General features: G+C 41.5%; 1 pseudogene; it reads left to right on the forward strand.

Moving 5' to 3' along the window:
• The first annotated feature begins 42,483 nt into the window (after positions 1-42,483).
• Positions 42,484-118,872, forward strand: LOC147435748 (uncharacterized; annotated as a pseudogene).
• The last annotated feature ends 25,307 nt before the right edge of the window (positions 118,873-144,179 follow it).

Raw genomic sequence — 144,179 nt, forward strand, 5'->3', positions numbered from 1 at the left:
TGGTCCAGGAACTCATGGATTTTTATTTAGCTAGTATGGAGTGCGGCTCATGAGGGTCTCTCTTGCTCATGTCGGTAAGTGTTTGTTGTTACCTCCACACACAAGTACATCTTGTACTTGCTGGGATGTCAATTTGTTTTTTGACATCATTTTATGAGACCTATTTTTCATGTGGAGAATTTGAGTATCTAGGACTAACATTGGTGCATGTTTTCTACTGGTGTGTTGCGACAAAGTCCTTAGGTGCTAGTGACATTGGTGCTAGTGACATTTGTTTATTAGACCATTTTGAGTACATAGTATCATGAGTAATTTCAGTGGCAAAAAATATTTGGGTACTAAGTATAGACTTTTTGAGGTTATAAGTAATTTAAACAACATTTATGGATGGTTTCTCACATATATAGCACATTTATATCTGGTTAATGGAAATGTTTCATTGTTGATACCTAGATGTGATTGAGTCTTCACATTCTACTATGGTCGAACTTTTGATGCGAGATTTTCACGTAGTTACCATAGAAATCCTAGGCATGAAAATGTGGGTTTGGATAGGTTTGTGTTAAACGCATGCACACTAAGTGTTATTGTCCCTAGTGTTTAACAAAGGCTTGTTTGGAATGGCATACAAATTCACGGACAACATTACTTACGAAGCATATTGCACCACAGGTGCAGTGTTTGTATGAGATTTGGTATGGATATACTGGCTACCATATGAGATGCACACTCGATATAGGTGTTAGTCAATAGATTGATTACACCACTCATCTAAAGATAGATGGAGAGTTGGTAATTTTTAACCTAGTGCTAAGGGATATGCTAAGAGCATACATTAACAAGAATCAACCCAACTGGCAAATTAAATTTCTAGTTTGGAGTTTGTTCATCATGCTACAAAGCATGCACCAATTGATTTAGTTCATGCATGTTATTGTCTCGTTTTCAACCTTGATCACCAGTTTTGATGAGGTTGTCTATTACTAAAGAAACAATAGCAAGTTGAGGACTTGATCGGTGTTGATGAACTAAGTAAGCATGTTGCTTTCATGAAAAGTTGCAATGATGTATTCTTGCATGTTTCAATACTTTTAGAAAGTCTAAAATTTGATTGAGAATTTAGACACCTCTTAGTTGTAGTAGCTCATTTAACATACTCAAGTGAGTTACAAATTGAGTCTACACACTATTGGATGAAATTAGATACAAACAGTTGTGAAAGGACAACAACTTGGAAAATCAAGATTTTTTCTTGGTTTTGTTGAACCTCCTACTACATCATGTATCAGTAGTGAAATGGACAGTTCATCTGATTGAGGGATGCCATTGTCGAAAACATTAGTATTCTTACGAAGATATTTACACTTTTGTTTTTGAGGGGGGAGTAATGTCAGACCAAGGGCCAAGATGGACATGTGGTCAAGGGGTGCTATATTTAGATGGCTAAGAGCATATATGTGGCATGTTTGGGTGGAGAGTTGCTAGGTCTAGCCCCCTCTATCTTACAAATTCTTCCCATTTTTGACCCAAAACCTTTGACTAAAGTATAGAAGCCAACTTTTGTAAACCCTAGGGAGAGTTTTTTTGGATAATAAGTGTTACAATGTTTTTGCATAGCATTGTGTACTCTTATGTTTTCTTCTCAAGCTCATAAATTCCTTGCAAAGTGTCTGTTTGAAGTGTCATCTGCTTCATTGCATTCACACAGTAGCATTGTCTGAAACTTCCTCTAGGTTCAAGCGCATATCCGACTTACACAGCTAAAAGATTTTGTGGGACAAGTTAAATTGATATGATCTCAAGGCATTATTTCTCTTGTTACAGCCTTGAATGCTTGTATGATAGTTAGTTGATCACTATTTACAATTTTCATACTAAATAGCTAGCCATAAAATATATTTGAACTGAGGTTATCCCATAATTTGGATAGTTTTATGCGTACAATATAGAGATTTATTTCAATATGCAATAAATATATAGCTATTAAAATACATTAGAGTTGTGAATGTTTCTAACATGTAAACTTTTTAAGTGTTAATAATATCACTAAAAAAACCTATATGTGAGAATAGGGACTATTTTGTTATTGTGAAGTGAAGAAGGCTTACCCTATTCAAATTTTTGCAATGACAGTGGTGCAGCCAAAGTGCTGACGAGCACAAATCGCGACACATACCCCGATGATCTCGAAAGCAAGGGGAGAGTCTGAGAGAGATGGTGAGCGAGAGTGTGAGGGGGAGTGTGTGAGGGTGTGTGTGTGTGTGTGTGTGTGTGTGTGTGTGTGTGGGTACACGTTGTGAGCGGGATGAAAACATACAGAACGCCTCTACAATGACCTGACACACACTCTTGGAATGATATACACACACACACTATGGGGCACCACTCGGCTTACACAACCCACCTGGCCGAGACAGGGAACACACCGATAGAGTGAGAGGAGAGAGACTATCCACTTGCCCACTCCACACAGACACACACACACACACAAAAACTCAACTCAAAAGAGGATAAATTCTGATGTTTAGATATAAATGAGCTTGGGACAACACCAATGGGGCAAGTAGCTCACAATATGGGTAAAAATATGCCAGATACAATCACAAATTGGAGAAGAAGCTTCGCTCATAGGAGAAACTTACACAGCCAAAACAGCAGAAAAATAGTGAGGAATTTGGTAAAATGGACAGTGCCATCGCGTCCAGAATGGCCCAAAACCATAGTCTACAATGTCAAAGTGCTCAAATCCGACCTCGGATGAGCAGTTTACGACCAAAACAGGCTCCAAAAACCCCTAAAACACAGTTGCGGTTGTTCCTCCTCTCTTATCCCAGTTTTTTCTGGTCTTCTCTCTGTTTTTTTAGTTCCCACACTTAGCTTTATTACTTGGGCACCCTTGGCATTTTAGATGACCTCAAACGGACCCCGAACATGCCAAAAACTGACCTCGCAATGCATAATTGTCACCCTGCTCCATCCATACGCACACCTGGCACTTGACTTTTTTCAATAATGCATCCCGCTGTCAGGATTTTTTTGGAGCAAGGGATTGTGCATATGTACATATACATGCATGGTGCATCAAATAAAGAATTGCCCATTTTTCAGAGTCAGGTGGTTACGTGGGGCCCACATGTGTACAGGAAGGACAGGGTGTACATAGTGCATCGATTTTCACTATTATCAGTACCAGTGTGTTTTTTCCACAATAAGGAGGAGTTGGTAGCGCATAAAACTTCTCGAGGAAGCTATCCGCGGGCCGATGACATGAGGTAAGCAGGTGCGTCAGATGGCATCTAGTGGCGTAAGGAGGCCGAACGGGGTCAAGACTTGCACGTGGATGAGTACGGACACAACGTGGGTGTTTTCTTGTGATACTTATGCAGAAAGGTCATCATGAGGAACACTTTTTGGGGCCACTTCACGTGGTTGCAGGATGCATTATATGGAAAAACTGAGTGCCAGGTGTGCGGATGATGCAAAAAGGTGACAACTATGCACTACGAGGTTAGTTTTTGGCCTATTCGGGGTCCGTTTGAGGTCATCTAAAAGGCCACGGGTGCCCAACTAATAAAGCTAAGTGTGGGAACTGAAAAAATAGAGAGAAGACCAGAAAAAACGTGGAGAAGAGAGGAGGAACATCCGCAACTGTGTTTTTGGGGTTTTTGGAGCCTGTTTTGGTCGTAAACTGCTCATCCGAGGTCGGATTTGAGCACTTTGACATTGTAGACTGGGGTTTTGGGCCGTTCCAGATGTGATGGCACTGTCCATTTTGCCAATTTCCTCCCTCTTTTTCTGTTGTTTTGGTTGTGTAAGTTTCTCCTATGAGCGAAGATTCTGCTCCAGATTGTGATTGTATCTGGCTTATTTTACCCATACTGTGTGAGCTATTTGCCCCATTGGTGTTGGCCCAAGCTCATTTGTATCTAGACATCAAAAGTTCTCCTCTTTTGAGATGACATTTTGTGTGTGTGTGTGTGTAGTGTGTGTGTTTGTGTGGAGTGGGCAAGTGGATAGTCTCTCTCCTCTCACTCCAGAGGTGTGTTCCCTGTCTCGGCCAGGTGTGTTGTGTAAGCCGAGTGGTGCCCCATAGTTTGTGTGTGTATCTTTCCAAGAGTGTGTGTCGGGTCATTATAGGGGTGTTCTGTGTGTTTCCATCCCACTCACATTCTTTTGGTGCCCCCACCGAGGATCTTCTTCGAGTACCTTCTGCTTCGAGCTTCAAGCTTCGAGATACAGGTTACAGGTTATAGGTTCCAGGTTACAGGGATAGGTACAGGTACAGGTGACTCACACAGGTACAGGTAGCTGGAGTACAGTGATATACTAGCAGTGATGTCACTTGCAGTTGTTGTGGGTATGCATCACTTGGCGCCTATTTGAGTGCATTGTCTGCTGGATTGTACGTTACTTGTGGAAACTGCCATTGTACACATTTGTGGAGCCATACTTGGTTGTATTTGGCAATCCCAGCCATTTTTGAGACTTGGTCTAGAAGATAGTCATTTCTGAGACTTGGCTATACGCGATCTGCATCAGCCTTCGTGTGAGGGTCGATAGCGTGAGGTTTTTATTGACATGGAGGATTCTCAAATGTAGAGATCCTTTCGGTGATACAGGTAGCTGGAGCACCCTTTTCGTGACCTCGCCATAGGCTATGTACTAGTGAGTCCTATTTGATGCTCGGGTTCTATTGTTGACAGTTTATGCATATATATACAGTCTATATTTTGGGTTCCTACTGCTCTACTTCTGGGGAAACTCTGTCAAAATTTTTCCAAGTTATGATGGCTGGTTTCTTGGTCTTTTGAGCCATTTATGCTGTTATGCTGCTGAAAATTTGGCAAAATCAGAGGTTAAGGCAGGTGTGCCTTCTTGGGAGCTTCATGGTTGGCTTTAATGGATGATCAAAATGGCCCTCAATTCACTCCATTTCATTTAACTCAAAGAATCCAGATAAATATTCATGTGTCCAGGAAGATTTTTTTCCAGCAGTGCATAGTCTTTATGTTCGGGCCAAGAAGATTAAGAGAGATCCTGGAATGTCCTTTTCCTGTTGTAATTCCGATGATCAACTATGAAAACTCATTTGATGTGCATGTGTTTGTCCTTATCTAAAGTTGAGCTCCATTGAAGTTTCTGGGAATTGATTCAGTAAAAGTTTTGGGTTCTTGCATGTGTGTTCAAAGGGGTTCTCAAAGCATTGAAACTTGGGTAGCCATGGCTTTCTCTTATCCGGAGTTTCATGGAAGAAGTGATGAAGATGTGGAAGACTTTCTGGAAAAGATGGAGGTTGCCTGCATTAGCAACCAGATTCATGACCCTGCGCAGATGTTACGTCTTCTCCAAATTTGTTTGAAGAGTGATGCACGAGTCTGGACCAAAACATTTGAAGAGGAGTTGCGTGCAGCAGATCCACTTGTAAGATTGAGTTGGGACAATCTAAGGCATGGGTTGGAAGTGGAGTTTGTGAATATAGAAGATCCTGACAAAGTGTGGCAAGAAGTACAGGCTTTGGTGCAAAAGGAAGGTGAGCCAGTAGATGCGTACATACAAAAGTTTTCATTGGCATAGGAGCGGATGTGCAAGGCCTTAGCACCACAGGTACCCCCGCTTGACATGATAAAGAAGAACAGGTTCTTGGCTGGTCTTTGGGAGAATATACATTGGAGAGTGGAGCTAAAGAAGCCTAGGACATATGAAGATGCACTAGAGGTAGCAAGGAACAAAGAGTGGAAGTTGAGGAAAATGAGCCAGTTAGGGGTGGAGTCTTTGCCCATGAGGTCTCAATTTCAGCCTATAGAGTCTTTACAAGGTCGCATGTCGGGGGTTCATCATGAACCAGTGGTTCTTGTTACTACTCAGGTTATGCCAGCAGTGGTCACTACATCGGTGTAAGATGATGGGCTAAGGCAAGACATGAGGCAAGTGGTAGATTTAATGAAGAATCTCAGCCTAAACATGCTAGGTCAAGTGGGAAATAATCGAGGTCGAGGGAGGTTTAAAAATCAGCCAAGAGGTGAAGAAAGGCCTAGGAATGGTGTTGGACAAAGCAATGGTAGGTTTTGGAGGCAGACGCCCACATGTTACAATTGTGGTGATTTGGGTCACATCAGCCCGCAATGTGATAAGCCGCCAAGGATGGGGGGGAGACATGTATCCATTGCCAAGATAGGTGCTAACTAGGTCAAATGATTATGGCATCGAAATCAAGGGAGAAGAAGGAACCAGTGGATTAACCCAAGAGGAAAAGGGAAAGACAAAAGTGCTAAGTGTAGTCACCTTGGAGAAGGCATCAAAGCTAGAGGATACATTAGTGATGCCTATTGGGAAGAGGACCACGGAGGATAAGGAAGGAAGAAGTACCCCAGGTCCTAGTAAGAAGAAAGGAAAGAGCTATGAAGGCGAGGATGTCAAGGCCAAGAGGAAAAGGAGAGCTCGTCGAAAGTTTCATGTTTCAGATTTTCCACTAGGGGATGGGCAATTAAGCTATGATTTAAAGGAGGATCTGACGAGCAAGAAGGCAGATGTTACTTTTGGGCAACTTATAGAGATGGTGCCTAAGCTAAAGCGACAGTGGAACAGGATGGTTAACCCAATGGAGAAAGAGCCAGAGAGAGGTTCACTGAAGGTGTTGGCAATGGACGAGCTACCAGACATTTGTCCAATAGTAGATGTGTGGCACAAAAGAAAAAATTTGGGACAAGGTTATGTGGATGGCGGAGCCCAAATATGCGTCATAACACACTCATGCATTGAGAAGATGGGTCTCATAGTGGCTCGGGTGTCAGGTTTCCGGATTAGATTGGCAAACCATCAAAAAGTAAAATGCTTGGGTGTTGTAAAGAGCTTAGAAGTGGAGGCATATGATGTAAAGGCAGTGGTTGATTTTCATGTGATGCCAGCAGGGTTGGGAGCATATCCTATTATACTGGGCAGACCATGGTTACGTGCAGTGGGAGCTATTCAAAATTGGCGACGTGGTACGATTAGCCTCTATGGAAAGACAGGTACCAAGAAGCTTTATAATATGGACACAAGGAAACGATTAGAGGAGATTTATGAAGATGAGGATGTGTCTAGTAATGAAGACTCTTCCACGGTGACAGATGAGGACAGTGATAGCACTACTAGCAATGATGAGGATGCTGATGTTGAATTTCTTTTGATGGAAAAAGAAATCCAAGAGTTTGGTTTTGTTGCATTTGCGAATGAGGTTGAAGATGAAAGTGAAGGGCCTTATGAAGTGATTGAAGGGCTGATGCAAACCAAGGTTGAGTTGTCAAAGAAGCAGGAATTGATGACACAAATGATCAGTGGTGACCTCTCACCTATGGAGAAGGATATATATTTGCACATGCTAGCTAGTTTTCCTGATTTGTTCATTACTTCATATGAAGAGATCAGAGGGTTCAAGGGAGAAGAGATCCATATAGAGCTGAAAGAAGGTGTTAAGCCAATTTGGCAAAGGCTAAGAAGGATGGGTCAAGAGCAAATGGAAGCCTTGCAAGAAGAGGTGGACAAGTTGTTGAAGGCAGGGTTCATAGTCCCTGTGGAGACCACAGAATGGGTGAGTCCAATTGTAGTCAGTCCAAAGAAGGATGGGAAGTGGAGAATTTGTTGGGGTTAAGGCCTATGTGCCTTGACCGATCGCCCAGGTCATGGGCGCCCGCCCACTGTTACCCTATACTTATAGTGAGTATACTGTATAGGGGGAGCTGCCACTTCACAGTCTCCCCACCCATATATGTGTGTGTGTGTCTCCTTCTCTCTCTCTCTCACTCTCCGTCTGTGGTGCTCCCTGATCCCCTTCAATTGGTATCAGAGCTATGGTGACCGCGGAGAGCACGACGACTTTGAGAGCTTCGAGGCGATAGCTCGCTCGCTCTCGACGGTAGAGAGACTAAGAAATCTTGGAAGCTTTGTGAGAATGCAATGGGAGCTTGTGAGCTCAGTTGAGAGTGATGTATGCTCTTGTGGAAGCTCAGAAAGGAGTGTGGAAGATTGTGTGTAAGTGAAGGTGCTGCCCTAAAACTGTGTGCGCAGCAGCACTGTTTTCAGATTCGTTTTTCTCCTTGTAGAATGCAGATCTGAGAATTCTATTTCACAATCCCATCCGTTTCGACGTGGTCTACAACTTTGCAGAAGAAACTTTTTGCAAATTCCTCACCGTTTTGTTGATATTCAGCTCAGACTGACTGTATACAGAAATTCCAGATTTTCTGTTGTCGCATTGTGTGCGAGTTTGATGCACTTTTGGAAGCATGGGAGATGCTTGAAGTTGAGTGCATGAATTCTGAGCTGAAGATGCAATTGCAGCTTGTGTTAAGCTTGTGGTTTGAGGGTTTTTGGTAGACTTGGGCAACGAAGTATGGAGGCGTTCACACACCACCGAAGCGGTCTCTTGAGAGACGCAGGTTTTTGGAGCACACAGGTGGAGCTTCTTTCACTGGTTTTCACAGGATACTTTGGCAGTGATTTTGTGCTTGGATTCATGGTCTTTGCGGATGGTTTTCATATGGTTATGTCACATGGTTGATGCCCATTATATATGCATTTTGGCGAGCACTTGTTCATAGTGATTTGTGTGGACCTATGCCTAACCTATCTCTAGGGGGAGCTTCTTACTTTATGACATTTATAGATGATTACTCGAGGAAAGTATGGGTTTACTTTCTCAAGCACAAGGATGAAGCGTTTAGTGTTTTCAAAACGTTTGTGACACTTGTGGAGAATCAGAGTGGCAAGAAGCTTAAATGCTTACGCACTGACAATGGTGGAGAGTATGTTTCAAAGGCCTTTCAGGACTTTTGTGAGTCAAAAGGTATAAAACGTGAACTTACTACTCCTTACAATCCTCCTCAAAATGGTGTTGCTGAGAGGATGAATAGGACCATACAAGAGAAGGTCACAAGTATGTTGTCTAATGCACAACTGCCAAATGGGTTTTGGGCTGAAGCTGTATCAACGGCTGTTCATCTTGTAAATAGATCTCCTAGCAAGGTTTTGCAGAAGGATTTAGTGCCAGAGATGGTATGGTCAGGCAAAATGCCCTCATTCCAGCATCCCAGAGTCTTTGGGTGTGAGGCATATACTCACGTTCCAAAGGAATTTAGGAACAAACTTGAGCCAAAGAGTAGAAAGTGAATCTTTCTAGGCTATGGTAATTCTGGTGAGATGGGGTACAGACTTTGGGATCCCGAATCCAGAAAGGTTGTCTACAGCATTGAGTAGTGTTATGGTTTATGGTAGAGATTGTACTTGAGTTTTGTTGCTCAGTTTTCAGGGGAAATTCTGTCGAATTTTTCCCAAATTCTCGCCATAGTTTTGTTGGGGTATAAAGTCCAATGTGGTTGCCCAGGTAAGTGGGCAGGCTGCCAAGTATGTACACATATTCTTTTGTAAAAACCTAATAAGAACTCACTATGCTCTACACATTACAGTAGAGCGAGTTCACCATATCGTCGTGCTCTTCTTCTCGCACTCTCTCTCACGTCGCACTTCCGCTTGTACTCCTTCAACTGGTATCAGAGCTCAGATCGAGGCTCAGGGCAACACTGCAGGAGGCTAGACTCACCAGCGTAGATTGGAGTGAAATTCGACAGGCGAAGACACTGCCCCAAATCTCGACCACCGTTCGGCTTCGACAAAGGTCATTCTAAGGTCATCTCGGCCACCGTTCGGCTTCGACAAAGGTCTGCACAGGCCATTTTCGACTACGTGGTCTCGGCGGGTGCAGATCCGACTCTGCAAATTTGGGGTTTTCGGCCTACGAGTGCATGTGCTGAGAATATCGACACTCCCAGAGTGTTGATTTTTGGTTGTCTACACATCAAAGGACGGCTCACAGTTCTTGGAGGCCTTTCACATAGGACACGAGCGCATCTACACACAGTCTGTAGGCGACATCCACTAGTTCATCAGGTTGATATTGGTTCAGAGGTCAGTTTACAGGGGAAACTCTGCCGAATTTTTCCCAAGAAAGTAAACTACTGTGAAGCGTAGCTATGGCTGGATCACAGGACACTGCTCTTTACAATATCAAGAAGCTGGATGGAACCAATTTCCCATTGTGGAAGAAGCAGATTTGGCACGTGTTGGTTCAAAAGAAGCAGATAAAACCTATAAAGCTCAAGGGGATAAAACCACAAGATATGGACGAAGATGAATGGAGCGAAATGGATGAATTGGCACTTTCTACCATTATGCTGACTTTGGCAGAAAGCGTTTACTTCAATGTAGCAGATGAGATGTCGGCTTATCAAGCATGGTTAAAGCTGAGTGATCTTTATGAGAAGCAAAGTGGAGCTTCACAGGTATACTAGCTTAAGAAGCTTGTTGACTTGAAGATGAAAGAAGGGACACCTATGTCCAATCATCTGAATGAATTCAACACAATCTATAGTCAGTTGTCAGCTCAAGGTGTCAAGTTTGATGAACCTGTTAGAGCTATGTTCCTGTTGATCACATTGTCGGAAAGTTGGGACACTTTTCCCACAGCTTTGAGTAATTCTGCACCTCCAGATGGTTTGAACATAGCAGGTGTAGAAGGAAGTCTGCTTACTGAAGAAAATAATAGAAAGACAATGGACAAAGGCAAAGGAACAACCTTGGTTGTCAGGGGAAGGACCAATGAAAAGTACAAAGGTGGAAAGAGGAATCAGTCTCGTAGCAAGTCCCGCAGTGCTAAAGGCAAGAGTGACATAGAATGCTACCATTGTGGCAAGAAGGGTCACATGAAAAGAGACTGCAGAGAATGGAAAGCAGAAAAAGGCAAAGAGAAAGCTGAAGACCATGGTGAGAATAACAAGTCCTCATTGAAGATTCAAGAAATAAATGTGACAAACACTGTTGCAGAGGATGACAGTCTAGTGTCAAGAGACATCTACTTCTTGAAGAATACAATGGACTCAGCTCTTCTTACAGCATTTGAGGGAAATGCACAGAGTGACTGGATTATAGACTCAGGGGCATCACTTCATGTGTCTCCAAACAAGGAGTGGTTTGCCTCTTATGTGGCCACTAAAGATCATGTTCGGCTAGGCAATGGGCAGACATGTGAGATCTTAGGTGTTGGAGATGTTCAATTGAAGTTTCATAATGGCTCTTCTTTCACGCTGAAGAATGTGAGACATGTTCCCGCAATTACAAAGAGCTTGATCAACATAGGTTTACTTGATGATGCGGGCTACGTCACCACTTTTGGACAGAACATGTGGAAGATATCCAAGGGTTCTATGACAGTAGCACATGGAGTAAAGTCTGGAGGACTTTACATGATTTATGTATCAAATGTCTCTAAAAATGTAATCAATGTAACCGAGAAGCCGAACATTTCTTTGTGGCATAGCCGGTTAGGACATATGTCCAAGAAGGGAATGGAAATCTTGTCTCGTTCTGGTTATTTGCCTGGCTTTTCATTTAATGATTTTGAATTCTGTGAACATTGTCTGTATGGTAAGAAAACACAACAGCCACATAACCATAGAAGCAGTAGAAGAGACACACAATTGGCACTTGTTCATAGTGATTTGTGTGGACCTATGCCTAACCTATCTCTAGGGGGAGCTTCTTACTTTATGACATTTATAGATGATTACTCGAGGAAAGTATGGGTTTACTTTCTCAAGCACAAGGATGAAGCGTTTAGTGTTTTCAAAACGTTTGTGACACTTGTGGAGAATCAGAGTGGCAAGAAGCTTAAATGCTTACGCACTGACAATGGTGGAGAGTATGTTTCAGAGGCCTTTCAGGACTTTTGTGAGTCAAAAGGTATAAAACGTGAACTTAGTGCTCCTTACCATCCTCCTCAAAATGGTGTTGCTGAGAGGATAAATAGGACCATACAAGAGAAGGTCACAAGTATGTTGTCTAATGCACAGCTGCCAAATGGGTTTTGGGCTGAAGCTGTATCAACAGCTGTTCATCTTGTAAATAGATCTCCTAGCAAGGTTTTGCAGAAGGATTCAGTGCCAGAGATGGTATGGTCAGGCAAAATGCCCTCATACAAGCATCTCAGAGTCTTTGGGTGTGAGGCATATACTCACGTTCCAAAGGAATTTAGGAACAAACTTGAGCCAAAGAGTAGAAAGTGCATCTTTCTAGGCTATGGTAATTCTGGTGAGATGGGGTACAAACTTTGGGATCCCGAATCCAGAAAGGTTGTCTACAGCATTGAGTAGTGTTATGGTTTATGGTAGAGATTGTACTTGAGTTTTTTTGCTCAATTTTAAGGGGAAATTCTGTCGAATTTTTCCCAAATTCTCGCCATAGTTTTGTTGGGGTATAAAGCCCAATGTGGTCGCCCAGGTAAGTGGGCGGGCCGCCAGGTATGTACACATATTCTTTTGTAAAAACCTAATAAGAACTCACTATGCTCTACACATCACAGTAGAGCGAGTTCACCATATCGTCTTGCTCTTCTTCTCACACACTCTCTCGCGTCGCACTTCCGCTCGTACTCCTTCAACTGGTATCAGAGCTCATATCGAGGCGCAGGGCAGCACTGCAGGAGGCTAGAGTCACCAGCGTAGATTGGAGTGAAATTCGACAGGCGAAGACACGGCCCCAAATCGCGGCCACCATTCGGCTTCGACAAAGGTCATTCTGAGGTCATCTCGGCCACCGTTCGGCTTCGACAAAGGTCTGCACAGGCCATTTTCGACTACGTGGTCTCGGCGGGTGCAGATCCCACTCTGCAAAGTTGGGGTTTTTGGCCTACGACTGCAGGTGCTGAGGATATCGACACTCCCAGAGTGTTGATTTGTGGCTGTCTACATATCGAAGGACGGCTCACAGTTCTTGGAGGCGTGTCACATACGACACGGGCTCATCTACACACAGTCTGTAGGCGACATCCACTAGTTCATCAGGTTGATATTGGTTCAGAGGTCAGTTTACAGGGGAAACTCTGCCAAATTTTTCCCAGGAAAGTAAACTACTGTGAAGCATAGCTATGGCTGGATCACAAGACACTGCTCTTTACAATATCAAGAAGCTGGATGGAACCAATTTCCCATTGTGGAAGAAGCAGATTTGGCACGTGTTGGTACAAAAGAAGCAGATAAAACCTATAAAGCTCAAGGGGATAAAACCACAAGATATGGACGAAGATGAATGGAGCGAAATGGATGAATTGGCACTTTCTACCATTATGCTGACTTTGGCAGAAAGCGTTTACTTCAATGTAGCAGATGAGATGTCGGCTTATCAAGCATGGTTAAAGCTGAGTGATCTTTATGAGAAGCAGAGTGCAGATTCACAAGTATACTGGCTTAAGAATCTTGTTGACTTGAAGATGAAAGAAGGGACACCTATGTCCAATCATCTGAATGAATTCAACAAAATCTATAGTCAGTTGTCAGCTCAAGGTGTCAAGTTTGATGAACCTGCTAAAGCTATGTTCCTATTGATCACATTGCCGGAAAGTTGGGACACTTTTCCCACAGCTTTGAGTAATTCTGCACCTCCAGATGGTTTGAACATAGCAGGGGTAGAAGGAAGTCTGCTTACTGAAGAAAACAATAGAAATACAATGGACAAAGGCAAAGGAACAGCCTTAGTTGTTAGGGGAAGGACCAATGAAAAGTACAAAGGTGGAAAGAGGAATCAGTCTTGTAGCAAGTCCCACAGTGCTAAAGGCATGAGTGACATAGAATGCTACCATTGTGGAAAGAAGGGTCACATGAAAAGAGACTGCAGAGAATGGAAAGCAGAAAACGTCAAAGAGAAAGCTGAAGACCATGGTGAGAATAACAAGTCCTCAGTGAAGATTCAAGAAATAAATGTGACAAACATTGTTGCAGAGGATGACAGTCTAGTGTCAAGAGACATCTACTTCTTGAAGAATACAATGTACTCATCTCTTCTTACAGCATCTGAGGGAAATGCACAGAGTGACTGGATTATAGACTGAGGGGCATCACTTCATCTGTCTCGAAACAAGGAGTGGTTTACCTCTTATGTGGCCACTAAAGATCATGTTCGGCTAGGCAATGGGCAGACATGTGAGATCTTAGGTGTTGGAGATGTTCAATTGAAGTTTCATAATGGCTCTTCTTTCACGCTGAAGAATGTGAGACATGTTCCCGCAATTACAAAGAGCTTGATCAACATAGGTTTACTTGATGATGCGGGCTACGTCACCACTTTTGGACAGAACATGTGGAAGATATCCAAGGGTTCTATGACAGTAGCACATGGAGTAAAGTCTGGAGGACTTTACATGATTTATGTATCAAATGTCTCTAAAAATGTAATCAATGTAACCGAGAAGCCGAACGTTTCTTTGTGGCATAGCCGATTAGGACATATGTCCAAGAAGGGAATGGAAATCTTGTCTCGTTCTGGTTATTTGCCTGGCTTTTCATTTAATGATTTTGAATTCTGTGAACATTGTCTGTATGGTAAGAAAACACAACAGCCACATAAGCATAGAAGCAGTACAAGAGATACACAGTTGGCACTTGTTCATAGTGATTTGTGTGGACCTATGCCTAACCTATCTCTAGGGGGAGATTCTTACTTTATGACATTTATAGATGATTACTCGAGGAAAGAATGGGTTTTCTTTCTCAAGCACAAGGATGAAGTGTTTAGTGTTTTCAAAACGTTTGTGACACTTGTGGAGAATCAGAGTGGCAAGGAGCTTAAATGCTTACGCACTGACAATGGTGGAGAGTATGTTTCAAAGGCCTTTCAGGACTTTTGTGAGTCAAAAGGTATAAAACATGAACTTAGTGCTCCTTACCATCCTCCTCAAAATGGTGTTGCTGAGAGGATGAATAGGACCATACAAGAGAAGGTCACAAGTATGTTGTCTAATGCACAGCTGCCAAATGGGTTTTGGGCTGAAGCTGTATCAACGGCTGTTCATCTTGTAAATAGATCTCCTAGCAAGGTTTTGCAGAAGGATTCAGTGACAGAGATGGTATGGTCAGGCAAAATGCCCTCATACAAGCATCTCAGAGTCTTTGGCTGTGAGGCATATACTCACGTTCCAAAGGAATTTAGGAACAAACTTGAGCCAAAGAGTAGAAAGTGCATCTTTCTAGGCTATGGTAATTCTGGTGAGATGGGGTACAGACTTTGGGATCCCGAATCCAGAAAGGTTGTCTGGAGCCACCTATTGTGCGTAGATCTGGACGTGTCACGCGACCTCCTGATAGGTTTGTTCCATCTATGAACTATGTCATGTTGACTGATTGCAATGAGCCTTCATGTTACAAGGAAGCAGTGCAAATGAAGGACTCCGGGAATTGGCAATTGGCCATGCAGTCAGAGATGACAGCTCTGCATAAAAACTAGACATGGAAGCTAGTTAAATTACCACAGGGCAAAAAGGCTCTACCTTATAAATGGGTTTACAGGTATAAGATCACCGCTCATGATAGTCAACCAAAGTACAAAGCGAGGCTTGTTGCCAAGGGCTTTAAGCAAGAACAAGGCATTGACTTTGATGAAGTCTTCTCTTCGGTGGTCAAGATGACTACATTGAGATGCTTTCTTGCATTGGTTGCCATATTAGATTTGGTGTTGCACCAAATGGATGTCAAGACAGCGTTCTTGCATGGTGATTTAGATGTGGAAATTTACATGATGCAGCCAGAAGGGTTTGTTGAGAAAGGCAAGGAAGATTGGGTATTCCACTTGTTAAAGAGTCTTTATGGCTTAAAACAATCACCGAGGGCATGTTACCATAAATTCCACAAGTTTATGCTTTCTCAAGGCTACAAACGTAGTGGGTTCGATCACTGTCTATATACAAAGAAGGCTAAGGATGGTAGTTGGATGATCCTTATTTTGTATGTGGATGACATGTTTATCACTCAAAGACAAAGCATGTGGATGTGAAGTATCATTTCATCAGGGAAATGCTCGAGGATAAGCAACCTTAGCTTGTCAAAGTTCACACCACAGAAGGGGTATGGACGTGCAAGGATGGGTAAGAGAGAGAGAGAGAGAGAGAGAGAGAGAGAGAGAGAGAGAGAGAGGGAGAGAATAATTATAATGAAAGAGAGAAAGAAAATTTGTAAAACCATGGCAGCCCGCCAGTGGAAAATAATAAAAAAACGATGGTGGCAGCTTGTTTTATGCGCCCATTGGGCCAAGCGATGCAGAAGCAGGATAAGAGAGAGAGAGCTTGTTTTCCGGTGGTTAAGCATTGATGGGTGGTGAATGTTAAAAAAATCTTTTTTTTTATTGTTTCTCTTGGTAATGCACTCTCCCCTTCTTGGGGTTGGTTCTCGCGGTCGTGGTTGCAAAAATTGGCCGTGAGTGTGTCGACCCTAGTAGAGGGCACAGGTAGTGATGTGTATGCTTATAGATGCATTGCAAAGGGCTAGAGCAGAAGGGAAGAACTTGCGCAGGCAAGTGGCAATGGAGATGTATGCTTTATGTGGTTTTTAAGGCCAAGAACGCTCTAGATAGGGTCTGACAGGGAGACAGATGAAGGGTGATCAAAACGATGTTTTTCGGCCCAAATGTGTAGAGCTTGATGTGCTGAAGGAGCACGTTCAGATGGCTCATCAAACAGAGCTACCGAACCCAAGATATTGAAGGTACTATGTGTTGCACATTCTTGCCTCATAGGGCAGTTGAGGACAGGTGGCCCACAAGGATACAAATGTATGGACGTGTAGTGCTCAATTTATGGAGCCTATCCATCTTTTCATATTGCAGATCGGAGCTACGGATTGCAGTTTATGGGCAGTTGAAGTTTTTCCCGGGGCTAGGTTGATGCGCACCTGACACATGCGGAGTCCTGCCATCTGGCATTTTTTGGTCCACGGCTAGGTTCAAGAAGGTGCTATGTAGTGTAGGGAGCTTGCAATAATCGAATGCTTGTTAAACAGAGTCTGGAGCGGAAAGATGTAGCAGTTGGAGATTAGGGTATAGTTGTTCAAAAATGGTTACAGGTACTTTTTGGGGGTTTTGGTCGCATTGGTTGGCAGGACCATCGAAGCCAAAAGGGATCCAAGATGAGGGAGTTAGGAGCTGAGAACAGTGATTTCTAAGGGGTCTGCTTGGTTCAGTGATCGAATCCTTGAGCAAGAGATGACATGCACGGGAAGTGGGAGGAAAAAAAAGGTTTTTGGTGAACCTAGGTGGAGAGCTCTAGTGAGGATGGAGGTCCAAGTGATGAGGATCCGCCCATATGTGCAAAGAGGAGCTGGACGAGCACAGTATAAGAGCTGAAGGGGGTGCCCATTTGGGATATGTGGAAGCATGGGAGCTTGAGGAGCTCGCTGGCTACGGAATACAAGCGGAGGAGCTGCTCGGGTGGCGCGTTCGGCGGCCCTAGGTTACGCTTAGCGTCAAGTAGACAGTGATGTGGCGCCCGTTGGGTTTGATTCCCGCAACAAGAATTTTTTACAACAAACATGGCGTGCCCCGACGGCACCGTCGGTGCCCCGTTTGGCTAAGAGAGAAGCCCTGCGTTGGTAACTTGGGTTGCAAGCCGAATGGAGCCAAGAATAGCAAGGAGGGCAGTCACATGCAGGGGCGGAGAAAAAAATGGGGGGGCAAGTTGCTAAAAAGGGAGGTGCTCCCACGCCCAAGGGGCCAGGTTTTTGGGCATTTTTGGGGGAGAAAGTTTTTTAAGAGAGCCAAAGAAGAAGAGGCCCCTGGTTTTTGCTCAAGGTGGAGCCCGAGGCCTAGAGGACGCCGACTCGAAGGTGTGTTCCTAAGCCCGTGAAGCAGGAAGGCAGGTTTACCTTTGGAGCAAAGATGTTATCATAGTCATGTTTTGGTTGCCGTGCTCTCATCAAGGAGGAGCACCCAAGCGATAAAGCGAGAGATTGCAGGTTGTTTATTTTGTGCTCAAGGTCTCCATGCCGAGCAAGCTATAGCAGTCGTTCATGGTTGTATAGACGAAGTTCTTTTGTCATAATCAAAGCAGACCATATCAGTTTCTGGTGTCATTTCTTCCCTTTTCCCCCTTCTTCTCTGTGCTCTATTCCGTCAATCCGGTGTCGGTGTTGGAGATGCGTGTACCTCCCCGGGCTGCTGTGTGTTAGAGAGAAAGAGGAAGTGGTGTGTGCTGAGGCACGATCGTAAACGGACAGGATCGGTGTGGATTGTTGTCGATTGTGCGAGTTTTGAAGGTGAACTCTAGTGGATCGGGGTGGAGTGATTATCCTGGGTGATAGAGAGGCAAACTGCTTGGGTTCTGGGTGTGTTCCCCTTTCCCCCCATCCATCTTCTGGTGTCCCCACAGAGGAGCATTGATGCTCTAATTTGAAGGTTAAAGCAGGTGTTTGAAAGTTGACAAGCAGTCGGCGGGTGGTCAATCTTTTATTGGAAGATAGAAGAGATGATGGAGCCGACTTGTGGTCCCATATTTAGAGGTGTTGAAGATCCTGAAGATTGGTTAGCACATTTTGAATTATGGATGCTATCGTTGCGTATGCTGACGGATGCGGAAAAGTTGCAGACGCTGCCTTTGTTGATGCGTGGACGAGCAAATATTTGGTAAGATGATTTGAAGGTTGATGGTCAAAGTCCATGGCAATAATTGCAAAGGAAGTTTCTAGAGAAATTTCAAGAGGTGATCAGCCCGACGGAGGCCAGTGCAAGACTAAAGGCAGTACGCTGTCAGAATGTGTGTGGTCTAGCTAGGAAGGTACAAAACCTATGGCTGTGAGAGTTCGTGATGAGAGTCACAAACACTTTGTGAAAAAGCATTTGTGGAGAATCACCAACCCTCTTTCTAAACGTGACAGAGAATCTAAGAGCGTTCGTAACAGCAAAGTCACAAACCCTCTTTCCTATCGTGCTTGGAAATTGCTTGTTTTCGAAGTTGAGATTATGATAAGAGGATCGTCAAATCACATTCAATTTCACTTTAAAATCCATTTGAAAACACTAAATTTTCATCCATGAGACCTCAATTCTCATACAAGCACAATTCTCAATCAAAACCCAAACCTCTTTCATGGTATCATGTAGCCTCGCCCCCAATTACGTAGTTGTAGCATCAAACAGTTGAAAGGAATGCTCGAGCTTCCACCTTCACGACAACAATTTTCTGATTTTTCAGAGATTTATGAGCTTCTAAAGTGAATCCCACACACCATTTTGATAAGGGGAAACCCTAACTCACTCCCTCACAAGCTCAGATACAAGATTGCGAAGAGGCGGGACTGCCCTACACATAGATTGAGCAACCATGGAATCCATTGCACGGTAGAGAAAAATGCTGGTTTCTTCTGTAAAGAGACCCCTTCTCTCTCTTCCCCACGGAAATATGAGCTGATGTGTCAATTTTTGGGCCATTTTTCCACTTTGGACCAAAACTAGGCCATTTTCAACTCATTTTTGACCCCAAAAATGTCATTTTTGATGCGAAAATCCCAAACGGAGTCAAGAAAATCCCTAAATTTGTGGGATCACTTGCATAAGCATAAAAATCATTGATAAGTATCATTTTTCATCAATATACCATGTTGGGTCACTTTCCATGCAATTCTGCAACGGCGCCTGTTAGTTGCTATTTTTGGCATTTTTGTGTGCATCAGTCTTTGTGGGCAAGATGAGTGTGCCACCATGAAACACTTGGACTATGTACATTGTCAAACCGAATTAGGCATCTTATCAAGTGAAAAATCACGCAAATGAGCCACATCCAGAGCCATGACTCCCCGGATAGGTATGTACATGATAGCGACCGCAGTAGCTGCTTTAGCATATATCACGAATATGTACATTATTGTTTTTTTTTCCATGCATCGAGAAGTATCAAAAGTGAGGTGAATGTTTTTATTTCACACTATGTATGTGCCACGGCACGACATCCATCCCCTTTGAACCTGCACATCCTCCGACATGTGCAAACATTTTCCACTATATAGGTTTAATCTTCATTAAGATCCACAAATATTTGGATGTCATTTTTATCTTTTGAAAAGTCTGGAAAATCATCCTCTACTTCTTCATCCTCATCTATAGCAATGTCATTAGGTTCTTCATCATCATCTTGTTGTGAATAAAAAGGATCATTATCATGTCTCCTCTTGAACATCTTGATTCTTTTGCCCGCTATGGGAATTTTAAGCTCTATTCCATCGAGCTCCCTCAAAGTATATGTAGCATTTCCATGCACATGTTTGACAACATAGGGACCAAAACACCTTTTTGCAAGTTTTCTTTTTGTGGTGTGTTGGTTTTCAAGGCTACTGTCATACATTAGGACCCAATCACCCTCTTCAATAGGCTTTGGTCGAAGCCTATGTCTTTTATCAAACCTATCTTTTTATTCTTTAGTCTTGCATCCTTCAATCGAGCTTTAGCAATGTCTATGTCTTCCTATCTTCTTTCCAATTGCCTTATGCGCAAAGCAAGTAGATTTTCCCTACTTACACCATCTTCCCAAGGTAACATGTTCCAAGTAGGAACTACATCCTCAATTGGCATGACTAGCTTCTGACCATACATCAATTAAGTAGTCCAGTGTAACTAGTCACTGAGCTATGAGTTGTACGATCAACCTACAAATCATATGGTAGCAACCTTGGCCACTCATGCATTCTACCTTTGCATGCCTTAGCCAAAGCTTTGACCAAAGGAGGATGTCCTCTTTCACTTTTCCCATTTCCCTTTGGATTATAAGCATAAGTCAGGGCTAGCTTGATACCAATTCTTGTAAAGAAACCCCTTGCCTTATCTGCATCTAACTCACCTCTATCAGCAACTATCTTTCCCACACAGCCATAGCGGCAAATTACATCTTCAAGAAATAATTTACAAACAGCTTATGTAGTTTTTGTCCTCAATGCATGCCCTTCCACTTGGTTTGTCAAGTCTTCTCGTGCAAATACCAAGTATCTCATTTGCCAAAGTCCTAAAGGCATTGTGACTAGATCAACAACCCATTTATAGTGCATGGCTAATGGGTATGTAGGATGCAATCCATCACGATGACGTACATTGGAATACATTTGGCATGTGACACAAGACTCCACAAAATCTGCTACATCCTTATACATGACTTTCCACCAATATCTCTCTTTCACTTTGAAAAAAGTATCCCATACACCTCAATGTCTAGCATATAGGCTTTCATGAAGCTCTTTCATAACTTTGAGCTGAGTAGCACTACAAGAGGTTGTGTGCTCTTGTGACGCTGTTAGCGACGGAAATACACTGGGTTTTTATAACCCCCGGCGTCGCTAAAACCATCGCTAATAGCGTCGCTACGAGAGCGTCGCTATATAGAGACGCTCATAGCGACGGTTATAGCGACGTTTACACAGAAGTCTATAGCGACGCTTATAGCGACGCTCTAGAGCCATAAATAGCGACGGTTATAGCAACGCCCGAGAGAATTTTTTTTTGGTGACAAGGCATTGAATGCCCTGCCACCCATCAACCATATTGTACTTGATTCCCTTTTTTAAAAAAGTGCAAGGGTAGATAATAGACCCAAAATAGTCACCCACAAGACGCATTGTTTGCAAAATTGACAAGCGTAAAATTGACAATTCTACACATCATAGGCAAAATGAATTGATTGGCAAATGTAATAATGACAATTGTACAACATCATAGGCATAAAGAATTGATTGGCAAAATGAACTGCGGTGACAAATGTAATAATATGCATGGTTCAAAAAGACGTATAAAATCCGTCTCATGATACATAAGCTATGAGAAACCCTAAACTAATGCTATCTAGCTACGGCTAAACTGACGTCGTCTAGTCAGACGTCTCATCGCGTCCAAGCGGCGTATCTGTCGGATTCTGCAAAAAAAGACAATAAGACAGCTTTTAGTAAGTATAAACATATAACGATATTTATAAAACAATACAAAAAATAGAAAAGAGTAAACCCTAATACTAACCATGCCGCCGCGAGAACTGAGAATGTCCATCAGGGCGTTTAAGCCCTTCCTGCCTGCGTACTCGCGCTCGTACGGTGTGGGATCACGTCCTGTCATCGACCACTGTCAAAACATACAAAGATTTCATTATGTTAGAATTAAAAAAGTCATAAACCCTAAACTATCGAACATAAAGAGCAATGCGAAAACACTTACAAAATCGGCCTCAAATGATGCCCATCCACCGCTCCCCAAGTGGTGCGAGCTCCCTGCCTCTACTCGCGCTCTAGCTACATCCTTTTGTTGCTTCCACTTGTCGGGATTCTCGCGCGCTGCTTTCTTCGCATTCTTCCAATCTTCTTTGTCCAGCCAATCTGGCCTGTTCCACCCATGCTTGATTGCTTTTTGCACTTTGGAACGCTTGTGTTTGCAGTATTCGCGCATTCGAATCTTCATCAGGTCTTCATTGAAGCGCTGATCCCGTGTTGGAACGGGAAACTCATCATGAAGTATGCTGATGACTCTGTCTTTTAAATCACTTGGTACTTCACTCCATTTGTTTAGTATGTAGTGTCTAAACAGCTGAGAGCAAAGACCACGCATGCGCAAGATCACCTTCTTGCCGTCATCATCCATGATGATGCCGCCGCTGAAGTCGACGGAGTAAGGCAAGCCCTCTGGCCGGTGACGCGTGAACGTGGGTGTCTCGACAGGGGTCTCTAGCGGCGTGTCGATGGGGGTACGGACGTCAGGTGTCTCCACCGGCGTCTGGGCCCCGAAGCGAGGAGTGTCGAGTGGGGTGGCTCCTGGCGGAGTAAGTAGAGGTGTGTAGCTGCTAGGAACAGTCAGCCGCGCAAAACCTGGAGTAGATGGCGATGCTGTGGCTGGTGTGGGGGCGGGCAAAGAAGGGGAGGGTAAAGAGCCTCGTCGAACACGAGGCGGTGTGGGGGCATCGGCGGCAGAATCCCCACAACAATCGCCACCGCCACCACTAGAGCGCCGGTGTCTAGACGAGTGTGAAGATCGTCTCGTCGACACCCAAGCTTCGGCGTGTGCCAAATGCTCCGAAAGAGAGGGAGATGCGGATGGAGTAGGAACGCGTTGTCAGGAGTTTTTTGGAGCAAGGGATTGCGCATATGTACATACACATGCATGGTGCATCAAATAAAGGATTGCCCATTTTCCTTAGCCAGGTGGTTATGTGGGGCCCACATGTGTACAGGTAGGACAGGGTATACATAGTGCATCGATTTTCACTATCACCAGTACCAGTATGTTTTTTCTACAATAATGAGGAGTTTATAGCGCGTAAAACTTCTCGAGGAAGCTATCCGCGGGCTGACGACGTGAGGTCAGCAGGTGCGTCAGATGGCATCTAGTGGCGTCAGGAGGGCGAACGAGGTCAATATTTGCACGCGGATGAATACGGACACAACGTGGGTGTTTTCTTGTGAGAGTTATGCAAAAAGGTCATCATTAGGACCACTTTTTGGGGCCACTTCATGTGGTGGCGAGATGCATTATTGGAAAACAGCTGAGTGCCAGGTGTGCGGATGATGCAAAAAGGTGACAACTATGCACTGCTAGGTCAGTTTTTGGCCTGTTCGGGGTCCGTTTGAGGTCATCTAAAAGGCCAAGGGTGCCCAAGTAAAAAAGCTAAGTGTGGGAACTGAAAAAACTGGGAGAAGACCAGAAAAAACGTGGAGAAGAGAGGAGGAACAGTCGCAGGTGTGTTTTTGGTGTTTTTGGAGCCTGTTTTGACCGTAAACTGCTCATCCGAGGTCGGATTTGATCACTTTGACATTGTAGACTGAGGTTTTGGGCCGTTCCGGACGCGATGGCACTGTCCATTTTTCCAAATTCCTCACTCTTTTTCTGTTGTTTTTTTGTGTAAGTTTCTCCTATGAGCGAAGTTTCTGCTCTAGTTTGTGATTGTATCTGGCTTATTTTACCCATATTGTGTGAGCTATTTGCCCCATTGGTGTTGGACCAAGCTCAATTGTATCTAAACATCAGAAATTCTCCTCTTTTGAGCTGAGCTTTTTGGGTGTGTGTGTGTGTATGTGTGTCTGTGTGGAGTGGACAAGTGGATAGTCTCTCTCCTCTCACTCTAGAGGTGTGTTCCCTGTCTCGCCCAGGTGTGTTGTCTAAGCCGAGTGCTGCCCCATATTGTGTGTGTGTATCTTCCCAAGAGTGTGTGTCGGGTCGTTATAGAGGCGCTGTGTGTGTTTTCATCCCGCTCACATTCTTTTGGTGCCCCCACTGAGGATCTTCTTCGAGTACCTTCTGCTTCGAGCTTCAAGCTTCGAGATTCGGGATTACAGGTTGCAGATTACAGGTTGTAGGTTACAAGTTACAGGGATAGGTACAGGTACAGGTGATTCACACAGGTACAGGTAGCTGGAGTACAGTGATGTCACTTGCAGTTGTTGTGGGTATGCATCACTTGGCGCCTATTTCAGCGCATTGTCTGTTGGATTGTACATTACTTGTGGAAACTGCCATTGTACGCATTTGTGGAGCCATACTTGGTTGTATTTGGCAGTCCCAACCATTTCTGAGACTTGGTCTGGAAGATAGTCATTTCTGAGACTTGACTATACGTGATTTGCATTATCCTTCGTGTGAGGGTCGATAGCGTGAGGTTTTTATTGAGCTGGGGGATTCTCAAATGTAGAGATCCTTTCGGTGATACAGGTAGCTGGAGCACCCTTTTTGTGACCTCGCCATAGGCTATGTACTAGTGCGTCCTACTCGATGCTCGGGTTCTATTGTTGACATACATAGACAGTCTATATTTTGGGTTCCTACTGCTCTACTTCTGGGGAAACTCTGTCGAAATTTTCCCAAGTTATGATGGCTGGTTTTTTGGTATTTTGAGCCATTTATGCTGTTATGCTGCTGAAATTTTGGCAAAATCAGAGGTTGAGTCAGGTGTGCCTTCTTGGGAGCTTCATGGTTGGCTTTAATGGATGATCAAAATGGCCTTCAATTCACTCCATTTCATTTAACTCAAAGAATCCAGATTAATGTTCATGTGTCCAGGAAGATCTTTTTCCAGCAGCGCATAGTCTTTATGTTTGGGCCAAGAAGATTGAGAGAGATCCTGGAATGTCCTTTGCCTGTTGTCATTCCGATGATCAACTATGAAAACTCATTTGATGTGCATGTGTTTGTCCTTATCTAAAGTTGAGCTCCATTGAAGTTCTGGGGATTGGGTAGTCAAAAGTTTTGGGTTCTTGCACGTGTGTTCAAAGGGGTTCTCAAAGCATTATAACTTGGGTAGCCATGGCTTTCTCTTATCCGGAGTTTCATGGAAATAGTGATGAAGATGTGGAAGAATTTTTGGAAAAGATGGAGGTTGCCTGCATTAGCAACCACATTCATGACCCTACGCAAATGTTACGCCTTCTCCAAATTTGTTTGAAGAGTGATGCACGAGTTTGGTCCAAGGCATTTGAAGAGGAGTTGCGTGCAGCAGATCCACCTATAAGATTGAGTTGGGACAATCTAAGGCATGGATTGGAAGTGGAGTTTGTGAAGATAGAAGATCCTGACAAAGTGTGGCAAGAAGTACAAGGTTTGGTGCAAAAGGAAGGTGAGCCAGTAGATGCGTACATACGTAAGTTTTCATTGGCATGGGAGCGAATGTGCAAGGCCTTAGCACCATAGGTACCCCCGCCTGACATGATGAAGAAGGACAGGTTCTTAGCTGGTCTTTGGGAGAATATACGTTGGAGAGTGGAGCTAAAGAAGCCTAGGACATATGAGGATGCACTAGAGGTAGCAAGGAACAAAGAGTGGAAGTTGAGGAAAATGAGCCAGTTAGGGGTGGAGTCTTCGCCAATGAGGTCTGAATTTCAGCCTATAGAGTCTTTACAAGGGCGCATGTCAGTGGTTCATCATGAACCAGTGGTTCCTGTTACTACTCAGGTTATGCCAACAGTGGTCACTACAGTAGTGCAAGATGATGGGCTAAGGCAAGACATGAGGCAAATGGTAGATTTGATGAAGAATCTCAACCTAAACATGCTAGGTCAAGTGGGAAATAATCGAGGTCGAGGGAGGTATGCAAATCAGCCAGGAGGTGAAGAAAGACCTAGGAATGGTGTTGGACAAAGCAATGGTAGGTTTTGGAGGCAGACGCCTACATGTTATAATTGTGGAGAGTTGGGTCACATCAGCCCGCAATGTGATAAGCCACCAAGGATGGGGGGAGACATGTATCCATTGCCAAGACAGGTGCTAACTAGGTCAAATGATTATGGCATCGAAATTAAGGGAGACGAAGGAACCAGTGGACTGACCCAGGAGGAAAAGGGAAAGACAAAAGTGCTAAGTGTAGTCACTTTGGAGAAGGCATCAAAGCTAGAGGATACATTAGTGATGCCTATTGGGAAGAGGACCACAGAGGATAAGGAAGGAAGAAGTGCCCCAGGTCCTAGTAAGAAGAAAGGAAAGAGCCATGAAGGCGAGGATGTCAAGGCCAAGAGGAAAAGGAGAGCTCGTCGAAAGTTTCATGTTTCAGATTTTCCACTAGGGGATGGGCAATTAAGCTATGATTTAAAGGAGGATCTGACGAGCAAGAAGGCAGATGTTACTTTTGGGCAACTTATAGAGATGGTGCCTAAGCTAAAGCGACAGTGGAAGAGGATGGTTAACCCAATGGAGAAAGAGCCAGAGAGAGGTTCACTGAAGGTGTTGGCAATGGACGAGCTACCCGACATTTGTCCGATAGTAAATGTGTGGCATAAAAGGAAAAATTTGGGACAAGGTTATGTGGATGGCGGAGCCCAAATATGCGTCATAACACACTCATGCGTTGAGAAGATGGGTCTCACAATGGCTGGGGTGTCAGGGTTTCGGATCAGATTGGCAAACCATCAAAAAGTAAAATGCTTGGGTGTTGTAAAGAGCTTAGAAGTGGGGGCATATGATGCAAAGGCAGTGGTTGATTTTCATGTGATGCCAGCAGGGTTGGGAGCATATCCTATTATACTGGGAAGACCATGGTTACGTGTAGTGGGAGCTGTTCAAGATTGGCGACATGGTACGATTAGCCTCTATGGAAAGACAGGTACCAAGAAGCTTCATAATATGGACACAAGGAAACGAATAGAGGAGCTTTATGAAGATGACGATGAGTCTAGTGATGAAGACTCTTCCACGGTGACAGATGAGGACAGTGATAGCACTACCAGCAGTGATGAGGATGCTGATGTTTCATTTCTTTTGAGGGATAAAGAAATCCAGGAGTGTGGTTTAGTCGCATTTGCAAATGAAGTTGAAGATGAAAGTGAAGGGCCTTATGAAGTGATTGAAGGGCTGATGCAAACCAAGGTTGAGTTGTCAAAGAAGCAGGAATTAATGACGCAAATGATCGGTGGAGACCTCTTAGCGATGGAGAAGGAGATATATTTGCACATGCAGGTCTATGCCAAAGTAATTGATGATTTTCTTGATGGGAGGTTGATAAATGGCATCTCCACAGGTTTTCCTTGGGAGCCAAGTGAAAGTTTGATTAAGCTTTTGATGCAAGGAATGCCAAGTGTTTTTGTGTGGGTTCCAGGTGGAATGACCATCTACTAGTGTTGCTGCTGCTGAGCATGAATGCTCTAGCAGGCTAGGGGGTGGGCAAATTATGTCAGGAGTTTTTTGGAGCAAGGGATTGCGCATATATACATACACATGCATGGTGCATCAAATAAAGGATTGCCCATTTTCCTTAGCCAGGTGGTTATGTGGGGCCCACATGTGTACAGGTAGGACAGGGTGTACATAGTGCATCGATTTTCACTATCACCAGTACCAGTATGTTTTTTCTACAATAATGAGGAGTTTATAGCGCGTAAAACTTCTCGAGGAAGCTATCCGCGGGCCGACGACGTGAGGTCAGCAGGTGCGTCAGATGGCATCTAGTGGCGTCAGGAGGGCGAACGAGGTCAATATTTGCACGCGGATGAATACGGACACAACGTGGGTGTTTTCTTGTGAGAGTTATGCAGAAAGGTCATCATTAGGACCACTTTTTGGGGCCACTTCACGTGGTGGCGAGATGCATTATTGGAAAAAAAGCTGAGTGCCAGGTGTGCGGATGATGCAAAAAGGTGACAACTATGCACTGCGAGGTCAGTTTTTGGCCTGTTCGGGGTCCGTTTGAGGTCATCTAAAAGGCCAAGGGTGCCCAAGTAAAAAAGCTAAGTGTGGGAACTGAAAAAACTGGGAGAAGACCAGAGAAAATGTGGAGAAGAGAGGAGGAACAGCCGCAGGTGTGTTTTTGGTGTTTTTGGAGCCTGTTTTGGCCGTAAACTGCTCATCCGAGGTCGGATTTGAGCACTTTGACATTGTAGACTGAGGTTTTGGGCCGTTCCGGACGCGATGGCACTGTCCATTTTGCCAAATTCCTCACTCTTTTCCTGCTGTTTTTCTGTGTAAGTTTCTCCTATGAGCGAAGTTTCTGCTCTAGTTTGTGATTGTATCTGGCTTATTTTACCCATATTGTGTGAGCTATTTTCCCCATTGGTGTTGGCCCAAGCTCAATTGTATCTAAACATCAGAAATTATCCTCTTTTGAGCTGAGTTTTTTGGGTGTGTGTGTGTGTGTGTGTGTGGAGTGGGCAAGTGGATAGTCTCTCTCCTCTCACTCCAGAGGTGTGTTCCCTGTCTCGGCCAGGTGTGTTGTCTAAGCCGAGTGGTGCCCCATATTGTGTGTGTGTATCTTCCCAAGAGCGTGTGTCGGGTCGTTATAGAGGCGCTGTGTGTGTTTTCATCCCGCTCACAGCGTGATGATGCGCCAGAGCGATGACGCTCCACGTACCACTGTCTTTGCTGCGGTGACAAAGAAGAAAGAAACTTCTCATCATCCATACCTGCATTAAACACACGAATATTTAAACTTAATATTGAATGAATAGAGTAGACAATGACACAAAGACCATTAAATACAATGACGTAATGACGCATATAAATACAATGACGCAATGAATTGAGTGATAGAAGAGGCAAGTCGAAAACTCAGAATTTTCAATCAAAAGATGTGAGCGCAAGTAGAAAAGAGCGTTATACACCATGGAAGGTACTTAGAGAGCCAGAGCTTTTACAAAACGGAGCAAAATTGTTCAAATACAATATTTGTGGCTTTAAGAGATCTCTCTCTCATCCTCGCATAACTCAGCATAACTTCCTATATCTATATAGAGCTCTCCGTTTAAACACATATCCTCTGTTTCATTTTGTAGCTCCTCTGTATGCACCCCATATAGAGTAGTAGCATCTTGATGCTCCTCTGGCACCACCGCAGCGGCTTCTGATTGAGCATCTTCTCTGATCTCCTCCATTGATGCCGTTGTGATTGGCACATGGTAGCCTTCATACGTCCTTGCATTACAAGGGGCTACCTCTATGACGTACCACGAGTTTGATGTAGACTTTGTAGGATGAAATATTACCTGCCAGAGCCACATAACTTACATGAGAGCTTTCAAGCACATAACTTGTAAAAGGGGGATGTTAACTATTTACATACTTACTTGTTCACAATTCTCGGGTAGTACGAAAGTGTCTCTTAGGTCAGTCCATTTCTTAGTAGAATCCACCTCAAGAAAACCAGACTCTCCTCTACGCACAGTAGCGTTGCGACCCTCCATGATTATCTTGAACCATTGCACGTCGAACAAGTCGACAAAAAATCCTCTGTAATCGATCCTCAAAATCTCTTGTAGCGTGCCGAAGTAAGTGAGTTCCGCCACCACAGGATCTACATCAGAGGAACGTCGTCGACTAGACTGTTCAAATTTTGCCATGATTCCACAATCTTGAGTAAAACGCTTTTTGTCGATCCGTTCCACCCTAAAATGTCGACCTTTACACCATGCTGCTGTGTATGACTTATACTACAACGAACAAAGATTATGAGTGGCCGTTCAAACGTTTAGAAATAAAGTCACTAGCTAGTCGTACATTGCAAACTTACCTTGGTCGCGCAACCCCGAGAGTACTCCCACTCTTCCTCAATCACTTCGTCACCGCATTGTTGTGCGCTTTTCAATTGGTTGTGCAACCATCTTAAGCTCATGAATGTTGGTAGGTTCTCCAGAACCGTTGGATAGTGCATCGGTGGTCAGCTTCCCCGTCTCCACTCGATTTGTGCCCTTTGTCGCTCTTGCTTTGCATCCTCATATTGTGAAATCCACTTTTGCATCACTGGATTGTGAAGCATGCAAAATCGGTTGATTTTAGCCTCTAGATCTTCCGTCATCTTCTTCTCAACACCGAAATTGCACATGACAATCCCAGATATGCGCTCATCATCTATGGTTCGCCATAGCATGTCCCGGGCTTTATCAAATCCGTCTAGCCACTCTCCAATGTACACTAGGGACTCTGCTACCCTCTGGACGTGCCTTTTGACGCACATATCCCTTAAGCGTTTTCATGAATTGTTCTAAGAAGAACATCCATCTGGAATGAACCGTGCTAGCTATTTCCACCTCATCAACTATGTGAACAAGAAGATGCACCTGAATGGTTAGCATGGTAGTAGGAAAATGTTTCTCAAACATGCACACAAGCTCTGCAGCATTTAGTTTGGTGAATGGTATGGAGTCTACGTTGATCTCCTTTTGTGAGATCCATTGCACCAGCTTTGCAAGTTTGTAGATTGTGTTACGGATGTCGAGAGACAAACATCCCTTAATGGCAACCGGTAAAATAAATTGTAAAGTATGTGCAGCAATGATATTAAAGTCCACATTTTATGCAATGATATTAAAGTCCACTATGAACGTACCTGACACATTTTATGCCAATCGTGTGACTTCAAACCGGTAAGCTTTCCTTCTTTAGTAAAACACGTTCGGAGCGAGTGCATTATGCCAGTGGGGGTCCGCAAAGATCGAATGGTCTCTTTTACTTTGCGTTCTTGGGCTTCTGTGAAAATCCATGGTGCTTTAGGGAGTTTTATCGATCCATCAGACGCTGTTTGCGGCCAATATTGCTCCATACGATCCACATTTCTAAGGTCAACTCTGGCTCCCAAAGTATCTTTCTTGCCAATCAGATGGTCCCATAGTAGATTACCCACATTCTTGAATATGTGCATTGGATCGAGCAAGTGATTGATCATGAGTCGGGGCCAGTATGGTAACTCGTACCATAGATATAGTCTCTTCATCCCTGGAGGCAATCCGTCATCGCACATCTCCTTCTGCTCTAACCATGCTTGTGAAGACATCCTTGGTGGCTCTCTTCCCAAAAAGCCGTCGCGTAACACATGATTCTCTAGAAGATACGCTTGATGACCTTTGTAGATTTGCTTCTTCAGTGAGGGCGCCCTACGTGCATTCAGTCTAGGTCCACATGTGCCACATGCTCTGTATCCGCTTGTTTGAAGCCCTGCATGTATACACATGATAATAGATCAACTATGGGAAAAAACAAGATTTACAGTGTCTGAGTGAGGAGTGTCACTAGATCACCTGAGCATTCTGTTAGCCCGCGATAGTCATGCATGGTCCACATTAGAATGCCTCTGATCAAAGCATTACGTCGTCCTGTGTGTCGGCTCATATCCACCACCTCTATGCCAATCCACAATTGTTGTAGCTCTTCCAATAGTGGACGAAGATACATCCATATTCTCCACTTTATATCGCCCTGGCACAATCAAGCTTAGCCATAGGTGCCCCTTCTTCGTAGTCAACCACGGGGGAATGTTGTAGTTGACGATAACAATGGGCCATACACTGTAAGATGTTGATCTTTGACCAAATGGATTTACGCCATCCATAGCCAGGCCTAAGCACAAATTTTGAGATTCCCTGGCAAAATCCGACCATGTTCCATCTATATGTTTCCAGGCTGCGCAATCTGCAGGAATTCGTAGCACACCATCCGAAGATTTATTCTCCTCATGCCATGATGCTAGGGCGGCCATGGACTTACATTCGAAGAAATGCTTGATGCGAGGAAGCAGAGGAAAATGTCGCAAAACCTTTTGTGGAATTTTTGTCCCGTGGAGATCTACTCGATATCTTTCGGAATCACATTTCGGACACTTCTCCATGTCTATGTATTCCCCTCTGAAAAGAATGCAGTCATTAGGACAAGCGTGGATAGAATTGTAATCCATCCTTAAGTTTTGCAAAATCTTTCTTGCTTCATCTCGGGAATCTGGCATCACATTGTCAGCTGGTAGTATGTGCTCTTTAAGCAATCTACACAACATAAAAATACGATACAGTCGTGTAAAAATCTATCAGATCATTATACATTTAGAGTTTTATTAAAGTAAACTAATTGTAATAGATCACCTGAAAAGCGGAGTGACGCTAGTGTCACTCCATCCAAACTTTGCCTGCATGTTGAGAAGAACCAGAAGTGCTTTCAATCTAGACATACGTGCTCCATTATACAATGGCGTATCGGCTTCACTTTTCATATCATCATAGATAAGCCTTTCTGAATCCATGATCGTCTCAATCATTTCATCAATCTTGGGCTCAAACATTGTCTCGTTGGGAATGTGCTCTGCATGATCATCCCTCGAGCTGTCAGAGGCTACATCTTGTGGCCTCACATATGCTGCTTGACCAAAGCGCCTGTGAACACGTCTATTGGGTTGCAAGATTGCTGCTTGTTGGCCAGCGTCAGAGTCCGACGAGTTATAATTGGCAACAACTCGATCTATAATAGATGGATCGAACTCGCCAAATTCGCGAACGTGTTGCAAAGAAACACGTCTTGTCCGTCGCACAGCATGCTTGCATTGATTACAAGGACATAAGACCCTCGTTGAGAGATAGGTGTTTCGGTTGGACGGTCCCACATCCTCGTCACTACTCATAATGAGGATAAAAATCTTATAACTTGGACAACAAATTTAATATTGTATTGGCATTCTTCGTCTTATCTCTCTCTCTCTCTCTCTCTCTCTCTCTCTCTCTCTCTCTCTCTCTCTCTCTCTCTCTCTCTCTCTCTCTCTACCTCACATTCTCTAGTCATGTCCAATCCCCGCACACCTCGGTCTAGAGGTGCACGAAGATCAAAACCACCGGGTTATAATCTCGTCTTTATTGGTCAATACTTATATTTGTGGGTACAAGAAATCTACAGACCCACGTCTACATGATACTGCATGTAGTGGAGAAAACCCCTTTGCCTCTTCTCTAGCTGTAGCACTTCATAGCATCTTAACATCTTTTCACAGTAGATCTTTTCACTGTTCGTCTAAATCTAAACCCTAAACCGTAAGTAATTCTTGCGTGGACTCGATCTAACGTAAATAAGCGTAAATCTAACTAAAAATAAACCTAAATCTAATTTAACGTAAGTCTACATCTAACCTAATCTTTAACGTCTTTTGGGATAGTTTCCTACGACGTTAAAACTCTCTTCTTCTTGTGTGTGTGTGTGTGTGTGTGTGTGTGTGTGTGTGTGTGTGTGTGTGTGTGTGTGTGTGTGTGTGGGTAAACCTAAATAAACCTAAGTCTAATCTAATATAACATAAATCTAAATCTAACGTAAATTATGTTATATTAAAAACAAAGAACTAAACTAACAGGGATTATAAGAATCTTAAAACTGATTTAACACATAATTTTTCACATAACTCGACAAGAGTTGGCATTCTCATCACTAAAGATGTGAGAGTTAACTTCCGGCGGTGACGCTGCCTCATCTCCATCCACATCTGACGACAGCAATTGGCCCTTTGGACCGTTCTTGCTCTTGTTACTAACTTTGAAGTTGCTGTTGAATGACTAGAGGTTGTCTAGATGGTCATTGTCGGGGATGTAGTGACTCTTGCCGCCCTGAAGATCCACCTTCTTCCTTATCTTCTGAAGACATTTCACCAGTACTTTTGGATCGACGGAGCCCACCATGAGTGAAGGCACCAATACCTTATATTCCATTGAGGGCTTTCTTCACCCGCTTCATGCAGGCATCGCAGTCTATGGAGACCTAAATCTAATCTAATATAACGTAAATCTAAATCTAGCGTAAATAAACGTAAATCTAACTAAAAATAAACCTAAATCTAATCTAATTTAACTTAAATAAACCTAAATCTAATTTAACGTAAGTCTACATCTAACCTAATCTTTAACGTCTTTTAGGATAGTTTCCTACGACGTTATAACTCTCTTCTTTTTGTGTGTGTGCGCGTGTGTGGATGTGTGTGCCAATAAAAAGAGATAAATGGTATAACCTTTCTATCACCCATGCCAAGTATGATAGATTGGTTATGCCATTTCCCTCTTGCATAATAGGTCTTGAGTTCAACTCCTCGTCGGCTAGATCTTTAGGTCTTTTAATTTTAATTAGTTTCCTACGACGTTAAATTAGTTTCTCTCTCTTTCTCTCTCAATGTGTGTGCGATTTTTTGTTTATGCATGTTTTCTCTCTCTTTTCCTCTCTCAATGTGTGCGTTTTTTGTTTATGCATGTTCTCTCTCTCTTTTCCTCTCTCAATGTGTGCGTTTTTTGTTTATGCATGCTCTCTCTCTCTTTTACTCTCTCAATGTGTGTGTGCATTCTTTGTTTATGTATGTGTGTGTGCGTTTTTGTTTATGTTTGTACTCTTTCTCTCTCTCTCTCTCTCTCTCTCTCTCTCTCTCTCAAAAACACTATGTGTGTGTGTGTGTGTGTGTGTGTGTGTGAGAGAGAGAGAGAGGGAGAGAGAAAGAAGGGAAGGGAACATGAGAGTGAGGAGAGGGAAGGAGCATACCTGTCTCTCCTTCCTCTCCTCGTGTGTGTGTGTGTGTGTGTGTGTGTGTGTGTGTGTGTGTGTGTGTGTGTGTATGTGTGTGTGGAGAAGAAAGAGAGAGAGAGAGAGAGAGGGAGGGAGAGCGTTACCTGCTCCTTGCTTGAGGGCGCCGAAAAACTCAGATCTGAGATCTGAGTTTTTGGGCGCTCTCTGTTATTTTTTTTAGCCCAGCCGGCGTCGCTATGAGCGTCGCAAATTTACTTGTAAATTTGCGACGCTCATAGCGACGCCGGGAAATTATTTTTTTTGAGCGTCGCTGTGTGAGCGTCGCTAATATGAATAGCCTCTTGTAGTGTAGGTTTATCACATACTACTCGTAATGGAGTCCCATCTCTTCTTTAGGATGTTTCCATAAGTAGCCATCCCTCAAGAAGAATCCATATGCTTCTTTCTGATCCTTTTGAATTCTGACTCGCTCCAATCATCTTGCTTTCATAAAGTACTCAGGTAGCGACCTATGAGCAACCATTCATCCTCATAGAACTCCTCTAAAAAGGATTCAAGTGAAGATACAATGCATATATCATCACACTTTGCATGAGAAATTGTGTAGAATTTTGTGCCCACATCTTCTTCCTCATCAGCCATATCATCCTCATCTTCATACCTTGCCCTTGAAAGCATATCTGCCATTGCATTATCTTTTCCTGCAATGTGATTCAATCCTGGGTTCAAGGACTTTATATAAGCAATCCACCTAAGCATAGCAATATCAGGAGTAGAGCAGCTTGCAATCATCCCCAGAAGTGGTAAGCAATTAGTCTCCACAACTACAGATGCTCCAAGGAAGTACTCTTTCTCACACTTTAATGCTGTAACCACCCCCCATAACTCCCTTTTTACCTATGGATATTCTCTTTGGTGAGAGCGTAGAACCTTGGCCCCAAACCTCACCACATACTTGTGTTTCTCTTCATTGTCTTGTCCTACTGTTCATCCAATTCCCATTGGACTAGTGTCCACTGTCACAATTACCGGTCTTCCACACTCATAGTCAATCTTCCTCAAAGTTGGTGAAGACAACAACAATGCTTCAACTTCCCCATAGCTTTTACATGTACATCATTCCATTGAAACCTTTGATTCTTCCTTATCAATTGATAAAGAGGATCTGCAACATGTGCATAATGTGGATTCCATATGAGATAGAAGACACATGCACCTAGAAACCTTCTCACTTCTGTAATATTTACGCATACTTCCTTCATCCTCTGTATTGCATCCACTTTAGTTGGACAAGGTCGACGGCCGTGAGGATTACAAAGATGTCCTACTATCAATATTTCTTCAACCCCAAACACTACCCAGATAATGTAAGGTTCACTTATTCAGCCTTGTTAAAATTCTATCACAATCATTGATGTGGTTTGCTACATATTTACGGCACCCCCTTGAATCGAGAGCCTCATCGTTTTTAGCTAAGTCGCATCCTTTGATTGGAACGTCATCAAGAAAAGGCATTGTAATTTGAGGCGTGAAGTCACGAAGGACTTTGTTCATACCATTCATCATGTGCGCAACCGAGTTGGTTGCTCCCTGCGGTAAGGTGCACATCCTTAACAAACCAAAGGTGTTCTCATGGTAGTCAAGTCCCTGCTTTCCATTGCTAGTTGGAACTGATCATACCCTAAGTACAAATCCCCCATAGAATATATTTCCCTTCCTACAAATGCTTCTGCAAACTCATCTACAATGGGCCCTGTACCCATATTCCTGATTGTGACTTTGTTGACAGGCTGCATGTCTTGAATGAAACGTAGAGCTCCATTTTTCTTTGGTACTGTGAACCATCTGCTTGAGTAGGGGGCACATGAAGGTTCCAAAATCCCCATCTTTATCTTTTCATTGAGTAAATCTATAAGCTTTGGCAAGAGTTCTTTTGGCACTGGAATTGGTCGTAGATTCCAAGGCACATGAGATATAGTTAATATTACCATTAGTTTGACTATAGATGGATCGACACACCCTATCTCATGCGGCTCAAGTTCAAAAGCTTTTCCATGTTTGGAGAGTGTCTGTTCAAAGAATTTTCTTTCAATCTCTATCAAGGAGTCATTGCCTCCAACTTTTAACATCTTCAATGACTCTTGTGAGTTAAGCATTACCAAAGTTGTAAAAAGAACTTTTTTTTTTGCACCATTGTAAAGTGGTATACGAGCAAGACTTCGTATCATGCCACCTTCCTCATCATTACTCTCATACCGTCAATGTGGATGTGATGATTGAGGTTGAGATGCAGAGCTGCCTTGAATGTTTTCTCCACCTTGGTTTTCAATGATGGGCTCCATGACAAAGAAGACATCCAACATTTGTTCCATCTCAAGGTCTTGGAATATTGTATCGAATGTTAGTGGGGTAGGCTCCATCGGTGGCAGTTTGTTTGATAGTTGCCTTCTCTATTGCAATCGAGATGAGATTGGAGCAATATCTAATAGTGATGATTGACCTAACCATGAGATTGATAACACAAATCTTGTAGTTTCTCTATGGAGAAAATATTGTTCTTGCATATTTGTTAATCACAGATTCTTTGTTTCTAAAAGCTCTAATGCTTACATCGCACGCAAGGACATGCCATCCTATCATCCATAATTAATTTAAAAATTATACAGCAAATTAACAAGTATTAATGAGTGCGGTCCATCATTACAACCTATAATATTTAACACATTTCAATGACCAAACTTGGTTTTAATTATTATTTGGTGATCATCAATCCTATCTTAAATTTTGCAACCTAAAAATATGAAAATAGAGAAAACTACTTCATTAATGGTTCTTGAAGAATAAAAAAGAGTTGAAATCTACTTTTTTACTTATTTAATTTACTCCTTAATGTACTTGTATCTTTTCAAACTCAAAACCCTAATGTACTCAAGACCTCTGTAGACTTTCAGACTCTTACATAGTGCTTAGCCACACAAAATCCTACTGTACTCTAAGTAGAAAAGATTTGAAACCCTAGCATTCTCAAGACCTTTGTAGACTTTCAACTTTTACGTAGTCCTTTAGAACAGTAATGGTTTAAGCTTAAACCACTAACGACTTCCTTTATAGAGCATGCTATCATGATACAGTAATTTAAAACTTATTACAACACTAAACAACATAGAGCGCTCTAACCTAAAAATAACTTAAAGCACTCTAGCTTAAAACACTCTAACCCTAACATTCTAACTTATAGCACTCTATTGATTACACATTCTAAAGTACTATTAACCTATAGCACTCTAACCCTAGAGCATTATAACCCTAGCACTCTAACCCTAACACTTTTACCCTAGAGCATTCTAACCCTAACATGCTAACCTAAAGTACTCTAACCCTGAAACTCTAGAGCAACATGACACGCTAATTTAGATCACTCTAATATTAAACTCTAGAATCAAGCACTCTAATCTAAAACACTTTAACTTAGAGCACTCTAACCTAAAACACTCTAACCCTAATACTCTAAATTAAAACATTTTAAACTGAAACACTCCAATTATTTAGAGTACTCTCATCTAAAGCACTCTAACTTAAAACATTCTAACATAAATCACTCTAATGATTGCACTTTAACCCTAATATTCTACCCAAAATCAGTATAACCCTAAAACTATAGAGCAACATGACACTCTAGCTTAGTTCTCTCCAACACTAAATCCTAAAACAATCTAACTCTTACACTCCAACACTAATTTAAATCACTCTAACCCTAATATTAACATTACGTTAATATTAACATAACTAATAATTTCTCTACTCAAACTTAAACTAATTCAATTAAAATAACATAAATTTAAACTAATTAACTATAAATCTAAACATAAGCAAATTAACAAGTATTCTTTGTTTAAAATAAACATTCATGTTAAATAAGTTTTAATTACTTTTTTAACTAAACATTCATGTTAAAATTAACAAATGAAGAACCCAATTTAAAAATTAATTATTAATGATAATATTTTATGTGTAAAAATGTGTGTGCCCCTGCATAGGGTGCATATTTATGTGCAAATGTGTGTGTGTGTGTGTGTGTATGTGTGCGTGTGTGTGTGTGCGCTTGTGTGTGAATATGCATGTGTGTGTGCATATGCATGCAAAAAGCAAAGGAAAGAGCACTCACATTTGAATAATTTGAGAGCACAAAAATCCCTAAAGATTAAAGCAAAACCTACAAAAAAAACAAACAGACACTTTATCTCACAAACACACACACACACACACACGCACGCATATAAACACACATCTTCACTCTAATATAAACTAAGAAAATGCATACCTTTCTTCTCTAAGAGCGTGGGTGATCGTAAATAGAAGGTCGTATGAAGCAAATGTTATCAGATCAGCAAGTATGGGGTTGGTGGGAGAGAAGCACAGAGGAGAGAAATGAGAGGCATCGATATAAACGTGGATATAAGTATCAATATGGGCGTTGGTATACAATTTGAAATATAAAATTATATATACGTCGATATCAATGTCAAAATATTTTTAGATTTTCATTTTTATTCAAATTGAGACTCCCTCAAATCTTATTAATGCGTATACCAAAGCCCTCCAGCAGCGTCGATAATTCGGCATGAATAATCAATTGATCCCTTGTAGTGATTCCTATGAGGCAATTATAAGCTCTTTAGCTTCAGTAGTACACAAACTACTAAGGTACAATAAAAGAAAAACAAGGTGAAGACTTCACGATGGTCTAAAGAAGGCAACAATTTTTGCTACAATAAATTGAGCGATTATTAGAACACATTTGACATGTTAATGGAGAGAGATTATATACATGTATAGAGAGAGAGAGAGAGAGAGAGAGAGAGAGAGAGAGACATGCACATGATTTCTAGCACATTTCTAAGGTTCTTTCTGTGTGTGTGAAATAGCATTTAACATTGCATACCAGCAGAAGCAAACATGCAGTAAAGGAGATGGAAGCCCCCAAACGTTTTCAGCTTTGCCTTCTCCCCACCCCCCTGTCCTCTTTTGATGTGAGCTTCATCTGAAGCCCTTCATCGCCTCGGTGAGAGAAAATGGTTCCCTACACAAGGAAGGAGGCCTTTAAGGCGCCTTTAGTCCAAAAAAGGAGAGTCTAAATCTTCATTGGAATGGCGCAAGAGCTGCCCAGCCATGGATACCCCCTCGAGAGAACCCGTGTAGGCAGAGGCCTCTTCCCGCCTCACTCTCATTCCCTACAAAGAACCCTCAGGGTGGTTGTGATTGTTACCACAAAGAAGCCTCTTATTATGAAATTCTTCTCAATAGCCTTATGTAGGTCATAGTGATTTTTTGCCTTGTTTAAATGACTTGAAATGTCAATAATCAATCAACTTTTAAAATTACATGGTGTGAATTTTTTTTTAAATGAATTGAAATGTCAACAATCAAAGTTAATGTGAATGTGACCATTGGATGGTGAGAGGTGCAAAAAAAAAAGCACGTTTTCTCTAGCACCCTCCTATGCCTTCTTGACCAAAAAGAGATGTACTAGCAAAGAAAAACAAGGGTTCCAACACATTCGGGAGGGCAATTCAGTTCTATACTATATATCTATACTATGTATAATGAAGCTTTAAAGTTTTAAGGAAGGAGAGGGCCTCCATGTGTCACTCATTGGCTCACTTGAAAGAAGACCTTACGAAACATTTAATCTAAAATTCAAAAGTGAAGGTAGAACTATAAAAATAAAAAATCTTTTGACAATGAAAAATCAAAATCTATACTATATATAATGGAGTTTAAAATTTTCAAGGAAGGAGAGGGTCTCTACGTGTCACTTATTAGCTCACTTGAAAGAAGACCTTACAGAACATCTAATCAAAAATGTAAAAGTGAAGGTAAGACTATAGGAATAAAAAGCGTTTTGACAATGTAAAGTCAAAAGGCTTACTTTTTTTTGTGTTTTTTTCAAAACTTATAATATGGGAGTAATAGTATTAAGCATAAGCAAATTTAAAAAAATCCAACCGTGCTCATACACCAAGCCAGGGCAGACCAGCATGAGAACAAAGACCAACATCATATCAGCACCAATGAGATACGACTAATAAGGGATCCACCCCGACCAAACCAACCATAGAGAGCAACACAACACTCGCTAAATAGGGAGCCACCCTTGACAAGGAGGAGAGAGAAAACAATACCTGCATAGCTGAAGAGAAGCAAGCCAAAAACTGGGCGGAGACTAGCTCCACACCGGCTTCAAAGGAGCCTATACAAAAAAGGAAATATTGGATGTCCACCAACCGTTGGGTACCACCAACAAACAAGGCATTTCCATTGCCATGCTTGAAGCCCAAGGGCAGACCAACTACACCTGGAAGTCGTGTCTCATAACTTGCATCAAAACCAAACCAAAATGCAGCCATCACACAAATCTGACAGCACGAACAAAAGTCGAGCATTTGAAAACTTCCCTACTGGCACCAAAAAGTTGTGCCGCACCACATGCACCGCAAACCACACCACATCCTTCATCCCCAAACCCAGACCCAACATGTTGATGAAATCCAAATAGCAAAAGCCAATTAGTCTTCCTCCCTCATCTAAAGAAGCTGTGTCCCACCACACGCACCACAAACCTCACCCCATGCATCATGTCCATACACAAATGCAACTATATGATGAAACCAGCATCACGAACCTCCTACAACACATGCAAGCGATTCCCCTCTTGAAGAAGATGGGAAGCCGTCATACTATTTTCCAAAAAACATATTATGTTCATGACCCACTCTAACCCCTAAAGAGAGCGGGGACAGCCGAGAGACCCACCGCAGGAGCTCCCCTACCTCTCGAGCCATGCCCACCCCTCTCAAGTGCTTCTGGTCCTGTAGTCGACCAGATCTCAACACGCCCCCACGCAAAAACTCTAGACACTCCACTAAGAGAGCCCTCCAACCCATGTGCAAGCACTGAAGCTTTCTGAACGCGCAAAGCAAAGTCACGCACAGTGGAGCTTAAAATTGTACTAGTATGTGACCCGCACATTGCTGCGGCCAAGAAAGCACGGTTATTTGATCTCTCTCTCTCTCTCTCTCTCTCTCTCTCTCTCTCACACACACACACACACACACACACATGCCTTGGGATAGATGTAACATCTACAGCTTCTCCAAATATGTGACGACAATGGCTCCTAGAAACTAAAACAACATTGCTAAGCATAGAAGAAGCTCAAATTCATCCAATGCTAAGATGCTATGCATCCTTGCATCCCCAATTAAGGTCTTTTTGTATTCACCATTGCAAGAAAAGGACCCATTTTAACTTTTTGCTTCAATTATTACATCACCATCATAACCTACGGATAAATATCTCTCAATACGTCAGCCCCCATAGTGCTAATGTATAGAGAAGTGTTATCACTACTGATGGGGAGGGGGGGGGGGGGGGGGGGGGGGGGGTGAGAGAGAGCATGGAGAAGAATGTGTTCCCCAAGTTTGTACAATGGAATGGTCTCCTACATCTCTCTCTCTCTCTCTCTCTCTCTCTCTCTCTCTCTCTCACACACACACACACACACACACACACACACAGTCTGTCCGAGTTGTGGCTACAGCTGCCCCCACCTAAGCCATTAGCTCTTTACTCTCTTGCTACTAGACCAAACTCTTAATGGCTCAAGCAAACCCATGCACACCTATTCCCTTGAGCACCCATCTTCTACTACCAAGCACTCCCTACCAATGCACAATGCTTGTCCCATGTTCGCCTCTACATGATCATTAATATTTATCTTGATCAAGGTATTGGTCTTGGTCCCAATGACCGACCTTACTCTTTTTCTTTCTTTGTCTACTTGCTAGTGACATATCTCTCTCTCTCTTGCTAGTGACAGAGCTCTCTCTCTGTCAGGCCAAGGGCCAAACCAATGGGGTCACGGACTCGGCCAGGGGCCGAATGCCTGTGGAAATGGCGGGTTCAAGCAGGCTGGAAGCCTATAAAAGGGAGGTTGGGTGGATGGACCAGGTTTGGCAGTCCATTGGTTTGAGATTGGTATCAGAGCTAAACTTAGAATTGAGGGCTCGTTCTGCTTTTGGATGCATGTTGCATGCAACCTCAAAGGGAGGAGGAAGGAGAAGCCGAAAACGGGAGTGTGCAGCAACCCTTGGTGGGGGAAGAGAGCGTCTCTCGACCTGCTCCAAAATCGTCGAACTCGGGCTCAATGGGAGCCCAAGCAGAAGACCGACAACTGCCGTCTCTTGCCCGACTTCAAACGAGCTCGCAATCGCGAGTTAGCTCCATCACAAAGAACACACAGGCGGCCGTGCTGTCTCATAGCAGAGTTTGGTCAAGTTTTTTTTTATAAAAAAAACCCTTAAGGGTTGACCATTCACACCCAGCCACCCCTCGTGGGTCTTCAACATGGGCCGTGCCCTGCGGAATTACATCAACGTGCAGCTACAACTCTCTTTTTTGGATAGGGGATCCCATCAATCATCATTTCGGTTGATTATTGCAAATCCTGAAGTTCGAACTTGCTGAACACAGTTTTTTGAAGCTTCGACAAGCCACCGATTGGCTTATTTTTTCATCGTTTTGGTGATTGCATACGGCGCAAACTGGACTATTGGCAACTCGAATTTGCTCTGTGCTTTCGAGTGAATCATCCACTGCAGTTTTGCTCGTTATTTTCAAGTTAGTAGTGGTCTTGGATTGAACTTCGCTTTCAAAGTCAGCGTTCTTTCTTCTCAAAGGCGTAATTATACGGTTCCTTATCGCATACGTCTATGAGCTCGTTGGAATTCAGGTATTCTCCTTTCTTTTCTCGCACAGTACGTCCACAACATGGATTCAGACATAGATATGCATCATGCATTCGATTTCGAGCAGTCCGCACCCGTTTCGTCTGCCGATGCCACGTGGACGGTTCCTCTCACGGAGGGTAATTGTGCCACAACGGCGACAGACGATGCGTATGAGTTGCTGGACATGCAAGATTTTCGTGCATTGCAAACACGCATGACTGTGCTTGAAACGAATTTTGCATAATTAAATCAGAATGTCACAGCATTATCCGATTTGATTAAGTTGCATATGCGGCAGCAGGCCACGGGCCCTGCTGGTCAGCAAAATCACGAGCACGGCTCCACACCATGCCAAGGGCCAGGTGCCGGGTAAGGCCCTCCTCCGGGACCGCTGCACTCTCTGACCCAAAAAGAGGTGGATGATTTGTTGAAAAATACAAAGCCACCAATTTTTCGGGGAGAAGAGCGTGAGCGAAACAAGGACACCGTGAATATTTTTCTCAGTAAGTGGGATGGTATTCATGACCTTCGACGTACCCCGGATGCAGCCAAGGCGCTGCAGAGAAGTCTGACTTTGGACGGCAAGGCCTACAAATGGTGGATGTCTCTCAAGGAGAAGGGCATCCTACCACAAACTTGGGCAGCTTTTGAGACTGTCTTCAGGAAGGAATTCCTACCTACTAATGAGAAGGATAGAAATTGGACCGCCTGGGATAAATGTTCTATGCGCTAGCATAAAACATTATTGGAATATATTTCCCATTTTCGAGATGTGATCCTCAAGCTGGAAGGGATGGACACCTTTCAGTAGGTACGTGGGTTCATCCGTGGGTTAAATCCCGAGCTTAAGAAGCACGTTAAAACCCAGGATCCACAAACACTTGAGGAAGCAATAGTGCAAGCTCACATCCATGATGATCCCGATGATCGGGCATTGCATAGTTCGCATGTGCATGACACTACACGTGTTTCAACATGTCCACAACATGTGCATCATAAAAGAAAATTTGCATCTGCTGCATCAGAGACCTCCAAAAAGCCCAAGGGGTCTAGAGGTCCTCTCTCAACGGAAGAGTTTGAGAAAGCCAAAAAAGAGAAGTTGTGCTTTAAATGTTTGGGAACTAGACATAGAAAAAAGGATTGTCCCACGGGGAAATCTGCTGCTCAAGGCAAGGGGAAGGGAAAAGCAGTGCACATGGTGCATCTTTTACCTCTTGAATCCTCTTCCCAGTTTGATAATGTGGAAGTAACACACACCGAGGAGGTGCATGAGTGTTGTATCACGGCCTCCATGTGGCAGCAGACTTTCAGACCACATGAGTTGGTGCGTATGCATGGCTCTATCCAAGGGCACAGGGTGCGGATCTTGGTAGACGATGGTGCGTCGCACAATTTCATCAATTATAAATTGGTGAAACGACTCAAATTGCCCCAAACCCCGAGTTCCCATCGCTACAAGGTAGCAACGATTAACGGCCATGATGCTCAGATATGGGAAACTCAGGTTAAAGATGTACCTCTGGAAATTCAAGGATACCGTACCTCTTTGGATTTCCAAGTCATGAATATGGAGAGGGCAGATGTGGTTCTTAGTCATGAATGGTTGCATAGTTTAGGATCATCACTTAGACGTAGCTATGAGCATAATAGTCTAATGTTCGAATCCAATGGTGTGCACGTGCTGTTGTTGGGGGAGAAGGATGTACCTTCCTCACCTCTTATTTGTACAACTGAGCTTATGAAGCTCTCTTTTGATGATGCAATAGAAGAACTCTTTTTGTGTTACTCACTGTGCCATTTTATTTCCAATGTGGATGATGTTTTTAATGTTGATAATGTTTTGAATAAAACTTCCTCAATGCCGCATTCTTCTCTCTCTCCTTTTCTAGCTATGCCTACTAATTCAAAACAAGCAAATGTTGCTAATGAATTAAAGAAACTTTTAAGGGAATTCAAGGATGTTTTTCCAAATGATTTACCACCAGGGCTAGCACTGACACGTTCTGTGCAACATGGCATAGACGTGGTTGCAGGCAGTAAGAGAGTGAGTAAACTGCCTTACAGAATGAGTCATTTTGAGGCTGCTGAGGTGGAGCGTTAGCTTGCTGACTATCTCAGTAGAGGGTTTATTCAACCAAGTTCTTCACCATGGGCCTCTCCCATTCTCTTGGTGAAGAAAAAGGATGGTAGTATGCGCATGTGCGTAGATTACCGTGGATTAAATGCGGTTACTGTTAAGAACAAGTACCCATTGCCACGAGTGGATGAGCTGTTTGATAAGCTCACCCACGCTCGTATATTTTCAAAGATTGATTTAAGATCTGGGTATCATCAAGTACGCATCAGGCTTGCGGATATACCCAAAACAACGTTCCGAACAAGGTTTGGACATTATGAGTTTTTGGTGATGCCCTTTGGGTTAACCAATGCTCCAGCTACGTTCATGACACTCATGGATAGTGTCTTGAGACCATACTTGGAAAATTTTGTTATCGCTTTCCTCGATGATATTCTTGTATATAGTGCCTCTGACGAAGAGCACTTAGCACATTTGAAACAAGTGTTTCATTTGCTACGCCAAAATCAGTTATATGCCAAGGAATCCAAATGTGATTTCCTCAAGGAGGAAATTCACTACTTGGGGAATGTTATTTCGGTTGCAGGGTTACACATGGATCAATCCAAGGTGGATGCCATTCGGAGGTGGCCCTCTCCCAAAAATGTGGAAGAGCTCTAGATTTTTTTAGGCTTTGCAGGTTTTTATCCTCGATTCGTTAAAAACTATGCCCATATTGTTGTTCCCATGACAGATCAGTTGAAAGCCAAGGGCAAGACCTTTCAGTGGGGATTAGAACAACAACAAAGTTTTGACAAACTTAAGGACACATTAGCCAGAGCTCCTATTTTGGCTATTGTGGATCCCTTAAAGCCATTCGTTTTGGAAACGGATGCTAGTAATCGTGCAATTGGAGCAGTTCTTCTGCAAGAGGAAAGGCCAATTGCATTTGAAAGCAAGAAGCTTGATTCAGCACAGCAGAATTACTCTGCTTATGAACAAGAGCTCTATGAAATATTGTCTGCTTTAAAGACATGGCAACATTATTTGTATGGTGCACAGTTCGAGATTGTGTTTGACCATGAAAGCATCAAGTGGTTTACACAACAAAGTGATTTGAAGGGTCGCAAGGCGAGGTTGACTGAGATTCTTTAGGAGTATGATGCCAAGCTACGATATTGCAAAGGGCGGTACAATATAGTGGCTGATGCTCTCAGCCGAATGCCAGAGATCAACTCTCTCCTTTTCACAGAATTGTAGAGTGAGTTTTTGGAATCTCTCAAAGGTAAGTGCGAGCATGATAGTGCATACTCCAAGGTGTGGAGCTATGTTAGAAAGAGGGATCCTTCTCACTCCAATGTTGATAGTGGTTTTGTTTCCTCCACACCCAGTTCTCCTCTTTCTAGTGATGAACTGTAGAGATGGAAGAATTTTTCCATAGATGATGGGTACCTACTCCAGAAGGGGAGAGTATGTGTACCGACGGACACGGACATTTGGCGCCAAATTCTTTATGAATGTCACGATAGTCCAAGTGCAGGGCACCCGGGAATTAAGAAAACTTATGCACTCGTAAGACGACAGTTTTACTGGCCAGGTTTGCAATGGGTATGTTCAAGACTATGTCTTGCATTGCCAAAAAAGTCAAGTTAATAAAGCAGAGCGCCTGAAAGCAGGAGGACTCTTACATCCTTTAGAGATTCCCAATGGTAAATGGGAAAGTATCTCCATGGATTTTATTGTGGGTTTACCAACCACTATTCGAGGACATGACTCGGTATGGGTGGTCGTAGACCGGTTGACTAAACTTTGTCGATTTATTCCAACCAAGTCAACCATTAAGACTCCAAAATTAGCTAAGTTATTTGTGGACAATCTTTACAGGTTGTATGGATTGCCAAGTAACATTGTGAGTGATCGTGATCCCAAGTTTAACAGTCATTTTTGGAGGGATGTTTTTAAACGATTGGGTACACAACTTAATTTAAGTACTGTTGATCACCCTGAAACAGATGGTCAGACGGAATGAGTCAACCAAGTGCTAGAGGATATTCTACGAGCATACGTTAGCAAGAAGCAATCAGATTGGGAAGATTATCTTCCTATTCTTGAGTTTGCATATAATAGTGCTAAGCATGTTACAACTGGTTTTAGTCCATTCATGCTTATGTATGGTTTTCAACCTAAATCACCAGTGACGGTGGGGTTGGCAACTGAGAAGCTCCAACAGGTCAAGGAGTTTCTCCAAGATCATATGGAAATGCTGAGACTTGCTCGTCAAAATGTTTGACAAGCATAGGATCGGTATAAGAAGTATGCTAATGAGAAACATCGGGGAGTTACCTTCACGGAAGGGGAAGAGGTATTTTTGTGTGGGCCAGAACATTCAGAAAGTCTGCAGACTGGGCCTACACCCAAATTATCTCCACGTTATTGTGGGCCATTCAAGATACTCAAGCGAGTTGGCGATAGGGCCTACAAACTTGAGTTACCTGCGCACTCTTGTGTCCATCCGGTATTTCATGTAAGTCGTTTACGTAAACGCTTGCATGGGGACGACAATGTTATCGGCCAACAGATATTGGTTGATTTCATTGAACCTCCCATTCAACCACATGAACCTGAATGCATTTTAGATTTTCATAAACTACGTACTCGTCAGCATGTACGTAGTCAAAGCTTTAGTCAAGTGGAAAGATCGACCTGAGGAAGGTGCCACTTGGGAAAACATTAGTGTTCTTAAGAAGAAATTCCCCACTTTTGTTTTCGAGGATGAAAACGCTTCTCAAAGGGGGGGAGTAATGTCAGGCCAAGGGCCAAACCAATGGGGTCACGGACTCTCGGCCAGGGGCCGGCTGCCAGTGGGAACGAGTTCAAGCAGGCTTGAAGCCTATAAAAGGGAGGTTGGGCGGATGGACCAGGTCTGGCAGTCCATTGGTTTGAGACTCTCTCTCTCTCTCTCTCTCTCTCACACACACACACACACACACACACACACACACACACACACACAATTTTGACTACTACAGTCTACACATTGTCAAAAAAAGGTGATTTTCACAGCCTACGTGGTCTCTCTCTCACTCACTCACTCTCTCCCTCTCTCTCTCTCTCTCTCTCTCTCTCTCTCTCTCTCTCACACACACACACACACACACACACACACACACATAGGCTGACAACATGTTGTCAAGCAGACAATTTTGACTATTGTAGGTCATTGGAAAGGATGGAATTTCATAGAATATGAATTACTTCACTCAATTTTCAAAGCTTTTTAATGTGTCTATGATAAGGAGGACAACCCAGCACGGACTCAACAACTCAAATTTGGCGTTGATCCAACAGGCCAAGCAAAATCACCCAAAAAATAACACGTGGAGGCCCCACTTCTTCCTCTAATTTTTCAAACTCCATTATAAAGAGTATATACTTTGGAATATTTAATAATAGAAAAAATATATTGTGTACCCTAGTGCTCAAGAAAAACCTAGGTTTAGTATAATCCCACCTACAAAATTTCTCAACTAAATCTAATGCACCTTGGAGGCCCTTGCCACGTGACATAAGGAAAGGGCTTGGAGGGGGGGGAGGGAAGGCAAAGAAATAAAGAGAGTAGACTGGGTGCCAATAAAAGGGTGTCTCTCTCTCTCTCTCTCTCTCTCTCTCTCTCTCCCCATAGGAAGGGCAACACACTCGTAAGATATAATTTGAATGTTAGGACATCCACAACGATTGGAGGAAAAAACCTTAGGTTTCGTATAATCTCATATTAATTTTTTGAGATTTGTCTCTAATTGCGAATGGCTTTTATCAAGCAGGAGGAAGCGGCTTGCCGAGAAGAAGAAGATAGATCCTTGATAGAAATATAGTGTACTTGCAAAAATGTTCGGGTATGTTTTGGGTCACAATGTGCACATGTTGTATTGGTTAGAGACCCCTATGCAAAGGATATGTCAAGGTCTGCGTGTATTTTTTTTTCGTTAATTCAAATCAAGCTCTTAAAAGCATTTTTTATATAAAAACACTACAAAGGTTAGAGAACATGAATTAAAGTTTAGAGAATCTACAAGGTAAGCCCAAGGTAGGAGCAGACCTCAACAAACGGCAAAGGGGGATGACGGAAGGGAACTCTGACAATTCTCGGCTATTTTTGATGGTTCTTATGCTAGATTTCTTTGAGCTTTGTCAGTGCTCTTGCGTTTGGGTTTACTTGGAACTCAAAGGTGAATCTCAAAATTTGGAAGTGGGATTGCACTAAATCTAGGTTTTCGCGAGCGTTTAAAGACAAATTAGAATTTTTGAGACAAATCTCAAAATTTTGTAAGGGGGGTTACACTAAATCGAGTTGAGGCATAGTGCTTTCTCCTAAAAACTTAAAAAACTTGCATATGAAAAATTTTAGAGGCAACTTAATTATATATGAAGGTGTTTACACTCAATTTCTCTATACTTTGTAGGTTTTCTCACCTTCAAATCTATAATTTAGAGAAAAGTTTCAAAATATGCAAGTGGGATTACACTAAATTGAGGTTTTTTCAAGCATTTGGCTATACCATACCCTTTTTCAAACATTTTTTAGGCAAATTTACTATATTTGAAGGTTTTGCACTAAAATTTTATGCTGCACATCTTCTACCTTGAATTTGTCGGATTGAACTTTCCAAATTGCGTCAACTTTCAATTTTGTCAATTCTCAATTTCGTAGATATTGATGTCGATTTTTTTTTAATTCTCGATTGTGTATTCGTGGATTGTTGCTTTGTCAATTGCTGATTGTAAAACCAATGCTTATTCTCCCTCCCCTCTTTCTGTAGTGCCGGTGTGAGAGCCCTCTCATTTCCCCCCCCCCCCTCCCTCCCTCTCTCTCTCTCTTTCTCTCTCTCTCTCTTTCACACACACACACACACACTGACTCACACAAGTTGTAGTGAATGGTGCTCTCTCTCTCTCTCTCTCTCTCTCTCTCTCTCACACACACACACACACACACACACACACACACATAATGCGTATAGGACATCCATAAAAAATTGATGAACTCCTATCGTTGAATTGTCGAGCTCGATGCACTTCATTTATACAATACAAATGTGGAAAGCCTTTGTGAAATGCGACAACACCTCGAGGAATGGCACGTCGACTTTGTCTCTTATATTCATACACATCGAGAGAATGGCTTTGTCTCTCTCTCTCTCTCTCTCTCTCTCTCTCTCACACACACACACACACACACACACACCCAAAGCGAGGTTCATTGACACATGAAGAAAAATTCTTTATGGTCTTCAAAATGGAAATGAAAGCCACCCTTCAAATGATTTTCAAAAATAAAAGTAGTTAGTGGTCATCCTTGACATTGAGGGCCGGAGTGAAAAAGGCCTCCCAAAAATTATAGGCTTAAGTATCATAAATTTAGATAGAGTCCTAAGGTCTTTTTGACTTTCCAATGCCAAGACTCACCAGAAGTCTTTTCACTTCTACCATAGTAGTACTTACCCTTCACTTTTATATTTTCAATTAGCTATGTTTTAAAGGTTCTCTTTGGAATGAAGCAGAATGTGACAAATGGAGGGTCTCTCCTTCTTTGAATATATAGATGTAGAAGGTCCACTATCTGAGGTTAACAATTCAAGGCCAAAGAATCCCTCCACTTGTTCCATTCTTTTGAAGTTTGGTACTTATAATATTTTTAACATTTGAAGTTTTTTTTAAAAAAAGGGTTGACTGTACTTTTCTCTTTTGAAGGCGAACTTTACTTTTCCAATTGAAAGTTAATTGAAGGGTGGCTCATTTTTTATTTTTATAGGCCAATGGCCATAAAATTTCAAAATCTAGGAAATTATTTATATCTACACTAGCAATTTATTTTTTTCAACGCGATAGAGGGTCCACAAGGAGAGGTGCTTACCGCTTCCAAATAATATTAGCCATGAAACATGGTCACACAAGGGCCGTGTATCATCAGACAATAGTCACATGTAGGCATCACCATGGCCATGTAATTGATGCACCATGTGCTGGGAACGTTGGAGAGAACTCATAGCAACTAGCTAGGAACCTCCTCCTTGGGTCCCCACCGCCAGACAAGGATGCACTCGAGTGTCCAAAGGCAAGAGCTCTAGCAATGTGAACACCAGGTGAGCACAAGGTGCCCCTCTTGAGGTGACCCAACGGGGGATTTGAACCCACAACGCATAGAAGAAAGGACAAAGCCTTATCGTTAGACCAACTCTTTGGGGACTACACTAACAAAATTTATCCTTTTACTTAAAAGCAAAGTTGGAATCTAGTTAGCCATAAAAGTTCAAAATTTAGGAAATTGTTTGTATGTAGCAAAATTTTACTGGTTTACTTCAAGGCAAACTTGGAATCTAGCTAAGATTTTGTAATTTTAGCTCGTTATTAAAAATACACTACATCCCAATTTTTATCGAACATCGGTCTCAAATAGCCCCAAAATGGAAGGACGGATGTGTGTGTGTGTGTGTGTGAGAGAGAGAGAGAGAGAGAGAGAGGTCTCTAAGAGAGTGTCAAATCTTTTTTCTTGATCAAAATAATTTTAAAGTAAATACCGAGCACTAAAATCTCTTTCGATTTTTAGGTCACAATTTTGGCTTCACCTACTTATACTATTTTTTCTAATCAAAGTTATTTAATAATAAGGGAAAATATAAAACTCTTCCAAATTTTAGGTTCAAATTCAAAGAATTATCAATATTTACCTAAAACTTGCAAAATTTTATCAATTTTCTTCAAGGTGAGCTTGGAATGTAGCTTGGGTTTTACAATTTGAGCTGGTTAAAATACAGTAAACCTTTTTTTTTTTTTAAGACAAACTTCAAAAAACAAGGAGTCAATTCTACAATAAGAAATGCTTATTTTTTCTAATTGAAGTAATTCAATAAATAAGGGCACAAATAAAACTCTTCCTATTTTTAGATTAAAATATGAATAATTATCAATATGTACAAGAAAACTTACAAAATTTATTGATTTTCTTCAACGCAAGCTTGGAATGTATCCTAGGTTTTACAATTTTAGCCAATTAAAAATAAACTAGACTTTTTTTTTTTTGAACATAGGTCTCCAAGTAGACCCAAAATGGAAGTACATGAGCGCATTAAAAAGTTGGATGCTTAGTGCCACCTTGAGCATAAGCTATGCACAAAGAGGAGAAGTGCACTTGTCAAAAATTTGTTACACCCTCGCGTGAACACTAGGATGAGAGAGAGAGAGAGAGAGATTCCTTGACAACCTTCCAAAAGCAACTACATACCATTTCAAAAATTAAGGGGGGTTAGGAACTATGAAAAAAGAAATATTGATGATAAGACTAATCCCTCCCTTCTCTCTCTAGTATTGGTGTGAGAGCTCTCTCACCTCTCTCTCTAGCCAATGAGAGCTCTCTCACCTCTCTCTCTAGCCAATGAGAGCTTAGTGTTCTCTCTCTCTCTCTCTCTCTCACACACACACACACACACACACACACACACTTGCACAACCTACAGAGAATGGCATTCTCTCTCTCTCTCTCTTTCTCTCTCTCTCTCTCTCTTTTACACACACACACACACACAGGATGAATCAAGTAGACAATTCTCCATCTCTCAGCACTCTCACTCACACACAAAATCTTGCAATCAACTCTCTCTCTCTCTCTCTCTATGTATCTATCTATGTGTGTGTGTGTGTGTGTGCGTGTCACACACAAACATAGATAATGCATGCAGGACATCCACAACAAATCGCTAGACTTCCATAAGTGAATTGTCAAAGCTCGTTGTACTTCATTTATGCAATGCAAATGTGGAAGGCCTTTGTGCAATGCTCCAACAGCTCAGCGAGTGGCACATTGACTTTGTCTCTGATACACACACACACACACACACACACACACAAATAGCGGGTCTCTCTCTCTCTCTCTCTCTCTCTCTCTCTCTCTCTCACACACACACACACACACACACAAACTTGGACACGTGTCTATACTATACATAGTGGAGGTTAAAATTTTGAAGGAAGGAGAGGTCCTCCATTATACTATATATAATGGAATTAAAATTTTAAGCTCCATTATCTATACTATATATAAGGGAGCTCAAAAATTGATAGGACTTGATGTGCTAGGACGGATTATCATTAGTTGCATTTATGGGGTTTGAGCATTATACACGCTAATCCCAACTTAATGAATGAGTAGACTCAATGTGTAGAAGTAAATACATACTACAGTAGATTCAAAATGAACAATGTACAAAGTGCTTTTATAGCCCAAATCTAAGCTGCTAAAGGATAGAGACCATGTACCTTCTATAATGTAGTCTCTGTGGACTTCATTTAATGGAGCCTTCATGGGTCATGGGTGTATACATGCATGTATGGAAGTGTATGGACATCATGCCATAAAACGAGAGGGTGTCCCCATAGCACTGCATGGCTAGAGAAATCCCACCAAACTCCCCCTTGAACTAATCAATTTTCTTAGTTGATGCCTCTAGGGTTTGGGATGGCACACTGATACACCATAGGTGGTTCAATTTGATTCATCACTCTATGGTTCACAAGATGGCCATTTGATCATGCCTAGGTTCAATTCTAGAGCACATTATGTTGCTCCATGTGTCATGATGATCTTCTTCTTTCTTGATCCCCATTCGTGTTCTTCATAATGTTAGTTATGCTCTTCATCTTCATCATCTTCTTGGTTCATGTCTTTGTACAAGTCATAGAACATATAGCGCATATTATCTCTATATAATAGAGTGATGCTCATTTTATTGTGCATAGGATTCAAAATGCTAGGAATTGAAGAATATGCATTGGGGGTCTTACCAAATAGAGATATTATCTTTGTGGAAGTGTCTTGCCCAGACACAATATAATAAAGTGAAAAAACATAGGACAAATATTTCCCTTAAGGAAAGCTTTTCAATGGGAATACATTCTCCTTGAAGTATACTTGCAAGATATTGCAATCCCTAAATCCAAGCTTCGTCAAGAGTTTGAGGAGAAGCAAGCTCTAATGAGAGAGGAGCAGCCAAAGTAGTAGCCAAGAAGCCTAGTTGAAAACTAGATGGCCGAAGCTTGGGGAAGGAGCTCAAGGCAAAGTCCCTTCACGGAAAACTCTATGTGGGAAAATCCACTTATTAAAATGAAGAAAATTTTCTTTTTTTATAAAGGGAAAGAAGACATGTTGTGCTGGCTCCATCAAAACCTATTTGCAAAGAAAATTTACACTCGATACAAGCTTGGGGTTCCGTAGAGTCGAATGGCATGAGGGAAAAGATACTCGGAGGTTGAACCGTGAGGGAATTAGAACATGAAACATTTGAAGGGGAGCTAGTATAGACACACAAAGAGCATGTTGGAGAGTTTGATAGCATTTGTGGTGTGGTAGATTGCCTATAGACGGAGCTCTCAGCACAAATATGCATGAGAGATCACACACTCTTGATGGGATATGGTATTTTGGGTTTCCTTGTCTGACAAGGGTCAAGATTTCCGAATGAATGCAGTGGCACGGCATTGGGCGATGATGAGAGGCGGTGCACTCGAGCATGTGGAGATGAAGCCAAGAATAGCAAATGCATAGGCCAACATCCAAGGCTTGACCTTGGCGGGACATGACAACGGTGCAGTAGATGACATATTGCAATAGATTGTGGATTAGGCTGCACATGGAATCCATCCTGAGAACTACGTAGCTAAGTTGTGGAGGTATTACTCGAAAAAATGGCAGCAAGGTATTCTATTCTCAAATGTGGGCGAGTTGGGTGCTATTGTAGACATTTGAACAATGCAAAAGTTGCTAACCCCGCTAGAGTGAGAAGGGTTGGTTGTGTTTGTGTGCAGGTGAGGAGAAAAAGTTCCCTGAAGTGAGGGGCTCCAAAAGAAGGGAACCACTCCGTGACTTTGCCTTAAAAAGTTAAATCTTTAATAAATGCATCCTCATCACCACTATCTCTTAACTTATATACAAAAGAGAAATAAGATAAAACTAGAGGATTAATATCAAATGAATGAATGGAGGGGATTTTTTAATAAAAAAATTTGATGCAAGATGAGATTAATAAGATATGCGAGTGACTAATCCTTTTTTTTTTGCCATCTCACTTGCATGAGAGCTAAATTTACGGGATTGCACCCACTCACCCACACCTCATGTTTGCAAGGGTTGAACCATCGTGAGTGTGTGTGAAGGCCCTTACCTTAACCACTAGGACAACACCATTTGGACTATGCGAGTGACTGATCCTATATGTACTTGGATTAAAAAAAATTAAATGATGGATCTAGTGTAAGTACGAGACTATCTACATGATGGTGCTTTGATACCATGTGATGGGACTTAATGTGCTAAGGAAAATTAGCGTTGGTTGCGTTCATGGGAATTAGGAAGAGGATAGGGTCTAGGAGGGACTCTCTATTTGCCATGAGCTTATGGAGGTGATTAAAAATTTGACAAATGGGTGTATGTCATGTGTGCAAGAATGGTGGGTGTGTAAGAGATATATAAGAGTGGTGAAAGGATGCACTTTTACCCCCAAAAAGGAGAGGTGACAATTTTATGATTTTCAGCCTTCCATAACTCCCACATATGATCTCTGATTTGAGCGGAGATTAAAGATCCGTAATCTATGCATCAGCTCTTTCCATAGATATGCTACATGATATGGTTCTACAACTAAATTTTAATACTAAAGGTTTGACTTCCTTCAATGGCCAAATAAAGAGGGCCTCCTAGACCCCATTCTCTTCCTAATGGGTTTGAGTGACTTAGGATGGAATCAAACATGTCAAATGCTCTATGCTAAGTTGATCAATGACTCTTGATTCTTTAGGATTGTGGACATGAGAGTTGCAATAGAGTAGCCATGAAGTAGCTGGGAGACTGGAAATGTGAGGGACGCAAGCTCAAATGTGATAAAATCAAAGCACTTAAGTAGGGCATGTGAAGCTAAGACTATTGAACTTGCAAGGGGCATTGTATGCAACAATGGAGAGCACTTCCCAAATTTCCCAATGCATAATGTATATGAAAAGGAGTGAGAACTAAGCTAGATCAATGCTAAAGTGCAAAATGCAGATGGCAAGATAAAATCAAGCATCTATGGGTGAGTTCAGTAGGTCATCTATCTGAGATTAACTTGCTTTAGCAATTGATGGCAATGTGGTAGTTTGGATTGTAATAAGTAGTTACAACTTACTATTTAAACTTGTTGTTTTGAACTCTTCAATCACCATAGAATGATCTAAGCTATCATGATTCAACGTCACACTCTTAAATCATCATTTGTCACAAAATTATTCGTAAGGCTATTGAGATGACGATGAAGTGGGTGAAAGCATGGTTTGGTGGTACAAAAAAAGGACCTATTTTACTTCTACCAAAGAAAAAGTAGGGAAGACTGGTAAAATTTTTGTAGTTTAGGTCAAAACTTTTCAGACCTTGTGTTTTTAGATTCTCCTTTTGAAGATCTGTCAATTGATATATAGTATGATAGGTAGTTTTTCATGTGACATGTAGAAATTGTAGCTCAAAGATTTGTCAAAGGTGCTGTCAAGGACAATCCTTTTTGTACCACCAAAGCGTGCTTCTAGCCAAGTGCAAGTCATCACTTTTGAGGAAAAAACGTTTCTTGGTATGAAAATTCATGCTCCAAAGACATGGATCTCCTACTTCATTTTTCTGTGTATCTACTCATTTTGTGTCTAGCGCTAACATGCAAAGAATTGAACAAGACCTCAAAGCATTATAATAGGCTAAAGCCTATTGATACAGGGCTAAGATGTTCTGCCCCTCAACTCCCAACCTTGAATGACTAATATTGTGGCATCCTCACAAAAGCACAAATGTTTCTTACTAAGATTCTTGTTCAGAATGTCGTCACTTGAAGCATGTTGATTGTAGGATATGCCCAACTTGGTTGTGGCAAGAAATACTAGGTTGTTTCTCAGGGATATGATGTGCAACTTTCTCTATGAACAAAGTGTTTTGGTGGTAAATAATGAGAATGGAACCACCCCCTGGGTTCTTAAGGTAAAACTAGCAGAAAAAATAAAAGATCGTGATTTCCTCGAGCAAAGTTGTTGTCTTGTGGGATGGATGATAACCAGATTGTGTGTACACATTTTCTCTATGATGTTCTTGGTCACTTTTGATCAATCGTGTTGTTTCTGGCACAATTGGCCTACCCTTTCCTTTCCCTTTGCCTATCTTGGCTCAATTTCCACTTCCACTTGGCAAAGCCTTAGTAGTTAGGTCCAAAAATTGGAACCATCCTCTTGCCTTCCACCACTCTTGGGTTTTTGGGATCTTGACTGGCAAGCTCGTTTTTGAGGCACGATTGGAGCAAGTTCGGAGTAGCTTAAGTCTCATTTCACCCTACCCCTTCACACTTTCGTCAAAGCGCTTCCTACATATACTCTCAATGTGGTAAGTCAAAGACCCCAAAAACCTGCCTTGAAAACAAAGAAGCACCGCTGGCCACTACTGCTCACAAAAAAGTGCACATTGCGAATTCTTGTGAAGAAACATTTCATCCAAGGGGCACCCTTATTAGGGTAGGCCTCGTGATTTTATCACTTGTTTCTCTTGCAAATAATGCCATGTGTAATTTGTTCGAGTGAGAATGAAAGATTTTTTCATTAGACATAGGCCTAAGTTTCAAGTAAAAGTGAGAAGGACACGCCACCGTACGTTTTTCCAAAGCTAGACAAGGTGAAAATTCACTATGGCCCACAAGACTATTGTTGAGAATTTCATAATAAGAGGCTTCCTTGTGAGAGAGAAAAACAGAGAGTGACACTAGTAGGGGGTACTCAATGATGGAAAATGTAAAAACAAAAGCGAATCTAAGTTGATCCTTGTCGTAGCGAAGAGCGAGGCAGTGTTGAAAAGTTGATGTGAGGTGTCGTCAACGAGCTCGAGGTAGCAAGATAGTTAGACAGAAAGGCGTGCCAGCAAGGTGGAGGGTAGGCGAGCAAGGGGAGTGTGGGACTGAGGGCGGTGGGTAGTTGAGAAGAGCCACGTAGAAAAAGTTGTGAGCATTTTTTTATGTTATGGATGACAGTGGGGCGACAACGTAGCCTAGCTGCTTGAGTGGCTATGGGAGTACTCGATAAAGCTATCGAGCGGGACGTTGTGGGTTCGAATCCTCCTCCTGCCTTTTACAAATATACTAGAGCAATTCCTTGATAGGTATGTCAGAAGCAGAATTGGGCGGAATCTCGAAATGATTTGAATAAAACAGTATACCTGCCAGTAGCTAAATTATAATATATTTCAAAAGCATAAAAAATAATGATTGAAAAACATTTGGAAGTATTGTAAGAAATTGAAACAAGGTGAGGAGGCACGAAGGCCTGCTAAGTTAAGGACAAATGAAGTAAGGAAAAACGAGGGAGTGTAAGTTTAAATACGTGCCTACAATCACATGAAATTTTTATTATGTTTTAATATCAAATTATATTATCTACTATACATAATAATCACAAATGAAGTAAGGAAAAACGAGGGAGTGTAAGTTTAAATACGTGCCTACAATCACATGAAATTTTTATTATGTTTTAATATCAAATTATATTATCTACTATACATAATAATCACAAATGGTATGTATATTACGAAGGGCTCCACTTAAATATCATGAAATGTGCACATTGCACATCTACATTTTGAAGCAAAATAAAATGAGAAGGAAAGAAAATAAAAATAATAAAACAAAAAATTATTTTAGTGTTTTTTTTAAATCAAAAATTTAATAAACAAAAAATAAAACAAATTAGTAAAATGTCATAAAATCTAATATCTAACCAACCCAAAGATTTTCTCATATTAAAGTGATTATTTAATGTGGGAGAATAAACGCGAACAAGGGTTAGAATATAGACATGTGCTTACAATCTATCTCAACATGGGCCCAATGGGTGGTAAAGGGGTCCAAATGAGAGATGGTCTGTCAAAGCGGAAGGCTAGCCAATGGAGCTTAAAGACCTTAGGGTTAGCTTCAGTGAAGACCTCCAAAGGTTGGTGTTAAAAGTCCTTTAACCTTAGCTAGGGATGAACTTGAGGTGGAAACTCGGCCCAGCTTGCTGACTATGATGCTTGAGTTGCTTGTCATGCTTGCCGACTAGGGAGCCTAAGATGCATGTGGGAACATTACCAAATCTTGAGGTGCTTTTTCATGCTTACTGACTAAGGTGCTTGAGGGTAAGGTGTTCCACAAAGTCAATAACTATCCCTACAAGGAGGGGGCAATCCCTACAAGAAGGGGGTAGAGAGAGAACACACACACCCTCACACAAGGCAAGCTTGGTACAAAGAAGGCATTTACGACACTTGTCAAGCTTCTCCTCATGTTGCCCTCATGTTGTGCCTAAAGCCTATTGGATGGCCTACGAAGGGGTCCAATGATAATTTAGTAGATCTAATTAATTGTTTTTGCATTTATCAAGTCTCCTCTCTCAAAGGGGAAAGGGGGACACTTGTCCCAAGACTACCCTTGTTGCTCGTTATGAATTCTGCATGTGATTGGCCAGTCTTGAAGGGGTCCAATGAGCTTCAAGCTTGAGCTACAAGGGGGGTCGACCAAAGCAAGAAGGGGGCTAGCTTGCGGGGTATACTATCCCACACACAATCACACACACTCCCATTGTGTAAAGTGCAAAGTGCAAGAGCTCCATCTCCTTCTCCAAGCTAGTACAGAAGCTGAGAGCCTACACCAACACTCTTGGCTATGAAATGCAAATCCAACCAAGAGCCATGCTTCAATGCTTAAGCTTGCCATTTTCTCCATCTTCATTACTATGCTATTATGTTAACATGGCTAACAATAAATTTTGTTAACATGGCTAACAATAACCAAGAGAATAGAATGAACATTGATAACTTTGATTCTGCACATGAAGGTGCTAATGATGATGCCCCCATGTTTGTCAATTATCTTGTTACTAGGTTGCAGCAAGTTATGGGAAATCCTGCTTTGCAAGCCAAAGTTACTCAACAACTTCGTGCTTATGGGATTACCATTCCTCTCCAAGAGGAGAGAGAGCTTAGGAGGCCTCTTGATGAGACACCCAAAAGAACACTCTCTCCCATACAAAAGGAGGCATCCAAAGAGCAAGAAAGCAATGAATTTTTAAGTTCCTCTGAAGATGTGGCTCCACAAAGCTGACGGTCTTGACGATTTCCAACTCCTCCCAAGAGGAAACGTTCAATCCACAGTCCTTCTCTTCGTCACTTCAAAAGGGAAGAGAGGAAACAAAGGAAGAAAAGGGCAAGGAAGAGGTCACCTGTTCTCCTTCTTCTTTACCTTCCTCCTCTTTTGATGAAAGGTATGGCTATTCTCCTAGAGAATACAAGAGGGGAGCACATCGCAAAGCATACCCTGCATGGCGAAGGTCAAAAAAGCTCAAGAAGTTCAAAGAGGGAGGAAAGAGTATCTCTTTCTCACCTATGATAGCACCTTTGGTGCCATGACAAATTATTGGCCTTCGTCCAACAATTTGATGTAGCATTTGGAGACGAGGGCTTCACAGATTTCTCTAAGCTACACCATGTAGCTATGCACTTCCAAAAATTGTCTTGTCAATGGTGGGCTAGCCTTTGTCGCAACGACGAAGCCCCAAATACATGGAAAACTCTACGAGTTTCCATCATGAAGTAATTCATTGCAAGCGATGCAAAGGACAAAGTGCTTACTAAATGGTGTAGTTTGAATCTTCTCCCTCATGAGTCTATCCACAAATATGTAGACAAGTTTTGGGATTTACATCTCAAGGCTACTATCTTTCAAAAGATAGAATTTGCCGAGCAAAAGCAACAATTTTGTGTGGGATTACTCGAAGAGATGGCCAAGTACGTCAACTCTCAACGGCCTAGTCCTATTACCAAAATTATCCACCACACCATGGTTGCTTCACGCATCAATTTCCAACAAGGGGCTAGATGGAATGTCAAGCCCATGGAAAACAAAGACAAGAGTGATGCAAAGGGGAAAATCAATGGCCAAAATTCTTCTCAAGGCAATTCCAACAACAACAACAATTGGTCCAAGGAGAAGGGAGTTTACAAAGGTAAAAACAAACTCTCTCTTGAAGAGCTTGAAGCTTTTTGCAAGGACCATAAATGTTTTAAGTGTGGGGAGCAAGGACATGGTTATCGTACTTGCCCCAAGAGAAATTCTCACAATGAGACTCCTAGAGCTTCCACCATCGAAGCTCCAAAAGAGGATGCTCATTGCAAAGGATCACCTCTCTCCTATGCTTGGGGAAAGGTAAGGGACCATGATGCCTTCATCTTGGTTAACCTTGTCTCTACTCACAACTTCATATCAACAGAGTTGGCCACTAAGTTGGGCATTCAAGCTCTCAGGATGGGAGGTATTGTAACGGCTGACACCACTTTCAAGGGACAGCAAGCCTCCGTTACTCCTTTGATTGGGAAGTTGAAGCTCCATGTCCAAAACTTTGTTGACAAAAAAGACTTTTTCATCTCTCGTCTCCAACACATGAGGATGCTATCCTAGGGGCACCATGGTTCAACCACATGGCTTCCAACATGAAGCTCCTTGAAAGGAGAATCTACTTCAGCTACAGGGGAAAGAGCATGTATATAGATGCTAGTGAGTGTGTTCGTACTATACCGCTTGTAAATTCACCTGCTTTTGATAAATCAATGAAGAGACCAGTTTTTGCATACATGATATTTGTTAAAGAGTCCCTAAAAGGTCATAATGTTTCATTCAATGTAAATGATAGGAATCAAGAAGAGTTGGACTTGTCTAATTTTCTAAAAGGATTCCAAGATGTTTTCATCGATGATATCCCTATGGACTTACCTCCAAAATGAGGAGATGATGACCCTCAAATTGAGCTTCTACCAGGAATCTCACTGCCTAGCAAGCCTCCTTATTGACTTTCCCAAGCTCAACAAGAGGAGATCATGAGTCAAGTACAAGAATTGGTTTACAAAGGGATGGTGAGGCCTAGCTCCTCTGCCTTTTTTTCTCTAGTCCTTTTAGTGCAAAGGAAAGATGGTACTATCGAGCACTAAGCCATATCACTATTAAAAACAAATTTCTCGTTCGTCGAGTATAATATCTATTTGATAAGCTACAAGGCTCTACCTACTTCAATAGGATTGACCTTAAAAGTGTCTATCATCAAATAAGGATAGTGGACGAACATATTCTAAAGACCGAGTTTCGTACAACGTTTGGTCTTTATGAATATCTAGTCATGCCTTTTGGATTGACCAATGCACCAGCCACGTTCAATATTCTAATGGAGAAAATGTTTAGACCCTATTGCAAATTCACTCGAGTGTTCTTTGATGGCATCATCATCTACTCCAAGTCCCTGGAGGAAAACAAGCAACGTTGATGGAGCAAAAGACGTCGTGCGCACACTGACATACCCACACAACTCAACACCACACAAGAGATTTACTTGAATTCCAACCCACACCCACCACCACTCAAGAGCTCAATAAAAATACTATCCACAAGCTCAATTCAATCTCCAAGCGCCTTGACCTACAAGCCCTTGCCTGCCTGCAGACTCTACAAGGTGAGTCGATTTGATCAACACTTGAAATAAAACTTGATGGTGACCAAAATATACAAGAAAGACCATAAAAACTCAAAAAAATCAGCCACAAAATGCCTCTCTCAAACTATTGCAAAAGCTCCACCAAACTCCTCTCTGTTGGACTCTTTGGAGTAGCGCCAACCCTAATGGCACCGATACAGGGTCACATAGTCTTGCAAAAAGCCGCACCTTCTTTCCTCATTTCCTCGCACACACACATCCATGGAAACCTCAAAACTTCCATAGACTCTCCCAAGTGCAAAATTGAAGAGAGAAATCTCTCATTCACTCCTCCACAAACTTGAAAACAGGACGCGAACGCGACGGGACTGCACTAGATCACCTGTAGAAACCCTGCTTCCTTCCCCACACAGAGAGGTGAAACAGCTAGAACTTGGCTTCAAAAATAATCCTTCATCTGGAACACTTAGCGCATTGTCACTCATGTGGAAAATTGAAGCCTTTTCACACCATGTTTGGTCATTTTTTGACCTTTTTGACCCAGTTTTGACCCCCGGCGGGCATTTTTCGTGGAAAAAACCCCAAACGGACTCCAAAATTCACCAAATTTTGTATGCTTGATCCTCAGTACCCAAATAACTTTTCCACATTCCCAAATTTTATGTTTGACCACTTCTAGGGTGGTGCACTCATCACCGCAGATTAGGCACCGTAAATAGACAGTTATTGAATGTCCCAGACTTCTCGAGCTAGATGAGAGTACCCATACTTGTCACTTGCATTATTTACATTCTAGAGAGCTTAGGAAAATTCTCTAGATCCAAATTAAGCCACCTAGAACCATATCCAAGGCCCCAATACCCTATTCGGGCATGTACATATGTCCGACTGCTAGCACACGAACCTGCCTATTCACAATGTGTACACGTTGCATCTTTTTTAGAACTAGAAACCACTTTGCAAAGCTCCCAAATGCATGTATTTACATCTTTTTGTACATATGAACATGCATATAAATGCTACTTTGTACACTCCAAAAGCGGTCTATCATCATCGCCCACCCTCTAGGAAGAACATTTATGCTTAACCAAGAGACTATTTGTATCTAGAACCAGATCCCTCACAAAATATTTCTTCAGCCTATAACCATTTATTCTGTAGCACAAATGTTCACCATACAATTTTCCCAACTCATATGTGCCATTAGAAAATACATGCTTCACTATGTATGGACCCAACCATTTGTCCCTCCACTTCTTTTGAAAAGTAAAATCTAAGCGAGAATCATACTTTATCACCAAATCTCTCTCTTATTCATTTTCTTCATCCTTGTCTCTGCTTGTTGAAGGTAATAATCACTGGCTTTCTCTCTATTCATTCGCAACAACTCTAGAGAAAGAATTTTTTCTTGTAGCTTGTCATTATGCTCACCTTGCATTCTGTACAACAACTTCAAGGCATCCAAATGCACTTGTATGGGCATAAAATCTTCTTTTCTATAAACAAGCTCATATGGTGTAAAATGTGTTGACACTCTATACGCAGTTCTATAAGCCAACAAACACTTTTCCAAGTCCAAGTCCCACTCTTTAGGATGCTCTCTAGCATACTTTGATAGCATCTTCATTTTTTGACCATTGCAGTTCTCAACCAACCCATTGCATTGTGGGTGGGTAGTAAGGAGAAGAGTGCTTATGCTGAATTTTCAATTTCTCCATGAGAGCAGCAACAAGTTTTCCCCTAAATCCTGGTACACGATCATAAATAATAACCATAGGAGCTCCAAACCTGCAACACACTTGTTCATATAAAAAAGAGGCCACTCTTCCTGCTGTTACATCTTTTACTACTCTTGCCTCCACCCATTTTGTCAATTAGTCCACAGCCACAAGGATATACCTTTTGCCATTGTTGGTCCTTGGCATTGGACCTACAACGTCTACTCCCCATTTTGCAAATGCATCAAAAGACATTATAGCTTTCTGAGGCTCAGCCAAAAGCTTCTGATTTGCAAACACTTGGCATTCATGGCATGACTTGCACAAAAAATAAGCATCTCTCATCATAGAGGACCAACAGTAACTTGCTCTCAAAACACGAAAGACAACCTGATCCTTGCCTTGATGGCCTGTTTCTTCATGGCAGTGCTCCAAAATCAAGCCTATCTCTTCTTTGTACGGCACTTTTCTCAAAATGCTATCCTTGCCATAAAGCATGATATCCTCAACTACCAATGTGTAGTTTCTTGCCTTTGCAACTATTCTCTTACGCCGAACCTTTGACATGCCCTCTGGACATTGCCCTTTACCGAGAAATACTTCTACATCTTGCAATGATTCCCTTCCTGCATACAAGGCTTCATTGACCTTTAAAGGAGCTACCAAGGCATCCAACTTGTCCCTAGCCAACTCATCAGCTTCTTTATTCTACTCACGAGGAACATGCTTAAACTATATCTTCTCAAACTCATGCAAAAGATTCTTGATGCCATAGAACCACTTTTTCAAATTGTCTTTCTTAACATTCCACAAACCAAGCAACCAATTCATGACTAGCAATGCATCCCCTTTTGCAATGACCCTCTTCAGTCCAAACTCAACACACTGCTTCAACCCAAGGAAAAGCATGAGGTACTCGGCCTCATTGTTACTTTCAACTTCATCAAGATCGTAAGCTCTAGAAAATATTACATGACCTTTTGGGTTCTTAATGACTACCCCACCACTTTCCTTTTGAAGAACTTTCCTGGCACCATCAAACATCATTGTATATGCATCTGTAATATCTACTTCCTCTTCATGATCATCCTTGTCAACCCTTGGGAAGATGGAAGCTCGCCCCCCTTATGTACGACTATGTCTGCCAAGTGAGCTTTAACAGAATGATCCACTTTAAACTCAAACTCATAGTCTTGAAGCTCCAAAGTCCACTTTAAGATTCCCTTGCTAGGCTTCAAATGTTGTACTACATCCGGCAAAAGATTCGATGTGGTGAGCACATAGAACTTTTGGGGCATCATATAGGTTTTAGACCTTTGACAAGCAAGAACCAAGGTGAATACCCACTGTTCCATTTCTGTGTAGGATAAATCCCTTATATTCTTCATCTTGCTCTCAAAATAAACTGGTTTGAAGTTCGTTCCTTGCTTTTGTAAGAGAACCGACCCAAAAGCTAGTGACCCCACACTAATAGATACATAGAAAATCGACTGCAAGTCGGGAGGACTCACCGTTGGTAAAGCACATAATACCTCCTTCATGCCATCAAAAGCCTATTGCATGTCTTCATTCAAACCCTTGAACTCTTTGACTCAATTTCTGGAGAGGATACACATACTGACATTGCATCCAGAGAAAACGTGACAAGTACCCGAGCTTATGCACAAATGATGCCAAATCCTTTATGTTGCTGGGCGGATCCATAAGCAATAAAGCCTTAACTTTCTCTGGGTCAGCTTCTATTCCATTTTGGGAAACCACATGTCCTAGAAAATGGACTCTAGCATGAGCAAACTTACACTTCTTTGGGTTGAGTTGCCCACCCTGTTGTTGAAGCCTTTCAAAACTCAACCTCAGCTTCTTCAAATGTGTGACCCTTGAGCTATAACACCCAATGTCATCCATGAAAACATGAATGAACTTACCCAAGTAGAGACCAAACACTCTATTCATCCATCCTTGGAAGGTAGCATATGCATTAATCAGCCCAAAAGGCATTCTTTTGTAGGCAAAACAACCCCAAGGAGTAATGAAGGTCGTCTTCAATCGATCTTCAATCGCTATCAAGATCTGAAAGTAGCCAGAAAATCCATCCATGATTGAGTAACGTTCATGACCTGCAACCTGATTGAGGATTTCATCTAGAAAGGGTAGTGGATAATGATTCCTTTTTGTGGCAGCATTCAAAGGTTTGAAATAAACACATATCCTAAATCTTCCATTCTTCTTGGGCACAATAACAACTGGAGAGACCCATTCGGACTCCTCCACTCGAAAGATGAAATCTGCTTCCAAAAGCTTCGTCACCTCTTCATGAAGTGCCTTGTCATGAATGACCCCCATTCTCCTAAGCTTTTGAACCTTTGGCTTGGCACCTTCTTTTAGATTGATTCTATGCTCGATCCTTTAGCTCCTTGCAAGTATGTAGATTCAGTGGCGAATAGCTTTGGAAACTCTGTAAACATGTCTTCATACTCCTTTTTTTCTTTTTCTGTCAAGTCCTCTCCTAGCATGCTCCTTGCATTCACTTTGGCAGGCTCTACAATTGCTTTTGGACTATCCTTCTCCTCCTTGACCTTCACATCATGCATCGATGCTTCCTTTTCAACACTTATCCCAAAAAGATCAGGACATAATTGCATCAAGACTTCCTCTACACTTTCTTCTGATGATGTAGACAAAGCATCACTATCGTATGATGTGGTTTCCGTCGAATCCGTATCTTGCATCTCCACTAGGGGGTGTGTATGGCTCTCGTGTGTCTTCATGTTGTAGACAATGGTCCTTCCTTTCTCTTTGTCGGGGATGGTGATCAAGCCCGTGCCCCAATACTGCTTAGCACCAAGGGTTATAAGCCATGGCCTCCCTAAAATGATTGGATACGCATTCTCACCCGCTTGCATCACGTAGCAATAAACCAAGCACTCAATGCCCAAGACTTTTATCTTCACATCTTCAGCTATTCCAAGACACCTTGCCTTTTTGTGGTTGGCCATTCTCATACGGATCGAATCATTCATTGACATCTTGACACCTACTTCTTTCATGATAGCCTCAGTCATGACACACACCTGGGCACCACCATCCACATATGCTTGCACTTCCGTCTTCTTTCCCAGCATAGCTTCAACTATTGGCACCATATCCACTGGGTGACCAACCCTCAAAGATGACACCATGCTTTGATGCTTTTCCTTCTTGGAAGGAAGCCACGTACTCACACACTTGGTCCACTGCCTCCTCAATTTAGCGTTCAAAGCCACCAATTGACCAAAAGATATATTTGCCTTTTGATTTCGTATGTTGTCGACAATATCATAGTCTTCAACACCTTGGCCAAGGAGGTAGTCCTTTGGGCCAATTTTCCTTCTTTGCCGCCTCTTACTACTTTCTGGTTTGTCTTCTACCTTAGCCTTTCCTTTCCTTGCTCTTGTTTCCCACTCTTCTTCTGTCTCTTTCTCCCTATCATGCCTAGCTCTCCTTCTTATGATATCAATGATTTCCTCATGGATAGTACAAGAGCTACCCTAGCTGATTTATTGACTTACAAGGAGAATCCCCTTCTTGTTAAGGAAGAGGTGGTGAGAAGAGTAGTTGAAGAAGTGCCACAGATCACCAATGCATATGTGTTGTTCTTTGATGGCTCATACAGAAGGAGCCATGATGCAGCTTCAGGGGGTATAGCACTTTATGATCCAGAGGGGAAGCTAGTATGGAAGAGAGGGTTCAAATTGGATGCACATAGTAACAATGAGGCTGAATATGCTACATTGGAAACCAAATTACACATTTGTTTGAAGCATGGGGTTAGAAGATTGAGCATAAAAGGTGATGCCTTGTTAGTTGTGAAGCAAGTGCTGGGTGTGTGGAAGACCAAGTCACCATTCAAGAATGCATTATCCACATCCATTTGTCGTAACTTACAACCGAACATACTTGCCATTGCTATCACCAATCTGACTGTTGTCATCTTTGCAATTGGACTAAATGTCTCATCATAATCAAGACCTTTTGTTTGTGCATAACCTTTAGCAACAAGCCTAGCTTTGTATCTTTCCACACTACCATCTGACTTGCACTTGACTTTGTATACCCATTTTGAACCAATTGCTTTCTTTCCACTTGGCAAGCGAACCAAATCCCACGTGTCATTCTTCACAAGAGCATCCATCTCATCATCCATAGATGACTCCCATTCTGATTTTCCAATTGCCTCTTGAAAACATGTAGGCTCTTTATGTTGCACACGTGAAACCATGTATGCATAATGTGTACGCATGTAACCATTGTATGTCAATCTATCAACTGGATAACGCACCCTCTCTGATCTTCTCAACTGTGGTGCACTCTTCTCTTCAACTCTTGCATATGGGGGTACATATTTCTCAATATGCTTACTGCCAGGTGTCCTCAAATGTGGTAAACCCTGCTCTTCATCAAGGCTTTCATCTCCAGAACTCTCTTCAACCACTTTCTTCTTGCCTTTCTCGTCTTGCTTCTTATCTCGCAAATGACCACTCCATGGGTTGACACTTCCTGTACTCTCCTCTGCCATATGTGGTCCTGAAATAGTTCTTGTTGATGGTCCTGGCTTATCAAAAACATGACGCACATTATCTTGCTCTTCATACTCATCTTCTATCATCACTGGCTTTGGTTTATACCATGGTTCATGCTCACCAAATATGACATCTCTACTGACATAAAATTTTCTTGTCGTAGGATCATAGCACTTGTAACCTTTCTTTTCAACTGGGTAGCCCAAGAATATACACTTCACTGCCTTTGGCTCCATCTTCTTTCTTGCTTCATTTGGCACATGAACATAGCAAACACATCCAAAAACTTTCATGTAGGAAACTGTTGGTTTGATCCCATAAAGTTTCTCATAAGGTGAAATTTCATGAATGGCAGTTGTTGGTGTTCGATTCATAATGTGTAGTGCTGTATGAACTGCTTCAGCCCAATATGTTAATGGCATATTCATCTCATTCATCATGGCTCTTGCAATCTCTGCTATGACTCTATTCTTTCTCTCAACAACTCCATTTTGTTGTGGTGTGTATCTACAAGTAATCTGTCTTCTTATGCCTTGTTCACGTAAGTAATCATCAAAATTGTGTGACATGTACTCTCCCCCTCCATCTGTACGTAGGCATTTAATTTGACAACCATTCTCTTTCTCAACCATAACTTTGAACTCCAAGAACACCTCAAATGCCTCTGACTTTGCCTTTAGAAAGTAAATCCATGTCATTCTGCTATAATCATCCGTGAATGTGATAAAATATCGACAACCATTTGGCGTAGCATGATCACAAGGTCCCCAAATATCTGAATGAACAATTTCCAAAGGACTTTGGCTAATTCTCCCCCTCTTTGGAAATGGTAAACGAGATTTCTTTCCAAATTGACAAGCTTCACAAACATGATCAAAATTCAATATGCCAAACTTTGGTAATCCGTACAATTTGATTTGATTGCATATGCTTTAGTCTTCTAAAATTGACATGACCAATTCTCTTATGCCATAAATTTTCCCAATCATCTTGAGTGCCTGATTTGTTTGCATACATACCACTGTGTAAACATGGATCTCCAGCTTCCAATGAGAACAAGCGACCTTTCTTTCTTCCACGTGCCAATATCTTGCCTGGTCTGCCTTTGTGAAACTCCTCTATGAAGTATCCATAACGATTAAAACAGACTTGCAACCCTTGATCTGTCATTTGTCCAACTGATGCTAAATTATTTGTGATTGAAGGCACATATAGAACATCTCCCAATGTGTTGTATGTCCCATCTTTTTCTAGCAATGGAACTGAACCAACATGTGTAATCCGATGCATAGTATCATCACCTGTAGCGACAAACTCATCCTCTTCTAACTTCTCTTTTCTGTCAAACCAGTCACCATGATATGTCATATGATTTGTGGCAGCACTATCTAAATACCAAGCATCTGTATCATGTGGCTCCACCATGCTTCCAACAACATGCTCCATAGGAAATAAATGTCCACTCGATCTATTGTCATATATATTTTGATCATGAGGATTGTATCCAACAAAGTTTCCTCCATGTCTGCCATAACCTCGGCCTCTTCCACCACGATCACGATTTTGATTTAGCCTTGTGTAACATTCTCTTTCAAAGTGACCATAAATGCCACATCTGTTACAATATCCATCTCTTTGAGGATGTACAAATTGTCCACCTCCACGTCCACGAGTTCGGGATCTCCCCCTGCCTCTTTGGCTATAATCATTGTAACTTTGACTTTGTTGGTTTTGCCATTGACCTCTTTCAGCATTGTTTCCATGACCATAGTTTCCTCTTCCACCTCTATTGTTTCCACGACCTCTAGAGTAATAAACCTGATCTCTGGAATTGTTATTTGATGTAGAAGGACCTGACTTGCCTAAATTTACCTCTTCTTGCAAACAAAGGTTTACTAACTCTTCAAAATCAGGCATGTGTCCTCGAACAGATATAGATGTATCCAATAACTTGTATTCCGGTCCCAAACCATTCAATGTCACTGAAACTAAGTCATCATTTGGAACTTCAACATTAATGCTCGCAAGATCTTCCTGTATTTGCTTTATCTCTATCACATAATCTGATATGGATCTATTTCCTTGCCATACACAATGTAACCTTTGCTTCAAGTGAACTTTTCGTGGTTCTGTATTGGAGCTATTCATTCTTGCTAGTATCTCCCATGCTTCCTTTGGAGATTGAGCCTTCTTCACATGTGGTATAAAGAAGTCACTAATGCATAGTGAAATCCAATGCATCACTTTCCTTGAATTCTCGATCCACTTCTTGTAAGCTTCTACTCCTGCTTGCCATGTTTTATGTGCTTCAACATTCTCTCTATTTGGTTCCAAACCAACCTCGGGACACTCTTGTTCACCTGTAATATAATCCCATAAACCTTTGCCCATGATAAAGTTCTCCATCCTGTAAGACCATATGCTGTAGTTCTCTCTGGTCAGCTTCTCTCCAAAAATCTGTGTGACTTGAGTTGAACTTTCTGCTATCTTCACTCTCTCAATTTCTTTCAAAGGGTTTTGATAAAATTTTGGCAGAGTTTCGTTTGTATTTGGACAATATCTCAAGTGAAAATCTTAACCAAAGTGTTCATAAACACTGACTAAAAATCTCTCAGTGCCAAGGGAAAATCCACTGACTCACTTTGCCACAGAGTGACTCAGTACTATGCATAAATACTCTAAAACAATGTCCACATGGACCTGTATGCAAATGCAATCCATACGTTGTCCTGTACCACATATCTATACATCCACCTTCTTCCCATAGTCGTAAACGACATATGAGGTCTTTCGCGGGGCTAGTCGGGGTTCGCTCCAGTACCTAATCCACCTTGCCAAGGTACCAAAGCTCCCAAGGCAAGGCTTCAAAAAACCTCACTCGACCCTCACAAAGGCTGTAGTTTTCCAAAATACATTGACCACATATCCATACATAACCACAAAGTACTCAATCTGACAATATAACCGCCTCAACTTCTTCCCACAACCTTTCTTACATAGGCGGCTGTCCATAACGGACCCACAACAACCAAACATAATCTTCGATAACACAATATCATGATGCAAAAGCTCTATGTCGTTCTACAAAATCTGTGTAAATGTTGAATTCTTCACCTGTAACCTGTAAATCTACTGCCGAGTGCAAAACTGGACATCTCCTATGCTTGTGTGAGCTGGCTGTTTGCTGCAAAAAATTGCAGATTTTGGCAAATCTGAGTATGCCAATGCGTCCGGAACGCCCAAAAACATAAAGATAGACTTCTAAATCACTGTATTCCGAGTTCGGGTGAGGGAGTTATGACCAAAAAACCTCTCTTTTCTGCTGTTTTCCAGAGCTGCGAAAACCTGTGTATTGATTGTAGCTCCTCAAACTGCTCAAACAGAGCTCTGATACCACTTTGTAGAGTACGTAGGTGATGGAGAAGGTAGGAAAGAAGACTACACACACACATCGAGACACACACGCACAATTGTTACCCTGTAGCAGCCATTCAACGTGCTGCTCTTCTCTTCTTCTTCTCTTTGAACTATTATCCAAAGTATATTTACAACATAGTATATTCAGTGTCCAGCCGCCCATAGCACAATGGGCATATTCTTTAACATCATATTATTTAACAGGAAATGTGTTTCAAAATTAAAGGCCTGTTAAAAAAGTTAAAAGCATGGAGCATCAGACACATTGAGCGTGCTCTAAATGAAGAGGCACATGAAGCAGCTCAAAGCATGATTGGGGAGCTATTTGTGTTGAGGACCAACTTACCTCTTTATCATGGCTGGGAAAGTTTGGCTCAAGAAGAGGAGTTTTTACTAACAGGAATCATTCCAAAGGACATATAGAAGTCTAAAAATTATGATTTTGTGCGTAGAGCAGCCAGGTACAGATTGATTGGTGATGTCTTGTACATGAAAGGGGATGATACATGTACCTTGGCGGGAGGAGCTTTATAGAGTGTTGGAATAGAATCATGAAGGCGCATGTGATGGCCATTTTGCTCTAAAGATCACCTGACATAAGATCTTGCAAGAGGGGTATGTATGGCCTAGTTTGCACAAGGATGTTCACCATTGGTGTAGGTCTTGCAATAGGTGTCAAGCATTTGGGAAGAGAGTGTTGAAGCCAGAGCTACGAAAAACCATTTTGGCGTTTGATGTGTTTGAAAAGTGGGGGATTGATGCAATAGGCCCGTTACCTATCACAAGCAGGGGTAAAAGCTATATTTTGATTGAAGTGGACTATCTCTCTAGATGGGCAGAGGCTATAGTAGTAAAACAAATCATTGCAAAGGATGTGGCAAAATTTGTGTATGATGAAATATGTTGCAAGTTTGGGGTGCCACTTGAGCTACTTTCAGATAAGGGGCCAGGATTTAGAGCTAAACTGCTAGACTTCTTATGCGCAAAGATGAAGATTAGGCACCAGCATACCACTCCTTATTACCCACAATGTAATGGTTTAAATGAAAGATTCAATGGTGAGTTGGTACAGATTCTTTCAAAAGTGACATAGCACCAAGGAAAGAATTGGGATTTGGAATTGCCTAGTGCATTATGGGCTTACCGTACTTCGGTGAAGACAGGTACAGGGTTTACTCCATTTCACTTGGTATATGGAAAAGAAGCACTATTGCCTCTGGAGGTAGAGTTGCCTGTAGTAAAGATGTTAGAGAAGTTGCCTGAGGTAAAGATGTTAGAGGCTCTTACAGTTACAAGAGGTTCAGCTGGATAGGATAAGTGCATTGGAACATTATGGGCAGATGCAGGATAAGGCTTTGGCAAAGATAAATGAAAAGGTCAAAAGTAAGGGTATCAAGAATCATGACTTGGTTTTACGCTACAATAGTAAGCTGGACAACACCTTCCAAAAGAAGTTTCAAATTAAGTGGGAAGGCCCTTTCAAGGTTGTGGAATGTTTTTCGAATGGTACATATCAGCTGGCTAACTTGGATGGGATTTTACATAAGTCAAGGGTAAATGGATTGCTTCTAAAATTGTATCATGCTAGATTGATGATGGTGGAGCAATTTGAGCTGTCTGTAGAGCAAGTAAAGTTTGTGAGCAATGAGGAGACCTGTGACGCGGCGAGTCTCATATCTCTTTTTGTTGCTGCTGATCATGAATGATCTAGCAAGCTAGGGGATGGGCAAATTATGTCAGGAGTTTTTTGGAGCATGGGATTGCGCATATGTACATACACATGCATGGTGCATCAAATAAAGGATTGCCCATTTTCCAGAGCCAGGTGGTTACGTGGGCCCCACATGTGTACATGTAGGACATCATGTACATAGTGCATCGATTTTCACTATCACTAGTACCAGTGTGTTTTTTCTATAATAATGAGGAGTTGGTAGTGCGTAAACTTCTCGAGGAAGCTATCCGCGGGCCGACGACATGAGGTAAGCAGGTGCGTCAGATGGCATCTAGTCGCGTCAGGGAGTCGAATGGGGTCAATACTTGCACGTGGATAAGTACGGACACAACGTGGGTATTTTCTTGTGGATAAGTACGGACACAACGTGGGTGTTTTCTTGTGATAATTATGCAAAAAGGTCATCATGAGTAGCATCTTTTGGGGCCACTTCCCATGGTTGTGGGATGCATTATTGGAAAAAGTTGAGTGCCTGGTGTGCGGATGATGCAAAAAGGTGACAACTATGCACTGCGAGGTCAGGTTTTGGCCTGTTCAGGGTCCGTTTGAGGTCAACTAAAAGGCCAAGGGTGCGCAAGTAATAAAGCTAAGTGTGGGAACTGAAAAACAAGAGAGAAGACCAGAAAAAACGTGGAGAGAAGAGGAGGAACAGTCGCAACTATTTTTTTGCTGTTTTTGGAGCCTGTTTTGGCCGTAAACTGCTCATTCGAGGTCGGATTTGAGCACTTTGACATTGTGGACTACGGTTTAGGGTCGTTCGGGACGTGATGGCACTATCCATTTTGAAAAATTCCTCACTATCTTTCTGTTGTTTTGGCTATGTAAGTTTCTCCTTTGAGCGAAGCTTTTACTCCAATTTGTGATTGTATCTGGCACATTTTACCCATATTGTGTGAGCTATTTGCCCCATTGGTGTTGGCCCAAGCTCAGTTGTATCTAAACATCAGAAATTATCCTCTTTTGAGCTGAGTTTTTTTTGGGTGTCTCTCTCTCTCTCTGTGGAGTGGGTAAATGGGTAGTCTCTCTCCTCTCACTCCATCAGTGCATTCCCTGTCTCGGCCAGGTAGGTTGTGTAAGTCGAGTGGTGCCCCATAGTGTGTGTGTATCATCCCAAGAGTGTGTGATGGGTCATTATAGAGGCGTTTTGTGTGTTTCCATCCTACTCACAACGTGAAGTGGCCCCCAAATATAGATCTCATGATGAACTTTCTACATAATTCATCACAAGAAAACACTCCCGTTGTGTCCTCACTTATCCACGTGCAAGTCTTAATCACATTCATCCTCCTGACACCACTGGATGCCACTTGACACACTTGCTTACCTCACTGATAGCTTCCTCGAGAAGTTTTACGCTCTACCAACCTTTCATTATTATAGAAAAACACACTGATATTGGTGATGATGAAAATTGATGTACTATGTACACGATGTCCTACCTGTATATATGTGGGTCCCACATAACCACCTGGCTCTGGAAAATGGGCAATCCTTTTGGATATGTATGTACATATGCGCAATCGCATCTTCCAGAAAACTCTTCACAATGTCTACATGACAATGCATGTAATGGACAAAACCTCTTTGCCTCTCGTTCTACTGTAGAAATTCACATCAGCTTAAGATCTCTTCACAGCAACAGCTTGTTCAAGGGATTACTGTGCACATTACATGTCTGCCTCATTCTAAGTATCATGCCATTGAAATTTTTCCAACTTAATGTCTCATCCGTGGAGAGGAAGAGAGAGAGAAAGAGAGAGAGATATTTGCACTTGTGAGCTTGCATACAACATCCACAGTGTTTAGTTTGGAGAGAAAGAGAGGGAGAAAGAGAGAGAGATGTTTGCACTTGTGAGCTTGCAAACAATTACATACCTAAATTCATGTGAGCTACATGCAAACTACTGCAAACATAACCATAAACCTAACTCTAAATTTAAACATAATCTTGAAGCTAAACTTTAATATAAAAACTAAATCCAAAATCCAATCCTAAATCTAACCTCTCTCTCTCTGTCTCTGTCTCTCTCTCTCTCTCTCAAACATGCATGCATATACACAAAACAAATGTGCAAATTTTTCAAATTAAAACAGCTCCTACTATGTCGTCTGCTTCAACTGCTCTAATTCCTACTCAACACCATGTGTGCTCCCTCTCTCTCTCTCTCTCTCACACACACACACACACACACACACACACACACACACACACACACACACAAACACACACCAACTTGATACGTTGTGGAAGTCCTGAGTTATCCACTTTCCTCTTCCATCACTCAAGCTCAACAAAAGGAGAACGCTTGCAGCAGCTAGTGTTGTTGTCTACCCTTTGAACATTCCAAAGCTAACTAGCTAGCTTCAAACACCTTTAAGCTCTATAAAAAAGAGAGAGATGGTTGGGCCTCTTTTTCAGCACTAAATCTTAAATCTTGAGTTAAATCCTAAACCTAACCCCAAAGCTCTAATATTAAATCTAAACCTAAACTCTAAATTAAATATAAAAACTAAATCCTAAACCTATGTCGACTCTCTGTCTCTATCTCTCTTTATCTATATATGTCATAGTACGTCTATTTACAAAGACACACATTGACGAAGCTCTTAATCAATCGATGGAATATTTTCTTGGACAATGTGGACATTATATTAGATCCACAAGAAGTTTATCAGATTGGTCTCATAAATCATTTTAAAATTTTGAAGACGTTTAATATAACATTTCATTTCATATTCTCTCACTTTTTCTCTATTTTTTAATCTTTCTCTCTCTCTCTCTCTCTCTCTCATTGTTTTCTCCCCTTATCTCTCTCTCATCGTTTTCTCCCCTTCTCTCTCTCTCTCTCTCTCTCTCTCTCTCAATGTGTATGTGTATGTGTTCTTTGTTTATGCATGTGTGTACATTCTTTGCTCTCTCTCTCTCTCTCAATGTGTGTGTGTATGTGTTCTTCGTTTATGCATATGTGTAGATTCTCTCTCTCTCTCTCTCTCTCTCTCTCTCTCTCTCACACACACACACACACACACACACACACACACACACACACACACACACACACACACACACATACCCACATTGTGTGTATGTGTGTGTGTGTGTGTGTGGGAGAGAGGGAGAGAGAGAAAGAGGGGAAGGGAACATGAGAGGAAGGAGAGGTAAGGAGCCTACTTGGCTCTTCTTCCTCTCCTCATGTGTGTGTGTGTGTGTGTGTGGGGGGGGAGGGGAGGGGAGAGAGAGAGAGAGAGAGAGAGAGAGAGAGAGAGAGAGGCACGGGTATACCTGTTTCACTAAAGCACCAAAACTCAAATCTGAGATATGCGTTTTTGGTGCTCGTGGATTATTTTTTTACCCTGTCGGCTTTGCTATGGGTGTCGCTATGCTCATTGCTATGATCATCGCTATGAGCGTCTCTATGCAACAAATAACATAGCGACGTCGTGGATTTTCACATTTGAGCATCGCACTGCTAGCGTCGCTAATATGAAGAACCTCTTGTAGTGAATATATTAGCCGGACGGAGGCTAGAAGACAATCGAAAAATGGTGGTCGGTGGTCTTTGGCCAGTAGCCGGCGGTCCTTGGCCGGTGGTCATGACGGACTTGTCTACCCAGAAGTGGGTACACATGAGCACATGGGAGAGTCCTACTTGGACTTGGCTATCTAAGGATGGCTACACATGGGCGTTTAGAGGCTCCCTTACATCTATATAAGGAGGCCTTCTCCAAGAGTATTTTCAGCACTACACGTTAGAGGTGTGCACACTAGATGCACACACGCACATCCTTGTTGAGGCTGAGCCGTTGAGACTCATCCTGGTGATGTGTTGAGAATGGAGCAGGGCACAAACAAGTCAACATTGATTATTCTCGATGATGGCAACAATTGCTTGATTGAGAAATCTCTACATCACCACTTGGTCGCTACAGTGATTAATCATGTGATACTTCATCAATCCTATACGTTGCACTACATGAAAGTATAGTTTTGGTCACCTCCTCTTCTTGAAACTTGGGACGATGGATGTTGAGGGCCATGGGGAGCATGGTTTGTAGGGAAAGGTCAGCCAATGACTAGTTGACCTTTCCCTACACCTTAACTCTATCGTGCCTTCCACGCCGTGAATTCATGCAACTAAAGCAACAATAGTTTATCTATAATTCCTTCATTCTAGGACAAGTGCAAAGGAATAAGATTGCTTTTGTGGATGAGCGTCTCAAATGCAACATTAAATGAATAGTTATTGATAGTTCACATCTACAACATTCAAGCCAAGTGTTCAATTTTGGCACCCATGCCAACATTGCCTTGTTCAAGGTTTGGTTTTTTCCTTCATATGCTACACTTTGGATGGAAAAATAGAGAAACTTTAGCTATAGTTTAGAATACAAAACTTCCAGCCTATAGAAATAACAACTTATAATCCATATGAAAATTGCAGAAACAACAAGCTCATTCCATAATCAACTTGAACAACTATTGGCCACTACAGAGCAAGAACTTGCAAAAGAGTTCTTTGAGCACAATGATACATACCCAATCCCCATAGCTCCCCCAAATTGTCGATAATGTTAATCTTTATGGCTCTAAAAAGGCATAAATCAGTCCACTTTGGTGCATGCATGAACAACATGAACACATCTATTATATGTATACGTGCTCATAGATAAAATGACATAGAATACTTCCTCAAGAGGCCTAGAAGACCTTTGAGAAAAGAAATTAAAATCACCACATGATTCAAATGTCTAGTATTACAAAATACTAAAGAAAGTTACAAAGGCTCAAATGTGAATGAATAAGTGAGGCAGAGAAGAGAGAGAGAGAGAGAGAGAGAGAGAGAGAGAGAGAGAGAGAGAGAGAGAATGATGATGGTTCTTGTGGTGCCTCTCTTTGGTTGTGTTTTGATCCCACCAAGCCCCTTATCACATCCATCCAAATTGTCAGTAAATGGTGCTTCTACTACGTCCTCATTGCCCTCAACTTTCTCTACTTGAAAAATAGTCTTTTTGCGGCACACTTTTGTGTGTTGTATTTGATTTATAGCACGTGTTGATGTCCTCCCCTTTAAAACCTTGAGGTTTGGGGCTCTTTGACTCCTCATTATTGGCGACGGGTCCATCTACGCACACAAATTGCTCCCTAGCCAAGATTTGATGGACCTCCACCATGCGTGTCAATTCACCATATGAAGAGCAAGAGCAACTTCTTGCGGATAATGGTATGGGGGACTAATTGATACATCACATATTTACTTTATGGGGGACTCAATTGTATATATCTATTGTTGCTTCTATTCTATGCCAAGAGAAGGAGATGCATGGTGTGTCTAAAGTTGTGTTGTTGGAATGCTATTTGTTGGTACAATGTCAGGAAACTAAGCACCTCAACGGAAAAGGGAAAAATGATCCAAGCTTGCGGTGGGAGCTCTAGGGTTGGCCACAAAAGGGGAGTTGTCAACACCAAGCCACGTCGTGAGGGGAAACACATGATACACACACGCACACATGAGCTGGTGGCCAGTATAACACGCCCACATGAGCTGGTGTAATGTTTAATGGTCTAAATAGATTGTAAATAGTCGAAAATAACTTAACTTAGTAAGCATTTCATTAAGAGCAAGTTCCTAATGAGCATAGAAGAGTGCTTGGTTGGAGATAGCAACATTAGCATAACACCTAATTAGTTTAGCAGAACAATACTTGAAAGAGGGAAAGAAATATAACAATTGACAACTATTGAGGACCGGATTTACATGGACCGATCCCCCCTCCATTAGGCATTTGTATTATAGATTCTCCCATTAAGACAGACTTTGTACAATAAAACTCTTTGGGTTCCTTGGTAAAAAACTCGTTGGTGCAATGAAGATGGAAGCTTCATGCACCAAACTTACGCGTGATAACACATAACATCAAGTCCCTCGCGGTCTCAGACCCAAGACCTTAATAACCGGGTGAGAGGTAGCAGAGTATGAGACTAGATATAGAGGAAGAAGAAGTATTCTTACAAGAAAGAAATATTTCTCCTCACATAATCACTCATAATAGCTTAGCATATCTTAGTAATTAGCATGGTAGAGAAGATGAGCATGCATTGGAGTTGTCTCTTGGTTGGATTTGCACCAGAAGCCAAGAGTTTGTTGGTGTAGGCCTCCCTTCTCACAAGCTTGGAGTAGATGAAGAGTTTTCCATTAAAGCTTGAGAAGGAGATAGACTTTCTTTACTTCACACATGAGCTTGTGTGAGTGTTTGTGGAATAATTATTTCACAAATCAGCCCCCTCTCTCATCTTGGTCGACCCGTATTGCAATTTCCTCATGCTGGCTTCCTCTTGGTCCTTGAAAAGCTTAGCCAATAGCATTTGAGCAAGCTTTTTACTCATGCTGGCTTCCTATTGGCCTGTGAAAAGTTTAGCCAGTAGCATTTGAGAGGCCCACACAAGCCTTGTGACAAGTGTCCATCCTTCTACCCTTTTGTAAAAGCTCAGATAATTAATTTAATTATCTGAATTCCTATTGGACCTTTTAGTCTTTTGGCCAATAGGAATTAAGCAAATGTATGGGCTGCTTAATTCTCATTGGACCTTTTGACTGTTCGATAGTATTTTAGGGATACTAATTCTTATTGGTTGTTTTTTGAAGCATTTATAAAATAAGAAATTAATATTACACTAGGTCAATCCTCATTGGTCCACCTCTATGTCCATCCAATAGGGTTTAGGCAAGAATTGGGGGTTTTCCTACTGATGAGGGGTGTGTGTGTGTGTGTGTTCTGTCTCATTCCTAGTCATATGTCATCTTCCCAGCACGCCCCCTCCTTTGTCCTTTTGCTGGTTGTCATTTTGTTGACTACTAGAGTTAGCACTTTTAGTCACTAAGCCAAGTTCCCATGGCCTATGACCTTTAGAGTTAAAAAGTTGGAACTTTGCCCTATGGAAGTCTTAATGGAGCTAAACCTAGAGGTCTGTTAAACTCCATTGGTGTACTTTTGTCTTTAGCAGACCATCCCCATCTGGATCCCCAATTCCCCTCTTTTGGATCCCGTGTTGAGACCGGTCTGGCAGCCTTTCCAAAATCCAACCTTTGCTCCCCCTGGTATTTTCCCTATATTAAATGATCAGTTTAATCTAACAAAATCATTTGGGAAGTAGATATTAGGTTTTTATGACATTTAGTTATCCATTCTAGAACAATGTCGTCGGGTAAAATAGAGATCCTCTACGTGCTAGCAATTGGACTAACGATTAGGCTTTATCTTCTCTACCTCATAGTCGAGGACGACTATGATATCATGAGAGAGGTAATGTCATAAAAACCTAATATCTACTTTCCCAAATGATTTTCTCATATTAAAGTGATCATTTAATATAGGGAAAATACGAGGGGGAGCAAAGGCTAGATATTGGAAAGGCTACAAGACCGGTCTCAACAAAGGGGAATTGGGGATCCAGATGGGGATGGTCTGCTTAAGAGAAAAGTACATCAATGGAGTTAAACCTAGAGGTATTTTAAAATCCATTGATGTACTTAGATCTTTAGAAGACCATCCCCATATGGATCCTTAATTCCCCTCTTTTGGATCCCCTGTTGAGACCGGTCTGACAGCCTTTCCAATAACTAGCCTTTGCTCCCCCATGTATTTTCCCTATATTAAATGATCAGTTTATTATGAGAAAATCATTTGGGAAAGTAGATATTAGGTTTTTATGACATTACCCCTCTCTTGATATCATAGTTGTCCTGGATTATGAGGTAGAGAAGATAAAGTCTAATCATCAGTTCGTTTGCTAGCGAGTAGAGGATCCCTATTTTACCCTACGACATCGTTCCAGAATGGATGACTAATCCATTTGGTGCCTGAGAGACTTATCTGCCACAAGCATGTCTGCTCATTAGTTCGTATCAATCTTCCATAGTAGAGTGACAAGCTCTACTTGGTGTTTGGGAGACATTGTCGCCACAAACATGATCCTAAGCATGCATACTTCTTAACATTTGTGCACAATAAAGAAAAAGAGAGTCTTATAAGACAAAAAATTGATCATTTAAAACATATTTACATTTGCTTACTCTAGGGAATCATTGTAAGCATTGACAAGGTTTAGGTTATCCTTTAATTGTATTCTTTGCATCCATCTAGAATCTTCAAAAGGATAATTCTTAAACTTAATAAGATACCGTCGGATAATCTTACGGCCTCTCAATACCTTGTCTTCATGTTGGAGAATGGACTCGTGCTGCACTACCTCTTCTTGGTCTTCAATCTCCGGTGGGTCTTCTATGGTTGCTTCTTGGGGTGGCTCTCCTTGGTAAGGATTTAACAGGCTCACACATGGAAATCATTGTGCATGAGCTATGGTTGGGAAGCTTGAGCTGATAATCCGTCTCATTGATTGGCTTAAGAATCTGAAAGGGGCCATAGTACCTTTTTGCTAGTTTAGCATAGTACTTTTGGTGTCCCGTAGGATTCTTGCCCGTCCTGAGCCTTAACCGAGCCTTGGGAAATTTAAGCAAGACCCAATCGTTTTCTTTAAAGGTCAGTGCTCTTCTATGCTTATTAGTAGCAGCCTTTTGCCTTTGCTGTGAGATGGATATATCATCTTTAATATTTTGGAAAATTTCTTGTAGGTCACGGCTATATTCATCTATAGCGAAGATCTTCCCATCTACCTTAAGCATCAGGGTATTTCTTGATCTTCCCTCAATTACCTCAAAAGGTGCTTTTCTCGTGGATGTATGCATTGTGTTATTGTAAGCATACTCCACTAAAGGTAAGTACTTCTCCCATTGGGACCTTTGATCTACTTTAGTGACATAAGCTTTTAGTAGATCAAGAATTGTTAGGTTAGCTATCTCACTTTGGCCATCTGTTTGCGGGTGATAGGCCAAAGAGAAATTTAGCCTTGTACCTAAATTCTCAAAGAGACCCTTCCAAAAATTGATGGTCATTCTAGGATCTCTATCGGACACTATTGACATTGGCAAGCCATGGTACTTAAAGATTTGTGATATAAAGAGGGTTGCCATTTGATGGGCCTCAATAGTCTTTTTGACAGGTATGAAATGCGCTTGTTTGTTCAACCTGTCTACTGTTGTCCATATTACTGTATTCCCATGGATAGACTTAGGCACTCCAAAGATTAAATCCATGTGTATGCTCTCCCAGAGTGAATTAGGGATTGGAAAAGGTTGAAGCAAACCAGGTTGCGTCCCTCTATCAAACATTGTCTTTTTGGCAAACCACACATTTTGAAACATACTCTTGTATGTTCGCTTTCATGGTAGGCCAAGTACATTTTATCTCTCTTAAAGGGTAGCTTGAATCACTCTATGCCCAGCATATGGAGGAGCATGAGATTCATACATTACTTTCTCACGTAGTAAGTTAGTAATGCATAGACTATTACCATAGAGAAGATAACCATCTTGTAGGGTAAATGGTTCCTCTTTATTCCCTAGTGCAATGGCTAATGTCACATCTTTAAAATCGAGATAATTAGCATACTCATCTATCATATCAGATAGATCATTGTGAGTTTCTATTGATACCGCGTTCACTCTTGGTTGTCTTGAGAGTGCATCGACTACTTGATTACGCTTGCTAGCTATGTGAGCAATATGAAAATGAAATTGTGAAAGGAAATTTTCCCACCTCATTTGTTTGTCGGAGAGCTTGGTCTGCGTCATGAAGTACTTAAGGCTTTGGTGATCCGTTCGCAAAATGAAAGAAGTCCCCAATAAATAGTGCTTCCACGTGTCTAGGGCTGTAGAACTGCTAATAGTTCCTTTTCATATATGCTTAGAGCTTGCTCAACTGGGTCGAGCCTTCGACTTTCATATGCTATGGCGTGCCCTTATTAGAGCATCACGGCTCCAAGGAAATCACCACAAGCGTCACATTGGACCTCAAATGGCTTTGAGAGATCCGATAGTGTAAGCACAGGTTGAGAGATAAGCTTCTCTTTAAGCTTTTCAAAAGGAGTGTTCTCGTTGGTAGATTGTTCATACTTAACGTTATTTTTTGTTACGTCATGCAATGGTCCTGCTATAAGTGAGAATTTTTAATGAAGCGTCTATAGTATGCACACATACCTATAAATCTTCTTAATTCATGCAGATTCTTGGGATTAGGTCATGATTTTATTACTTCTAACTTTGATGGATCCATTTGGATGCCATGTTTAGAGATAATATGACCTAAATATTGAATCTCTTGTAAGAAAAAATCACTTTTCTTTTGATTTATGTAAAGCTTATTCTCTCGTAGAACTTGAAAAATTACCTAGAGGTGCTGTTTGTGTTTGTCCAAGGAATTGGAGTACATGATTATATCATCAAAGAACACTCCAATGTAACTACGGTGAGGCCTAGAGAGCTTCTCCATCATGCGGTTGAATGTAGCTGGTGCATCGGTGAAGCCAAAAGGCATGACAATGAATTCGTAGAGACCAAACGTAGTGCAAAATGCGGTCTTTACAATGTCTTGATCCACTATCCTTATTTGGTGATAGCCTCTTTTTAGGTCAATCCTACTAAAGTAGGCTGATCCTTGTAGCTTATCAAATAGGTCTTCTACCCGCGCAATGGGAAACCTTTTTTTGATAGTGATTCTATTTAGTGCTCTATACTCAACACACATACGATATGTGCCATCTTTCTTTTGCACTAATAAAACTGGTGAACAAAATGGAGATGAACTAGGCCTAACCATTCCTTTCTCAACCAACTCATGCAATTTCCGCATAACTTCCTCTTGTTGAGCTTGAGAAACTCGATAAGGAGGTTTATTAGGCAGTGAGTTTCCTGGAAGAAGCTCAATTGCATGGTCATCATCCCCTTGTTTTGCAGCCAATTCATTAGAGATGTTGCTAATAAAAACATATTGGAATTCATTAAGAAAATTAGATAATCCTAATTCTTTATGATTCCCTTTATTTTTATTTGAAAAAAAATTAGGTTCATTTTGAGAGTCTTTTACAAATATCATGTATACGAAAATAGAGCTCTTTATTGACTTATCAAAAGCTTGCTTATGTACAAGAGGTATAGTGTTACCTGACTCGTTAACATATATTTACATGTCTTTATCCCTATACTTAAAGTAAATTTTTCTTTCAAGGAACTTGATGTCGGCCGCCATACGATCAAACCATGGTGCCCCTAGGATTACATCCTCATGCTTAAGGAGAGAGATGAAGAAATCTTCTTTGTCCACATAGTTTTGGACATGAAGCCTCAATTTATCAATTAAGGGAGTAACTGAGACTTATTGTCCCTTGAAAGCACCATCGGCTGGTAGGGTATCTCCCATCTCAAGGGCTTGGATGCCTAGCTTAGTGGCCAACTCCATGGATATGAAATTGTTAGTAGAACCATTGTCCAAGAGAATGAAAGCATCATGTTTTGTTACCTTTCCCCAAGCATGGCATAGAGAAGATCCTTTGCGATGAACATCTTCTTCTTGAACTTCTACTATGGAAGTTGTAGGAGTTTCATTGCATGTGTTCTTTTGTGGGAAAGCACGATAAGCATGCCCTTTCTCCCCACATTTGAAACAACGGTTATCCTTGCGATAACGCTTTAGCTCTTCAAGAGAGAGTCTATTTTTGCCTTTGTAGACTCCCTTCTCCTTAGCTTTGTTGTTGTTGAAGTTGCCCTTGGGAGACTTTTGGACATGGTCCTTCCCCTTAGGCTCATTACACTCTTTGATTTCCATGGGCTTAAGATTTTTCTTAGCCCCTTGCTGGAAGTTGATTCGTGAAGCCACCATAGTATGGTGTATGACCGCTGAAATAGTATAAGGCCTTTGGGAGTTGACATACTCCACCATATCTTCAGATAAACCCGCACAAAATTATTCTTTTTGTCCAAAAAGTATGTTCTTGTAGACAGTGGCTTTGAGATGAAAATCCCAAAACTTGTTCACATATTTGTGAATAGATTTGTAGGGATAGAGCTTCAAGCTTTACCATTCGGTGAGTACTTTGTCTTTGGCATCGTTAGCCAAAAACTGTTTCATAATGGAAGATCTTAAAGCTTTCCATGTTCATGGAGCTTCACCGTTTTCTCGTAGGCTAGACCACCATTGCCAACGGACTTTTGGAGATGTATGGCTACATGACGTATCTTAGAGGAATCCGTGAAGCCCTCATCTCCGAATTCCACATCAAATTGTTGAATAAAGGTCAAAACTCTGTCCGTAGCACCAAAGGTGCCATCGTAGGTAAGAAAAGAGATACTCTTTCCTCCTTCCTTGAACAGTTTGAGCTTGTACGACCTCTTCCAACAGTCATAGGATTTCCTATGGCCTCTCATTTTGAGTTCTTTGGGAGCTGCACCATCACTTCCTTCAGAAGAGGAGGAGGATGATGAAGATGGAGAAAAGGGTGACCTCTTTCTCTCCTTTTTCTTCTCATACTTCCCTTCTTCCTTCTTTGAGTTATGGTGAGAAGGACTATGCGATGGTCTTCTCCGTTTAGGGGGTGTTGGAGAGCGTTTTGCCCGCCGTCTTTGTGGTGCCATTGATGGGGGCTTTTCACAAGCCAAGCTCCCATACCCCTCTTCTCTCATCCCCACCCCATGAAAACCCCTCTTAGGGAGGGAGTGATAAAAGGCATTGGAAAAAGTAAGAAAAAAATAAAGTATGATTATGTAAATATATGAGAAAGGTAAAACATGCCACCTCATGCCTGCGGGGCAACCCATCCCCACCTTGCCTCCTTTTTATTCACTATTGCCCCGCCGTGTGTCCCTTTTCCTCTCCTCCACTCAAAAGGTCAACCCCCTCTCTCTTCCCCTTGTCCTTTCTCCTTTCTCTCTCCCCTCAAGCTACCCCACCTCTCACCAATAATGCAGTCTAACTCACCAATAATGCACCCTAACTCACATGCAACTTACCCTATCTTCCAAAATAGTATACCCCACCCCCCCTTTCTCTCTCCTATCATATCCCATGACCCAAATACCCCCCCCCCCTCTCTCGAAAGGGCACCATGTCTCTTGTCTTGTGGTTAAATAACCTCCCCCACACTCACACACACTCAGTTTCACTAAAAAAGGTGCTCACAGACCCATCCCCACCCGGTGGTTACCTGATTTTTCTTGTGTTCACACACATCTGCACACAGATTCACCTCTGAACACACTCCCCTCTCTCCCCTCTTGTAATTACTTTATTCTCCATGTCACCTCTGACTTTTTTTTCATCAACCCATCTCTCTCACTTAGTCTAGACTCTCTCATGAGACTGCTATTCTGGCACATATACACACAGCCAGACAAGTGGGACCCACAGTTACATGGCCTATGTAGATAATGATTTCTTCATTTCTAAATTCTAGAATTTCTCCCCCCTCCTCCCCTATATAAAGAGGGGTCACCATCACACTAAAGACACACACAACATCACCAATGAGTACACTATGTACTGTGTGTGCCTAGTGCACACACACACACCCACACCATCACCATCACCGCAATCACCATGCTCGTCTTGAGCATGACCTCTACACCCTTGGGCTATGGAAGATGAAGGGAAAGTAAATGAAGGATGATGACCATAACCCTCGTGCGAGTCTTCGCCATCAACTCTCACCTATCCGCCATGTGCTCTACCACTCTCTCCCTTCTTATTCCCCTACCCTATGCTCCCCATTTCATCGCCTTATTCTCTAAATAAATCTTGAGGTTTTGTGAGTATGTTTTCTTGCAATTTTTTGCCCATGTAAGGTGTACGGAATCGCCACCTAGTCTTGTGTTTGGAGTGAGCTTGTGTATGTGTGAAGGGTGTGCGGATTCGCCATCCTTTTGTGGTGCCTAAGTACTAAGCCGCTATACCCCCTCCCTCTCTCTCTCTCTCTCTCTCTCTCTCTCTCTCTCTCTCTCTCTCTATCTCACTTGATCTCATTCCCCGTCCTCTTCATCATTACTCCCAAGCATCCATCTCTCTTGGATGAAAACTTTGTTATGGTGGTGTGTTGTTTGCGTCCTAGACGCTGAAGCTAGGTGGTGCCCCCTGTTTGCTTTACTATGACAGGCTTGAGGCGCGCCACTCGGTCCTCGGTGTTTTAGAGGCCGTTGGGGTTCGAGTTCGATTTGCTCCCGTCATTTGGTGCCCCCATTGAGGATATTTTCATGAAACCCTTCAGTTTACAAGACTGAAACCCCTAAACTATTGAATGGATGAATGGCTAGCAGAATTTGCTAACTGGATGGTAGAAGAAGAAGAGCTCCAAGCACAACTAGACGAACTCCACATCTCCATCGAAGCTCGAGTGCCAGGTGTAACAGTTATCGATTTGCAGTGGGAGAGTCAACCAACACGCCAAACCCAGTGGATATACATAGGCCGAGTGCCAAGAAGAAGAAGGAGAAGGTCGAAACCATGTCCGCAACCTTCAACCAACCCACAACAATAGCAAAATGGAAGGAGCTCTGCACAATAGAGAATCAACACTATTCTACTTTGAGAATCGGGTAACTCAAGTCACCGAGGTAATTATCACAGTCAGTTTTCAAGTCGCACCTGATGCTGCAGCACAAATAACAGAAGCATTGGCTCACACTCTCACTAGAGAAACTAGGGATCTACTGAGTTTGTTTCAGGAAAGAACACCACCCTCTCCCACAAGCATGGACAGTGACTAAGCACCTCTAAGCTTCACATGAATCAATACAACCTACCTCAAGACAGATCACACATACCAACACGTGTACGCTCAATCAAGGTATTACTGGACTTGAAGGCTCACTACCAGCACGTCATTGACACCATGCTGGGTGGGGAGCGGTTTTTTGAGGTTCTGGCATCAGATCAACCATTTTTCTTACCTTTGGTACAAGGCAATGTACCGTTTGAAGTTTTACTCTATGTCCTAGTATAAGAGGGTATACACGCCTCCTTGTAAAGAAGAAAAAAACTTTTGCAAGTTAAGCAGTGTGTATTTCTAGCTCTCTCTCAGTAATCATGGCAAGTGTAGCATTTCCAACATTTAAAGGAAAGAAGGGGGAGGATTTGGTAACAGACTTCCTAGATGACTTTGAAGTAGCATGTGTAGTGAGCAACAAAGATACGGATGAATCCCGAGTTAGAATCTTTAAGCATCTCATGAAGCTAGAAGCTAGATCATGGTACAATGCACTTCCACAAGCAACCAAGGATGACTGGGAACCCTTAAAAACCGCTTTTAAGAGGCGCTTTGGGGGAGGTACCACTTCAGATAAGTTGTGGGACAAGTTGAGAGACTTGAAGCAGGAGGGTCTTTTAGAATATGCCACCTATGAGTCTAAATTTGTGGATTTGTGGGAACGGTGGGTTGAGTCACTGGCAAGGGGGGAAGCTGTACCCGATTTGCTAAAAAAAGATCGGTTCACGCATGGCTTATGGCCGCTTCTCAAGGAGAAGGTGAAAGGTAGATTCCTAGCTACGTACGAGTTAGCCGTTGAGATTGCTCGCCTTAAGGACAAGAAGCTGCGAATGAAAGCCAAAGAAACCGAGTCAGCAGAAGCAGGAACATCGTGTCGACCAGCAACTACGACAACCACCTTTCCACCATCACCACCGGTTCTTGGGGTAAGAGATGACCAACAAGATATGTTGGCCCATATTACTGACCAACTGCAGAATTTGTCTGTCCACTTAATACAGCAAGGGAGGAGTCAAGAAAGATATTAAGACCTTGGAAGAGCACGACGACAAAATAGGGAGTATCATTGCTACAACTGTGGAGAAGACGGTCATGGTATGTACTACTGTCCCAAACCACGACAAAACTATAATAGAGGAGGTAGGAGGAACCAATTGTCACCCCCTAGAGAAAGAACACCTCCACCTCGAGCACCACCCCCACCAACACAAATTCTACGTCCACCCTAGACACCACTACAAGAAACCATTCCACCTCTTCCACCAGCCCCACCATCCGATCGCCCTGTAAACATCATAAGGCTAGAAGAGAAAGGAAAAGCCGTAGTAGTGGATCCACCCAGAGTAAACGAGAGGGACAAGGGTAAGGAGAAGGTAACTTTTTTAGAACCACTTGAAGCCATGACTATGAAAAGATCTAGGAGGGAGAAAGCTACACAATCAGATGATGAGAGAAGCATGAGAGGAGAAACTAGCAAGAGGCCATCCAGGCCACGACGGAAATTGGGCATCACCGACTTCCAGCTAGGGAAAAGTTCTAAGCCCTATGATCTAACACTGGATGTGGCAGAGCAAGGACCGAAGATTACATGGCCATAGTTGCTACATATTGTACCTAAAGTAAGGCGACAATGGTCTAAAATGGTAAGTACAAGACGCTCCAAAAAAAAGGTAGCCGGAGCAATTTCGGGATGCAACATGGATGACATCCTTCCAATTGTCAACGTAAACATAAAAGGAAAGAGGGTTGGAAACACCTACATTGATGGAGGTGCACAAATCTGTGTAATGAGCGAAGCTATGATGCTTCGATTAGGGCTCGAGGTTGACAGGCCTTCTCCATGCAAGGCAAAGATGGCAAACAACGCAAAAGTAAAGTGTGTGGGTGTGGTAAGTGCCGTAAAAATAAAAGCTTTCAACACTGAGGTAGAGGTAGATGTTTTTGTAATGCCTACTAAGGGGGAGGGCTATCCACTAATCTTGGGAAGGCCATGGTTGATGGCCATGAAGGCAAAACAGGACTGGGGTACTGGCCTTCTATGCATGACCGGTAAGAAAGGGGAGACAATCTACTACGACATGAGGATTGGCAAGCAGAAGCAAATGAATCTGGAAACATCGGCAGATGAAACCACTAGCGAATCTTCCAGTTCTGAGGAGGAGACCACATCCACCGACGAAAGTGACAGTTCCATTGATGTGATGGGTATCATTATGAAGGATCCACAAATGGTAAGCACAACTAGTGATCCATCACCAAAAGAGCAACCCAATGAAGAGGAGAGCAAATCACCTAGCCTAGGAGGAAGTAGGTTGAAGGGTATGTTGTCTACGGAATTAACACTTGAGGAGAAAGATAGTTTTTTGCAAATGTTGATGGGATTTCCTAACCTGTTCATTGATAACTATGAAAGAATCACAGGCATTACAGTGGTGGAACATCATATTAAGTTGAAGGAAGGGGTAAAACCAGTTGTGCAAAAGCTACGACAACTGGGGGTCATACAAGAAAAGACACTCTTGGCCAAGGTAAGGAAACTGCTGGAGGCGGGACTCATCTATCCTGTAGAAAACTCAGAATGGGTGTCACCCGTAGTGGTGACGCCTAAAAAGAATGGTAAGTGGAGGGTCTGTGTTGACTACAAACCACTAAATGCAGCTACAACGAGAGACCACTTTCCTCTCCCTTTCTTGGATGAAATTCTGAATGAAGTAGCAGGTTTTGAATGCTATACCGTCTGTGATGGTTATTCTGGATACTTTCAAATACGCATAGCCTTGGAAGATCAGCTAAAAACCACTTTTATCACGCCATGGGGTTGTTTTGCATACAGGGTTATGTCATTTGGTCTCACAAATGCACCTGCCACATTCCAAAGATATGTCACATATGTTTTTCAACCGTTCTTTGGAACATCCATAAGAGTGTTCATTGATGATTTTTGTATATATAGCTCCCGTATTTCACATTTAGAAAAGGTAACTAAAGGTTTGGCCAGGTTGCAGAGCCTAGGTGGGCAATTAAATGTGGATAAATGCCACATTGGGGAGAGTAAAGTCATTCTACTAGGCCATGAAATTTCAGCAAAAGGTATCAACGCCGACCCAAGTAAGGTGTCCGCACTCATAGCCCTACCTTCACCAACGACCGCACGTCAACTGGTCTCTTTTCTACAGAAGGTGAGGTACTTAAGTAGATTCATACATCTACTATCACAACTTGTTCTACCACTGCAACAACTCACTCAAAGATCAACTTTCACTTGGGATGAGGAAAGTGAACATCACTACAACAAGGTAAAGGAGGTCTTAGCCACTCTGCTAACTATCTCACCACCTAAGAGGGATGAAAAATTCTATGTCACCTCAAGTGTTGGTGATGACTCATTGAGGGCTGTGCTACTCCAAAAGGATACAACGACATCTTTCATGAGGCCAATCTACTTCTCTAGTCGAATGATGACAGCAGGAGAGAAAGGTTTCACCCATGTGGAACACTTAGTCCTAGCTCTTAGATTTGCAACTACAAAGTTTAGGTCATATTTGCTGCCTAAGGAATTTGTGATGCTAACCACGGATGAAATATTTCCCTATGTTGTACAACACATGGATGTGTCTGCTAGAATTACTAAATTGCTAGTTCGTCTGCAAGAGTTTTACTACACGGTACAGGTAGAAAGCACGACAAGGGCAAGTTTGGGGGGACTCATGACCTACCAAGTCTTTGAAGGGAAGGAGAAGCAATCTAAGGAAGGAGAAGTCCGATTACCTCCAGTACCACCGATGGTAGAAGGAGCATACTCTCTCTGCTTTGATGGAGCCTATAAGCGAGCGTCCGACAAAGAAGCTGCAGGCATAGTGGTCTTTGATGACAAAGGGACAAAGGTATTTTCGTTGGGCCAATTGTTAGATTCACATTCTAACAATGAAGCTGATTATGCAGCACTAACCAAGGGTATACAATGGTGCGTCTCTCAAGGTGTACAACGCCTTAATGTATTTGGGGATGCTCTACTTCTGGTAAGGCAAGTAAATGGAGCATGGACATGCAAGAATCCTAGTTTAAGGACTCACTTAAGTGGTGTAAAAACCTTGTTGGGTAGGTTTGAAGAAGTTCAAATACACCATATCCCAAGGGCTCAAAACCAAGAAGCAGATGCCCTAGCAAGTGAAAGACTACAGGAAGTGGTGGTTGGAGCAATAAAACTAAAGCTCCCTCTATTTCAAGGAAGTGATGCCTTGCCTAACATCATGCATTTTTTGGAAACAGGGGAATGCCCATCAGATTTAACAAAGGGACAGAAGCAATGGCTGACGCGGAAGGCCACAAGGTATCGACTCATAAATGACGGTTTGTACTGTAAGGGTAAGGACCAAATACTCACGAAGGTCCCTCTCTCTCAGGAAATCACGAGAGTAATTGCTAGCTGTCACGACGGGGTTTGTGGTGGTCACTTTGACCTAAACATAACAAGTAGGAAAATCTTGCAGGCAGGCTTCATATGGCCTAGCCTCAACCGTGATGTACACCACTGGTGCAAAACGTGTAAGTTGTGTCAAAAGGCCGGCACTAGGTCACTTATGCCTGAACCATAGACACCTATTCTCTCATATGGCCTATTTGAAAAATGGGGTATCGATGCCATTGGGCCATTACCTAAGGCCAACTCAGGAAAATTCTACATTATCATGGGGGTCGACTACATGACTAGATGGGCAGAGGCTACAACCACCACTAGAATCACAGCGGTAGAGGTAGCTAAATTTATCTACGAGCACATATTTTGTAGGTTTGGCACACCTTTAGAGATCGTCTCTGATAGAGGGCCAGGTTTCAGAGCAGACTTGGTAGGAGAATTAATGCAGAAACTGGGCATTACAAGGAGGCACTCTTCACCATATTACCCTCAATGTAATGGCCTAGTTGAAAAGGTAAATGGAATGGTTTCTAAAATTATTACCAAGCAGGTAAACAATCATCCTGGAGACTGGGATAAGTATCTACTACCAGCTTTATGGGCCTACAGAACTTCATTTCGTACATCCTTGGGATTCACATCATATCATCTAGTATTTGGTAAGGAAGAAATCTTGCCCATTGAAGTGCAACTACAAAGTCTCAGAGTAATGGCAAGTCAACTTCAACAACCCAACATGCATTTGAGAGATCACATCATCAACTTGGAAAGACTGCAGCTGGACAGAGAAGAAGCAATAAATTATTATGCAGCACAAGCAGAGCATAGACGGCTTAGCTTTAACGAGCATCTCCGGAAAAAAGAATTGAAGAAAGGAATGTTGGTGCTCCACTACGACAATCGCTTCGACACGCGCAAGGATAAGAAACTCCTACTCCGATGGGAAGGCCCTTTCATCATCAGGAAAAAGTATGACATGGAAGCTACCAACTTATGGATGCTGATGGAAAAATTTATAAAACCAGGGTAAATGGTTGGTGTCTTACACCTTATTTTCTTCGATTTGACCAGGCTCCACCTATTGACATTCCAGATGAGGACACACCATCAGCCGCCACCTCCGACGATAATGATCAAACAGATGAGCTAGAGACATGAATGCCTCTAGCCAAAAGGGGAGGGCTATGATGGGGGCTTCTCACAAGCCAAGCTCCCATACCCCTCTTCTCTCATCCCCACCCCATGAAAACCCCTCTTAGGGAGGGAGTGATAAAAGGCATTGGAAAAAGTAAGAAAAAAATAAAGTATGATTATGTAAATATATGAGAAAGGTAAAATAGGTCACCTCATGCCTGCGGGGCAGCCCATCCCCACCTTGCCTCCTTTTTCTTCACTGTTGCCCCGCCGTGTGTCCCTTTTCCTCTCCTCCACTCAAAAGGTCAACCCCCTCTCTCTTCCCCTTGTCCTTTCTCCTTTATCTCTCCCCTCAAGCTACCCCACCTCTCACCAATAATGCATTCTAACTCACCAATAATGCATCCTAACTCACATGCAACTTACCCTATCTTCCAAAATAGTATACCCCACCCCCCCTTTCTCTCTACTATCATATCCCATGACCCAAATACCCCCCCCTCTCTCTAAAGGGAGCCATGTCTCTTGTCTTGTAGCTAGATACCCTCCCCCACACTCACACACACTCAGTTTCACTAAAAAAGGTGTCCACAGACCCATCCCCACCCGGTGGTTACCTGATTTTTCTTGTGTTCACACACATCTGCACACAGATTCACCTTTGAACACACTCCCCTCTCTCCCCTCTTGTAATTACTTTATTCTCCATGTCACCTCTCACTTTTTTTTCATCAACCCATCTCTCTCTCTTAGTCTAGACTCTCTCATGAGACTGCTATTCTGGCACATATACACACAGCCAGACAAGTGGGGCCCACAGTAACATGGCCTATGTAGATAATGATTTCTTCATTTCTAAATTCTAGAATTTCTCCCCTCTCCTCCCCTATATAAAGAGGGGTCACCATCACACTAAAAACACACACAACATCACCAAAGAGTACACTATGCACTGTGTGTGCCTAGTGCACACACACACACACACCCACACCATTACCATCACCGCAATCACCATGCTCGTCTTGAGCATGACCTCTACACCCTTGGGCTATGGAAGATGAAGGGAAACTAAATGAAGGATGATGGCCATAACCCTCGTGCGAGTCTTCGCCATCAACTCTCACCTATCCGCCATGTGCTCTACCACTCCCTCCCTTCTTATTCCCCTACCCTATGCTCCCCATTTCATCGCCTTATTCTCTAAATAAATCTTGAGGTTTTGTGAGTATGTTTTCTTGCAATGTTTTGCCCATGTAAGGTGTACGGAATCGCCACCTAGTCGTGTGTTTGGAGTGAGCTTGTGTATGTGTGAAGGGTGTGTGGATTCGCCATCCTTTTGTGGTGCCTAAGTACTAAGCCGCTATACCCCGTCCCCCTCTCTCTCTCTCTCTCTCTCTCTCTCTCTGTCTCACTTGATCTCAATCCCCTTCCTCTTCATCATTACTCCCAAGCATCCATCTCTCTTGGATGAAAACTTTGTTATGGTGGTGTGTTGTTTGCATCCTAGCCGCAGAAGCTAGGTGGTGCCCCCTGTTTGCTTTACTATGACAGGCTCGATGCGTGCCACTTGGTCCCCGATGTTTTAGAGGCCGTCGGGGTTCGGGGTTCTCTTTGCTCCCTTCACCATCTCCGCTAAGGTGGCGGGAGATTCACTTCTTTCTCGTTCTTTCGGTGGGGGCTCTACCATAGGATTTGGGCTCTCCTTTGCGAGGGAGTTGCCCCATCAACTTGTAAGCTTTTGAGTCCTTCGTATGGGTCCTCCTCTTCTCTCACCGTAGAGAGCCCTCTTTAAGAAATCTCACTAGGAGCTTTCATAGGCACTCCCTCTTCTAGGTGAGGAGATTGGAGAATCCTATGGATGCGTAATTGTTATTGCACTTCTCCTTGGAGGGATGGGTTGCCCATGGCTTGTTGAAGCCTAGTAACAAGATAGTTCACAAGCATAGGAGCATCATTAGTAGCTTGATCATTAGAAAAACCAAAGCCATCAACATTAATTTCACTCTCTCTACTGTTGTCATCATCAGTCATTCTAACTAAGTTTTAGGTATAAATTTTTACTTTGTACTTTGGCACTTCAAGCCCTAGTTTCTACTCTTTACTTTCAAAGATAAGCACTCAAGCATCTATAACCATGGCTTAAAATATCATTAATTGTAAGGAATAGAAGAGAGGGTTTATCATTGCCCTGTTAGCACCGATTCCTATCAAACTTCTAATAGCTCAATAATGGTTAAGCCGTAGGCAAGCCCCTTGGGACTCCATTATTAAGACCATATCTCTCGATGGTGATACCCCGTTAACTGCACAAAGCACACGCACCTCAATGATAATAAATTCATATTCTACTTATCCTAATGCAATTAATAATACCAACCGTTTGTAGTGAGCTTGAGGACCTCTCTTCTTGAGCAAGAAAAGAGAAACTGATAACTCTAATACCAATGGAACGTTTGATGGTCAAAATAGCTTGTAAATAGTGGAAAATAACTTAATATAGTGAGCATTTCATTAAGAGCAAGTTCCTTATGAGCATAGAAGAGTGCTTGGTCGGAGATAGCAACATTAGCATAACACCTAATTAGTTTGGCATAACAATACTCGAAAGAGGGAGAGAACAATTGACAACTATTGAGGACCAGATTTACATGGACCGGTCCCCCCTCCATTAGGCATTTGTACTATAGCTTCTCCCATTAAGAGAGACTTTGTACAATACAATTCTTTGTGTTCTTGGTAAAAAACTCGTTGGTGCAATGAAGATGGAAGCTTCATGCACCAAACTTACACGTGATAACACATAACATCAATTCCCTTGCGATCTCAGACCCAAGACCTCACACACCTTCAAAGATGGTGAGAGCTAGCAAGGTATGAGACTAGATGTAGAGGAAGACGAAGTATTCTTACGAGAAAGAAGTATTTCTCCTCACATAATCACTCATAATAGCTTAGCATAGCTTATTAATTAGCATGGTAGAGGAGATGAGCATGGAGCTTGTCTCTTGGTTGGATTTGCATCACACAAGCCAAGAGTTTATTGGTGTAGGCCTCCCTTCTCACAAGCTTGGAGTAGATGAAGAGCTTTCCATTAAAGCTTGAGAAGGAGCCTAGACTTTCTTTACTTCACACTTGAGCTTGTGTGAGTGTGTGTGGAATAATGCCTTCACAAATCAGCCTCCTCTCTCATCTTGGTCGACCCCTATTGCAATTTACTCATGCCGGCTTTCTATTGGCCCTTGAAAAGCTTAGCAAATAGCATTTGAGCAAGCTTTTTACTCTTGCTGCCTTCCTATTGGCTAGTGAAAAGTTTAGCCAATAGCATTGGAGAGGCCCAATCAAGAGTGTTGTGACAAGTGTCCATCTTTTTCCCCTTTTGTAAAAGTTGAGATAATTAATTTAGTTATCTAAATTCCTATTGGACCTTTTAGTCTTCTGGCCAATAGGAATTAAGCAAATTTATGGGCTGCTTGATTCTCATTGGACCTTTTGACTGTCCAATAGTATTTTAGGGAAACTAATTCTTATTGGTTGTTGTTTTAAGCATTCATAAAATAAGAAATTAAATCTACACTAGCTCAATCCTCATTGGTCCACCTCTATGTCCATCTAGGCAAGAATTGGGGGTTTTCTCGCATGCCTGACATGTGTCCTATTTGCTTTGTGGAAAAGGTAAACTGATGAGTGTGTGTGTGTGCGCTTTGTCTCATCCCTAGTCATCTGTCATCTTCCCAGCTTGCCCCGTCCTTTGTCCTTTTGTTGTTTGTCATTTTGTTGACTACTAGAGTTAGCACTTTTAGTCACTAAGCCAAGTTCCCATGGCATATGACCTTTAGAGTAAAAAAATTGGAACTTTGCCCTATGGAAGTCTTAATGGAGTTAAACGTAGAGGTCTTTTAAACTCCATTGATGTGCTTTGCTCTTTAGCCGATCATCCCCATCTGGATCCCCAATTCCCCTCTTTTGGATCCCCTGTTGAGACCGGTTTGTCAGCCTTTCCAATATCCAACCTTTGCTCCCCTTGGTATTTTTCCTATATTAAAATGATCACTTATGACAAAATCATTTGGGAAAGTAGATATTAGTTTTTTATGACAGCTGGTGGCCAATATATCACGCTCTAGCTCTATGGCAGGTGGCAAATACGTGGGGAAGCATCATGCTCACATGAATACACGCACGTTGGGCTGGCTCCCTTTCCTCGAATCCCCTTCACTGAGGAGTTCCCCCCCCCCCCCCCCCCCCCCAAAAAAAAAAAAAGGACTAAGTGGCACGGGCATGGGAGGGTGGGATCTACCGCGGGGGCATTGTGAGCCATATATCTGGAATGTGGGTACCCTAAAATACTTTTGTAATCTAGGATAAAAAATAATCTAAGGTACCCGCATTTCGGAAGTAATCTAGGGTATCCCATTTTGCAGGTGTGGGGTTTTAACCCGTGACCTCACCCATGAGAGGCGCATGCCCTAACCACTTCGCCATGCACACGTTCTACAACTTCGGGGCCCGAATTTACTTAAAACGTGTATGCAAAGCGGCGGGCACCGAAAGTAATTTAGGGTACATTAGGGCCCCCACTAGATTACTATCGGCGCCGCCACTAGGATCTGTGGCCCACAATGCCCCTATTGTAGATCCCACCCTCCCATGCCCGTGCCACATAGTCCTGAGCCCCCCCCCCCCCTCTCTCTCTCTCACACACACACACACACACACACACACACAACCATCAGGAGACATGCATCATTGTGTAGTGGCACATCCAACAATCAAAGATGTTGCAAGTCTCTCTCTCTCTCTCTCTCTCTCTCTCTCTCTCCTTCCTTTTCAAAGTTGGAGCCTGGAGACACACCACCAACTAGTCTAGTGCCTGTCTAATCGTGATCGAACTTAAGATAATATGATGATGCAAATCTTTAATATTACCCATGGTAGTGTCTCTCGCTCATGATAAGTGTCCACTATCCCAAGTAGCCAATCAAAATTTGTGTATTTTTTTAAAAATAACTTGTTTTTTTTCATTAGAAAAAAAGGGAGGCATCACTAATGCCTCATCCCTTTGGGGCATGCCAAAAACCCCTTTGTATCGATCAACGTTTCATTTTACTCTCACAATGTTCTTCTCCTATTGTTAAAGACTTTACACTGTTTTTTTTTTAAAGTTTAGGGTAATGGGATCGATGGTCTAGAGTCCACACGCGAAGTCCGAGGTGAATTAAACGTGGACATAATGAAAATTGAGGCAAAATTAAAATGGATTAGTCTGAAAAATAGACCCCCGATCAACCAGTTTTGAACCCAGGACCTTGCAGCCCAGATTTTGTAATGCATGAACTAACCATGTCACCCGCATGCACATGTGCTACCCTTGGTCATTTTTTATAAGCTTTTATTATAATCCCACACCCCCTACCCGAGTTTAATTCTTCGTATGGTTTAATATGTAGGAGGGTTTAGTTTTTAAGTTGACATTAACGGTAACTTCTTCTCGGTCTTCATGCGTGGACTTCTCGTCCCTTGATCCCCTTACCCTCCCTCTTTAATGCTATGTGTTACTTAGTCATGAGGAGAGTCTTGCCCAAATGGCACGGGGTCTTGAATGAAGACCCCTCTATGAGATCGACGACGGCGGGCGATGTGGATCTCGAGGAGATCCGACGGCAAACGAAAAGTCGGCGGCAAGTTTTCCACCGAATTTGAACACAGACGGATGTTGTGGCATCCCAATGCCCTAACCGGAGGCATGCATGCATTTGATGTGGGTGTGTTTACAACTTATGCTTGTCTCAATTTACTCTTTGGATGTCCAAGTTTACAAAATTTGTCTTAGTTTACTTTTTTCAAATTGAACGGTGCTGCTTGAAGTCCTCATTCATGGATCCCATGACGGGGTCCTCATTCAAGACCCCGTGTTCTTTAGTCCTAGCTTGGGGACTTGCGCTTAGCTATCTGCACCGATTTTGAGTTATCGTTTGCGGATTGCGTACATACCTGAAAAGCAACTTCCGCTTTTTGTTTTTGATTTTTTTTGCTAATTGAAAACAATTTTGCAGACACTCCCTAGTCGAGACACTGGAAACGATGTGGTCTACAACTTTGCAGAAGAAAGTTTTTTTAAATTCTACACCAATTTTGAGTTATTGTTCCCGGACTGCGTACATGCCTAAAAAGCAACTTCACTTTTTGTTTTTGAATTTTCTACTGATTCAAAACGATTTTGTAGAAACGATCCGCAAGAGGCACCGGAATCGATGTGGTCTACAACTTTGCATAAGGAAGTTTTTTTTTCAAATTCTGCACTGATTCTGAGTTATCGTTTGCGGACTGCGTACATGCCTGAAAAGCAACTTCTCTTTTTGTTTTTGAGTTTTTTTTTTATTGAAAATGATTTTGTAGAAACAGTGCAAGAAGAACACCGAAATCGATGTGGTCTATAACTTTGCAGAAGAAAGTTTTTTTAAATTCTCCACCTATTTATAAGTTATCGTTAGCGGACTGCGTACATGTTTGAAAAGAAACTTTCGTTCTTTGACTTTTCTCCTAATTGAAAATGATTTTGCAAAAACTATTCACATCAGACATCGGAATCGATATGGTTTACAACTTTGCAGAAGAAAGTTTCTTTAAATTCTGCACCAATTTTGGGTTATCGTTCTCGGACTGCGAATACGTTTGAAAAGAAAAATTTTACTTTTTGATTTTGATTTTTCTCATAATTGAAAACTGCTCAATTATATTTTTTTCTTCATCAATCATATATTTGTTACTGACGTAACTTTGCTGTGCAGAAGTCAGTTACATATCTTTCCGATTCAGTCGAGCGGTTGATGATCGTCCAAATTCTATCGAGCTACTGTTGGTACATGATCTTTTGTTATATGATATACTCGTTCATTGATTCTCGTATAATTATTATTCTAGAGATATAATTTACGTTGTTTTATTGATAATTTCTCGTTGATACCATAGTGATTTTGATGGTACCATGATAATGTTTTGTTAGTACTTTGGTCATGGTGATTTTCGTTGATACCATGATGATATTTCAGTGATACCATGGTTATTCTCAGTGATTCCATGATGATATTTCGTTGATACAATGGTTATTCTCGGTGATACCATGATGTTGTTTCGTTGATACAATGGTTATTCTCGGTGATAGCATGATGTTTTTTCATTGATACCATAGTTATTCTCGGTGATGTCATGATGTTGTTTCATTGATACCATGGTTATTCTCGGTGATACCATGATGTTGTTTCGTTGATACAATGATAATTCTTTTCGCTGATACCATGATGATTTATTCATTTGATACAATGATGATATTTTGTTAATACTTTGATGATACTCATTGATATCACTACGTTGATAAATGTCGTTTTATGTAGTATATACACACCTCATTTTCATCACGTATCATGCATCTTGTACTCTTTATGTTCATATTTATGTCAACATATGTTGTCGTGTGTATTTATGTCGTCAAAAGAGTGGCGTCGCGAATCATCTCTTATGGCTTTGTGAATGTATTATTTCACTAACGATGCTAATAATTTTCATGACTATGTTTTTTTGAGTCTATGATCTATGTAGGATTGATCAAAGAACTGATTTCATGAAGACAAACTTGATGACAATAAAAGATTTATGAAGACATGTTTGGTGATGCCATATTGATGACAACATGAAGATATGTTTGGTGATGTGATAGTGATGACAAGCTACATAGCAGATTCATGGAGACACTTCTGATTACGAGCTAATCGATAGCCTTTACACCTTTGTATTCATTATTGTATTTGATAGGATAGGAGTAATGTGACTCCTCATAAAACATTCGTTGTAAAAGGAGTGATGTAGCTCCTCATAAAATATTCATTGTAAAAGGAGTGATGTAGCTCCTCATGAACATTTGTATATTCAATGATTTTTTTAATATAACAGTGGGTGTATATAGAGTTGTGGGTTTTTCCCTTGATCCTCCAAGGGTTGTTTCATCCATAGTTAGGGACCCTTATTTGAGCGAGGGTGTTGAGCTTATATATGAAGCTACTCAATATATGGCTTCTCTATATATGGCACCCAGGTTCCCTCTATATATACATCATCTCATATGTGTATTCTACACACTTTGGGGTTCTATTCTGTGCTCTCTCTTTCTCTCTCAACAACATACACAATTGGGGTGGCTAAAACCTTGGTTTCAATGTTATTATAGAGAACTCAAGATTTTCAAGAGTTTTTGCACGATACAAAATTCAAGATAGAGTTCAAGCAACGAAATTTAATTGAGTTAGGGAGTCCAAAAATACATATTTTCTTGGTTTAAACATATAAAGTCATTTGTAGTTGTCAAATTGCACTAGAATAGTACCAATTTCATGAGGGGACCTTTGGAAGACCAAAATTATGCTCTTATTTAACACGTGCTCAAGTATGAAATTATGACTATACCTTGCATGTGACTTGAAAACTTATCTTTGAAGTGCATTCCATTATTTTGCAACACTAAGTGCTAGCACTTAGGTTTTATAAACATAAAAAAGACCATCTCTACAAAAAGATAGATTTTATGATTTTTTTGGAAAAACAACTTGAAATTTTACTAAAATTTATGTCTTACAACTTACCAAAATTCTCTCCATATAGATTGTATTTTGATATGGATAAAAATCCAGTGTTTTCTTTCCCTCGTAACCAATCTATGGTAGAAGCAAGCAGTAAAAAACGTCTTTCTAGCTTGACAAATAAATTGCTAAAACTTGATAGAAAAAAATGACACTTTAGTGTCTCAGGACACTTACGTGTCCAATTAAAGAACTAGTGTTAACATTTTGGCAAAGAGGCTATCAACCTCAGCAGCTAGTCCTAAATGGTAAGTCTTTAGCAGTCTGAATATCGATTCGCCCTAAGTAGCCCTAGTTAAGCAACTAAATGTCTAAATAATGAAGCGGGTGGGTCTAAGCAGCACGCTAAGAGAATAAATACCTAAGTGGATGGCCCTTAACGGTCTGCCCTAATTAAGCGGTGTGGATATCGATTAGCCCTATGCGACTAGTCCTAAGCAGCTAAATAAAGAAGGGGTAGGACTAAGCGGCATGGCTAAGCGACTGAATACCTAAGCAGCTAGCCCTAAACAACTAGATGGAGGCGGATAACACTAAGCGGCTAGGCTTAAGCGTGTAGCCTTCAATGGTCTAAATATGGAGTAGTCCTGAGTGGCTAAGTGACTAAATACCTTAGTGGCTAGCTTTAAGTAGCAAGTCCTAATAAGCCGTATGAATACGGATAAGATATAAACGACTAGCCCTAAGTGGCTAAATAACCAAGCTAGCCGAGTCGCGAGTAGGATTAAGCACGCTCCACTAAGCGACTGAATACCTAAGTAGCTAGCCTTCATCGATTTAAATACGGACCAGTCCTAAGCGGTGAAAGGACTTATTACCTAAACGGTTAGCTTTAATGAGCTAACCCTAATTAAGCGAATAGCCCAAAGCGAACAACTACTTCCAATCGACTTAACGTTGCTTTGTGCTAGCGATCAATATAATAACACCGATCAATGATTTGCAAAACAAATAGAGCTAATCAAAGGTACTTAGAACCTAACACTATAAAGTTTCTAATTTACATGTACAACACCTACAACAAGTCAAAATTTAAAAAATAACATAACTATTTAGTTTCTAAATTTATTTACATAAAAATAACAAAGCTAATTATAAAATGACACAAATCAAAATAACTCTTTCGTTTAATTATCAAATGCTGTTATCTTTCTTTGTTAATGATGATTTTTAATTAATATAATTTATAAAATAACAAAAGTTATATTTCTTGATTTTTTTTTGTTTGAATTGAAAAATGTATGTGTGCACTGTATATAGTGTGCTTTTTTGTTTATTTACGTGCATGTTTATGTGAATGTGTGTGTATGTGTGCATGCAAGAAAAGAGAATGAAAGAGCACTCACCTGCGGCCTATTTGAGCAAGAAACACTTGAAGAAATGTTACCAAACTTACAAAAACACACACACACACACACACACACACACACACACAAAAGTGAACAAATCTACTACTAATCTTGAAAAATAGCTTAGCTTCTTGATGGCGAGGAGCGTATGAGTGAAAGTCTCAAGTCCAGCAAGCCATGTGGCAACAGATCTATAGCAAGTGAGGAGGAGGAGGATAAGAGAGGAAGAGAAAAACGAGCAAAATATGCAGGAGAAACCTGGGTGTTATGGGTCTCCCTCCTAAATTACCACACATATATTGACTACCACCATTGACGTTGGTAATTTGACGTTGAAATCTAAGAGATCTCTTGTAGTGTTGGTCATAGAGATGTTTTTTATTATAAAAAACCAAGATAGAGAAAATGTCGACCAAAATTTGAGGAGAGAGATTCAAATGAGATTTCACTTTGACAGCATGTGATGAGTCGTATTTTTCAATTTTCTATGCTTTTCAAAGTATTTCATGTTCCATTTTTTTTGTGTACCATATGTTCCATCATCGTGTACTTTGTATAAAAATATATGGAGCTCAATAGTGTTTCCTTTTCCTTAGTCTTTGAAGACTACAAATTGACTTTTGACCCTAGTGAGGCAAATACAAATATAACTCTTCCTTTCTTTTTTCATTGAAACTCCCTTGAATCTTGTGAAAAATGGACATGTGCTTTGAATAAATCCATCTTAAGTTTATTTTCTATGTGAAAGATACCATCAAATTTATTTAGTATTATATGGGTATTCACAAATAGCAATAAATAAATAAATAAATATAATAAGATATTTAAGTATTCTCAAAAAAAAAAAAAAAAGAAGATACTCTCCAAACCTTTCTTTACATATGCAAACTCACCCTGAATATTATACTCACACCTAATGGTAAATATAGAACAAAAACTATGTGTTCCCAGAGAAACTTTGATAGAGCATTTTGATCAATTATGCTAAATAAATCCATTAGTGCTATAAACATATATACACTCGATTTATTTAGGGGTACACTCAAGGTTTTTGTTTTTCTTTCCTCCATGATAGCTGGATCAAAAAACAACTATCAATGTATGGGTGACAAGAATTCTTATAGCTCACAAATGTAGCAGACCATGAGCCAGAGGGTTGCAAGGGTGATCCCTTATCCTACAATTTGGAAGTGAAAAATCCATGTCCTACATTCTTTGAATATAGCAAACTATTTTGGATTTTGGAAAATGCAAAGGAGAGTTCTTAGATCCCCCATGAAGCTCTTAGATCTACAACACAAACATTTAGAAAGGGTATTGTTGAAGCGCTTTATCCCACAAGAGCACACCCATCTAGACAATTGTTAGACAACTATGTACAACCATTTGTGGAAGAGGTCCTGTATCACCATGTAAACTGAACAAACCGTCCTATAAATGATTTCATTGGATCGGCATGTCCTAAGAAAGAGTAGCAATATGGCGAGGAAAGTGTGTCTCACCTGCAAGAAAAAGGCCCATCGTACTACTGTAGCTACAACATTACGAGAAGATAATCGAGACATCAATAGCAAGCCAATGAGAAAGTGTGGAAAATTTGTAAGAGAAAATGGTAGAGAGAGAAGAGTAGGGGCCTGAGAAAGATGAAAAAAGTACTCAGTTAGATATGGGTCTCTATTCCCAAGTGTAGATGATTTAGTATAAAATACCTATTTCATAGAGAAGGCATAGCATGAGCCTATGTAAATCTCTTTATGTAATGGATTTATTAGTTTAGGAACGTGATTATTTTTTTCCAATCCATGAGGATCCACTTGTTTCTAGGATTAAAGCATATCTTTCATCAACATGGAGTTATGAGAATTATATGTTCTCTTATAAATGTGATACTAAAGAAGTGGATTTTGTTTGATGGAAATAAATTTTCTTTTCAAGTTACAAGAATTTAAAGCTGGATCTGCAAGAAAGTTGGATACCAACAAAAAATCACCGTTGACATAAGATTACACTGCTTATAGGAACATCACTTTAAAAGAAGACAATTTCATGTTTTCAAAGTATCATCTACCTCCTACATGTAAGAGTATTCAAGGGCGACTTCCCACTTTCTTTTATTGTCATTGAAGCTCTCATCTATAAATGCTTCATTTGTTTAGGCCATTATCATTCGCACTTGTCATTGTAGTGAAGCTCTTGTGGCAATCAATGTGGGCACATTGATGAAATGAGAATGAAATGAGAATTACAGAACACACAAACCAATTTCTTGACACAGGTTGGATCTAGACAAGTTGTACACTTAGAGTGGATGAAGTCATAGGCTCACTTATTGTGCTCACAACTTCCACTTGAGGTGGCAACAGAGAAAAGCACTTCAATTTTAACATGGTGAAGCTCAAATTTTTTTCGTGCATAGTCTTGCCACCATAGGGAAGTGAGCTGCTTGTTGATTGCATCAAGATGCTAGGGACTGCTGAAATTTCCTTCTCTATTCTCATAATCCACTCTTTGGTGGAAGGCCTCTCTTCCATCATTTCATGGTAGCAATTTTGACATATCTTCTTGAAGTCACCCATGACCTCCATATTAGAGCCATGACCATTTAATTGGATCTTTGGATCCAAAGCAAAATCTACTCCATGGAGTGTTGTATGCAATTGGATCCATCATCTATCTGCTACATAACCAATTAGGATTACTCTCTTGATTAAAAATGATTGAAATATTTCAATTGGCATGTCTCTTCTGACACAAGACAATATACTTTGCCAACCACAATCTTTCTGAGTGTTGACGATCCTTAACAGCTCTACAAATGGCTTGGAAATGGAAACCACCTTCTCTATCTTTTGCCAAAATGCTAGGTTTTTCATAGAGGACACACATTTTTTTGACATAAGAGAGATGTTTGAATACTTTGAGATCCATGCCAACCATCTTTGGTCTACAACTATCTTTTGTCTACAACTATTTCTTTCAACACTGCTTTTACTCCTAGTAGACCACTAAGAACATAAAAGGTAGTGGCAAAGCGTGTGTCACATAAATTTTGTAGTGTTTTATGTGATAACTTCCTCCAAAAGAAGCAAACATTAGAAAAAATATGGATTTTGCATGGGCCTTGTAAGGAAGCCAAATTTAATGGGATCAAGGCTAATTTTGTGCAGGGCTAATGGGATAAGGGCATTCAATAAGCTAGTTTTGAATAGGCTTTTCTACGCGTTTCTTAGGCACATGTAGGATGTGGACCTAGGAGGTCCTTTTCTCTCTCTAGCTTTTTGAAAGTGAAGGGAGTAAAGGAGTTTGGCCACATCATAAAAACGTGCATATCTAAGGGCCAAAAATTGTTTTTTTAATAAAAAATATAATTTTCACTTATTTTTGACTTAACATCCCTTCAACATATATGCATATTAAAAAAACTATTTTTGACCTTTTGTTTTCCTACAAGCATCGAAAGTCCACTTTTTAAAAATTCTTTCCCCCTCTCCTCCGTCCCAACAAATAACCTTTATTCTTTCCTCCTCCTCCTCCATCCTCTCTCCTTCCCTCCCTCCTTCTTCCCTGTCCCGTCCCCATCTCTCCTCCTCCTCCCCTCTTTCTCCCTCTCCCTCCCTTCTCTCTCCCTACCCTTTCCTCTCTCTCCCTCCTTCTTTTCATCCTTTGCTAGAATACACATCATCTGTCATGGTGCTCAATGACATCACAAATTGTGTTCTTCCACCACCATGTACTCTACACATCACGAGTGTACATATTCTCTATCCCACGGAGTTTGCACCGAAGGCTACATGTGTGGGTGAACAAAAATCATTACAAGAACATCGCAATGCTAGTGAGACTAATATTGACATTTGGGTGGATGGCCATTTGTACTCGTACGCTCCTATAAGCCGCTTCCATCCATCATTTTATAGCCTTTCAAAGTTTCTTCAATATCTCGAGAGGAGAGAAACAAGTTTTTAAGGTTATTGCAAGCGGTTATCTATGGGTGCAAGTGCTTCTTTGCATTTGTGGATGTACCAATGTTAAGCTCTTTAGCTCAACACATTGGCATTACAAGAAAGAATTGCTTCTTTAAAGAGGGAGGTTGCAACTCTCCAACAACAAATGCAGAGAAAGGATGCCCATATTATGAAGCTTTGCAACACCATCACACGTTTGAAAGAAACGCCCCTTGGTGCAAGAGAATGCAAACACATGTTTTCATCCATTGAAACACTTGCACATACGAGTGGAGCACACAAACGACGAGTGACAACCACAAGGTGACTTGTTCTTCACTTGCAAGAGACAGTTTTGCTTCACACCTAATCGCTAATATTTATCTTGTTGGTTGCCAAAAAACTTTATTCAGATTGTATGCAATGGAACAAGCCAAGATAATTGAGTCAACCTTCTCACTAGTTGTCTCAATACCCATGATGTGATTCTATCTTACATTCACCTGGGGAAAACTGCATTAGTGATACAATCACCAAGGAGCTTATGCAAAAATTGACAAATGTGGTTAGTAGAGATGATGTGCCACAAGGTTGTGACGAGGCTGGGATCAACACTAAAGCCTACAAGGCTATTTTTTAACTCCTAAAGGATGCCCTATGGGAGCGTGGAATTGTAGAGAACTTGTTTCTCGTTCCGCACAAGGTCAACCTTGCAAATAAGGCCACAAACAAAGATGTGTTCTCTCCCATTGGGGCATACCTACACATTGAGTATACAATGCTTGCTTCACTTTATGCTTCATGCACGCTAAAGACAAGGGAAAAAACTAGGCAAAACTCCATAAGGTCTTTGGAGAACGGTTTCCCTTACACAATGTGGAACAATATATGTGTGGAACTCAAAAGGATTCATCAAGACATGCTTAGATTCTACAAGTTACCTCAAGAAGGTGACAAAATATAATTCTTGCTTTTGGTTGTATTCTTGTTATCATAGACTGTGATGTCAAAGATCTTCCCTCTACTTGTTTTGAGTGCTCGACACAAAGGTCACTTTTGTGCTGAAACTCGATGAGTGATAAATAGTGAGAGGTCAAAGGTTAGAGAGGTTAAGTGTCACTCTAACGAATGAAGCCATGGTGCAAACAAAGCGAAGGTATTCAATCGAGACATCTCTTACTCCATCTTTCAGTGTGCAATCAAAGAAAGACATTTGGTGGCTGGGTGTTATTGAGGTGTTCAAAAGAGACCAATGGAGTACTTGCATGAATTTTTGAGAAAACTCCATGGATTACAAGAGTAATGCACTCCCAACTTGTAGGTGAGATGTTGGAGGTTAAGGGTTTAGGTAGCTTTGGTGTGGAGTGGCACCTGGGCAAGGACTTAAAGACCATAAAGTGTTTTCTTCGCTGCAAACAAGGGGCTTCTTCACTTTATCCTTGTCCATTTTACACTCAGGGGTACAAACCTAACATACAAAAATCACAAAACAACTTTGTAGAGGGTGGTTCAAACCTTCCATGATAAGAGCATGGAGACAAAGCATTGGACAATTTTGATGTTGGAGATGAAGGCACGGAATGGGAAGCATCTATTTTGATATGCCTCATGCTCAATGCCCCAGATTGTGAACTAAAGGACAAGCCTAGAATCCCATCTTTCCATTTCTCTATCTAATATACATTTTTGTACATTACACGCATTTATATGCATTTTTGATAGGCTATTGAAACTCCACATGGACTAGGCTTTCACAATGAAGCCATTGCGAAAGTCCCAAGAGATGATCATTAGGATGGAGACACTTAAGAGCTGAACAACAAGTGGAAAATATCACAAGCCACGCCGAGCATGCAACATGGTGACAATGTAGAGTCCCGTAAGGGTCCAGGTGGATTTAGCGGCAATAACTACTCCCTAGGTTGCATTTATACACCAATATTGGAAAAAATAAGCGTATAAAACGTCATTATATGCCAAATCCCCAAATAATCATTGGATATCCGTATTTTTTTATTTTCGAGCGAAAAAACTGTTTATATAAAGGCAGTTGTCAGTTTCGATCAAAACGAGTGACTACTTGCTGTGTTTGCTAGGAGTTGAGAGATTGCATAGTTGGAGAGCTACAGATGGATAGAGACAATTGAGGTATATTTTAAAATTGTTTAAATGTGTACTAACTTGTTTTTTTGTGTTTTGTCAGACTCATGTGGTGATGTTGTAGTTTTTCTCTCACCACAGAGTTGGCTTGCAGTTATACGCCACTTCGTGGTGTGTAGCCATCCGGATCACTCTAGAAGTGATTAAAATCTAGTCGCTTTTCTCATGTTGTGCCACCACTTGGCTCACTGCAGGGAAGGGTTTTAGGACACACTTAGATTCTCACTCGTGTGGTGCAATAGTATATCTCTCATCACACACCTGAGTTAGAATTTAGTGGTCGACTTATGGAGTGTAGTAGGCATGATGCTACACCTCTCACTTCAAAGTGACCTATAGGTTTCTCAATTTTAGATCAGGTCAAATCATCATTTGTACCACATAGAAACGTAAGAGTTTTGCTTCTCAAACAGAGAGTAGAGAGGTGCATAGTTCATGCCCTCTTCATCTCTGTATGACGCACTGTTTACTATTGTACTTTGAACTCCAAAGACACGTCATTATTCATCACTAGATGACTTGGTGTTGTCTTGGATGTAGATACATACGATATTTGGAATACATATGAGATTGTTAAGTTATCCGTTGATGTTTGTGTTGTGAGTTCCACACACTTCATTAGGGATTAGATTAAGTCACATCATCATTCTTACTACATAGAAATATGAGGGTTACCTTTGTCTACCTAAGAGTGGATAGATGCATACCTATGCCCTCTTCATCTTAGCATGACACACCTTGCCCTTGTACTTTCTAATCCGTAGATACGCCACTCATCACTAGGCACCAGGAAGAGAATGGAGTCTAGGAGGGCCTCTTTATTTGGCATTTCAAACCTTTAGTATTAAGAAAGAAATCAAAGGACAACCACTACAAGAGGTTCTTCATATTAGCGATGCTGGCAGTGCGATGCACAAATGTGTAAATCCAGGGCGTTGCTATGGTCGTCGCTATGACCGTCGCTAAATTATTTGTTAAATAGCAACGACTATAGCGACGCCGACATGGGTAAAAAAATAAACCGCGAGCACCCAAAACTCAGATCTCAGATCTGAGTTTCGACGCTCTAGCGAAACACGATACACCCGCCTCTCTCTCTTCCCCCCCGCCCCAACACACACACACACACACACACACACACACACACACACGAGGAGAGGATGGAGAGCTAGGTATGCTCCTCCCTCTCATGTTCCCTTCCCCTCTTTATCTCTTTCCCTCTCTCTCACACACACACACACATTGTGTCTTTGTGTGTGTGTATGTGTGTGTGTGTGTGAGAGAGAGAGAGAGGTTTCCCTCTCTCTCTCTCTCTCTCACACACACACACACACACATTGTGTCTTTGTGTGTGTGTGTGTGTGTGTGTGAGAGAGAGAGAGAGAGAGAGAGAGAGGGAATGTACACACACATTGTGTCTTTGAGAGAGAGAGAGAGAATGTACACACATGCATAAACAAACAACACACACACACATGCAAAAACAAAGAATGCATACTCACACACACATAGAGAGAGAGAGAGAGAGAGAGAGAGAGAGAGAGAGAAAACAAAGAGAGAATGAGAGAGAGAGAGAGAGAGAGAGAGAGAGAGAGAGAGAGAGAGAGAGAGAGAGAGAGAGCAAAGAGAGAGATAAGGGGAGAAAACAAAGAGAGAGAGAGAGAGACAAATAAAAAAAGTAGAGAAAATATGAAATGAAATGTTAAATTAAGATTCAGGGTTAGGTTAGATTTATGATTAGCTTAGACTTAAGATTATTTTGAATTTAAGATTACAATAGATTTAGGTTTATGTTAGATTTAAGATTAGGTTAAGATTTAAGTTAGATTACATTTAAATTTGATTTAGGGTAGGTTACATATAGGTTTAGGTTAGATCTAAGAATATATTAAATTTAAATTTAGATTAGATTTAGGTTTGTGTTATATTTAAGGTTAGGGTAAGATTTAAGATTAGGTTAGACTTAAGATCAGAGTAGATTTAGGTTTATGTTAGATTTAAGATTTAGGTTAGATTACATTTAAATTTGATTAGGTTAGATTCCATTTAGGTTTAGGTTAGATTTAAGATTAGATTAGATTTAAAATTAGATTATATTTAGGTTTGTGTTATATTTAAGATTATGGTAATTTAAGATTAGCCTATAGATTTAGGTTTATCATTAGATTTAGATTTAGGTTAGATTTAAGATTAGATCTACGTTTAGATTTAAAATTAGGTTAGATCTAAGTTAGATTTAAGTTAGTATTAAGGTTAGATCTAGTTTAGCTTCAAGATGACGGTTTAAATTTAGAGCTAGGCCAATGGTGATCTCTCTCTTCCTCTCTACGGATGCGGCCACTTGGTGTAATCATACACATGCTACATGTACTTATCTATTAGATATTTTAGGGCATGTCTCTCAAACAAGTATAAAGGAGCTGTTGTGAAGAGATGTTAAGCTGTTGTGAATTGCTACAGCTAAGAAGAGGCAAATGGGTTTTGTCCACTACATGCATTGTCATGTAGACATGGGTGTGTAGATTTCTCGTACCCAATAAGCATTGACCATTATAGACGAGATTATAACCCGGTGGTTCTAATCTCCGTGCACCTCTAGACCGAGGTGTGCGGGGATTGGACATGACTAGAGAATGTGAGGTAGTTTACAATGGAATCTAAGAGAGAGAGAGAGAGAGAGAGAGAGAGAGAGAGAGAGAGAGAGAGAGAGAGATGAGAGATGGAGGATGCCAATAAAAGATTAAATTTATGTCCAGGTGTTATAAGGTTTTTACACTCATTATGAGTAGTGACAACGATGTGGGGCCGTACGTCCAACCAAAACACCTCTCTCTCAACAAAGATTGTATGTCCTTGTAATCAATGCAAACATGCCGTGCGACGGACAAGACGCGTTTCTTTGAAACACGTTTACGAATTTGGCGAGTTTGACCTCTCTATTATAGATCGAGTTGTTGCCAATTACAACTCGTCAGCCTCAGATTGTGGCCAGCAGGAAACAATCTTACAACCTAATAGACATGTTCGCAGGTGCTTTGGTCAAGCAACATACGTGAGGCCACAAGATGCAGCCTCTAACAGCTCAGAGGGAGATCATGCAGTCCACTGACCCAACGAGGCTATGTTTGAGCCCAAGATTGATGAAATGATCGAGACAATCATAGATTTAGAAAGGCTTATCTATGATGACATGAAAAATGAAGCCGATACGTCATTGTATGGTGGAGCTCGTGTGTCTCTTGGTTCTTCTCAACATGCATGCAAAGTTTGGATGGAGTGACACTAGCGACACAATGCATTTTAGGTGATCTATTACAGTGTGTTTACTTCAATAAAAAACTATAGATGTATAATGATCCGATAGATTACTTACACAAGTGTCTTGTATTTTTTCGCTGTGTAGATTGCTCAAAGAGCACATACTGCCAGCTGATAATGTGATGCCAGATTTCAGAGAGGAAGCAAGAAAGATCTTGAAAAACTTGGGGATGGATTACAATTTGATTCACGCTTGTCCTAACGACTGTATTCTTTTCAGAGGGGAATACATAGACATGGAGAAGTGTCCAAAATGTGATTCTGAGAGATATCAAGTAGATCTCCACGGACAAAAAATTCCACAAAAGGTTTTACAACACTTTCCTCTGCTAGCTCGCATCAAGAATTTCTTTGAATGTAAGTCCATGGCTGCCCTAGCAGCATGGCATGAGGAGAATAGATCTTCGGATGGTGTGCTGTGGATTCCTGTAGATTGCACAGCTTGGAAACATCTAGATGACACATGACTGGATTTTTCCAGGGAAGCTTAAAATTTGGGCATCGACCTGGCCATGGTTGGCGTAAATCCATTTGGTTAGACTTCAACATCTTACAGTGTATGGCCAATTTTCATCGTCAACTACAACATTCCCCCGTGGTTGACTACCAAGAAGGGGCACCTGTTTCTAAGCTTGATTGTGCCTGGGTGGTATAAAGTTAAGAATATGGACGTGTATCTTTGTCCACTATTAGAAGAGCTACAATAAGTGTGGATTGGCATAGAAGTGGTGGATATGAGCCGACACACAGGTCGATGCAATTCTTTGATCAGAGGAATTATAATGTGGACCATGCATGAATATCCTGGACTAACAGAATGCTCAGGTGATATATACTCAAACCTAGTCACTATAAATGTTGGTTTTTTTCAAGATTATATGTTGTTACGTGTATACATGCAGAGCTTCAAACAAGCGGATACAGAGCATGTGTCACATGTGGACCTAGACTTAATGCACGTCAGGCGCCCTCACTGAAGAAGCAAAACTACGAAGGTCATCAAGTGCATCTTCCAGAGAATCACGAGTTACGCGATGTTTTTTTGTGGAGAGAGCCATCGAGGATGTCTGCTCGAGCATGGTTAGAGCTAAAGGAGACGTGTGATGACGGTTTTCCCCTAGGGATGAAGTGGTACAAATTACCATATTGGCCCAGACTCATGATCAATAACTTGCTTGATCCAATGCATATATTCAAGAATGTGGGTAATTTGTTGTGGGACCATCTCATCAACAAGAAGGATGGTTTGGGGGCTAGAATTGACCTTAGAAATGTGGATAGTATGGAGAAATATTGGCCACAGACAGCACCCGATGGATCGATAAAACTCTCTTAAGCGGGATGATTTTGACAACAGGCCAAGAATGCAAAGTAAAAGAGATCTTTCGATCTGTGCGGATGCCCACTGGTGTAATGCACTCCCTCCAAACATGTTTCACTAAAGAAGGGGCTTACTAGTTTGAAGTCACACGATTGGCATAAAATGTGTCAAGTATGTTTGAAGTGGAATATATCATATTAAAAATTGTGTAACAAATTCGTGTGTGGAATTTAATATCATTTCTAGATGTGTTTTGCAATTTATTATATCGGTGGCCATTGAGGATGTTTGTCTCTTGACGTCCGTAACACAATCTACAAACTTGCAAAGTTGGTGCAATGGATCTCACAAAATGAGATCCATGTAGACTCCATACCATTCGCCAAACTAAACACTGCAGAGGTTGTGTGCATGTTTGAGGAACACTTTCATACTACCATGCTAACCATTCAGGTGCATCTTCTTGCTCACATAGTTGATGAGGTGGAAATAGCTGGCAGAGTACATTCCAGATGGATTTTCTTTTTAGAATGGTTCATGAAAACGCTCAAGGGATATGTGCGTCAGAAGGCATGTCTGGAGGGTAGCATGGCAGAAGGTTGACTGGTAACAGAGTCCCTAGTTTACATTGGAGAGTGGCTAGATGGATTTGATAAAGCTCGAACATGCTATGGTGAACCACAGATGATGAGCACATATTTGGGATTGTCATGTGCAATCTCGGTGTTCAGAAGAAGATGACGGAAGATCTAGAGGCTAAAATCAATTGATTTTGCATGCTTCACAATCCAGTGATGGAAAAGTGGATTTCACAATACGAGGATGCAAAGCAAGAGCGACAAAGGGTACAAATCAAGTGGAGATGAGGAAGAAGACCATCAATGCATTATCCGGCGGGTCTAGAGAGACTACAAACATTCATGAGCTTAAGATGGTTGCACAGCCAACTGAAAAGCGCACAGCAGTGCGGTGAAGAAGTGACTGAGGAGGAGTGGGAGTACTCTCAGGGTTGCGCGACCAAGGTGAGTTTACAATGTACGACTCGCGACTTTCTAGATGTTTGAACGGCCACTCATAATCTTTGTTTGTTGTAGTATAAGTCATGCACAGTAGCATGGTGTAAAGGTCGACATTTTAGGGTGGAACGGATTGACAAAAAGTGTTTTACAAAAGATTGTGGAATCATGGCAAAATTTGAACAATCTAGTTGATGACAGTCCTCTGATGCAGATCTTGTGGTGGCAGAACTCACTTACTTTGGCACGCTACAAGAGATTTTGAGGATCGATTATAGAGGATTTTTTGTGGACTTGTTTGACGTGCAATGATTCAAGATAAACATGGAGGATCGCAATGCTACTGTGTGCAGAGGAGAGTTTGGTTTCCTTGAGGTGGATTCAACTTAAAAATGGACTAGCCTAAGAGAAACTTTCATAGTGCTCAAGCATTGTGAACAAGTAAGTCTGTAAATATTTAACATCCAATTTTAGAAGCTATGTGCATGGAAGCACTCATGTAAGTTATGTGGCTCTAGTAGTCTGGTGATATTTCATCCTACAAAGTCTGCATTAAACTGGTGGTACATCATAGAGGTAGCCCCTTGTACTGCACAAACGTATGAGGGCTTCCATGTGCCAATCACAGCAGCATCAATGGAGGAGATCGGAGAGGATGCTTAGTCTGAAGCCGCTGAGGTGGTGCCAAATGAGCATAAAGCAGCTACTCTCTATGGGGTGCATGCAGAGGATCTACAAAACAAAACGGAGGACATCTGCCTAAATGGAGAGCTCTATATACACATAGGGAGTTATGCTGAGTTATGTGAGGATGAGAGAGAGACCTCTTAAAGCAATAAAACATTGTATTTGAACAATTTTTCTCCGTTTTATAATATATATTGTATTCACATGGCTTTTTTTCCATTCTTGTCTATATGCTATACTTGAGAAATTTAAATTGTGCTTAATCATCATCGCTTCCACTCCAAGCCGAAGGAGTCCTCAAAGGGCAAGCATATCTTACTCTTCTAACAAAGAAGCAGGAAGCGTGCATCACTACTCGCTAAGCCAAAGTAGTTCTCAAAGGGCAAGGCAAATCTTGCTCTTCTAACAAAGAAGCAAGAAGCGTGCATCGATAATCGCTAAGGTTTAATTTGAAACTGGCTTGAACTCCTCGTCGCAAGAATCCTTCCCCCTTTATGCGTCCTCTCTCTCTCTCTTTCTCTCTCTCTCTCTACACAGGAATCCCTCCCCCTTTATGAGTCCTCTCTCTCTCTCTCTCTCTCTCTCTCTCTCTACACAGGAATCCCTCCCCTTATTATCTATAGTATAGATTATAACTTGTCCATATTTTCTTCTCCCTTTAATATTATGATTAAATGTTTGTGTGTTTACTGCAGGTATGGATGATGATGCGTTTCTTTCTTCTTTGTCACCCCAGCAGAGGAGGTGGTACGAGGAGCATCATTGCTCTGGAGCACTGGCACGTTGTTCCACTCCTTCAGTGTCTCCCTCTACTTCGGAGCATTTAGCGTGCTCCAAAACTTTGGTGTCAATGAGACGATCTTCACACTCTTCTAGGCACCAACGCTCTAGTGGTGGCGGTAGTGGTTGCTGTGGGGATGCTGCCATTGATGCCTTGACACCACCTCGTGTTCAACGAGGCTCCTTACCTTCCCCTTATTTTCCCGCCCCCACACCAACCATGACATTTCCATCTACGCAAGGTTTTGCATGGCTATCGGCCGTTCTTGGCTACACACCATTAGCTACTCCTCCGGGAGTCATCCCAGTCGACACTCCTCGCTTCGGAGCCCAGACTCCATTGGAGACACCTGGCGTCCGTATCCCCATCGAGACGCCACTAGAGAGACCACTCGAGGCCCTTGCCGAGACACCCAGGTTCACACATCACAGGTGAGAGGGCTTGCCGTACTCAGGCGACATCAATGGCGGCATCATCTTGGATGACAAAGGCAAGAAGGTGATGTCACGCATGCGCGGTCTTTGCTCTCAGGTGTTTCGACACTACATACTAAACACCTGGAGTGAAGTGTCAAATAAATTAAAAATCAGACTCATCAGCATGCTGGATGACAAGTTTCCCATGTCAAGCCGGGATGAGCGCTTCAATGAAGACCTGATGAAGGTTCAAATGCACGAATACTGCAAGCATAAGCGTTTTGAAGTACAAAAAGCAATAAAGCATGGGTGGAACAAACCAGAATGCAAAGCGAGCAGCGCACAAAAATCCTAACAAGTGGAAGCAACAAAAGGAGGTATCCAAAGCGCGAATAGAGGTAGGGAGCTCGCACCACTTGGGGAGCGGCAGATGGGCATCTTTTGAGGCCGATTTTGTAAGTGTTTTTGCATTGCCCTTTATATTTGGTAGTTACGTCCTGCATACTTTTAAATTCTAATATAATGTATTCTTTGTATGTTTTGAATAGTGGTCGATGATAGGACCCGACCCTACACCATACGAGCACGAGTACGCAGGCAGAAAGGGCTTAAATGCCCTAATGGATATTCTTAGTTCTTGCGGTAGAATGATTAGTATTTCACTTTACTCTTTTACATTTGTTGTATTTTAATGATAAGCTAAGAAAATAGATTGTTTTGTAATTATATGTTTATACTTACAAAAAGTCTTATTGTTTTCTCTGTAGAATCTGACAAATACACCACTTGGACGCGATGAGACATCTGATTAGACGACATCAGTCTAGCCATAGCTAGATAGCACTAGTTTTCTTTTGTCATAGCATGTATAATAAACGACATGTGTACGTCTTTTTGTAACTATTGAAAAATGATGGATTTTCTCAATAATGACAATTGTGTTGTAACTATTACATTTGCAAAGCTTAACAATCAAGTGATTTTGACTATGATGTGTATCTTTTTGTCATTGATTTACTTTCGTCAATTCACATTTGTCCAATTACTTTTGTCAATTTTGTATCTTTATTCTGCAAACAATACTATGCATGATGGAGTTAATGGTTATATTGTCTTGTGGGTGACTATTTTGCGTCTATACCTTGCGCTTTCTTTCAAAGGTGAATCTGTGCTTATCTTGGATTTATTTAGGTATACTTTATTTTGGAAACATTCAATATGGCTGATGGGTGGCAGGGCATTCAATGTCTTGCCACCCAAAAATTTTCACTCTCGGGCGTCACTATAAGCGTCTCTATATCAGGTTTTGCAATGTCGCTATAAGCGTCACTACAGAAGGGTTGCAATCGTTGCTATAGGCATTGCTAAATAGTGACATATATAGCGACGTCTATAGCAACAATTATAGTGACGTTCTCATAGCGACTCTTTTAGCGACAGTGGTAGCGATGTCGGGGAGTAAAAAAACCCAATGTATTGCCGTCGCTAAAAGTGTCACATGTGCACATAACCTCTCGTAGTTAACTTTTGAATTCAAAGAGGTAAAACGGCTAGTTTATTTGAATTCAAATTTCACTCCCCAAAATGAAATTTAAAATCTAGCAGACAAAAGTATATCATGTAGCATATCTATGGAAATAGCTCAGCGTGTAGATTCTAGATCTATAATATCTACTCAAATCGAAGATCATATGTAGGAGTTATAGAAGGCCAAAAACAATAAATTTGGCCTCCCCCTTTTTTGGGAGAAAAGTGCATCCTTTGACCACTCTTACACCTCTCTTACACACCCACCATTCTTGCACACATGGCATGTATCTATTCTTCCAAATCTTAACCACCTCCATAATCTCATGGAAAATAAAGAGGCCCCTGCTAGACCCCATCCTCTTCCTAATATGTGACTTGGTGTTGTCTTGGATGTAAATATGTACAATGTTTGATCACAATCTGAGATTGTTAAACTTTTCAATGATGGTTGTGTTGTACGTTCCACACACTTCATCTCAGATTAGATTGATTAAACTATCAACATTACAACAACGTCCAAAAATCATCCCGAGGGTACCTCACACAAGCTGGGTTGTTCACATGTACGCTCCGATCGTTTACGTGTATTCTATAATGCACATAATAGGGTCTAGTTCTTGTGATGATTGTCCCTCACACTCCTGCTCTGTTCGCCTGTCTCTATCTCTCTCTTTGTGTGTTCTCCTCTCTCTATTGTACAATGTATGGTTTTCAATCATAATATATCATTGTTTGCTATAAATTATGTTAATTGTTTATGGTTTAGGATCATGATATGATTCTGATAGTTTACCCTTTCCTCTTATAACGTTTATGTTTTAAAATTATGCCTTGAAAATATGGCGGACACCAAGATGGCGAAGCATCAATAAAAGTTTGCCTACAAAGTTATAATACGTCACTTTCATCACATGTCAGAGCCTGAGATTCATCGTTGCCTAAACCCCTTTGCTCTAGAGCATTATTTCCAGTTCATAGAGGCCTTAGCAAAGTCTGTATTTGAGAAGATCAAGCTTGTATTTACGCCCGTTGCTTTTGACATATCTCTAATGACATCAGGTTTATTATTAAACATGGTCAAGTAGTCTATTGGATAGATCAAAAAGATTTTTTTGGATATAGAAAATCTTGAAATTGTTACTTTGCCAAGCGTAGCTACTCGCATACAACTTGTGCAACAATTGTATACTAAGTTCAAGAGCAAGGAGAAGGTAGAAAGAGCAGCAAAGCAAATGAGAGTGGAAGCCATCTCTTCTAATGCTTCCAAAGAGACATGAGCTACCATTAGAATAGAATCTATTGCTAATGCCATTCTTGCTCTACATCAGTCTCAACTCCCCCTGTATTACATCTTTTACCAGAAATTGCAATCTTCAACATACAGGCTCCATACCTGGGATAAGGGATATGGGCACACATGAAGCGTGTAGGTGTCACACATCCTGCATTTAAAGATCCATTGTATGTGGTGAAGATCTTAAAAGTCCACTTTCATGGACCCACAATGGATCAATAGGCTAAAGACAAAGACACAATTTTGGACATCGCTCATCACAAAATTATTTATCCACTTGCCACGGTCCGCCACATAGAGCGTCCAATGCTCATTTCACGTTTTTGGAATGGCAGCCATGTAGAGCTGTGGATAAAAGAGTGCAATGCAGATGGAAATCAATCTTCCATTTGCAATTATGTGACCACTGAAGGAAAAAAGGATCTATTTCAAAATAACATTTTGTAGATAATTGTAAGGTCTCTTCTTTCAAATTGCACACAAGTTCTATTACGCATTTGTATTTTTTTGAACCATCACTCCTTAATTAAGATATTCGAGTACAAATTATGAATCGTAGGTTGAGAAAACCTAGAAATTAAAATTTACGCTACAAAATTCTGACATGTTTAGCTATATGAATCACTAACTAACTTATTGCAAGACTTATTTACTGATTGTAGAATTTTCTTTTACTACTGTAAAGTTAATATAAGACTGTAAAGTTTAACTTAAAAATGTAAAGTAAATTATCATTAAGGAAATAAATAAAATAATTATAAAGACAAAAGAATACACAGGGATGACAAATGAAGACACATGGATCACATAGGAGGGGACAAAGTGGGACACACTGTCACATGAAAAAGGACAGGCTACTCTTGACTTATCTTAATGAGGGGGGGCTTGTGTGGCCTTATCTTTTGATGATAATGACAAAGTGGTCAAGCTCATGGGTACCACAAGGGTACCAAAAACACGGGTATGATTTTTGGAAAAAACTAAAAAAATAAAAAAATATTTTTTTAATAAAAATATTTTTTAAAAAATATTTTTTTTTGAAAAAAAGTTGGACGTTTTTCTTTATACTATAAATAGAGCATCCATGCTCACACTTTAGACATAGAGATTGCCTCTATAGCGCTCACGAAGTGCTGCCACTTCTCTTAGAGAGAAGGCGTCCACAAACCACTAAGAGAGCAAAAACTCTAGTGGACTAATAAGGTGCGTATTAATCAAGCATTCAATTAACTTTAGGAATGACGTATGTGTGCTATCTATTACTCTAATCTGTCTAATAGATTAGTAATATTCAATTAGCTATGTGTGTGTGTGTGCTATCTCTTACTCTAATCTCTCTAATAGATTAGTAAGATTCAATTAGATATGTGTGTGTGTGTGCTATCTATTACTCTAATCTTCTAATAGATTAGTAAGATTCAATTAGATTTAAGAAGGATATGTATGTGTGTGTGTGCTATCTTTTACTCTAATCTTCTAATAGATTAGTAAGATTCAATTAGCTTTAAGAAAGATATGTGTGTGTGTGTGTGCTATCTTTTAAGAAGGATATGTGTGTATGTGTGCTATCTTTTACTCTAATTTTCTAATAGATTAGTAAGATTCAATTAGCTTTAAGAAGGATATATGTGTGTGTGTGTGCTATCTTTTACTCTAATCTTTGTAATGGATAGTAAGATTCAATTCACTTTAGAAAAGATGTGTGTGTATGTTTTCTCTTACTCTAATCTCTCTAAGTATACCTACTCTCTCTAGTTAGTACATCTTCACTATTAACTTATATATTGTTAATTGAAAGTTAATACATAAGAGAAATCATCATACTCTTATTATACATGATAAAATTCTCATTCACCAATGTTATTGTCAATTAGGTTAAATAGAATTTTGAATAATACTAAAAATTGATTTAGTTGAAGTATAGAATTGAAGTTAGAATTGGATTAGAAATGTCATGCATAAAAGTAATGCATTCCTAAACTTTCACTCGTAATTTACACACTTAATTTTTTATTAATTAAGATTAGTAAATATTTGATGTATAGAAATTAGATGTAGAACAACAACACTAAGGGTGAATCCGAGTTGGCGAGGGTTCAAATTACAGACTCTCTTTGAAAACAAAGAGATTACTAGGGAAATTGACCAATTTAAAGTTCTAAGTGTATAACATAAGTGTAGTACAAAAAATGACTCCAAAGCGTGCTCGAACCCAAGGCGCTAATGATCATAAAGCTGGTACAAGTAACGGTGGAATCCCTGTGGAAAATGCTATGTCTCCACCAATCGGACCAATCGGAGCTATGGTACAGGTTAGTATTGTAGTTTCAAGTTATGCATCATTGCATATGCGAGACCATAGGAATATATTATTTACCTTATGAAAAGAAAACACGGACCGAAACCACGGGGCTTAACCCCAAGAAAATCATCATATGTTTGACAAGTAGGAAAGATTGTCTGGTTAAACTGGTTGCTATAGGAAAGAATGTTTGTCCAAAACCTTCGGTATGGTTTGTCTCAAGTCTCTCTACTTATTAGCGTTGGTATTATGTGGCAGTTGCCGAGGCGTGAGATGACGCTCAAGATGGCACCGCTGATACTGTAGTGGGAGTACACCCAGATTAGCTCAGCTGGATACTGCGGTTTTGTTTTGCCGTGGCGTGAGGATGACGCCTAGATTGACACCGTTGTTGCTGTGACAGGAGTACGTCCAAATTAGAACAACGAGTACTTGTCGAGCGGTATGGGACGCTCATGAGGACAAGGGTTTTTATAAATAATGTATATACCGATCGAACATAATAGCGCCAGTAGAGATTCTCGAGTGAACCTAATCCAAGGGTTGTTGGTTTAAAATTGGACGACTTCTTGTTTGACTATTGTTTGTAATACTGTTTGAAGGGCTTTTTTAACGAACCAGTATCATAAATAAAGTAAAGGAACATGTATGTTTAAACAGTGTGGTAGTAATTAGATAACAAAAGAAGAGTGAGTGCGGGGTGAAAAGTGGGAGAATGATACCCGACGGTATCATTCTATGGACGGGTGGACCCGATGAGTCGGGTAACTTTCCAACGCTAGATTTTTTTTTTGTCATAAATCTTAAAAGCGACTGTGGTTCTGAAACATGAGAAAAAAAGCGCACAGGTTGGTCACTCTAATATTTATACTTTTAGGTATAATTGATTATAGATAGTTTTTAGATAGGGTTATGGTGGTCATGCTCCACCATAGCGAGATAGGACCAATCCTTCACTAACGGTTTATGCCCGTGGCTACGTAGTAGCTAAGGTAATGTCCGTTGGTTTTTCCTTATCAAGATTGGAGACCTATCAAAGGTACTCCGCTCCTCTCGACAAGGGGCAGGGACCTCACAATAATAAACACTCTTCTTCAGACCTTGAAGTATCTACAATGTACATGCGCACAACTATCTTCACAATCACCTGCACTCTCGCAACATGATGCTTCATTTTGGATAGAAGGCGATCTATGCAGGCATTGTGGATTTGGGGTCATGTAAAAAGACCAAAACAATGGCATGCTTTCCTCCTCTCCACGACTTGCAAGTAGAAACTAGAAAGCAGACCGGGAGAAATTTTCCATGGGCCATCCCAAAATGCATATCTACTAATCCACCTCCCTAGAATAAATCCATGGACATCTTCTCCATGTGTCATACTTGTAAACAACTCTTGAAGTGCATGTCAATGCCACAAGAGCAAAACAAAAGAAATTTGTTAAGAAATGTACTTACCCACCTTGAGAGTGGTAAGCAAAGAGTCCCTCAACCCGATCTAATGCTTTTGATCTTTCTCTCTGTCTAAACGGTGCCCATAGAGTGGGCTATGAAATTAAAATGATTTTTGGTCTACGACAAGCTGATGATTAAAGTGATGATTTGATTATTGTCCTCTCTAGTTGACCCATCTCCCATTCCTGAAAGTACTGAGTTCAACATAGATGAACTACTTAATGAGCTGATTCAATCTTTGGCTTGAGAACTTCACTCACTTTATCCCTATCTATTTTTATTTGAAGAGAATGCAAAGTGCTATAGTTTTTGTAATCACAGCTCGTCATTTATCCCCTCAATTGTCAATTTTTGTATTGTCGATTAGAAATCATATTGTATCTAACTGTAATATGAACTTTATTGCAAAAGTAACTTGAGAGAGAGAGAGAGAGAGAGAGAGAGAGAGAGAGAGAGAGAGAGAGAGAGGTGAACGTCAAGTAGTGTAGCATAGCGATCTTTTATAATTTTCACTTATAGACCTTTAGTCATACATATTTGTCTCCATAAAACACACCAATTATATCATCTTCTCATCCACATTAGAGCATTTTGAAGTTATCTCCCATTCCATATCATCGTCATCGTCAACTTTCATAGCTATAGCTTCATGGGTTTGAAAGACACCATAGTACTTTTATGCTGCTCTTGTTGCAATGTTCACTGGCTTATGGATAAGTCTCATGTTGCAAAAAACATAGACCAAATCAGAAGGTTTTGTTTCTTGGTATGCATAAAGTCATCAAATGCCGACCAATTTCTCTCACAACTTCCACTTGATGCCGCAATAGATAGAACCCTAACTGCAATGTGTTGCAACTCCACTTTATGCCCACCATACTCCTTCTACCATAAAGGTGCACTTGTGTGTGTAATCTCATCTATATGCCATGGATCCTGGAACATGATAGTTCTATTAGCATAATCAACTCGCTGATGAAAATCAGCTTTCCCATCCTCTTGTCCCAATAGTTGAGAGCACACTGTTTTGAAGTCGTTCATGACTTCTTTACTGGTGATTATTGGTGCATTTGAAATTTGGGATCTGACACAAATGCGGCACCGTGCAACGGCGTATGCAAATGCACCCATCGCTTGTTGGTGGCAGATGTGATTATGGAAGCTTTTTCCTTTGCACCAAAGCCAAAATGCTCTCTTACTTTGCGTAATGCCTCTAACGTATACCAATAACCTCGACCAAAGACGAAAAAGTCTTTGTCGACTATTCGCAAAAGCTCTACAAATGGTTTGGCCAGGGTGAAAATTCTCTCTACCTTGCCAAAAAATTGGCGAGTTCACAAGCTGTGCACGTCTTGTAGTTGTCTCTTGGTATCTAGGATACTTGCTGAGCCAAGAATCCCATCGTCTATCGGCTACCATTTCAATCAAAGTAGGCTTCACTTCTTGCAAGGTGGCAAGAGCATAGTATGCAGTTGCAAACCTTGTCACACACAATATCTGTAAAATTCTATTGGGTGATTTTATCTGAAAAATAGCATATGGACATTGATACTCTGTAAAAAATTTCACCACATGATTTGCATCGAGTATCGTTTCTTTTATGATGGACATTTTACCAATGTCTTTTAACAGCAAATTAAGAGTATGCACAACACATGGCACTGAAGTAATCTTTGGGTACTTAACTTGAATAGCCCTCCTTGCAGTCTTGTAATTGGATGAATTGTCTATGACAATTGCAGTCATATTCTTTGGTCCAACTACCTTTGCAATGGTGCGCTCATATATCCTTGCTAGATAATTACTGGTATTCTCTTTTAAATAGGTGCTTCTACAAAAAATGGACCCTCTAGGGTTGATAAGCATCACATTGATGAGCGACTTCTTTTGACAACTGGTCCATCCATCTAACGCTATGGTGTAACCATATGTAGGAACAAAGTCTACCATTGTGCACTTGAGGATAAATTCAGTACTGTCTTTCACTTTATCTAGATACCTTTTAAAATTTAAAAGGTATACCTAATGGCTTCAAAAGAAATAAATTCACTACCTACCGTATAGTGAATAGTGAATAGTGCAAGGAATTTCTAAAGGAGAGAAAATGCTAGAGGCAAGGAAAACAAGAAGAAAAAAATAAATGAATCAATTCACATTTTAAGGTCAAACACTTCTTTATATAGAGATGAAAAGTCCTTTGACTTTCCTATTCCATGAGGCTTTTCATTTCCAGACTCACTTATGCATTTTCATTTCACTTATGCATTTGAGATGTTTTGATTTTTTTTTTCCCGAGATTGGGGAGCCCTACTCTGTGTGCATCTTATTATAACCGGGAAGCACAAACCCTTTTCTGGTTGTGCTCATTAAAACACTTTGAACCAAGGGTTGCGCATAGCATTGAATTGTATACTGCACGCAACAAAAGCTTGCGTCTATTTCAAGTGAAACTCAAGCAACCATTGCTTATCTAACACTTCAACATTATTTGTCCATTAGATGATGTTGTACTAACCTTAGCTGAGCTAGGATTTGTTGCTGTTGATGTTGAAGCATGCCCATGAAGAGGAGTTGTGATCATTTGCTTCCGTAGGTGCATGCTTTGTCCTCTCTTTGAAAACAGACATTTCAACATCCGTTGCAACTTGTTTGGCAATAGAACTTTTCTTTTTAGCTGCAAGACTTTGCTCTACTATGCCAGCGTACTTTGGCAATCTAGCATGAATATCTCTTGGTGGAGCCGTAAACTCAGGCACATTACCAGGGACATTAAACACATGCTCTATGATTCTGGTTTCATTACCCCAGTGAACTCGTGATCGCAGGTCTTGCATTTCAATCGAGATGTATTCTTTCCAACACGCATCTTGTGGACGTAACTCCACTCATGTCCTTTCACCATGACGACAGATAAATATAATATGCTAGAATCAACAAATCCAACTATCAATTTTGAGGTAAAAAAAAGTTTCAAAGTAACAAACGACATAAAAATTGCTCTATTGATCAATATAGTGATCAAAATCTGTCTACATTATCAATTATACTCATGCTACATTATCAATTAAGAATAAGCAATGATAGTCTTATCGTTCTTCATGTAATAACTCATGTGAATCAAATTATCTTTTCAAGCACAAAATAACTTCATCACTTCAAACAAAACATTTCAATCACAATGCTCACATTGCACAGACATCGATTCATCTAAAGTGCAAGCTTTTGGCTTTCACACATCATGATAATCAATAATCTTAATCACGTATTTAAGACAATACAAATCATCACATTGCACTATATCAATTTATCTAAAGTGCAAGCTTACGACTTTCACACATTACGATGATCGATAATATTAATGAAATCTTGCAATTGATTCTCATTGTAACATGAGGATTAATTGCAAACCTTGACAATTGTCATATCTATCAGAAGTGCAAACATGAAGTTCTCACACTCCACAGTAGATCTTTGAGAGCTTATCTATGTGCAGTTGCTGCACGTGTACAATCACACAGTATGATAGACGTAGCAATCCAAATAAATATAATTTAACATCAATGTATTTGGACATGAGATTCCTAAATTTTAATTCCAATGAGAGCATAGTGTGATGGATCCACATAGGACAAAAAAATTCTACCTATGTTCACTTTGAGTGAGAAAATATATGCACGTAAAAATCAAACCTACCTAAATAAATTTGACCTCTATTCTATTATATTTTGCAGACTGATTACCTCATGTGAGAGTACGCTTTTCACACAATGGCAAACTCTAAATTATATCAGTTATTCACTTCCACATGTTAGTAAACTGAGCATGTAGCAAGTGACTCCTAAAAAATAAACACCTTGTATGAGTGAGAGTTTGAGCTCTATACAACATAAAAAGCTTACACAATTTGAACCTAAAAAAAAGAATCAATCAGTTTTTGTTAAATTAAATTGATTTTTAACAAAATAGTTTTAATTTTAAAACTATTTTAAATTTCAATGATCTTTTAATTATAAATTCTTTTAATTTTTTTTTCTCTGATAATGACATGGAATACCTTTTGTGATGAATACTAGTCTGAACAAGGCGCATTGCCGTTATATATACTTTGTTTTTAATCAGTGTATTCTATGATCGAAAAAAACCTTATGCAAATTTTTTTTCGATTGAAGTTTCTTTCGATCGAAAAATCAAGAAAAAAACGATTGTTTATTTCTGTTGATGTGGCACCGTATAATACGCTTGTATAATATGAGGTCATGTAAAATATGCCCGTATATGATGTATTATACGTATCCTGTATAATGTATAATGCAACTTAGACCACTTCACGCCAACTGAGGATCTGACAAGGGAAGAAGTGGATTCAATACTAATAACTACTCTTCTTTACACTTACTATTAAAGTTTGGGGACACCCTTTAAAAAATATACATATCTTTTTGAAAAAAATTATAGTGTGAATGTGACCTTCTAAAATCGACCCTTATAAAATGAGCCCTTATAAATATAAGATCCACTCACTTGTCACTTATCACTTGGTTTTGGTCCAGAGGTGAGCACCCACCATATCCCATGACATGCACTAAACAAATTGCTAAAGAGCACCTGCAGGCTAGTGAAAACACTCTCTAAGGTTGCAAGAAGGTGGCATAGCTTAAAACACAAGAAATTTCCCACAAACACCTGGACATTCTTGGCGCTCCTCAAGCTCTAGGTAAGGTAGTCAGGGGGAAGGCTCATGGCGGGCTCATGCGTGGCAAGCACATGAGCAGCAATCGCAACATTTTCAAGCATAGTAGACATCATGACAAAGATTCAATCAACATGCTATGAATGATGGCGAGACAAAGAAGAGGAATCATCATCCTCAAGTGATACGGAACAATCACCATGCCATTAAGTGTAAGCAGGATGGTCTCGAGCTCGAGTGGTGCATACAGGTCGTAAGTGAGAGATAGAGCCACCATGACAACATGCTTAAGATACCACACACACATTGCGCTTTAGTGGCTCAGAAGAAACTACCTTGTGGGCAAGAATATCTCCATATAACATTAGAATGGGAGGCAACGAGAGAGGAGGATGATGAGGAACAGGAGGAGGCGGTACCACCAACGGGGCAAAGCATGTAAATCACCCGTAAATCTAAGTTTTATAAGAAGCCCAAGTGTCACCCACCAACAAACGTGTAAGTGCCCCTAGACAACCCCAACATTATCGCAAAATTGCAAGGGCATTTGTGTAAATATGCTACCAGAAGACAATTGGACTACTCATTTGACGAGCCCCTTCTGCTGGCATGGTGGAGAAGTTTCTCCAAAGCTATGGAAATCAATATATAATGCAATCAGTGGTGGTGAAGGTGATTTGAGAAGCTACAAAGACCCACATTATTTTTGTTCTAGAGGATACCAACCTGTATGCCATACATGCAAAGAGAGTGACTACACAACCAAAGGACATGTAACTTAATTATGTGCCGATTGAGGCAAGACTTTGAGCATTAGCCTAAGTGAAACTTATCTTTTTTGTATAATCCACCCTTCTTTTGTATCCAAACATTTTTTTATGATTAAAGGATCCACAGTTTTGTATCTTATATGTCAAAAATCACATTAGGAAGAGAATAGGGTTTAGGAGGGCCTCTTTATTTGGCAGTTTAAGGGAGTCAAACCTCTAGTATTATGAAAGCAATTAATTGACACCTTTTAAATTTAAACAAGTAAAATGGATAGTTTATTTGAATTCAAAATTTTCCCCCAAAATGAAATTTAAAATCTAGAAAACAAAAACATATCATACTATGAAAACCTATAGTTGTTTACCGCGGTCTTTTTTTGCGTTTTGTAGAGAGAAGGTCCAAACTTAGCTGAAGAGGGAAGAGAGAGGAGGGTGGGGTTTTTGTTTGTATTTAAACTATTATTGCGACTATTTTGGGGATTATTATCGCGTGCCGTTATTACCACTGATATTACCGCACTTATTTTCGAGGAGAAATTTAGCGCGCGCCTAAAATTTCAAATTCTGGCTTAAACATCCCCCCCTCCCCCAAATTTGGTGTTCCCCTCCTCTCAATAAAAATTAAAGAAAATATATTAAAATTTTAAATTTAAAAAAGAAAAGAGAAAGAAAGAGAAAGAGGGATAGAGAGAGAGGGGGGGGGGGGGGGGGGGCATAATAAGATTACACTTGGCTACAACTAAAATAATCATTGTCATTTGATTAACATAATTGAGGATGTTCACAAAATTAGAGAGAGTAAGAGGGGAAGAGACAGATGAATGGATTACATGACCAAAAATCTGCATAGCTTAAAGTATGCAAAATTTTTATGAATCATCTTCCAAAAGACCCCTACATGAAGCATCATCCAATTCTAAGCCCATGGCTCCTAAATCAATAAAGAGAGAAACAGAATTATCATTTGTCGATGCGTTGGCTTCATCATCTTCGAATTTATCATCCTCCATCTCACCATCTTCATCATCACGACAATCATCCTTGCTAAGACTTGCCACCGCCGGACTTGATTCATCGACCTCCCTCTCCTCTGTCTCCATCTCATCCAAAGTTGGAGGTGGAAGAGGGTTGAAGATGGTCTCCACTTCATTAGTGAAAAAAATGGTTCTCCCATGAGGGAGATGTTACGAGAATTACGAACCAAAGTTTTGGTTGTTGGATTGCTGGGATATAGATGACCTATAAAAGAGAAGCTCAAAGTGTGTAACATTGGTATAATTAATTCTACAAGCCAATAAGAATAAAAAAGGTAGTTGTCACTCACCTGCTTACAATTGCGCAGTAAAACTAAATTGTCATACCTCCCTGTGTGATGCACACTAGAGTCCACCATGTAGAGACCATTCTCATGTCGTCTAGACACATTTGCAAACCACTTGCACTAGAAGATGAAGGTATGAAAGGTTCTAAAATTAACCTTTAGTATCCTTTCAATAGTTCCATAGTACCTGGCTTCATCACGATTTGTGTCAAAGCTACCCATGATGGGACAATCCATGGTGGTTCTACGCTCACGAATGTGTTGTGTACGATAGTGACAACTCTTTGACCACATAGAGTTAAAGGAAAGGAACTACAAAATAAGAAAATGTCTTTTATCAAATACAAAGATAAAATCAAGAAAAAAATTTACAATATGGTTTACGTACATGAGTACTCTACCTTTGGTACGTAGCCTCGTACATACTTCCATTCTTTGTTGGTGATGTCTTCTCTGCTCGCTTTTGCTTCGGTCATTCTCTCATGAATCCACTCCGCACTAATGAGATATGGGAAACATGCAAGGTGTCTAGGAACTAGGGGTGCCCTCCTTCCTCCATCTGCTTGTTTCCATGCTTCTCTCTCTTGCAAACGCCTTGCCTTTGCCACACTGACCACAAGTCCACCCACTTGTTCATAGTCTTTGCATTGAGAATACAAAAGTTATTGACCACTCGGGATAGATTCATATCCATGTTAAGTAGTTTTACCTTTCCACTTGGCAAGTGTGAAGTCATCCTTGCATCTTCCTCTTCTGACCACATGCAAGGCATTGAAGGATCAACTTGTGCCAAATTCTCTGAGATGTAAACAAATGCCTCTTACATGATCCACCCTTCATCCATACATGCCTATGGTTGATATCGTAGCCGCATAAAATCTTTGAGAGTCTTTAAAAATCTATCTAAGAAGAACATCCATCGTGCGTGCATTACTCCACATATAGAAATCTCCTCCACCACACGTGAACCAAGAGATGAATTTGACTAAGAAAGACCGATCGAAGAAATGCATCCTCAATGGCACACACATTTTCTGTTTGCAAGTGTTTGAGCAGCAGGGATAACATCTATTTCAATTTTCTTGGAGCTCACAAATATGCAAGAAAACACACAAGGATACACTAAGTGCTAGTTGAGATTATTGTGTACATAAAAAAAGTGTAGTTCAGTGGAGTCTTCTGGTGAACCTTACTAGCTCTCCAAGTTTAAAAATAGCATTCCTAACTTTCTTGTCCCGACATATACACATACTCATCGGCAAAATGAACTACAATGTAAATTAGGGAGAGGGAAAGTGAGAGAAAGTCATACACACAACTATATATAGAACAGGAAGAGGGACATTAATTGAAGTATCTTCTGCCAATCATGGGACTTCAACCCATATAGTTGAGCGCTTCCACCTTTCTTCGCTTTTGTGAAATCTCCCTTTAGTGACCTCATGTATCATGTTGGTGTGCAAATAGAAGCAATGGTACCCTTCAATTTGTCTAATTCTTCTTTGCCAAGCATCCATGGTGCTTTAGGAAGCACAATCTTTCGATTGGTACATGGCGTGGAGTAGTAGAGGCGGGGAGACATTTCAAAAGCCTCAAATCCTCCCTCGCACCCAAAGAGTCCTTCTTGCCAATAATGTGGTCTCATACTGTTTGGGCTACATTCTTGAATATGAACATGGGATCTAAGAGGTGTTGTATTTTTAAGTCCTTCAAATATGGAAGCTTTAAAAATATGGAATACCTTGACATACCTTTTGGTGGAGGGCACAGAGTCAGATTGTTGTTGTAGTGCTCTTCCCAAATAGTTGCCCAATCTGCCATCGTGAGCTTTAGAGGGGTCTTCCTATTTGTTGGAGCCTTGTGTTTGCTATGTCCTTGGGGTAAAAAAATGATGGTTGTTTGGATAGATTACCTTGTACAAGGCATCGGGCCTCTCTGTCACCAATGATGGCCCGCAAGTAGGACATGCATTGTGACCCGATATGGACAACCATGCATACATATCATATCATTAGAAAGAGACAACACTAAAGTGAGAGAGAGATAGAGGGGGAGAGAGGGAAAGAGAGATACCATCATATCATTAGAAAGAGACAACACTAAAGTGAGAGAGAGATAGAGGGGGAGAGAGGGAAAGAGAGATACCAAAAATCTCTCCAAGCCCAAGATATTCATGCATAGCCCACATAAGGATTCCCCACACAATGTATTCTCTTCCCCCCTTTACAATTGAGACATCTACAATAGGAATTCCTCTCCATAACTCCTCCAACTCCTCGATGAGGGGCTCGAGGTAGACACACACACACACACACACACACACACACACACACACACACACACACACACACACACACACACACACACATAGGGAGGGAGAGGGAGAGATAGAGAGAGAGAGAGAGAGAGGAGAGATCCGTCGCGACAAGAGATAGATAGAGAGAGGAAGATAAAGAGATAGGGAGATAAAAATCAATGATTGTATGTGGAGCGACCATTTTGTGGTGTGCACAATGCGGATATGCATCTACTTTTGTAGAGTGCTATAAAAAAGACCTTCTTTATGTGAAGTTGATGGACCCTCAAAAATTACTTTCTACTCTCTTCTCAGCTTCTCTATCTTTCTCTTTCTCTTGCTCTCTTTCAATATCTTTCTCCCCATCGAATAGGCATTAGGTTGGATATCTTTTAACGATACCGTACCTCTGAATGGAGGCAGACATGCAATGTGCAAAGTAATCCCTCGAACAAGGATCTGCTGCGATGGGATGCAAAGAAGCACAATAAAGGATCTTCTTCATAGCACTCTACAAAGGCAGTGAGCACTCTTGCACTGCGCACAACATAAAACGATGGCTACATTTACAACCATAATTATTTATCTATACTCAGAATGATGGCTACATTACGTAATTGTATATATATTTATTTATGCATGTATGTAGGCACTAAGTATGGGAGCATAGCACCCAAAGGTTAGACGCTTCCTCTTGGGTATAGTCCTTTTTTAATCGTTGCGTTATGGTCATTGATCCACTCATGCATGGATTACCCAATGTACCTTTGGTTTTACAACGGTTAAGATTGTGATAATATCTAAAGAGGTACCACTTGACCTTTGGAAATACTAGCCTCTACTTAGGTCTACTAGTATATATATGTATCTATGTTCTTATGTGCTAATATACTTGTGTACGTATTTATAGATGAGTGAGTAGGGAGGAAAGCTAAATCTCATATTTCTCTTTGTAATGTAAATGTCAGACAAGAGACCACCTGGTGGGGAGCATCCATATGGCTCTTCTTTGGTTTGGTTCACATCCAGGTGGGCTCCCACCCGGCGGGGTGGACATTGTCTCCAGTGGACCTGAGTCTTGAAGCGGTGAGAACAAGCAAAGAAATAAAGATTATTTATGGCTAGTTAACCCAAAACCATGAGTGTTATAGGTTTATTTTTGTTATTTGTAGGCATGGCCATCCTACACTTACCCCATTCAGGTTCCCCCACCAGTCGTAGATCCAAACCTACAAGGCGCTCTCTTTACAAGACTAGTACCTCCGTTCAACGGAGAGATTGTTTGGCCGCTACACTTTGCAGCAGTTTGCGACCTACAATCTTTCTCTGTAGTCCACACCATGGGGGAGTGAGGGAGGAACTCCTTACCTCCAGAGCCTCGCACCGATGGAACCTCAGTCTATGGCCCCTTCTTATCGTCCTACTCCCCTTCCATCGCAGGGTTCTTCTCCCCTTCCATCGTAGGGTCCCACTCCCATGGTATCACAGGGTCCTACACCACTCCATTCCACTCCCGCTTCGCTAGAACACCGTCAACAAACTTCCACTAGCGGTGTGCGCCGACGCTCGTCTCAAGGCAACGAGCACCAAGAGAGATAAAGCGGCGATGGATCTTGTGGCTTCGCTTGTTTTGGTAGTGGCGGGGGAACGAAGTCCCCTATTTCAGAGCGTGCCGCGCCTGACGCAAAGGACGAGGATACTGATGCACCCATTCTAGACACGCATGGACTCTACTACATGGTAAAATATGGCCAAGAGGTGGACTTCGGTACAACACAGGGCGAGGCATTTCGACGCCATCTTCAAATTCTTATACATTCAACGAATAAACTGTTTTGTAAAGTTTAGAGACCAACTGTCCGATCATGCACGCTATATTGAGGACGCCTTGCATGCTAGATTTCCAAATGCCCCTGATCAACGTTTTTCACGACAATGGGTGGAGGGCTACATAAAAATATTTTTGAAAAATAAGCAGTCCAATATACGGCGTGCAGCAGCCAACCAGGTTAGAGATCTAAACAGGAGCTATCGCGGTGGCAACATGGCAGACGCAGAGTGGGAGTGGACAGTGCAAGAAAAGGAGCGATCAGGCTGCGATGGGCTCATCCTACAGACAACAGCGCGAAGCTCCCACTAGGAAAACACCCATGCACTATGGCTCAGGAGGCAAGGCAGCCTGGAAGGATAAATATGTAAGATTGATTAAACTATAACCTAAATTGGTGATTATAAAGATTATAGTTGATGATTTGTTATTGTTATTGTTAACTTAGGAAAATATCACTCTTACTCGATCAACTAGAGAGATGGTCAAGTATTGAGAGTGCCATACAGAATTTGATACTTGGCGATGGTTGTTTGAGAACAAACACATCTCTCGCAAGCAATTCGACGTAGCGGTTGGATTACTAAGCGGTAAGTTTAAACAAGTAACTTTGTATCAATTGTTTTGGGATGTTGATAATTGTTTAATTTGGTTTGGGTTTATGTAAAGTCAAGGTGATCAAACTTACGGGCCTCTGGATGAGGACGAGAACAAGGAGGATTAAACAGAAAAATATTTTTCCAAACGTCCCAATGTGGCACAATGTATATAAAACTATTTACATTTTATTTGTAACTTTTTTAAATAGTTGATCTTTTGCACATTAAATTTTCAAGGTAAAGTAAATTCAATTTCAATTCTTTGATTTTTTTTATACTCTTTCAAAAAACAATTGATGTTTCATTGTTTTATGCAGGTCAAAAATAAAGGTGCTCATTTGGGCCACCCAATTTATGAGCACCTTTATTTTTGAATGCCGTTTAGTGGTAATATACACAGTAATAGCAGCGACAATAGTCACGGTAATAGCAGTGGGTATATTACTACTGCTATTACCGTGCTTATTGCTTCCAAACCACTGCCGCATTTTGTGCTGCGGTTATTGCCACATACACAATTTTTTCTCTCTCCATTTTTCTTTTTTTTTTCTGCGATAATGTTAGCGGTTATAGACTAGTCCTCTTATAGTGTCATGTAATATATCTACGGAAAGAATTTGGCGTGTAGATTAAAGATCTATAATCTCTGCTCAAATCAGAGATCACATGTAAGAGTTATGAAAGGCCAAAAATCAAAAATTAGTTATCCACCCTCCTTTTTGGGGAAAAAAGTGCATCCTTTGACTACTCTTACACCTCTTTTACACACCCACCAATATTCTTTCACACATGGCATGCATTTATTTCTCAAAATGTTAATCACCTCCATAATCTCATGGCAAATAAAGAGACCCCCCTAAACCCCATCCTCTTCCTAATGATTTAAGTTCTTTAGCTTCTTAACGATTTTAAGTTAAATGATGTCCGCCTATTGTACAACCTTTGGGTCCACTAGTGTTAGGGGAAAAGGGGGTGTATATATGCATAAACATTTGAATTTAAAAAAAGTATGTGCTTTTTTAGTGTCCAAGAGTACACATAAGGGAAAGAAACAAAAAGGGGGTGGCCATAACGGCGCATAGATCAAACAAACAAGGATCCCTGGAGGATGATCTACATGCCCTTGTGGCAACTTCCATTTTTTCTTTCTTTGGCCTTGTATGCACTCTCCATGACCCTAGAAAAGCACATACTTTGCTTGAATTCAAGAGTTCATGTACCCATTGAGTTGTGGCTCTACTTGTGTCAGGGAGAGGGGGTGAAGTAATGTGTTGACTCTTAAATTTCAGCTGGATTTGAGCTATTTGAGTGTCCTTGGATGCACAAAAGGCCAAAAAAAAGAAAAAGGGAAGTGGCCATAAAGACGCGTAGAAAAGCCAAACAGTGGTCCCTGTTTGGATGTTCTACATGTCCTTGTGGCCACCCCCCCTCGCCCCCCTTTTGTTTTTTTTTTTCTGGATCATGTGTGCACCCTAGGACACCCAAAAAGCTCAAATTCAGTTGAAATCTAAGTGTTCATGCATCCATTCTTTCTCTTCCCTCTACGTGCGACACCTGTTAAAATGAGTTGTTTGGCAAAGCAAAGAAGACACCCCTTAGTAAATGACAACGCTAAGTTAATGATTTTTAAACAACTTTGAAATGTAAATGAAAAGAATGTACAAAATAGAGAGGTAATTGCATATTCATTAGTATTTTGAAGGAAGGATGTTATATCATTCATTTGAGGCGCCCATAATTTTTTTAGCCATTCTTTCGTGTCTCTCTTGCACATAAGGCATCTCCCTCACCAAGAGGGAGTGTGCTATCGCTTGATGGTCTATTGAGACAACAAAGACGTTGGAGAGGGGGAATGGGGGAACACGCCCGACACAAACACAAGGGACTCTCTATAGCTCAAGGTATCCATAGCACCCCTGTCCTCTTGAAAAACACCTTCAAAAACACACTTCACACTAGCAGGCCATCGCCTGTCCAATTTCCACTGCTCACACACTCCACAAATCCATCACACACCACACACATGCTGCCACGGCCTGTCTCCACCCTTACACATGCACACAGTCGCTCAATCTCACTCTCTCACACAATACACCGTCGGTCCGGGGGGGGCACACACATCCACACAACCAGCACCAGGGGAAACATGAAACCCGGAGAAAGAGAAGGGGGGAAGGGAAAAAAATAGTAAGAGGAGAAACTATGGCTTGATTGCACTTCAAAAAACATGTACACTGACTCCCACTGCCATTACCATGGCCATTTTCACAGGAAAATACAAAGGGCTTTGACAGGCATACCCCTCTGTCAGAGAGCTCTACTTTGCAGGCTTCAAACGACACAAAAATCCAAAAAAAAAAACCCTAATTTGATCCAATTTTACCCTTTAATTGTTCCACCTGGCACCTTGAATTGGCATTTTTGGGAAAGGGACACCGCTTTACTCTATCTGCTCTCTTCTTCTCTCTTTTGCACTTGGGGGGGGGGGGGGGCATTAGCGATGTCGCTATTGCCCCTTGTGGGCTCAGCTTTGCGCTACTCTATTGGCTTGAATTTGACTCTTTCCCTCTCTCTATCCAACTCCTCCTCCACTTCTTCCTCTATTTCTCTCTCCCTATGTTCCTCTTTGGTCCAGCTTTCACCTCTGTCCGGCCTTGGCTTGTCCCTGCTCTTAGCTCAGATGGATTTCTCTCTTTGACCTTGGCCTTGATTTGGCCCTTGCTTTTGCTTGGCCAACTCTTCACCTTATATATCATTGGTGGCCTTCGAGGCTTTTATCTCTCTCTCCATGCTCACTGCCCTGCTCTACTCTACTGTGGACACCCTTACATACAAGGGGGAGGGGGGCAATAGAGATGTCGCTATTGCCTCTTCTCTCCCTTTCCAAAAATTTGTGCCGCAGGAACGACCCCCTTATCGGCCTCCACGTCATCACATGCCTTACGGGCCACCTCACCCTCACGCGGGCGCACCACCCCTGGTGCTGCCTTATTGATCAAAATGTTGCCGCCTACTCCCGGCAGGGCCGTGCACCACCGGTAGCACCAACAGCGCTCGCCATCGCCACAACTCCACAGAGCTTGACCACGCTTGTGATACCAATAGGAAGGCCTGCTTTGGGTAATATACCCCTTGCTCGCGTTTTGTAATTCCCCATGTGAGATTCATTCCCTGCCACAGGGCAGCCCATGGGGTGCTTACCTTTGGAACTCTCCAAGATCCTCCAAAAACCTCCCATTTTAATCAATCTAAAAAAATCTCCTTTTTTGGCCTTCTTCTCCAAGCTCCCCTTTACTGCCCCGGGGTCGGATCTTCAAGCCGCAAATCCATGCCGGGTCTCCGGTGTATCGATCCCCGAGCCGTGCAAACCTCACCACATTCCGACTCCCCTGAGTTCGCTATCCAAGGCCACAAAAAACAAAAAAAATCATCTGCAAACCTTTCATTGCCCACAGCTCCCAACTTCATCTTCCTGTATCTAGCCGACCAAGCATCCGATTGACACACTGTCGATTTTTGTTGACTCCACAGATGCACACTGTCACAGAGAACTTTGGTGAGGCCCAAAAGATGTCAGATGAAGCATCCTCCAATGCGGGAAAGTGGGCTCAGACCAGGCCCTCGCAAAAATTTAACTGACCTTAACTTGCTATCCAAAGCTCCGATTAGCAATCCGAAAAGACAGGCATGCTCCGTAACTCGAGCACTATACACGTATTGACTCACACCTACCTGGGCCACTGTACCCAGGTGCCCTGTCCGTCAGGAATCTGCTACACACTCTAACTTTAAAATCCACTATCTTGCACACAGGGGCTCCGTTTGACGAGCCATCTGGACCTGCTTCTAGAGAACACTGAGCACTACATTTTAGGAAACTGATTTGGCATTTCAGACACCTTCATCTTCCATCCCATTTGGACCATCGTTGAGCTCCTTTGGCCTAAAAAACCACTTCACACATACTTTTCCACTATCCTTTGGCTACCTAGGTCCTTGGTACCTGCCCTAGCCTTCTGTAGTACACTTTCTTGCTACCTCTGCCTGACATAGACCATGTTCTAGCTTGGACCAACTATGGATGCATCATGATTACCCACCCCCTCGTTGAACATTTATGTTCAACCACACATAGGCTTACTGCCCTAAAAAAATAAACACCAAAAACAAATTGTCTATACACCATAAAACCCCTACCATATGTACATAATTGGCACCTGCTACCCACTACTTTTGCTCATGTGGGTTGCCCAACCCCCTGCTTTACCTGTCACCAACCTCCTGGGTCAAACACCTTGCATTAGTATCTTTCGTTCATCTGTAAAACAGCTTTACATAGTGCCACACAAAGGCACATATCCAACTCCATAGCCAAACTGCCAACATCATACCTCTACCACTCCCAGTACTTCTTGGCAAACTCCCCACTCTCAACCAAGCATCTCCAAGAACACCAAATAGAGCACCCTCGTGCTCACCATCCTGTTCAATCAACACTCGTGACCTACCTGACCCACCCTCCCAACCATGTAAGGCTAGATATTCATCTAGAAGATCCTGTACCTGCTCAACGACACACTAAACAGCTTCTTTTATCACCATTCCTTTCAACCACCACTCACAAACCTCCTTAGAAATCTTGGACACCGCCTTGGAATTTACATCACCTACCATAGAGGGCACTTACTGCGTAGGAAGAACCTCTAACTTTGACTCCGCATTGCCCTTCTCACCTGCCATGAACTCAATTCCAGCATCATTGAGCTCCTCCTCGTCAATTGGCCCTTCAAGGTCGATAAGCATCATTTGCTTCTTAAGTTGAACCACTTGCTCTTCTACCGCTGCATCATCAAGCTCTACCAAGGAAGAGAGAAACTCGTTCTCTATACATCCTCCTCGTCCTCTTCCATAGGTACAACTGCTCCACGCCTTTTGGCAAAGTTTTACACCTGTTGCACCACCATGGCATACTCTACTGCTATCTTCATTATCATGGCCATTAGCATAGAACAACACACCAGCTTTGGCCTACTCCTTACCACTTGTATGGCTAGGCTGCTCCACTCTGTCTTTACTAAGCACTACTGGCTTGCACTTCATGCTGTTCCTTGCACATTTTCATTGCCTCTCCACTCACATGTAAGAGGTCGAACTCATCAAACGTGGACTGGGATGACTCCGTCTCCTTATTCGTATCTATGTCCTTAGAACTATCATCACTCGATGCAGTCTCCTCTTAAGTTTCAAGCTCAGGAATCTCCTCCAGCTTCATCGCTTCGACCTGGTCTGCAAACCGCACTTTTTTCTCTTTATCACACTCCAATGGAGCTTTAACAGCCGCACTCGATCTCGGTACCACATCCTTTGCCCACTCTGGAGCCACCTACACTTCCTCCACTATTGGAACCGCTCTAGCCAGCATCTTTGGCATAGGAACCTCCCTGTCTCTTTGTAGCCAAAGAACCCTTGGTTATTCTTGCCCCTGCACTTCTCTTTGCACCACCTGCGGCTACCACCGCATTACACTGCTTTGATATCACTACATTTGGCAAACCCTGCCTAGCCTTGTGCTTCTTCAAGAAATTTTTGGTTCGCCCTCTTGCTAGAGCTACCGCCTCCTCATACGACATCGGGCCATCTATCTCCACCTTATCTCGCACTTCCTCATGTAGGCAATCGATAAATTTACACAATTTCAAAAAACTGGCATTTTCTGCAACAGTTACCTTGAACAATTTCCCCCATAGAGCTTTGAACTCCCATTCGAACGCTTCAAAATCACCTCTCCATTTGCCGAGCCGTCTGGACTTGCTTCTAGAGCACAATGAGCAGTACATTTTAGGACACTGATTTGGAATTTCAAACACCTTCATCGTCCATCCCATCTAGACCATCCTTGAGCCTCCTTTGGCCTAAAAAACCACTTCATACGTACTTTTCCACTATCCTTTGGTTACCTAGGTCATTGGTACCTGCCCTAGCCTTCTGCAGTGCGCTTGCTTGATACCTCTGCCTGGCATAGACCATTTTCTAGCTTGGACCAACTATGCCTACACCATGATTCCTCACCCCTTCGTTGAATATTTATGCTCAACCACACATAGGCTTACTTCCCTGAAAAACTACACACCAAAAAGAAACTGTCTGTACACCATAAAACCCCTACCATATGTACATAATTGGAACCTGCTACCCACTACTTTTGCTCTTGCGGGTTGCCCAACCCCTTGCTTTACCTCTCACCAACCTCCTGGGTCAAACACCTTGTTTTAGTATCTTTCGTCCACCTGTAAAACAACTTTACATAGTGCCACACCAAGGCACATATCCAACTCCATAGCCAAACTGCCAACATCATACCTCTACCACTCCCAGCACTTCTTGGCAAACTCCCCACTCGCAACCAAGCATATCCAAGAACACCAAATAGAGCACCCTGGTGCTCACCATCCTGTTCAATCAACACTCGTGACCTACCTGACCCACCCTCCCAACCATGTAAGGCTAGATCTTCATCCAGCAGATGCTGCACCTGCTCAACAGCACACTAAACAGCTTCTTTTATCACCATTCCTTTCAACCACCACTCACAGACCTCCTTAGAAATCTTGGACACCGCCTTGGAATTTACATCACCTACCATAGAGGGCACTTACTGCGTAGGAAGAACCTCTAACTTTGACTCCGCATTGCCCTTCTCACCTGCCATGAACTCAATTCCAGCATCATTGAGCTCCTCCTCGTCAATTGGCCCTTCAAGGTCAATAAGCATCATTTGCTTCTTAAGTTGAACCACTTTCTCTTCTACCGCTGCATCATCAAGCTCTACCAAGGAAGAGAGAAACTCGTTCTCTATACATCCTCCTCGTCCTCTTCCATAGGTACAACTGCTCCATGCCTTTTGGCAAAATTTTACACCTGTTGCACCACCATGGCATACTCTACTACTATCTTCATCAACATGGCCATTAGCATAGTACCACACACCAGCTTTGTCTGCTCCTCACCACCTATAGGGCTAGACCGCTCCACTTGGTCTTTACTAAGAACTCCGGCTTGCACTTCATGCTGCTCCTCGCACATTTTCATTATCTCTCCACTCACATGTAAGAGGTCGAACTCATCAAAACTCGATTGGGATGACTCCGTCTCCCACCTTGTATCTGCATCCATAGAACTATCATCACTTGATGTAGTCTCCTCTTCGCTTTCAAGATCAGGAATCTGTTCCTGCTTCATCGCTTCGACCTGGTCTGCAAACCGCATGTTTTGCTCTTTATCACACTCCAATGGAGCTTTAACAGCGGCACTCGATCTCGGTAACTCATCCTTTTCCCACTCTGGAGCCACCTGCACTTCCTCCACAATTGGGACCGCTCTAGCCGGCATCTTTGGCATAGGAACCGCCCTGTCTCATTGTAGCCAAAGAACCCTTGGTTCTTCTTGCACCTGCACTTCTCTTTGCAGCACCTGCGGCTCGGCTACCACCGCATTACATTTCTTTGACATCATTGCATTTGGCAAACCCTGCCTAGCCTCGTGCTTCTTCAAAATCTTTTTGGTTTGCCCTCTCGCTAGAGCTACCACATCCTCATACGACATCGGGCCATCTATCTCCACCTTATCTCGCACTTCCTCATGCAGGAAATCGATAAATTTACACAATTTCAAAAAACTAGCATTTTCTGCAGCAGTTACCTTGATCAATTTCCCTCATAGGGCTTCGAACTCCCACTCGAACGCTTCAAAATCACCTCTTGGTTTGACGAGCCGTCTGGACCTACTAGAGCACACTGAGCACTACATTTTATGACACTAATTTGGCATTTCAGACACCTTCATCTGCCATCCCAACTGGACCATTTTTGAGCCTCCTTTGGCCTAAAAAACCACTTCATACATAGTTTTATGCTA

The sequence above is a fragment of the Adiantum capillus-veneris genome, chromosome 18, assembly GCF_014529385.1.
Source record: "Adiantum capillus-veneris isolate H3 chromosome 18, ASM1452938v2, whole genome shotgun sequence".
In the NCBI taxonomy this organism is placed as follows: Eukaryota; Viridiplantae; Streptophyta; class Polypodiopsida; order Polypodiales; family Pteridaceae; genus Adiantum; species Adiantum capillus-veneris.